Source organism: Lissotriton vulgaris, chromosome 3_1, assembly GCF_964263255.1.
Source record: "Lissotriton vulgaris chromosome 3_1, aLisVul1.2, whole genome shotgun sequence".
Classification (NCBI taxonomy): domain Eukaryota; kingdom Metazoa; phylum Chordata; class Amphibia; order Caudata; family Salamandridae; genus Lissotriton; species Lissotriton vulgaris.
The window spans coordinates 231,386,058-231,530,236 of NC_141689.1; the positions used below are offsets into that span (position 1 = coordinate 231,386,058).

General features: G+C 45.1%; 1 protein-coding gene across 2 annotated transcripts; it reads left to right on the forward strand.

Annotated features, from left to right (window-relative positions):
- The first annotated feature begins 18,351 nt into the window (after positions 1-18,351).
- Positions 18,352-72,951, forward strand: LOC147726236 (urea transporter 2-like). Of its 2 annotated transcripts, none has more exons than XM_086960333.1 (9): positions 18,352-18,782; positions 39,066-39,228; positions 41,242-41,431; positions 45,404-45,532; positions 46,730-46,922; positions 51,768-51,915; positions 55,071-55,205; positions 67,525-67,574; positions 71,530-72,951. In XM_086960333.1, exons 1-9 carry the CDS (start codon positions 18,780-18,782, stop codon positions 71,713-71,715), a joined length of 1,197 nt encoding a protein of 398 aa, XP_086816459.1. In that variant the 5' UTR covers positions 18,352-18,779; the 3' UTR covers positions 71,716-72,951. The 2 variants fall into 2 exon arrangements, with proteins under 2 accessions (XP_086816459.1, XP_086816457.1); XM_086960331.1 differs by lacking the exon at positions 18,352-18,782 and adding an exon at positions 31,228-31,387.
- Positions 72,952-144,179: the final 71,228 nt, after the last annotated feature.

The following is a 144,179-nucleotide window of genomic DNA, read 5'->3' on the forward strand; positions in this document are numbered from 1 at the left end:
TGAGGGGTGAAATAGAAAAGAGGGAAAGGTCTGGAGAAGAAGAGAACTGATAGAAGCGAGAGTAGGAAAGAAAATAACAGAAGAGTGAGAGGCAGTGGTGAATGAAGGAGGGGTAAGAATGGAATGACTGAGTGAAAGGAGGAGGGGAAAGGACGGGGACAGATGGTGACTGGAAGAGAGCGAAGGCTGGGGATGGGGTGGGGCGAGACATAAAGTAGGGAGAGGAAGATAGGGAGAAAGTGAGGGTGCAGGATGGCGCGAGGATGGGTGCGTCAGACAGTGAAGTGAAAAGAAGACACATAGAATGGGAGGGGAGAGGAGTCAGGAAATGGCAAAGGAAAGACGAATCAGGGACTGTGAGGAGGTGTGAGAATTGTGTGGGAGTAGAAGGGGCCAGCCAAAAGAGGAATGCCAATGCTGCCCTGCTTAGACTGGTCAGTGAACTTAAATAATATTTGCTGTTGGTAAAGAGTGTGTGTTATAAATGTGCACCTCACTTGCACATTGAAGGAGCCGTTTCAAACACGCAGGAACTTTTACACTGACAGTAACACACAAGTGTGTGAAAGAAACCCGCATGAAGACCTGAACTTCGGGGTTCGTAGAGTCTACGGTTTACGATGCACATGGAAATGTTTTTGTTGAGTTTGCTGCTTAATATTACAATGAGGCAGGCAACCTTACGGAATCCCATTGCAAACTAATCTCTAAACATGTTAAAACAATACATAACTAGCTGGACTTTTACATTCACATTTGACTAACGTTGACATTTAACAAAGTGGTGGGGATGAAAGCTATGAGGTGACAACATGGAGTTTCCCACCAGAAAATGTGTTGTCACTTCAAAGAGGTGCCTGCCCAGAGTTTCACTGGGACATGCTTGCTAGCGGCAGGAGTTATGCAAATCGCGGCCCTCTGGCGATGGCCTCCAACAACCACAGCTTTACACTTTCACCCCCTCGGACAACCTGCAGCTTTTTCATCCGTGTGATATCGAGGTACCTTGGTAGTTGGTGGTTAATAGAAACCAGGGACTGTCTGCAGTTACTGTTCAGTTACTGTTATAGGGTGCAGGAAGGTGGTGAGAGAGCTGAGGCATCTTCTGTGCACCATGAACAAAGCTAATGCTGTGGTAACAATGCGCAGACACTTCAATGCGCCTCATTCAGCGGCCAAATCCACATTTTATTAAATAGAACATGTGTGTTCCATTTCAGCGAAGAATTGGCGGTGGTCTCCGCAAGCAGGGCCCCGTGCGCCCCTTCAGACCCTTTCTCAACTTCGAGACATTTTTCTGTACATTTAAATACATTTGGTTGGACCAAATTGCGACCAGATCTGTACATAAATTTCACATGCAAAACATTATCTAAAAAAACAACTTTTCAACATATTGAATTAGAAAAAAAATGTTGCCTTGAGTGATGCAAGAATTTTTGCTTTGACCTGTGCACTGTACATACGTCAATATTGTTCTTGAATGTGAAGTACCGTGAGCAAGTGGGGTTTTGTGCACTTACCCGAAGGGAAACCCAATTTTTCCAAGCGTCGCACGCATCAGTCGGAAAAAGGGAAACAAGTGAAAAGTAAGTATTCCTGTTAATCACACCGCCCATTATGCGCTGCAATTAACAGGAATACTTTCACTAATTCCCACAATCAGCCTGCAGCCTCTCTCTATTCATAAAAGATACGCATCAAGTCAAAAAGCATGACGTGTGCTGTACACGTCATGCTTTTGGACTTGCTGCATTTTTAGTTTAATGGATCCCGGCTGCGGGCTGACTGTGGGCCTTTGTGAAAGGATTTCTGTTAATTGCAGCACTGTTATGCACTGCAATCAGCATAAATAGTTTCATAATGGCCCACAATCAGCACCCAGCCGCGCTCTATTTAGAAAAGAAATGAAGCAAGTCGGAAAGCATGACGTGTAAAGCTTTTGGACTTGATGCATGTCTTTTATGAATAGAGAGAGGCTGCGGGCTGATTGTGGGAATTTGTGAAAGTATTCCTGTTAAATGCAGCACATACTGTGCGCTGTGATTAACAGGAATCCTTTCACAAAGGCCTCAGGCAACAGAGAAATTGCAGTTTTTCACCGCTCGCGCTTTGAAAGTGGGCAGCGGCCAAAACGTTTGCACGCTTCACAGGAGACACTGCGCGCTCTGTGCCTTGTAGGTGCGCGGGCGCGCAGGCAGGCGGCTTGCAGGGAAGACTGGTGCTGGCGTTCCGCAACCAGACACAACGCTTCAGGAAGCTCGCACAGGAGAACCTAGAAGCTAGCCAGGAAGAAATTAAAAGATGGTACGACCAGAATACCACCTGGGCAGAAAGTGTGGGTGATGGCGCCAGTGGAGCCTTGTGCACTCCAAGACAAGTGGACTGGGCCATATAAGGCGGTGGAGCGCAGGAGCGAAGTAACCTACCTGGTTAACTTGAAGACTCCCAGGCAGCCCCTGAGGGTCTTGCATGTGAACCGCCTCAAACCTCACTTTGAGAGGTCTGAAGTGATAATGCTCCTGGCTACAGATGCTGGAATGGAAGAGGAAAGTGACCCTCTTCCTGATCTCCTGGCAGCCAAGTAGCAAGACGGGTCAGTGGATGGTGTGGTCCTCTCTCCCACCCTGACTCCAGAGCAGCAGAGAGACTGTGCCAAGTGTTGGATCAGTTCGCCTCCCTGTTCTCCCTGACCCCAGGTGTCACCAATTGGTGCCTCCATGATGTGGACACTGGAGATAGTTTACCTGTGAAACAGAAATTTGACAGGGTAGCTGACAAGGTCAGTGCCAGCATTAAGGAGGAGGTTTCCAAGATGTTGGCGCTCGGGGTGATTGAGCCCTCCAGCAGCCCCTGGGCTAGCCCAGTGGTCTTAGTGCCAAAAACTGCTGGGCCCGGTGCCACTCCAGAAATCCGGTGTTGTGTGAACTACCGTGGGCTCAATGCAGTCACGAAGACTAGCGCACACCCCATCCCCAGAGGTGATGAGCTTGTGGATCGGTTGGGAGCTGCCCAGTACCTCAGTACATTTGATTTAACTTCTGGGTACTGGCAGATTGCCTTAACTGAAAGGGCCAAAGAGAGGTCTGCATTCTCAATGCCAGAGGGGCACTTTCAGTTCCGAGTCATGCCCTTTGGGTTGAAGAATGCCCCTGCCACATTCCAGAGACTGGTTAACCAGGTGCTGACCGGGCTGGAGGAATTCAGTGCCGCATACCTGGATGACATTGCTGTGTTCAGCTCCACGTTGGAGGAACACTTGCAACAACTCTGTGAAGTGTTGAAGGCTCAGCAAAGGGCAGGCCTCACCTCGTGATGCCTGCCCCGCCAAATTTATGGCGAAAATGGCAAAAGTCATTAACCCATACGTGAACCCCCTGCTGAATTGTTCTCTCGAGCAGGGTGTGGTTCCCCAGATATGGAAGCAGGCGATGATCATCCCCTTGCTTAAAAAGCCCGGACTGGACACAGAGGTGTTGGCGAACTACAGACCTATTTCGCTTTTACCCGCTTTCGCCAAGATTCTTGAAAAACATGTGCATAAGTTGCTTGCCGATTATCTGGAGTCTCATGATCTACTGCACCCCACTCAATCCGGATTCCGCACCAATCTTAGCACCGAAACAGCACTTTTGGAAGTTTCGGAGGCGGTTAAGGAGGTGCTGGATTCAGGTGGCAAGGCGATGCTGGTGATGTTAGATCTGTCGGCGGCCTTTCACACCGTCCCCCACGAGGGTCTCCTCGCAAGACTTTCTGAGATCGGTCTAAGGGGGACGGTGCTCAGCTGGTTTCGTTCGTTCTTGGCGGGCCGTCGACAAACGATCTGGGCCTCTGCCTGCTCCGCCGAGATGTCTCCATTGGGTGTCGGAGTCCCCCAGGGCTCAGTGCTGAGCCCGACTCTATTCAACATCTTTATGACCCCTCTGGCGGCTCTGGCGGAGTCTTTCAGGGCTCAGATCGTTTCCTACGCTGATGACACCCAGCTCCTCTTTACCTGTGAGAGTGGTGAGGATTTCGATGGAGAGAGTATCCGGGGTTGCCTTGGGGCTGTTTTTAATTGGTTCCAACATAACAGCCTCAAGTGCAACTCGGATAAATCCGAGGTCCTCTTCTTTGGGTGCAGTTCAGATCCGGATTGGAAGGTGTGGTGGCAGAGAACATGTTTCCACCAGCAGCTTCGTCCCAGGTGGCTAAAAACCTAGGGATTAAGATCGATAATGGCTTAACTCTGCGCTCTCAGATAATCGGTCTCACTGGCACCTGTTTCGGCCTGCTCCGGATGTTGCGCAAGTTTCTCCCCTTACTATCGGAGGAGCATAGGAAGATAACAGTGCAGGCTATAATTGGCTCGAGAATTGATTATTTGAACATTCTTTATCTCGGCCTGCCAGAATATCTGCTTCAACGGCTGCAGGTGGTCCAGAACTCGGCAGTACGGGCAATCTTTGGACTATCTCGCCATGCCAGAGCCTCGGGCCTCCTGCAGTCACTGCACTGGCTGCCCGTCCGGTAGCGGATAATTTTCAAGGCCTTGACTTTGGCGCATAAAGCTCTTCATGCCTCGGGGGCAAAATACCTTCAAAAAAGGCTTGCCTTTTACCACCCGGCTAGGCCCTTGAGGTCCGGATCTCTGTTTCTCGCCACGGTCCCTCGTGTAAAAAGGGCACGCATTGGAGGCCGTTCTTTTAGACTGCTGGCCCCCCAGCTATGGAATACGCTTCCAGTGACATTGCGCAGTACATGAAATTTACTGGCATGTAGAAAAGGTCACAAAACTTGGCTTTTTACTTCTTAGTTGTCCCCCTGGGGTTTTTTCTGGATCTTTTTTTCTTTTTCTGCCTTTTATTTGTTATGTTATGAGATAGGTGTGCAAACTAAAGCGCCGGTACACTCTTCGAGTAGCCGTGCGCTATACAAAACCCAGAATAACATAACAGAATAACATATAAAGGCCAGCAAGTGCCAGATAGGGCAGGGATAGGGCAGGGATCTGTGGTGTATTTGGGACACCGGGTGGGGAGCGAACAGGTGGCGCCCCTACAGGCAAAGATTGATACCATTCTGGCTTGGGAGCTCCCCAAGACCCAGACAGCAGTGAGAGCCTTCTTAGGTCTCACCGGGTATTACAGACGATTTGTCAAGGGGTATGGCACCATCGTTGCCCCCTTGACAGAGCTGACTTCGAAGAAGCAGCCCAAGAGAGTGAATTGGACCAAAGCCTGTCAAACTGCTTTTGATGCCCTGAAAACTGCCATGTGTACAGCACCGATGCTCAAGGCACCTGACTTCTCCAGTGAGTTTATAGTGCAAACAGACGCTCCAGAGCATGGTGTGGGAGCAGTACTCTCACAGATCAACGACGAGGGCTGGGACCAACCTGTGGCTTTCATTAGTAGGAGGCTACTACCCAGGGAACAGAGGTGGAGTGCAATTGAAAGAGAAGCTTTTGTTGTGGTCTGAGCTCTGAAAAAGCTGAGGCCCTACCTGTTTGGAACTCACTTCCGGGTTCAGACAGACCACAGTACCCTCAGATGGTTAATGCATATGAGGGGTGAGAACCCAAAACTGTTGAGGGGGTCCATCTCCCTACAGGGAATGGACTTTACGGTGGAACACCGCCCTGGTACAGAACACGCCAAAGCTAATGATCTGTCCAGATTCTTCCACCTTAGTGAAGAAAACTCCCAAGAGGATGGGCAGTTCTCCCCACTTTCAGCTGGAGGGGACACATGTTAGACCTGGCATCTTTGGCGTGGTTTCCCCAGTCGTTTTGCCTTTGCCTCCTGTATTTTTTACGCTGTGCTGGATTTCATTTTTGCTGGTTTAGATGCTTTGGTCATTTTGCCACTGCTGATCAGTGTCAAAGTGCATATGCTCTCTGTGTAAATTGTGATTGTAATTGGTTATCCATAATTGGCATATTTGTATCACCAAGAAGTCCCTAGTAAAGTGCACTGAGTATGCCAGGGCTGGTGATACAAATGCTACTAGTGGACCTGCGGCACTGATTGATAGCCCAAAAATGGTGTCTCAGGCCTGCCACCGCAGTGCCTGGGTACAGTCTTTGAACTGCCATGTCCTCCTGGTCAGTGTCCCCACTGATCAGGCCTAATCCTTCCCTTTCTGTGCACATTAGTCACCCCTATGGAAGCCCCTAGGTACCCGCTTGGGCAGGGTGCAGTGTATGTGAAAGGTAGAGCATGTACTAGTGCAGGTGACATGCTCTGGTAGTGAATGACAGCCATTTTCATTTTTCACTATTGTAAGGCTACCTTGACCATAGGCTATCATGGGGAATGCTGGCTGCAGTGGCTACCAGCATATCTTCCCAAAGGAGCATGGTAGGAAATAAAAGTCTGGTATCTCTGAATTCAAGAATTAATAACACATCTTTTAGGAAAGGTGGTTTTTAAATCCTGAGTTTGAGAACAGCACTTTTAGAAAGTTTCTGTTCTATTGTCTGACCTTTCTGTGTGCCTTGGCCTGTTTGTGAATTGACTGTCTAGTTTGTGAGTGGCAGAGGCTGGGTGGCTCCCAGAGGCTGAGTGCGCCATCCCTGGGCTGAATAGCTCCATCTGCATCTAGAGTGGTGGGAGGTGGTAGCAACTGGACCTGAATAGGGCTCTGCCTGCCTTTCACAATGCTGGCTCCACCTCCTGCTGGGCGGCTGACGACCCTGCCCCTCTCTCTGAGAGAAAAGGAGAGGCCAGGAAAACAAAGTGGTCAAGGAACACCCAGAACTGGTTCAGACTGGGCTCAGAGCCCTCCTGCACAAAGGGAACAAAGACTTTTAGGGGTATAGGTACAGGACCCCTGACTACCGAAAATTAGATCATCCTGAATGAAGAAGGAACCTCTCCCAAGGAGAAAGCTTAAACTGAAGAAGGACGTCTGTCCTGCTGTTGTTCTGCTGGACTGACCTGCTGTGGCTTTGCTGCCAAGGAGAGGGGAAGGGCTTTGCTTTGTGCTGTGTCCCCTCCCTTGCTTGAAGGATTCTCCAAGGGTCTGAGAAGAGCTGGCTCCCTGTTAAGAAGTCCCAGGAACAAAAGGACTTCACCCTCAGCTTCCCTGAACTCTACTGAGAGAGTTCTGTCCTTCTTAGAGTGCTTGGGCCAGTTGTGGTGCCTCTGGAAGTTGTACCTGTGTTGGGAAGCCGGAAACCAAGATTTTAAAGACTTTCTGCAAGTTTTATGGCATCGCTCGCTTACGGAGCGCATCCCTGTCAGTGCAAGGAAATTCCCACCGCTACAAAGGCCGAGATTGGCACAGCGCCTGTTGCCGCTGCCAGAGCCATCGCATCCTTCGTTTGCGGGTCGCACCAGACCGGTGCGGGAAGATTACCATTGCTGCGAGTATAGTCGCAGAGCCTGTCGTCACTGGGTGAGATCATCGCACCGCTTGCTTGCGGACTGCATCACGTCGCTGCGAGAGTCGTCGCAGAGCCATCGCATCGAGGGGCCGCGAGAGGAGAAGATCGCCGCTGAGCCACGCATCGTCGTCGCACCGTCGTCGCACCGGAGATCATCGCATCGTGCCTTTTGTGAGCCGCTTCCACCGACGCCTGTGCAACAGAATTCACGCAAAGTATCGCATTCCTCCCCATACAGACCGGAGTCATCGCAACACGCCCGCTACATCGAACGGGGTTGTCGCATCGCCTCCCCAGGATCTCAGGAGTGACTCATCGCTTGCTTTTCACCACTACAGCTTTTACCTTGCAACTTTTGTCACATCTAAAGGTACTATTGGCTAAAACGTGACGCAACTGTGGATTATTTTAACGCAACCTTAAGAACTCTTTTCAAGCCATATTCTTGAACTGTGTATGTTGGATTTTTGTCGTTTTGGTCTTGTGTAGTTTAGATTAAATACCTTTTTTTTCTAAACTGTTGTGGAGTCAGTTTGTGGTGTTTTCACTGTGTTACTGTGAGTGTTGGTACAAATACTTTACACATTGCCTTCTATAACCCCTGACTGCTCGTGCCAAGCTACCCAGAGGGTGAGCAGAGGTTATTCCTCCTTACCCTGACTAGAAGAAAGGGTCCCTATTTGGAGAGTGGTACCTACCTCTGCCAACTAGAGACCCCAGATTTAACACTCCCCTCAAACAATGCTCCCCACACAATACCCCCAGGCCGACACACGGCCATCCTCAAATAAGTTTAAGAAGAAGCAGGGTGGGATGTGTGCCCCCTGTGGCTGCCCCCTGCCGCCCCCAGCTGGGACCTTTTCAAATTCACTTCCAAAGCTGCAGGACCGCCACCTGCCTAGTAGCAGAACACAGCCCAGCACACAGGGCACAGCCGAGGCGAGCCAGTATGACAATGGGCAGATCTGTGCAGCACAATCGGGCCACATGATAGGCTTTCCAGCTCTCAGGGGAGGGAGGGCTCTGACTTTAGTGTGCTTGTGTAATGCAGGATGTGAAACCGGTGTGAAATGGTCAACGTGTGAGCATGTGTCACAGTATAAAAATGTGACGCATGCTCACTAGTCCTAAACTGCTGACCTGCTTGAATGAGTACCAGTACTCTCCTTTGTAAGGAAAAAGTGCCGGTATTTTAAGCACTTATTATTACAATCTCATCTGTGTTATTCTATGACATACTTTTACTATTTCATAACAACCCTATATTAATTTGGCACAGAACGCCTACCAAACCCTTGACCGTCAAGCTGAAAGCCCACTCTATGCCTACAAAAGAGGTCTGAGGAAGTCGGCATTATGTTGGGTCCGTTTTGAGCAGTGCTGGACTGACATGAAGGAGGGGGTTTCTCCAAGCTTGTGAAAAACTTGTGGCCAGCACGAATGCAACAAGCGTGGGTCAGTGAAAAGGTGGTGCTGTTTCTTACAGGACACGAGATGGTTAACTCCCAATATCGGACACAACCTGACTATGGTGCTTTGATGGGCCACGTGAAATGACCGGAAGGGTTGGGACACTAGGCAAACACCGGTGAATAGCTTGCTCTCTACTCATTTCATACCATTTGCCCAAGCCTTCCGAGTCCCTAGGATACCTTGGTCTTCTACGAGCAACCAGGACAATCACCTACCAACTTTGTCACCCGGTAGGGTCCCGGTGTCACGATTTGGCTCTCCATGACAGCGTGGACCCCTGACACTGCGATCTCTGCCCCAGGTCTCAGCGCACCGACCCACGAGTCGCCGCGGTAGCGTCTCCTTCCTGCCAGTGTTGATTTTGTTTGAATGTTCGAGCCGTGCAGGATGCTCGCCCCTGATTGGAGAAGAGTGTCTCACGTGACTGAAACAGGAGCTTGAACGAGAGAAGACTGTTTATTGTCTCAGCTGGAGTGTTCAGTGGCTGAAACGTTCATAGAACCGAACGTGGTGTACTTTCTTGTCATGCATGCGTATAGAAACAGTGTTACATAAAACTGATATGGTGTGCCACTTCTCAGCCGCTTCTCGGATACGGAATGCCAGGTTTCTGACGCTCACAATATGTTTTTTTCTAGCGTTTTCTTGGATATGTGATATATGAGTTCTCTTGCTCTTTTTCCGTTCTGTTGTTCTTTATGTTACATATATGAAAAAAGCAAACGTATTTATGTAAAATAAACAAGTCAATAGCTCTGGCTTTTTGTTAGAGAAATATTCTGATAATATTTGAACAATTTTGTGTTTGTTTCTCCACAGCTGACATTGAAGAAATGTAGGAAAGCCAGCTATGGGCTAAGTGCATAGGAATAAAAAAACAAGCGCGTGCCTCGGCAGCAGGGGAGGGAGCCTGCATGATTCCCTTGCGGAAGTGTGCGATCATATGGCGCCAGCATATGGCGCTGCGCGCTCCCGCAAGGAAATCTCCAGACGTGCACGCGTTGCCATTGCAAGCAATGTAATGCATGCACGTTTTTGTCCCCAAAGCTGTGCCGATGGCATAAGGTCTCTCTCCTATGAGGCGCATGCGTGCTGCGTAGGCGAGACCTAAAAACATGTCATTTAAAATGCCAATAACTCCAACTCTAACACATCTGAGACCTATTGCATTTTTTATGCTTTTTTAGGACCTGTGCCCTGGCCAGACTGTAGCCCGCTCACGGGCTGCACGCCAAAAGTAAGTCGGTCAAAGATTTAGGCGCCTCTCCCTCCGAGCGCCCCTCTGCTGCACTCACAGCCCTCCTTCCACGCTCCTCAGCCCGCCACTTACCAGATGGCTCCGCTGGTTTCGACGGGAAACTCTACCAACCAGCCGCCTGGGCAGCCGGGCGCTGGTCACGTGATGGCAGCAGAGTCACCTGATTACTGAAGGCGGCTACCTTATAGGAACTGGGCGCTACCCCTGGACCACCAGTGGGGGAAAAAACGCTCCAGGGCTATCCGGGAGGAATTAAATAGTGGTGTGACATAGTTTTGTTCAAATGTGGAGTCAATTCGCCTCTGCTGAAAGATAAGACAAGCATTAAAAGAAACACAGTACTACAAGCTACACTTTATAGAACAAATAAGCCAGGGACAGAGTAGGCGACTTCCCTCCCCTTCTCGAAGGCAATATGTTTTTGAGGTTGGAAAGATCCCCTGTTGACATGAAATTCGCGCGGGGGAAGAAATGTTCTGAAGAATCCAGATGAAGACGCAATGGACGGAACAGCAACGCGATAGCTGATGGTTTGAAAAAGGTGACACCCGAAATTTAACTGCGTCGTTCGTTGAGAATAAATATGCCAACGGAATAAGAGAGTTTACTTCTTTGAAGAGCTGTTTCAAATAATCATACGGTAGAAACGGGGCCTATAAAAGAAACACAAAAAAAAAACATCTGTAACTTGTCAAATGGAATTCGCTCCGGGGCTTAAATCGCAGCGGCAGTAAAATTCTTTGTAATCCATAACTTCCACCACGGACCCAAAATACACCACGATTCCTTTCCTGCGCGTTCCTAAAACAAACAAGGGTATCCTGTGATTTATACGGTCTTGGGAAACACGACATCAAAGCGGTAGAAACTATCCCTTTAGCAAGACTATGCCTGAAAGGTTTAGCCGAGCTTCGCGGTTTAGCCAATAATAATATGTATTCCATAACTTGTAGTTTTACTGCCCCGGGCGGCCTCCTGGCCTCGTGTTATCTCACACACTGTTTCGTGTTCAGAGCTTTTAAAGTACACGTCATTGCTATACGCTGCATTAACGAATTAGATCAGTGATAGCAGATCCACGACTACAGTACCCAGAATGCACGGGGTTGTCACATGAACGTCCAGGACTGGAATCAGGGTTCATGATAACATGCTTTCAGTGAAGTTGAACTTTTTTTTATTCATGACTACAACTAAAGAAATACATAATATCACACATTTCATGCAAAAATACCATTTCAAATTAGCTTATTTATTTGAAAAGATTTTAAAAAGTTAAAAACACAGTAACAGTCTGCATTTGGGCGATATGCAACACAAATTAAAGCGAACACTTAGAAAAAACACTAAAAGCTTTTCGATAAAAAGCAAGGGCTGGTTGAGTATTCAATTCAATTCAATATAACTTTATTCGGTCTAAAAAAACAATAGGCCATAAAAGTACATGGAAATATTGCACAATGCTATAAGCACACATAACATTTTTTAAATGATCCTACTTTAAACACAGTTATAAAATAAGTGCATGAAGGACTTTTAGAGTTCAACAACACATCAAATAATATGTTAAATAATAATGCTTGAAATGAGCAGAAAAGTGCAAGCCGAAGTCTGGTTTCAGTGCTCCATGACAGTATTATAGGCAGTAGATGCAGCTAAAAGAGCATGAGGAGGTAAAATAAATAAATAAATAGAGAGAAAATAAAACCTTTAGTAGGGTCCGTAATGTGCTTCTACTATCCACAGGAGTAAACCCAACATCTCTGCCAACTCTATATACTGAACCCAGGGGCGGCCTTAGGCATGTGCAAGCTGTTCACCTGCACAGGGCCACCAAACTCCAGGGGCCACCACGCCAATATATATCCTTAATATAATAATCCTCTGAGGATGGATACATATTTGCGTGTCGTCCCCTGGCAGGGATTTGGCGGCCTCCGGCTCTGTTCCACTTCCAAACACCCTGATCCCCCCTTCCCCTCTTCACTGGCCTCCACGCTCCGCCCCGCCCGAACCCCTCTACCGGGGCCCCCTATGTACGCTCCTAGCCCAGGGCCACCATGAGCTTAGAGCCCTGCTGAACCATACAGCACGTAAAGTTCTGACAGACTAGTCCATCATGGTGTGTCTAACCCCAAATGCTGCTTTCAAAACGGCACAGGATGGGTAAACAATTTTGGGTGAACTCAGGGATTGTAAGTGAAAGAGAGCTGGCCTACAGAATCGGAGGCCTAGCCTCCGGAACAAGGGTCGCAGAATGTGCTTTCGTGCTAGGCTGTGCAATTTACAGAAGAGCATGAAGTGCATTAGCGATTGTGCAGAATAATTATCACGGGGCAGGAGGACACTATGTTACCCTCTGGGTCTAAGAAGTGTTTAAAAAACTAAAGACCAATAAATAGTCCCTGCTCTGAAGCAGAAAATAAGTGACCGCTCACATCTTGGCAGGTCGAGCGAGCGAGAGTTACAAAGGGGGGACATCTGTGTGTAAAAGACTATAGTAATACAACACAGAGGGTTTGTATAACTTGTGTTTCAGCCGATATTTACAAGGTAGTCCTTAAATAAAGTTTTCACCTCAAACTTGGCATTTTGGGGGATACGACTGGATTCAGTAAACCACCAGGATATACCGTGGAAACCGAGGGGGATATGTACAAGGAAGTGGTGGAGAGAGGCATTAACCTTCTTGGCTTAACGCCTCTCTCCTCCACTTCTGAAACGCAGGGCTGCACCATATTTACAACATAGTGCAAGGGTGTCTGCGTGCAGGGAAGGATTTTTTATTTGTAGGACTAGGAAGCTGTCCCTTCCTGCACATAAACAATCCTAAAATGCCAGTCTGTCACTTTCATGTGTGCTGCTTCATGCAGCACATATAAAAGTGACAAAATGGCATTATTTTTGAAGATTGTTTATGTACAGGAAGGTACATCTTCCTGTACATAAACACACCATGGCATTTTGCACACGGAAAAAGCAAAAACGAGGAGAAATAATGCATTTCTCCTCATTTCGCCATCTTAAGACCAGGATTTACCTGGTCTTAATTTTGGCGCTGCCACCTACGTACGCCACCCTTGTACATAGGGGACAGCGACAAAAACAAAGGGTGTTGTGGTGGAACGCCCAACGTAACACCCACTGCCCACCCCTTTCACGCTAACCATAGCCTGAAAGGGGGCCTTATGTACAAGGCAGCGTTAAGCCACATACACCTGCCTTGTACATAAGGCACAGCCTCTATCGTCACCACAACAAAGGTAAAAGTGACGTTGTGCTAGCAATATGGACCTGTACATAGGACCCCAAGAGTATCCCCTATATAACTCAGCCAGGGTATGGAGTGAGCCTTGTCCAACGTCAAGCAGTCAGATATAATGTCCTTACAGAGTTTAGCGATTAAGTTCAACCAAATACTAACCCATAATAAAAGTAGTGCCAGCTGAATCTTATCCTCGAAAAACCCCTGGTTTAACGCAAAGTGGGTAATGAGACGGAGTGGACGGCAGTGTACATAGCAACCGCCGCAAAATGCGGTTTTCTTCTGCCTGAAGAGAACAGCATTTACTGAAACCCCATACTCCAGCTCCCTAGGTGGCTACAATGATGCATTGTGAGTTATAAACTTTCAGTGGTGGAAACAAAGTCCCCCTAATTTGTGGTCTCGTGAGGTTGCAGACTGTACCCGCGGTTTTATTTAATTTAACACAGACCGTGATCCCGTTGATCTGAAATGTAATACTAGATAACAAAAATTCTGAACAGTCATCAAAATATGCCCCTTAATACTAATTTTATTTAGCCTTAATTTGCCCGGGTCACAGGACATGATGTGCGACTTTGAATAATTAGTATTTATATTCAGGTTCTGTATAAAGGAAGCTAAACAGTCCACCTGATGTCTCAGTGCTTTTGGAGTAAGGGCTAAAAATATCGCTTCATCAGCATACAGTCAAGCGGGGACTAGGGAGCCTGTAATTCTGGGTATATCTGTGTGGGAACAGATAATTGGGATGTTAATCCATTGATATAAAATAAATAATAAAGGTGCCAATATACAACCCTGCCTCACGCCACTCTTCTGGGGGAATTTAGAAGACAGCTCCCCAAGGGAATGTAAACGAAACCGAGCTGAAAGATCTGAATGCAGGCAGTACAAGAAATTCACCAGAGTGGGGTCCACGCCTTGATCCACCAACCTTAACCAGAGTTTGGTTGTGTTCACTGGGTGAATATGTCACTCATGAATGTTAGAAACCTTACGGTAATACCAGCTGTAGACGTCTGTTTTTAAGGTTATCAGTTGGTTCCGTCTGTCTGGAACTTTATATTTTCAGTACTGTTGTATTATTTAAGCGACACATGCGATTACTGTAGTCTTGCTTCAATTTAACTAAATGGACTAACCTTGAATTTCTAATTCGAAGCCCAGAAATGGACATTTGATGCTGTTTGAGCACGAGCAGATGGCACACCTGGTTGCCTTGCCATCCTACATGGAAGGATTAAAAGAAAAAGTGCTATTATCTATAGCAGTGATTCTTAGTCTGTAGTTGGGAGACCACTGAGGGTCTGCAAAGCCTATTCAGGGGTCCACGACTGCTTAGAAAATGTAATAATATTAACAGATTCATAAAATGTATAGGACTAAAGACTAAAATTGAAAATTGAAATTTTTAAAACAGTCTGTAAATGTGAATGAATTTCAAATTGAAGGCTAAAAATTAAGTTAGAGTCCTCAGATTGATTTGTGGAAGCAGTGCAAGTGAATCACACAGAACATAGTTTGGACGATGAGTGGCCTTAATTGAATTTAGAAAAGCTCTAATCTTCCCATTAAAATTAAAATGTAGATTGCTGTACTTATTTGTGAATTAAATAAAATATTTCATTATTTCTGTATTTGTTTGATGAATGCTTGCTTCTGTATTTTTTGTGTTTTGTTTAGCATATCAAATCATCAAAAATGCTTAGTCTCGGGTCACCGGCTCCAATAATGACTCAGTGGGGGTTTCCGGATTCCTATAATGATTCAGTGGAGGTCTCATGGTTCCAGTAATGATTAGGTGGGGTTCCACAGAAGTCAAAATGTTAATAATCACAGATCTATAGCAATAACAATTTTAGATGATCCCTGACCCCATATAAAATATGGATACAGAGAAGGTATAATATATAAGAATTAAAGCTTTGCAAGGATGCTTTTAATTAGAACATACAGATTAATGGAAATGTATTATCACCAGAAGGAATCATTAAAATCAGTGTTGAATCACCCTGTCTATGCAATTTGTTTGGACCTTGAACAAGAGAAGGACTTGCATATGTCCTGAGGAAGGTAGATGAACATAACCGGTTTCCCACCGAAACACTGCATCTATATTTCTAAAGGCTACTTCATCATAGTATTGTTGTCATGAGAGATGAAAAATATTTTGTCCAATTGGATTCAGATTTGAGTTGAATATACGGTATGAATAATGTGGGAACTGTATATATGAAGACTAGGACCCCGGGTGGATGCATTTTCCAGAATGTAATTCCAAAAATTGGAAGGTAATACAAGTGAAAGGTAATAAGAATAGATACAAAACCAGTAATCACACTTTTGATGAACACGATTTACTGGTTTTACCCGTTGGTTACGTATAAGAGGCCTCACCTCAGCCTGGCAACTGTTCAGGGGAGAGGCCGTGCCTCTCCCCTGAGCTGTTGCAGCCTGAGGTGAGGCCTCTTATCCTTAACCTACGGGTAAAACAGTAAATTGGTGCACCAAAAGTGCAATTACTGGTTTTGTATCTATTTTTATTACCTTTCACTTGCATTACCTTCCACTTTCCACATAGTCCAACGCACTAGCACATTGTTTGAAGGTCCTGAAGAAGGCTGTGACACCTCTATGAGTCAATTAGGCCAAAACATGTAGACCTGGTTTAGCTGTCAAATGCAGTAACTATCTTTTCCATACTGCAGGTGCACTGTTTTTAATCCTGACACTAGGAATGAGCCAATAATGTTTTTTTCACTCCTAGTTGTTAGTATTAGCATCACTTACCTCACATTTTGAGTTTCTTTTTTCTGCATTGCGCCCACTACCCAACCATTCTAAAGCTTCACATCTTTAGGATTTAGAATATTCTTCGTAGAGTAGGAATCTAAAAACATCCCTGAGCTCCTCCCTCACAGTGAGGGGGATGTAGCCCTTGGCAGAGCTAGGATTCTCCGCCAAGAGGAGAATCCCAGATGATGAAGCATGCCACCTTGGTGGGTGATGGGATTTCGTCCTAATATAAAAGACTCCCCCACTAGCGACAAGATATCTCTGCTGTTGTCTCTTCTCTTCATTTCATGACAGGTGCAAGGTTTTTTCTAGCCTCTAAGAATGTTTATAGAAAAAATTTGAAAGTAATGAGTAGACAACATACTGTTGTGAAATCAGAGCTCAATTTGAGCCAGTGTTTTTGGTGCTGGCACTTAATTTTCAACACCTTTACCATTACTGCGCTGTTGGTCTTACTTAGAGATAAGTACAATACCAGTTGTTTATTAATGCAATACACATTTACAATGACTAATGCTAGTATGTATTAGAGGAGAGTAGCTCTCAGTGTCTGCCGATGCCCAGATGGACACGAGATAAATTGAACCTATTCTTAATTGAAGGTAGAGACACCCCTTTTACTTTTGCGCTAAGAGGAGTAATTCCTAGCAGACCCTATTTTGAGGTTTTTGTTCCCTATTTTTGCTGGCTTGGATTGAATGATTCACGACTGTCTGGGCGCCTCGGACACTTGAATATATACTGTATCCCTGAATGTCCATTAATCTGGTTATTTACTGACTTATGTAGTATATAATTTCGACATTCATTTAATAGTTGTAAATATTATTCATTATGAATTTGTACTGTTTTTTATGTAATTTTATGGTCTATTTCAAATTTTACTGAATAAAGATGTTGATTTGATTTGAGTAAATTCCTCCCAAGCCATTCTTATAGCTTTGAAGGGCCTGGAATTGTCTGAATTGTCGTACCTGTAGGAGTGAGATGGTTAGTAGTTGAGTTTTTACTGTCATTGGCGAATATAAAAGGGGCAATGTGTGATGCAAGCTGCAGTAGGGTGATTAACCATCAGTAAATATCATGGACCGTCCGTAATTTTGACCTCACGTCCATTGTCCATGAGGATCCCTTTTACGGACGCCTTTTGTCTGTAATTTTGTGCCTTGCAAGTCTATCTGAGCAGATCTTCCTGACCACTTCTCTTACCAAACATGCCTGCACAGGACCATGAGTTGTAAGCAAAATATCAGACTGGACAACCCAGTGCAATAACCATATAAATGGACTATTATCATATGAAATACCACAAAAAGACCTGTAGAGTTGCTCAAAGCTGCACGCATACCGAAAAAATATTGTCTCAACCTAATATAAAACATATTTTGACTTGCACTTAAGTGGTTGTCTATTTACTTACTTATATACTATCTCGCAACTTCCTCTGATGTGTCTGTAAAACGTACCTTTTGTCCCGAAGTTTTGTCCTGAATTTTGATCTACTGTCCTGAATTTTTGTCCTGAAATTTAATCCTCTGTCCTGAATTTTTACACTTACCGTCCTGAATTTGCACCAATGCCAGTTGGTCACGCTAAGCTGCAGTGGCTTCTTGAAGAGTGCCCTGGTACTTACTTTGATACAAATGATGCACTGTATGAAATGCAATCAACAATGGCACATTGAAAATTGAAAAGTAGTGTCAATAGTCGGTACCCCTGTGTCAAACGTTAACCTCAGGTTGACCCCGTGGATTAGCTTGTGGCAGCTAATAACGACCCTGCCTGCTGACTTCGCAGATGGGCAGTCTTTTTGCATACAGTCGCGTGCTTGTGACTTCACTTGCACCACTGCATTAAAGTCCAGTTTTCCCTTAAACGAGAAATGCTATCTCGGACTGTGTTCCGATTGGGTCAACTGCGGCTATACAGGACCACAACTCCCAGAAACCATTATGGTGTTAAATTAAAATGCAGGTCTGGAACATAATCAGAACTTCCGTGCACGGCTGGATGAAAGTCTCGCGGCTGACCTGGTGCACCACGGGTCACGCGCCGCGGCTGCTGGAGGACAGTAATCCCTGTTTTTGGCTGAGCGCGCGGTTGTTCCTTCCGTTACTTGTCCAGCTGATTTGAGTTTTCCGCTAACTTTGCACGGGTGTTACCAGGGGGCGCGCCGCGCACGTGCGCGCAGTGGCTGATAAAGGGGCGCGCGAGCAGAGTGAGATGTATCGGTAGGGAGTGGAGTTTGGTCCGGGGAGTGCTCTGTGGTGTCCCGGTGATAAGCAGAGCCAGCAGCCCGTCCCCTGCCCGGTGCTCACAGGGGCAGCAGCAACAGTTGCGGCTCCCGAGGCTGCTGGAAAAACACAATAACTCCGAGAAACTTGGCAGATAGTCAAGGACAGGGGGTGGGCAGAGGCGGCTCACGGGCACCTTCTCTGAGCCCAGGCTCGGTGGCGGAGGGGTGGGGCCGCAGGACTCGCACACTGTTACCGCCTGGCCGGGGCTGGCGCTATAAAAGCTATTTCTGAGCCACGCGGTTTACCGCTAGCACTATTCGTGCGTTACTGCGCCAGTGCAAGTGACCGCTAGTTGACAGGATTCATATTGAGCCGCAAATGGTAAGATCTAAACTCTTCTTCATCTGGCTATTTCTACCTAATAGTTGTTTTCCATGTATTTTAGATAAGACAAAAAGTTTTACTTTGATTTCTTGAGTTCTATTAAATGAACCCTATTGTATCATATACTTTAAACTGTATTGTAAATTGTGCCTACGTATACATAAAACAAGGCATAACTTTAGCTGTCTGAGTTTAGAGGTGAAGCCGCCCCATCCACAAAGCCACCTGCATTTTCTTCTGCTGAATGGTTGTCCTGCGTGTCTGCAGTTTGGCACGGTTCTGCTTGTTTAGTCCACGTCCGTCACCCACTGCCCCGTGTTTCTGCGGTGAGGGTAGACCCCGCTTTTTATTCGCTTTTCTGTATGTGACGCCTGCAGTAACGCGAGGCAGGTGCCACTTTTCACTGTTTACAGTGAGTGATGTGGGAAACGGGTCTGCTCTGCAGCCTGGCAGGGGAGGCGTCTGACGACTTCAGCATGGCAGCTCCAGATCTGTGCGCAGTGTCATAAACACGCTGCGTTTATCTCTTTTTTTTTCTTATCAGCATAAAGCGTGACTCTTGGGTTTTAGCTCAGAAGGCGCCCAGACGCAGGAAAAGCTCTATCCCTCGCGCGGCTCCCCGAGGCGGGACGCGTTCTTTTTTGCGCGTGGTCTATGTAGGAACGAATTGCGTCCCCATGAACTGTAAAACCAGGGTTTCTGCTGTAATCGGCATGGAATGTCACAGCAGCAGGCGCATTGACCCTGAAGTTATACGGTCCGTGGAAACACTCTGCTTTTTTTGACGGACTAAGACATGGATAAACTCTCGGGAAAGTCACTCTGCTTTCCCAATCAGGACACCTGCAGCTTGAGGGGACCACCCTTCAGTAGGACCCCATTGAGCCCAAAACCAATTAATATCGGTGCTACCTGAGAGATGACGGGACCCCTCATCACATTTTCCGGGGTTGTTCCCTTATCACTTTGTGTGATACCACCAGCAAGAGCCCAGCTGCAGGCGGTCAATTTACCAACAGGCAAGAATTTATTTTTCATAAATAATTTCTCATGTGTGTTTCATTTTAAATGGCAGAGCATCTTTGGTGATGATGGTGGCAAGGAGGTCTTGTCAGCACAACACAGTGCCAGGGGAGGTGTATAGACCTGCAGGTGCTCCTCCCAAATATTATCACTAGCACACAGAAAACAGCTGGGTCTTAGAGAGGTAAAGAGAGAGAGTAGCCTACCTGAAAGGGGATGTTCCCTTTTAAGGACAAAGTTCTCTTCCACCAGAGGTTGTATGCTCCATCATTCGGAAACTCCTCGCACTGTGACAGCCGATCATGGTGTGGGCTAAAACTCCCTCACTCAGGAGTTCTTTGGATGTTTTCAGAGAGTTTTTAGAAATCCTGTGATGAACTAAAGGGTGGTGAGGTATGCAGAGTGTGAAGGGGTGATTAAAACGAACTCCAGCCCAAGCGTACAACTTTTTTCATGCATGCCTGGGGGGGGGGGGGGGGGACGGGGGGGGGGGTGAAAAGACATTGCAGAGGTGTCACTGGAGTAGGTCAACATGTTTCTGCCTTTTTTACTCTATTAGAAGTGTGGCATTGGCCTTCATAAGGACCTGTGAGAATTGCTTCTGCTCTACAAATGTACGTACAGAAGGGAAATGCAAAACTACTCAGTGGTCTGTAAGTTTCAAAGCGGATCTACTGTCAATATACCTGTGGAAGAATACAATAAACAGCCATGTTACGGTTTAAAACAAAATGTGTTGTATATCGCGTCGTGCCACAAAGTACCCTAATTAGCGCTGCGTATTGAATACCTCAATGTGTACAAAGTTGAAAGACCTTGTGATCCTACAAGATTCACCTGGAACAAGGTGAATATTGATCACCATGAAAATATGTACATATTACGGTTCAGCATGGCGTTCATGCATGGTACAGCAACCGTCTGGTATTTTGCTTAAGCTCAAGGGACCCTGGTTTGGCGCTCAGGGCACACTCGGTCCCATAATCTAAATGTAGGGGAGAGTGGATGGTAAGGCTCGTGGGTACGAAAACACTCAAAGGTACTGTTGAGAAAGAGCAAGTAAGAGAACTAATGTGTGCCAGTTAGGGGCAGAGAATATTAACCCTAGTAGGATTCTGGTCATCGTAGTGATTGTGCTCGCCAAAGATATGATTAAAAGCATATGTATGTGGTGCTATATGCCCCTGAGCACACAATAATATATAATCAGTATATCCAGTACTAACGCCGGAGTACAGCGAGGACACTTGCCGCTGAACTACGGGTCGGGACGGTGATGAGGTTCCACTAATTCAGACTACCCTCGGTCCTTGATTACTTAGATTTGGCCCATGTAATTGATATTATTGAATGGTACGGATTCGTCTGGGGACCGGGCGGAACGTTTGCGATACATTGCGCCCCAGTATACAGAGATTTACAGTATTGGAGTGGAACGACTGTGACAGAGATGATAAGATATTTCAGGTGAAGTAATCGCCACAAGATAGTGGACATTGGTCGTAATTTTGCTGGATTGGAGAACAGAAGTTTAGAGAGGATTGCAAATATATTGCTTCAGCCCTGAGGAAGTCTATGTGTGGAATGTACACACGACGAAACACGTGTTGGCAACCTTACCTTCACCATTTGAATTGATGTACTGAAGAAATATATATTGGAACTTGATCTACTTGGAACATTTGGAATAAAACTTTGAAGGACAATCTGAGGACAATATTTTCTATATTATTTGTGGTTTACTGATTGATTGGAAGCACAAGGACAACTGGATATACTGATTATATATTATTGTGTGCTCAGGGGCATATAGCACTGCTCTATTTCTGTTTGTTACAGAAAGACAGGGGTGTTGGATACACGCCCTTCCTCTAGATGCACCAAATCTGACTCAGAATATAGGTTACATATTTCCCTGATATTAAGAGGAGCGCCCTGAGTTTGTTTGTATCCCATCTCTTGAAGCATATGTATGTGGCATGTGAGTACATGCGCCAAAGGCATGGAGTTGGTGTGCGAAAGTGTAACCTGTCAAGACATTCAGAGTAAATGATCTACTTCTTTTAAGTCTCGAGAACCTGTCGAACTTCTTTGAAGAGGCTCAAGAACCAGTCTAAGAAACTAAGATCTGCTAAAAAATATACGAACACTGGTGGGTTTCAGTAACTTGGCTAGGGATACTTCAAAAATGTTCTATTAAAAAAATCGAACCAGGCCACCTCCTTCCTCTGTGTGCTTTGATATGTGCCCCTCCTTACACACCTGTTCATTCATGCTTGGCTCTCCTCGCCCACTCACATGCTGCGTGTCCACCCTCCCTATAGACGCACCTCTGAGAGTCCATATGACATTTGCATGTTGAGTGGGGTCGATGGACAGCACAAGTGCCCAAGGTGCCATTACAACAGGTTACCGTCCTGACATTGTTCCCTATGGCTAAGTGGGCAGCTGCTGCCTTGGCTCTGGCCATTCATTCCTTCTCACTTTCTGACCAATCTGTAGGATTTTACTTGGCCTGGAAACTTTGACCCCGGTATAACTGGAATCTTTTTTTGAAAATGTTTATTTTGAATAATCCAGTCCCTATATGTTGCACCCTTAAAGTGACATTTCACCACATCTGGTTTAGAAGTAGTGACCGTGCAGGACGGGCCCAAATACCACAGCTAGCCTCATCACCAAAATGGGTTTATTTTCATGGTCAAAAGTTTGACTCCCCATTGCGTTTTAGGACCTATTGTTTCCTGGGGACGGTCCAGCAGTGGTATACCCTTTTTAATGGGAAACGTGGAATAGTAGAATATTTGTTATGATAGACTGAGTTTCTCACTTTTTCGGGCTTCTATATGTAAGTTAGCATGCAAGGAAACACATTTTTGCAAAGTAACCTTCAGAATCATATGGTATTAAGGGTAACCACAAGTTCAGAGTTGTACAGATAACCACTTTTCCTAAACTCAGTTTCTTGGGCACACTTCAAGAATGCATGTTTCCATCATACTCCCTTTTCATTCATTAGATTTTAGCAAATGTATTGTTCCACGGTCAGTATATAATGAAAAATCATTCAAAGCTCCTGTTGGCTCTTTATATCGCATGTTTTTGGACAACCATCAAACATTATACATCTCTGTGACCAGAAGGCTATGACTGACATAATGGTATACTACATTTGTAAATCAGCCATTAGGGCAAAAAAGTAGAGCAAAAAAGTATGGATGACAACATCGGCACATATTTCTACATCTTATTGTATATTGGTTTTACTCTATTTCTGATTTCAACAATTAGTTTCTTTGATAAAACCATGAAGGATCTACATAAATGACCTGTTGCTGACTTTAGAATTTAGTGTTCTTTTCAGAAACGTGTAAGTTTCAGCCACAGACTGCAATTTGGGAGAAAACACAAAAAATGGAAAAAATCAGCTACTACTTAGAAAAACACAAGATCTGTGCTAAAGATTCCTTTTTTAAACAACTCTGCTTGTTGCTGAACAGATTATTCTGTTAGCCAGCAAACTTTTAATAGATGCTGTTTTTAGAAATAAATGTATGCTTTCTTGTACTGCATCTTATCCCAATAAAAACAGAGAGAAATTCATGTTGCTATATTTTGGCTATTTTCCCGGTTCCCTCCAGGAGGAAATAAAGGACAGATTTGGCCTGGATACCTTTGTGGAAACATGTCATGAAGGCTTAAGCTCCCCAAACATCAGAAAAGAGTCTGCACTGTGGGTGTGGGAGGGACTAGCAACTAAAAGATTATGCATGGTCTTACGCCTTTCTGGTGCATATGTATTTTTTGTTTGTACAATTCATGAACATTTCCCATGCATTTACTGCCCTAAAGTCTTGCCTTTCCCTGATCAGTCAACTTGGGAGAAAACATTTGTTTTGTGCAGCTTCTCCGCTTCATATTTGCATTAGTCATTGAAATTAATTTGGTCTCAAAAAATTTGGAATTGTTAGATTTTGTGAGCATGCAATTGGCCAACGTGTTAATCATGACAAAGGACTGTACTTATTACAGTTGCTATGTACATTTAGACTAATCCCACCTGCAATATTGAGCTCTGGATAGAGAGAAAAATCATGCTTGTTGGTTTCAGTGAGAACCTGGATTCAGATTATTATTAAAGTTTTGGAACTCTAATGAGGTCCACTTAAAAAGATACATACCAATTAATACATAAAATACAATAAAACCATATAAGAATACAAAATGATAAGGTAGTCCGAGAACAACATTTTTCAACATATTGAAGTATCAAAGCATAAACTTTAGAATTTAGCAGCCGACCTGAGGAAACAGCAGTATCAAGGGATAAAATTCAAAATTTAGCAGCCAACATTGAAAACGCAGATCATATAATGAATTGTGGAAGTAAAAAATAGGTTGCGGCCAGGACACCATAGAGCACCTTCATGGATCAAAGTTTACAATTAGCAGCAGAAAATGAGCGTACAGGACATATCCGGAAATATGCAAAAGACATGTGGAGAGCAACAGGTTCATGTGCAAATTTACACATATTTTTTTAAAATTAGATGAACACAGAACATTTAGAGTAAAAGACACAATAGTGTGAAATACCTTAAAAATTAGAAGATAAATCATGTACATAGTTCAACGATTCAGAAATTAAATCCCAATTGGGAAAATACAGTAAAAAAAAATACATAAATTCCTTACAAAAGTGAACCAATTTTATGCATACTACTTCATTTTTGGGATTAAAAAGAAAATTGCGAGCAGAAACTACATCCTTAACACCATTTTGTAAAAACATTGGCCTAAGCCAGCGACGGCGATGTAAGGTTAGCGCCGGACAAACAAAGAGAAAAATGATTCAAGTTCTGGATACTCAGTTCACAAAAATTACCGAAGCTGGATCTTCTGACCGGCTTGCTCTTGGACAGTGAGTTGTTCATGATCAGTATTTCATGGTAAAACAGTTTTGGACATGGAGGGGTTCAGCATGGTTTTTAAGGTATCACAATGGCTCACTGATTGCTATGGCAACAGAAATCCATGTGAGCAAATATAGCAACTGGCTAAACTATGCCACAATGCTACTCCTATCCCCCATGAGCTCTTCACAAGTTCTCTTCGCGTTATGGCTCGTTTTCTGCTAAATCCCTCCTCATTTACATATATTTTCTGTTGAAAGTATTTGCAATCACTCGGTTTAAAATGTAAATCAGTGGAAGGCAATGGCCGCTGGAAGCAATGGAGGAGCTAGAAGATTAAAATAGCCCCCACTTTGAACTAAAGCACTGAGGCCAACAAGCAAGCGAAGCTAATGAGCTGCACTCTCGCTAGAGCAGCTTCCTTGTCTTTTTTTTTTTTATCAATGCATGAATTATTTAAATCTTTTACCCTTCCGTTCATCCATCATTTAATGTTTCCCCATTCCATTCATCCATCAATTCTGCGATCCATCCACTCTGCCATCCTTTCATCCACCCTGCAATTCATCAATCCACTCTGCTATTTATCCCTCAACTCTGCCATCCATTCATCCACCCTGCAATTCATCAATCCACTCTTCCATTCATCCATCCGCTCTGTCATCTCTCCACTCAACTACTCTGCCATCAATCTATCCAATCTTCCATCCATTCATTCTGCCAGCCCCATGTCAATCCATCTTCCACTCTGGCATCCACCCATGAGGAGCCCTACACCACCCTGGAAGAGACCAGGATTATACTAGAATACTGCATGCCCACCCCTGTGCCCACCCTGGTGGATCTTGTTCCCCATCCTGTGATGGCTCCTGCCCCCCGCCTGTGATGGCTCCCCCCCCCACCTGTGTTGGCTCCTGTTCCCCCATGTGGTGACCCCTGCCCCCCCTGCCTGTGATGGCTCCTGTCCCCCATGTGGTGGCTCCTGTGTCCCCCCCCCCCCCTGCCTGTGATGGCTCCTGTCTCACCATGTGGTGGCTCCTGTGTCCCCCCTTCCCCCCGCCTGACTGTGATGGCTCCTGTCTCCCCATATCCACCCCCCCTGTGATGGATCCTGTAACTGCCCTTTTGTCCCAGTCCTGGAATGGCTCCTGCAGGGAGGGTAAAGTTCAATCAATCAATCAATCAAGGCATTTATATAGGGCACTACTCACCTGGAGGGTCTCGAGGCGCTAGGCGAGGGGGGTCCGCTACTGCTCGAACAGCCAGGTCTTGAGCTGCTTCCTGAAGGTGAGGTGGTCCTGGGTCAGGCGGAGGTGGGTCGGGAGGGAGTTCCAAGTCTTGGCGGCGAGGTAGGAGAAGGACCTTCCCCCTGTTGTGGCTCTTCGGATGCGGGGGACGGCGGCGAGGGCATGGCCGGTCGAACGAAGCTGGCGTTTGGGAGCGTAGAAGTTGAGGCGGCTGTTGAGGTATCCTGGGCCTTGGTTGTGTAGGGCTTTGTGTGCGTGGGTGAGGAGACGAAAGGTGATTCTCTTGTTGACCGGGAGCCAGTGCAGGTCTCTCAGGTGTCTGGAGATGTGGTTGCGACGGGGTATGTCCAGGATGAGTCGTGCTGAGGCGTTCTGGAACCGCTGGAGCCTCTTCTGGAGTTTGGCAGTGGTTCCGGCGTAGAGGGAGTTGCCGTAGTCCAGACGGCTGGTGACGAGGGCCTGGGTGACCGTCTTCCTGATCTCGGTGGGGATCCACCGGAAGATCTTTCGTAGCATGCGCAGGATGTTGAAGCACGTTGAGGAGACAGCGTTGACTTGTCTGGTCATGGAGAGGGAGAAGTCCAGGATGACACCCAGGTTGCGTGCGTGGTCTGTTGGTTTGGGTGCGCTGCCTAGGGTGGGGGGCCACCAGGAGTCGTCTCAGGCGGAGGGTGAAGATCCCAGGATGAGGACTTCCGTCTTGTCCGAGTTCAGTTTCAGGCGACTGTTCTTCATCCATTGGGCTACCTCTTTCATCCCTTCGTGTAGGTTGGCTCTGGCGGTGGCGGGGTCGTTGGTGAGGGAGAGGATCAGCTGGGTGTCGTCGGCGTAGGAGATGATGTTGAGGTTGTGCTGGCGTGCGATGGCTGCGAGGGGGCTCATGTAGACGTGGAAGAGGGTTGGGCTGAGCGAGGAGCCTTGAGGAACGCCGCAGATGACTTCGGTGGCTTCTGATCTGAACGGGGGGAGGCGGACTCTGTGTCCTTCCGGCGAGATAGGAGATGATCCACTCCAGTGCCTTCTCCTGAATTCCGACGTTGCTGAGGCGCTGTACTAGGGTACGGTGGCAGACAGTGTCGAAGGCCGCGGAGAGGTCTAGGAGGATGAGGGCTGCTGTTTCTCCGTTGTCGAGCAGGGCTCGGATGTCATCGGTGGCTGTGATCAGGGCGGTCTCGGTGCTGTGGTTGGCCCGGAAGCCAGACTGCGAGAGGTCGAGGGATCCGTTCGTCTCGAGGAAGGAGGCCAGCTGCTTGTTGACGGTCTTCTCGTTGACTTTTGCAGGAAACGGGAGCAGCGAGATGGGGCGGTAGTTCTTGAGGTCGGTGGGGTCGGCTGATGCTTTCTTAAGTAGAGCGCTGAGTTTGGCGTGCTTCCACCTCTCCGGGAAGGTAGCGGAGTCGAAGGAGGTGATGATGATGTCCCGCAGGTGGGGTGCGATGACAGTGTCGGCCTTGTTGAAGACGTGGTGAGGGCACGGGTCGGTCGGAGATCCGGAGTGGATGGAGTTCATCGTGCGGACGGTGTCTTCGGTGCTGATCGGGGTCCAGGCACGGAGGGTGGTGGTGGGGGTGGAGGTTTGGTCGTGGCGTGTGTCAGTTGAGTGCTGAAGCTGTTGTGTATGTCCACGATCTTGTTGTGGAAGTAGGAGGCGAGGGAGTTGCAGAGGTCTTGCGAAGGGGTGATGTCATTGTTTCCGGCGTTGGGGTTGGAGAGCTCTTTAACAATGTTGAAGAGTTCCTTGCTGTTGTGTGCGTTGTTGTCCAAGCGTTCCTTGAATGCAGTTTTCTTGGTGGCGTGGATCAGTTGGTGGTGTTTTTGGGTGGCGAGCTTGAGGGCAATCATGTTGTCCGGTGTTGGGTCTTTGCGCCAGGCTTTCTCGAGGGCTCTGCAGTTCTTCTTGGAGCTCTTGAGTTCGTCGGTGAACCATGGGGCTTTCTTGCTGCCGGGTCTGCTAGGCGGGGTCCTCAGAGGGGCGAGGTCATCTGCGCAGTCGCTGGTCCACTTCGTGAGGTTGGTGGCCGCTTCGCTGGGGTTCGTTGCGCTGGTAGGTGGGTTCTTGCTCAGGGAAGTTGCGAGCTGGTCTGCTGTGATCTTGTTCCAACGTGCCACCTGGTGGTGGTGGATCGTGGTCCTTCTGAAGCTGAAGTGGACGCAGCTGTGGTCCGTCCAGTGGAGTCCGGTGGCGTGGCTGAAGGTGATGTCCTTGCTGGATGAGACGACTGGGTCGAGTGTGTGTCCGGCGTAGTGGGTGGGGGTGGTCACCAGCTGCTTGAGTCCGAGGTTAGCGAGGTTGTCCATCAGGATGGTGGTGTTGCGGTCGTTGTTGTTCTCCAGGTGGAAGTTGAGGTACCCGAGGAGGATGTAGTCAGCGGAGAGGAGGGCGTGCGGGCTAACTAAGTCAGCAATGTCTTCGCTGAATTGTGTGCGTGGTCCCGGGGGTCTGTAGATGAGGGTGCCTCTGAGGGTCGTCTTTGGGTCGGTGTGGATCTGGAAGTGGAGGTGCTCGGCGGGTGCGAGGGTGTCGTCTGTGTTGGTCGTGATGCGGATGGTGTTCTTGTGGACGATGGTGATGCCTCCTCCAGTCTGGTTGACGCGGTCCCTCCGGATGATCTTGTAGCCGTCTGGGATGGCGATGGCGATGGCGATATCGGGAGCTGAGGAGGCGTTCATCCAGGTTTCTGTGAGAAAGGCGACGTCTGGGGCTGTGGTGTCGAGCAGGTTCCAGAGCTCGACGGCGTGTCTGTGGACGGAGCGGGTGTTGAGCAGTATGCACTTGAGGTGGCTGCTGCTGTTGCGCGTCGTTGTCTTGGTCAGTGCTGGAGTGGTGCAGGTCCGGGTGCAGGCGAACTTGCAGGAGTGGCAGCAGAAGTGTCCGTGGGTGCGTCTCGGGGTGGCTCGGTAGCACCCCGGGGTTCGGCCGGCGTTGAGTGCGTAGAGTTCGGTGGCGTCGTAGGTCCGGCGGGTGGGCTGGGGTCTGCGGGAGGCAGGGGTCCTGGCCCTGGGCATGGCCCAGGTGCGGACGGGCGCAGACGGGCTTACCTTTGGCGCACCTTCGGCGCGCTTAGGGCGCGCCCGCTGCGCGTGCACGCTGCGCCTTAGCCACTCTGCCATATGTGGAGAGTGGGGGGGGGGCGGAGTGAGGGAGGGGCTGCTGGGAGGCGGGAGCGGGGCGGCCAATGGAAGGGCTGCAGAGGGAAGGGGCGGGGCCGCAGGGGGCAGCGGCGGAGAGCGGGGAGGTGGCGGAAAGCGCGGCAGGGGCCGGGGGCGCCAAAATCACAGGGGTACAACAATAACAGTACGGGGAGACAGAAAATAAACATGGAGCACAAAATACACAGGGGGAGAAAAATCGGAATCGGAATCACGGAGGAACAAAATAATTCAACAGGGGGAGTACAGAATAACAGGGGACAGAGAACACACCGGGGGAAAGATAAACAATCGGATTCGCTATTACAGACGCGGCGCAGGCGGGGCCAGAGCAGCAACAGCGGTGTCACGGAGTCACAGCTGCGAGCGGCGGCGGCACTTGGCGGGAACGAGGGGCAGCCTGGGCTCACTCATGAGGAGTGTGCGCGTTGCGTCGGGGTGACCGGCTCTTCTCAAAAAGGCTTAGCTCAAAATTAATATGAAAAGTTGGACGAGTGAGTAAGAGAAGGGATGGGTGGATGGCTGGATGAATTGGTGAAAGTTGAGTGGATGAATGAAAGATTGAATAGATGGAAAATGAGAGTGGATGGATGGATGGATTGATGAGTTAGTGGAAGGATGGAAGAGAGAAAAGGTAAATAGCTGGATGAATTGGTGGGAGGGTAGCTGGATGGGTAAAAGGGTGGATCGATGACTGAAAGGTTGATTGAGTGAAACGGTGGATGATTGAGTGGATTGATGAATTGAAAAGGGTGGATGGATGACAAAGGGTGGATGTAAGGATGGCTGAGTGAGTGAAAGGGAGGGTAATCGGACAAAAGGATGAATAAATGAGTGAAGGAGTGGAAGGATAAATGGATGAGAGAAAAGATGGATGAGTGATAGGGTCAATGGATAGATGCATGGATGGGTTGAAGGAAGGATTGCTAAGTGAATGGGTTACGGAGAGCGAAAGGGAGGATGGATGAATGACTGAAAGGGTGGATGAGTGGAAGGATGAGTGACTGGATGGATGGATGAGTAAGTGAAAAGATGGCTGGATGGGTGAAAGGGTAAATGGTAGGATGGATAAGTGGATGGATGGGTAGAAGAGTGGATGGGTGAGTGTACAGATGGACTGGGTGAAAGGATGGATAATGGATGGATGGATGGATGGATGAGTGAAAGGATGGATGAAGGGATGGATGAATGTTATGTTATACTGCATTTCTAAAGCTCACAGCTACTCAAAGTATCCTGGCGCTGCTACCCTACCCCCCTCCCACCAGCTGAGCAGGAAGAGCTCAGCTGGAAGGATACATGATGAATAGGTTTGCAAATGGTTGAATATGTTTGGATATGGCTGGGTTTACTTATATACTATTGTGCGACCTCTGATGTGTCTTTAAAAATTATCCAATTGTCCTGAAGTTTTGTCCTGAATTTTTACACTCGCCGTCCTGAATTTGCACCAATGCCAGTTGGTCACTCTAGTTAACACTGCCCGGGCAAAGGTTTTACCTCATTAGCACCAGTTAAACACCAAAAGGCCGCAATAAGCAACTGAATGGCGAACAGTCATCCTTTCGAAATGCCCTTTCTTGAGTGGCAACACGTGTTGTTTTTAGTAACACTTGTTCTGCTCGAGAGAGAGAGAGAGAGAGAGACGATTTTTAAATTAAAATCTGCAAACTATCCAGTATTTGGCTAATAATGTGGTGAACGCTGGCACCGCGGCTCACAATTCCAGTGTCCCGGCCTATAAAAAGTGAGCATTGGTTTGCAGATGTGGAGGACGGAAAAAATGAGGGGTTTTGTGTGTGTGCGTTGTTTTTATTTGGGGGGAGGGGGGGGTTGGGTTGGCACTGGGGTGGTTAGAGTTAAGAAGCCGGAGTGAACGCTTTGCGTGCATCTCGAGAACATAAGCAAATAATACAAAGAAAAAAAAGGAATCTGTAATGAGCCAGCGTTCATTACACAAACAGTAAACGCGTCCATCGCCGTGAGTCTCAGTCGAATTTGTAATAGCCTGTGTTTGAAGCGCGCAGCCAGCCTGCGCGTGCGAAGTATACTTTTTTTTTTCCTTCTACTGATTCTGCATGTTTTTGCACTTTACACAATCGAGGTTGGAACAAGGATGAATGGATGCGCCCTCAACGAGTCACTCCTGGCATCCACTTCCCCTCGTGGATGCGAGCGCTCCGAATCCGAGACTACGGACTCTGGCTCGCCCCTGTCTGAGGCCGACGCGCTTCCAGGCGCCCCTCTGTTGGATAAACTGGAATGCCAGGTACGCGGACAACTCCTGCAGGCTCCGAGCCACGGTGGCTGCCGATCTGGCTTGTCAGATGCGATGTGGGCTCGACGGTCCCTCCCTGTGGTGCAGCTCGCTTTCTGTCTGGTGCGCTGGCTGTGGCTCGCCAATGCTTTCTGGCAGCCTTCTTCTGGTGGTTTTTAACGCGCCTTGCATGAACCGTGGCCTTTCGAAGCACAAACCTCCTGGTCGGAAACTTCGCAGCAGTCTCCTTCAGGTTTGTGTCTGCTTCCTTCCTGCAGTGAAACTGACGAATTCCACCCTTGCCAGCTAGGATCATACGGTCACAGTTGCACCAGTACTTGATGTTGTTTAATTGTGCAAGTTGCAACCCTTGTACCGCCTCCTCCCCCCCCCCCCCCCCGCCCCTCCCTTAATTTAACTGTTTAGACTGCATATCGAGAAGAAATGGTTTGGCAGTGTACCCGCTGCTGGGGCCCAAGTGCAAGGAAGGCAAGGGGTTTCTGATCTTTGACTAATCAAATACACGTGGAATCCGGGTTCAGTCAGTGGGGCCCTTCCGTTTTCTGGCCCTTGGTGCTACTGCACCTGCTGAACAAATGGAAGCTGGGCTACATTTGTTGAAGGAAAGACTAGAATGAGATCTCTGAAGACATGGACCTCTCTGGTTATCTTCGTTGAGGGCTGTAGTGGATGGAGGCTGTGGGTCTCCTCCATTTAATAACCTACATGTATCCCCGGGCAGTCTGTGCATCTTCCTCAAACTTTAAAAGATGCACGTGGCCTTGGAACTTACTACAGTTTGCTTGTGGATCTGGGCTAAAGTTAAAGCTGCGTTCACTGGTTGTTTGACAATAATCTGGATTCACACTGGTTCCAAAGAGTACACAGTGGCGGAGTTGTGTAGGTCACAGGTGTGTGTTTAGTGCAAGACTTTTCAAATTTCTGCTTGCAATGGCTCCCTCTTGAAGAAACCAAGTTCTATTTGCTCTCCCAGTCTAGAACGTGATTTTGTGGCTAATGTAAACCGTGAGATGTTTGGCACTTTCTTATACCTTTTTTTTGCATGCAGCACAACCCGAGAGACATTGTGCCCAGTCACTTATACTGTCCTAGAGATCTGTAAATGCTATGTTGAATGTAAGATGAGGCGCTACTGTCCCACTAGTCATCAAATTAACGTAGAGGTTCCAGACCTTTCCTTAGTGGTCTTCTGCCACACAGTAACCATTAGGAATTGGACCTATTGTAAACCTGTGTAGGATACAGCAAGACGCCAACTTGGCTTGAGCCACTAAATTGAGTGGGCAACTCAATATTTTAGCTCTGCATTGACCGCACAACACTATGCAAGACCTCTTAACCTGTCAAAAAAAAACTTTTACCAACAGAGGTTTAAAACAAAGATGTGTGTCTGTGCTCCCATGTTAGTGAGACTTTATACGGCAGACATGGACGTGGTGGTTTCTGAGACCCAGTCCTTACCACAAAGTCTGTCAACTCTCACTAAGCTTGGTTGAGTGTGCAGATTACAAAAGTTGGATGGACTACAGCGAGCCAAGCTACAGAGCCGTTTAACTGCACTGTATGAATATAATCAAATTACTTGGTAGTTAATGTAGCCACGTTGCCAATAATGGCTCTAGTCTTTGATAATTGTAGATGGAATGTTGGAGACCTGGATATATTGATAGCATCTTCGTATAACGATCTGACCTTGCATGTTGTAGAACGAGGGAGCTATTTGACTCCCCTGAATACTTGAAGGTAAAACGTCATTCACTACCATATGCTATTATATTCTTCTTTTAAATCTCCATCTTTAACCACCATATTGTCCGTGAAGTAATTCCTTCACTGTTTGGTGACCCAGCTTTTCCCTGCGAGCTGTTCACTTGGATCACCTTGTTCAATGCTTTGTCTGGTTCTTTATTAATTTTACCACAATCTTCTAGCCAAGCTCAACTCGGAGTGGAGTTTTAACTTGTCAAAGAAATGTACATTATAATGTAGTAGCATTTTATTGGTTTGTTTTCACTCGAGGCAGTCTTCACTCCCTACTTCACCACCCCCCAAATCCTTGATTCGTTGAAAGAACTAATTTAGTTGGAAACCGTGGCTGACTATTTTTAAAACTGAGTTGGTCATCCCCTCAACCGAAAGCATATTGGGCAGAGGAGAGGTCCCGTTCTTTCGTTTTTTCAAATTTACAATTGGGCTAGGAGATGAATGTTGGTGAAAGTAAAATAAAAATAATTCTAAAGATGAAGACATGTTTGCCTCATTATTGAATGAATCCACTCGGCCATAGAATAAGAAAGTTCTTGTATGGTTTCTGTTTAACTCCAATTCATACAATGAAATCAGACTGTGCCACATGTAGATGTAAGCAGAATATGTATTATGGCAAAATAACACCTACGTGTTACCTGTAATTGCCCAAAACATTTCACATAGTGGGAACAGTGGCTAAAAGCAAGTTGGTTCCGTTCAACAGAAGAGCTTGCAATGAAGCCATATCACTCTGAGTAGTTACAATCTAATAATAGTAGGCTAGTGGTATAGTTCATGGGCATTGTTTCAAAAGATGTTAATGCTTAATGGATTTTTAACATCAAATGTTTTTTGTATCATTGTATTGACTTTTTGTAAACATTGTAGTTGGCATCAGATTTAACCTGACCATTGTTGGCATGCTGGGCTTTGGTGTCACCCAAAGTCCTTATCACATGTGTTGTATAACAAAAAAAGTCCTTGTGTTTTTTTTCTTTCATTGTAACGACGTTGCACTCTGTAATCCTGTAGGAGTTAAATACACATGTTTATGTATGCATGGACACAAGGGTAGACCATTCAGAGCCTCAAAACAAGCGATGGCAAAGCCAACAGTTCGGAATTTAAAGTGCAGTTTGTAAGAATTAGCACATTAAAGCCAGACATATTAATTTTGTTAATGCTTGTTGGGTATTGTAGTAATACATGGAAAGTTCTGCAAGTGCTCCTAATCTGCCCTGGATGCATAGTTATCTGACCACGTTAAGGTAGTTCATATGACTCTTTTACCAAAGATCACTCCATAGTACGAGTCACTGAACTGCAAACCTCTTTGCTAACCATAGTGGAGTCTAGATGTGCATCCAATTGTAATCTCAATATTGACATCCACAATTGTATTCATATCATAAATTGGCTAAACTAAATAGGGAGGGCAATCAAAACGCAAGGCCCCCTTTACAATATGGTTCATGGGTATTTACAAATATTTAGACCGTTTCCCACTTTAGGAACAGTTTTGGCTACAGAACTACTCTTGGAATGTGCCTGTCCCATGAATACTTGTGAAGCCTAAGAACGTGATCACCTTGTTTTCTAAAACAATTTTTGCAAAAACCTCTTTTACAATAACTTTTTCCCAAAAATCTTCGATCAAATTGCATTCAATGGCACATTAAAACATTTTTTTTAGTTCCAAACCTGTTATTGTTGATTTGTAAACACACCTCTGTCTCGTCTCCTTGCATCCAATATGATGCTTTTCCTCCTATTCTTGTTTGTTTCTCTCCTAGCATATAATATCTTACCATCCTTTAGTTGAATGGGGTGCTTCCTTTTACAGCCCACACCTGGGAACTACCAGCGGCAGCTCCTTTGTTAAGGCGGGGGAGCCTCGCCCCAGTGCTCTCTCAGCAGTGCAAATAGAAAACAAAATGATAAAATAATGTTTTATTTTTCAGCACTGAGCCAGTCTAGGGAGGGGTGCTTCTATCCTGACAGACAGTAGCAGGGAGGAGGGGTGGTGGGCACCATTAAGTGCGCATGTTGGTTTAACTAGCTGTCTTAGGATGGCCAAACGACATGCGCACTTAGTATTTCTCAGGCTCGTGCTGTGTTACACAGCCGGGTGGAGAACAAACACAGATTCCCGGGCCCTGTCTGAGTGCCAGGCCAGGCCACTCAGACTAATTCCGGAATTTCTCTCAAGCTGGGTATTCCCAACATGAGAGCAGCGGCTGGATTGGAGTAGTGGGAGTCTGGGAGCCTGCGCACTGCTAGGAGTCGATAGGAACGGAAGAGTGCCATGGCGGTGGGTGATCAGCTGGTAAGTAATGTGTTTTTTTGGGGTGGTTCCTTTTTTTATCTCCCCATGTTGCTCACCCCTTTTGTCCAAGCACAGCCGCCACTGGAAACAACATTATTTGTCTTTACACTCCCTGGGAGTGCACATGTTCTTGCTTTTTCTGCAATGTACTGCCTCCCCCCCCTCAAATTCTCACTCTCCCACACCGGCACCAGCTACCCAATTATTCACCATTTTTCACCCATCACTTTTTATTTTATTTTTATTTTTTTTCTTAAATGATACATATATTTTTTTTAGATCTCTGCAGTTTGCTGCCATACTGTGCTTATATCTGTGCTTTTGTGCCTCTTGACTGGCACCCCCCATGTCTGAACAGTAAGTTGGGTTAAAAAGTAATACACGTGTACACATATGCTATTAACACGGAGTTGGCTTGTTTTGTTTTTAACAATGCTGTTAATTGACATGCCAGCTGTGTGTTTTTTTTTCTTCAAAATACATATTTGTTTTATGCATAGCAAAGAAACATTGACAATCAGAAATTCAGGTAACACTGTTGAAAGGCGACAGCTCTACTGATTTTGGCGGTGCTTCTTGTATTACAGGAGATGGCCTCAACCAATTTCATTCCCATCTTTAGTCTGTCATCAGTTTAAATGCTATCCTTCATTGCATCTTTCCCTTACCTTGATTTTCACCTTATTTCAACCAGTCTTTACTCACCTCACTTCCACCCCCATTCTTCCTCACCTCTTAATTGTTTTTTCTTATTCGTACTGATCCACATTTTCTCTCCTCCCACCCCATCCCATGTGAACTTTTTGTCCTGACACAGTAAATTGAAGGCCACCATATCCATATTTCAGCTCCTGAAAAACTCTTGCTGGTATTTCTTTTTAACCTTTTTTTTAATTCAACTTTTATTTTTAAATTTTTCGAATTTTGATTTTTGTTATACTGTACAAAGAAAGCAATCCAGGGTCTAGAGTTTTTTTGCCACCGAGTTGGTGCTCAAATACAGCAGGTATGCTAGTACTCATAAGCACCATTTGAGAAATCATTAGAAGGAAGATGGCGATCCAACTTTCACAGCCTACAATAGGTGTTGCAGATATGCAACATATTTCTTTTTTAAAAAATTTGACAAAAGGTCCCACCCAAAAAAAACCAGATAAACCACTATACCCTCCTGGTAAGTAGAACTGATACCTCTTGGTACACCATAGGCGTATCTTGTAGGCCTTCTCTAAAATATTAAATGAGCTCTACTTCACCAAAACAGACTGAAGCCCACGTTCCTAGGGCAGTGAGAGTACCGTTGTGGCTTCCAACTCCTGTTAGGGAAATGAGAGTACCCTTGAGCTTTCAATCTCCTGTGAATAAGGACTACACTAGATATTCCGGCATGTGGCAAATACCACGGTGTTTAGAGTTGCACCCTTTGGATGCTATAAGAACTGAGGATTGCTGCCCCATCAGAATCCTGATGTAATGTAGCATTTTTCTGGTCTTTACCCAAATATAAATGTACCCAGCTTATTTTAGCTAAAAAACAAGAACGCAGCATTCCTTGTAATTGCCAACTCACGGTGAAAACCTTTTTGGAGTGATCAGGAATTGCACAACTTTGAATGGGGACCAAGTGGTTGATGTGTTGACATCTTGAGTAGTCCCAGCCACAAACCTAACTTTCTTGGCTAAGGACCTGATTCACAAAGGGTCTACACACTCATGGTGGAGAGTGTGAAGGCCCCGGAGTTCGGGGGAAGCCCTTGCCCCTGTGGCGGAATCGTTGAAGAGATTCTGCCCCAAGTCTGGCGACTCCCCCACAACTGTATGGCCTCCGCCACGAGTGCGGGGGCCCGTTAAGAATCAGGCCCCAAGCTGCTTTCTCTTTGTAGATGTGTCATGTTTTCCTAATATATCCGGAGCACGTGGCATGGGTACCAGTAGAGTAGTCGCACCAGGGTCCAACGTGTGTGGGTTCCTCTCAACCCTACTTATGGCTGTATTTTACTACCAATCTCGGCTATGGGCAGTTTCCTTGTTTTCATTAGGGCCCTTGGCTCCAAGCGTACCCTACGCAAGGACACGATTGCTGGCTCAACTGCTGTGCCAACTACTTGGTCACTGATGGCTGCTGTATAGATCAGAAGTAGTGCATTATAACCAATATAAATGTAGACGTACTGTCAAAACTAGCAAGAGCAGAGGTCTCAACATGTGCATCTGTAAATCATTCTGAATGGTATCTTGGCTGCTGAAATGGTTAATTCCCAAATCAACATACTGACCTTGGAATGATGAAAGGCTGAGAGGACCCTCGAGTTTTGAACCTGTAACCAAGAGGTCAAACCCTAATTACTGTAGTGGAGACATCTGTCCATGGTGCTACCTGACTCCGCCTTCTGCTTGCATAGCAAAAGGAAGTGTTAATGTACAAAATTTACGTATCCTTCCACTTGGTTATCAGATTTCTTTATTTAACTTCCTGTTTATTTGGCGATTAAGCTATATTTTTTTTACCGCCTCCTAACTCGGGGGTTTCTGGTGCAGTGTGCGCAAAGGCCTTTCCTGGCTGATGTAATGTGTTGCTAATTTGCCCAATCCCCTAAAACTGGTACCACCACTTTTTGCTGGTGTTAATGTTGTGTAAGCCATCATACACTCATGTCAGTGATTGCCACGAAATATAAAACCCGCTCATACAGTATAGTGTGCAAAAATAGGCTTCAAACCATATTTTCCCCTTTGCACTGTTTCAGGTAAACTCCTTTATGGGAAACTATATAATCACCCTCAGGTCTCATGAAAGGAGTGACAATATGAACATTGATACTGTGAATTTGGGGCAATTAAACCCCTTTGTATGTGTACCAAGATGTGAGTGGCCCCCTTCAAGAGATCTGTGTAACCTGCAGGTTTTTAGCTGAAACCCTTCCCTTACAGGGACGACTACTAGGTTGTTGGTAAACCTCACACATGTAAGGTTTTTTAAATTGCTAAATAAACATAACTTTGTTAGTTAGCAATGGGTGCTAAACTGTATTAGAATGGTGGAATGTTGAGCGCTCCATTGAAAACAATGGAGTGCTCAGGGCTTCTAAAGGCCAGTAGAAGCCTGGATCATCAACATTCCAATGTTTATTCACAGCTGTTGCTGTGTAGAAAGACCTCATGGAGCCAGTGGGGATTTCAACCCCTCTGACTCCAAGAAGCTTATGTTTACAAATTAGAACATTCTGCCCTCTAGGCAAGTAATGTTCTAAGAGCCTTAGAGCCCTCCCTAGCAGGCTCTACCGTCCATAAAAGGTCCGCTCCCTTGTTAAAGGCCTTCCCCTTTGGCCAAGCCTTTAACTGTGGTGTGTGCCTTTAATGGCAGTAGTATAATAGTAAAAATAATGCAGCCACCCAGCGTGCCTTTATTGGCAGTAAAGCCCACTACAGAGGGCTCTAAGGCTATATAATCCATAGCTCATTGATTCCTGCATCTGGTAAAAGACCTAAAGCGCTTGCTGTGCGGCTTTGCATGAGTGATTTATAGAAGATTTGAATTTATTGGGGTACATGGACCCTTGAGTCTGACTTATCTGCTCTTCTCTTCCCCATAAGGAACGGAAGGATATGGAACACCAAGTCACAATGCCTCCGCTCGATGACATGAAGAAGCAGCCCTCTGATACCGCCGGTACCACCAATGTGTGTGTGAGCGGCATTACTAATGCAATCAACTATATCACTGGAGACATGAGTGCCTTTGGGGACTGGCTGAAAGGTAAGTGAATCCCACTCTTAATTCAAGTTAGGCAAAAATGTGTAGTAATACAATTCAACTGTATTTCTTAAGCACATGGCTAACAAACGGGCTTCCCAGCATCAAAAGGTCTGCCAGACGCCTGGGAAATCATGATTACACAGGTATTTTTAAGCTGTTTCCTGAAACTGAATAAATTGCCATTCTGCCCGAGCACCAGAGAAAGGAATTCCATCATTTAGGATCCAAGTGTCGAGATGAGTATCAGCAACTCCTGGCCTTATTCACTGTTTAGGCTCCTGGATCTTAAATCTCTTGTGGGATTAATCAAATGACGTAGATTTGCAGCAACTTCCTAGATAGAGCACGGTGAGTCAGGCACACCGCTTTAAACTGAATCCTTTATTGCATTGGCAGCCATTGTAGCAAGGCTAATGCAGGCAAAGCTTTCTGATGCCATGGAATTCCTAAGAGAATCAGGGCTGCAGTAGTTTGGATCACGTTGAGTTTCTTAATCACCGATTTCGGACAACCTTAATATAGTGAGTTTCCATACCCCCAACCAAGATGGTATTAAGCTCTGAACAACCACTTTTCGTACTGGGCTTGGCAACCACCTCAGTAGCTTCCTGAGGGTTCTCGAAGACTAGAGAAGGTTGATGACTGCTTTCTAGCCCGGGCTTCATTTGTAAGTTTGTGGTCAGTGATATACTTACTTTTTACTTCGGATATAGAAGATCTCCTAGGGACTTGGGCCAACTGAGATCACCAAATAAGGAGAGATTATTCCCAACTATTAGTACCTCTATATCACCATTAATCTTTAGGCAGCAGGCTGCCATTGCCATAGACCATTGGATGTCTCCATATTGTAATTTCCCAGAATGCTGTACAGCATGGCTGGGACAGTGGTGGACGCATCCACCCCAGTGCCCTTGAAGGGCACAACCTCTTCACTCCCTAACCTTGTTTTCTTGTACACTAGATATGTTTCCCCAGGCCTGGGGGCCATTCCTGAAAACAGCAGGCTCATGTACCTGTTGCAGGCCAGGCTCTTGTGAGTAAGAGGACGCAGGGAGAGGATTATAATTGGCAGTGGTGCTCGAATTGAATGGCTTTTTCCAAGCTTTCTGGTCTTCGGCTTTGTGGAATAATGCTGGATAGTGTATGTTGTACAAGAGGTGTCTGGATTCATGCTGGATAGTGTATTGTGTACAAGAGGATAGCGGTTCATGGATTTGCTTTTGAGTAGGAAACTAGCCAAGCTTCTTCTGTCTTGCTGGTGATAATTGTATGTTTCTGGGCCAGTGAAGGATCCTGACTCTGGTTTGGGCCATTGAACAGTGATATCTTACTTCAATGCAAAGCACTTCACCGCTTACCAAATGTTGTATTTGGACAACAGCAGGCTTCTCATGGTCTCCTTATAGTGTCTCCTAACGTAGATTTTACTACTGTGGCAATTATCTTATTCTTAGGACCTCTGCTATACCCTTTCGAAGCTTCTTCGGTATAGGAGGCTTGCTTTCATGCCGCCAATGAAGAGTAATATTCCCCCCAATCTACTTTGGCATTCATTTTAATTTCACCTACTTTAGAGAGCTCCTATAAGGCATCTTTAAGCCATTTTATTGTCCGCAACGCTTAATTTCTAATTTGGCCTTCTGGATTTACTCCTAAAATGATAGTGTTAAATTGACAATATGATGATGAGTCTCTGTACAAGTGTGTGTGTGTGTGTGTGGGGGGGGGGGGGGGGGGGGGGTACGGATAGCCCCTACAAATCCTAGCTATCCTACGCTTTCTCCTTACATCCGTTCCAGCAGGGGTCCTTTAAAATATTGTGAGAAAAGAATTTCAAAGCTCAATTAGGGATTTATTTTGAACCAATTTTTGATATGTTAGTGGTTCACATTCTAAAAGAGTGGTATAAATGTACATGTGACGGCTGCATTTCTGTAAAAAAAAAATATATATATATATATATTTTGAATACTTACATTTTCCCTCTTTCTTCCGGTATTTTTTTTTCAGAAAAACCTTTTATTTTCCAATTCATTGATTGGGTCTTGCGTGGAACGTCACAGGTGATGTTTGTCAGTAACCCCATCAGTGGACTCCTAATCATCATCGGGCTGTTTATCCAGAATCCGTGGTGGGCCATTGCTGGCTGCTTGGGAGCGGTGGTCAACACAGTGGCGGCTCTTATCCTCAGCCAAGACCGGTAAGGGAGGCAATCTTGTGTGATCTGTGGCCTGGCTCAAGTGTTTTGTTTGGAAAACTGAATATCTGAGTAAGAATGCTTAAAGTAGTCAAGAACTAACAAGAACATTCTTGGATTTTTTGTGTGCACCTCCGTGTATTATGTACGGGTTTTCACATTCATTGTACTTCACTCTAGTATCTGGCATCATCCTTTCTGTACCATTTTCAGACCACAATCTCTCTGTAGAGAGAGAAAGCAACATTGTACCTATCAACATACATAGACTATGTATACAAAAGCACAGTTAATACCAGGGCTCGCCTTGCTGCTGCACATTTAGGGTTGTGTGTTCTAATTGGCGAATTTAAGATACTGCCCTTTTATATACACATTCACACGCCGTGCTGAAAATAGTTTTTCACTGGCTTCAAAAGTGCTGATTTGAAAGATTCTTCTGGCACCTTTAAAATGTCCTTTGCAGAATGATTAGCAAAAGTGCACTGATTTGTGAAGTGCTAAAGTAAAAAGATGCACACTTCTTACCGAATTCTGCATTTATGTGAGAGATTAGGCTTGCCACGAAGGGAGGTAAATCCCTGGCAGTGATTGGCTCTGGGGCTTGGAATAAACTCCCCCCTTATCTTCGTCAGATGCCATCAGAACAGAGTTTCAGGGAATCTCTTAAAACCTGGATATACAGTTTATCGGACACAGCGTGCAAAGCATTAGTATGAATACCATGTTCAAGGATTTATATAGCGCACTACTCACCCAGAGGGTCTCAAGGCGCTTGGGGAGGGGGATTATTATTTATCGAATAGCCAGGTTTTTAGTTCTTTTCTGAAGGGGATGTGGTTCTGTGTGAGGCGGAGGTGAGTGGGGAGTGAGTTCCAGGTCTTGGCCGCCAAGTAGAAGGATCTACCTCCCACGGTGGCTCTTTGGATACGCCGAACTGCGGTGAGGCCTTGATTGGAGGATCTTAGTTGGCGGGAGGGTGTGTAGAAGGATAGTCGAGTGTTGAGGCATTCGGGCCCTAGTTTGTAGAGGGCCTTGTGTGCGTGGGTGAGGAGACGGAATGTTATTCTCTTGTTGACGGGAAGCCAGTGGAGGTCTTTCAGGTGGCCGGTAATGTGATCTTGGCGAGGGATGTCCAGAATGAGTCTCGCTGATGCGTTTTGGATGCGGTGGAGTTTTTTCTGTAATTTGGCTGTAATTCAGGCGTAGAGGGTGTTTCCGTAGTCTAGTCGACTCGTAACCAGTGTGTGGGTGACAGTCTTTCTTGTTTCGGCGGGGATCCAATGGAAGATTTTTTTGAGCATACTAAGTATATTGAAGCAGGAGGATGAGACGGCGTTGACTTGTTTGGTCATCGAGAGTGAGGAGTCTAGGATGAAGCCAAGGTTACGTGCGTGGTCTGTGGGTATGGGTGCTGAGCCCAGTTCCGAAGGCCACCATGAGTTGTCCCAGGCAGAGGGGGATGATCCTAGGATTAGCACTTCCGTTTTGTCTGAGTTAAGTTTTAGGCAGCTGTTTTTCATCCAAACGGCTACTTCTTTCATGCCTTCGTGAAGATTGGTTTTGGCGGTGTTGGGGTCTTTGGTGAGGGAAAGGATCAGCTGGGTGTCGTCAGCGTAGGAGATGATGTTAAGGTTGTGTTGACGCGCGATGGAAGCGAGTGGACTCATGTAAACATTGAAGAGGGTGGGACTGAGTGATGATCCTTGTGGTACTCCACAGATGACTTCTGTTGCTTCGGATCTGAACGGGGGAAGTCGGACTCTCTGAGTTCTCCCGGCTAGGAACGAGATGATCCAGTCCAAGGCTTTTCCTTGTATGCCGATGTTGTTGAGACATTGTATGAGGGTGCTGTGACATACAGTGTTGAAGGCGGCGGAGAGGTCGAGTAGAATGAGGGCCACTGTTTCTCCGTTGTCCAGTAGTGTTCGGATGTCGTCTGTTGCAGCGATGAGGGCGGTTTCGGTGCTGTGTTTGGCTCGAAAGCCGGACTGTGAGGGATAGAGGGAGTTGTTGGATTCGAGAAAGGCGGCGAGTTGGCTATTGACGGCTTTCTCAATGACTTTGGCCGGGAATGGGAGGAGGGATATGAGGCGGTAGTTTTTAAGTTTCGAGGGGTCTGCAGTGGGTTTCTTCAGGAGGGCGCTGACTTCGGCATGTTTCCAGCTTTCTGGGAAGGTAGCAGAGTTGAAGGAGCAGTTGATGACATCACGGAGATGGGGTGCGATGATGGAGTCAGCTTTGTTGAAGATGTGTTGGGGGCATGGGTCGGTAGGCGAGCCAGAATGGATGGAGTTCATTAAGCGGATGGTGTCTTCAGTGGTGATTGGGTTCCAGGTGCTGAGGTTGTTAGAGGGCGGTTTAGGTTCTGAGGGGGGTGGAGAGGATTGTTCGTTGGAGCTGTTTTCGAAACTTTTATGTATGTCTGCTATTTTGTTGTAGAAGGATAACGAATCGCAGAGGTTTTGGGAGGGAGTGATGTCGTTTGAGGCTGCGGTGGGGTTGGTGAATTCTTTGACGATGTTGAATAGTTCCTTGCTGTTATGGGCGTTGCTGTCGATTCTTGAATGCTGATTTCTTGGTGGATCGAATCAGCTGGTGGTGCTTGCGGGTGGCTGCCTTGAAAGTGGTCATGTTGTCGGTGGTTGGGTTTTTTTCTCCGTGTTTTCTCGAGAGTACGGCATAGCTTCATGGATTTCTTAAGGTCATTGTTGAACCAGGGGGCCTTTTTGCTGTCTTGCTTGGTGTGATGGTTTTTCAAGGGTGCTAGTTCGTCAGCGCTGTGAGTGATCCATTGTTGTAATTTGATGGCCGCTTCGTTTGGGTCTGATGAGAGGGCGGGTGGGTTTTGGTTGAGCGATGTGAGGAGTTGGTCGGTGGTGATTTTGTTCCATTTTCTTCGGGGAATAGGTTGTGGGGGTTGTGGGTCGAGGTGGTTTTGTAGCTGAAGTGAACACCACTGTGGTCCGTCCAATGGAGAGCTGTGGTGTGATCGAAGGAGATATGTTTGCTGGAGGTGAAGATTGGGTCGAGTGTATGTCCGGCTACATGGGTGGGGGTGTCAACAAGTTGTTTGAGGCCGAGATTGGCCATGTTGTCAAGAAGGGTGGTGGATAGCACAGTTGCGTGTCACCATTACATCGACTTTCTGATCCAAAGCACCAAGATGCTCCTTGGAGTGATAGTGCGCTATAGAAATGTACTGTCACATCACATCACAAATTACATTACCCACCTCCCCAAGCAATTGATAATTTAAAACTTTGCATTTTTGCCCCCATCCAACGAAATTCTTCAAAAAACAAAACTTAATTTTCTGTTAAATCTTTACTCTCGTCCTATTTTTATTCAACACAAAGTTTTTTTACTTCATAGAACCATTTAGCTATTGACTCAGTCTTTTTCCATTGTTGACCCTTGACTATTAAGAGTCACTAATAAACTGAGTAAAACCATGTTGACGGTCATATCGCTCTACCAAAAGCTTTTCACAAAAAATCTGAAAGCAAACTCATTTAGTGACGTAAGATTTGCCTCCATTTTCTTACAAATATAGTAACGTCTCTCTGCATTATTGACCATCGTAAATTCGCCACAATTTGTCAAATCCTAGTAGACCTCCATGTTTATAGTGACTTTTCTTTTTGCAAAGTTTCTTCCCTGAAGTTCTAAACATGGTGTTCACTGTATGAATCCACGTCAGTAAAGGTGGCTCTAACTTTGTCCTAACGGACAGTCTGGTATGGTGTCTTAGTGGACTAATGTGTACACTGTGGAGGGCTGTGTTTGACCTCATGTCACAGGTTCAAATCCCGGTGGGGTCCACTCATCCTTTCAAAATTCTGAGGTCTTTAAAATAAGTACCATTGAGTTGAGTAACAATAAACATCTATTATTCAGCCTCAAGATACCCTTCGGTAAACGTGTGCTTTACAAATACACGCTATGTTATAACAGATGCCTTTCCTTCAACAGATCCGCAATTGCAGCAGGACTCCACGGTTATAACGGAATCCTAGTTGGCTTACTTATGGCAGTGTTCTCTGACAAGGGCAACTGGTACTGGTGGCTTCTACTGCCCGTCACCGTCATGTCTATGATCTGGTATGTTACACATCCTAGCACGTCCACTAGATTTTAAATGATAATGCCAGCTGACCAAACCTTTGATGCTCTAGTTTAGTCTCTAAAAACTATGAATTTGGTGATCAATGATAATTTTGAGGCAACATCTGCAGTAAGGCACGAGTGTGCCCTTGTAAAACTTTCCTGAAATGAGTACATCGTCTTTGAGTGTGCCGTTAGTCTGTGAGACTTGCATTTCTGCTTAGACCGTGCCTGCAGTGCAAGACAATGGTAGTATTTTCTGACCTGTGATCATCACAAAATGGCGGACTGAAGAAGCACCCAAACAACTAATCACTTTCAACTAATTCACTATCTTTCAATGTTAAATTACTAAAATGGCATGCCTTCAGAAAATTATTAATGTGTGCTTGCCAACTACATACTTTTTTGGTCCTGCTTCAAAGGACCACATGCAAGTAGCAGTCCTAGTGCTTGTATTCTACACTTAAACATCAATATGGTTTGAAAAGATCAGTAATGCATCATATTTCAGATGTGGTAATTACTGGAGTTAGAATATTGTGTCCCTGGTAGATTTTGCACCGCCTCACGGTCCTCATCGAAGTGATGCGCCTGCCTGGCATCTTCACACCGGCACCATTATTGTACTGTATTATAATTAATTGGGAATTTAAAAAGAAATGCCCTCTTTCTTCTTGGTGGAAGTGTAAAGTCTTCAATAAGAGGAGAATAGCCACAAATGTAGGCAGCATGCTTGGGGCCTCCTATTGCAGATTTCCTTTCAGGAAGTAGTTGACCTGACTTGAGAGCACTGATTTGGGCATCCTGGGATATGGTCAGGAGAAGGCGCTTGAATGCCCTTGAACTGACTGGTTTACCTCTGTGAAGCCCTCTCTCAACAGAGGGGGGGACTCTTCTACAGCTCATAACCTGGTGTAGCCTCTTTCCTGTACACTGCCATTGGATTTTTCCCTGTGTATATTCTAGATTTTGCAATAGGTAAAATAAACCACTTAGACTATGGACTAAAGAACACTGATACAGTAAAAATGTTGTAAAAGGAAACCTTCCTGTTTGTGCTTTGTCTGATTTGGAGTCATCTGGTATGCCTATGAGGAAAATAGATGTTTACTATCTGTTTTACATGCAAACAATTGTATGCACATAAATTAGCATGTTATAAAATAATGTAATTTTTTCCCACCTTTTCAGTCCGATTCTGTCAAGTGCATTGGCGTCCATCTTCAGTAAATGGGACCTTCCTGTGTTCACTCTGCCTTTCAACATCGCAGTGTGCCTGCACATGGCTGCCACTGGGCATTACAATGTGTTCTTCCCAACTGTATTGTTCGAGCCCATCTCAGCTGTTCCAAATATCACTTGGTCTAACGTGGAAGTTCCTCTGGTGAGTGACAATTTATTTGTTGACTTGGAGCATCGGCTTAAGTTTAGCTGTGCCGATGCCTCACTGGTCATGGATACATAGAGGAACCTAGGGATACCTTCACTTTGTTACTCCTATCCTGCCTGAGAAAAGGAAGAGCAAAAGGTGTGCCAACGACTTGCTGTGAGGGTTTTTTTTGTTGTTTTTTTTAAATGTGAAAGTAAATTGTGCTGAGATCTCCTAAAGAACTGGTCTTATTAGGGACTTAATTCATATATCCTGCAGCTCTAAAACTTCCTTAGTATGAGCTAATTAGTAAACCAGGTTTGGGGTGGAGGGGGGGGGGGGGGGTTACAGAGAATTTATCCTGGCTCTCAAGTGGTTGAGGATTACGGACTAAGCACATGGAACCCTTTGTACAGAAACTTTATGGGAAAACATGAGCCTATTTGGAATGAATTTGAGGAACCTAACTTTTTATATTGATGCAAGAGGAATGGATTTAGCTTTACTTGGCAAATCACCTTGACTTCATCACCACTACATTGCAATTTGAAGAGCTCCTCTCTTTCCCTCAATTTTTTTTATTCCTGCGTTTAGATAGTGTGGTTGAACAAGTCACAAAACATGGTTTCTATCAAAGCCATTGTGAATAAACATATTCTCTTTTGTTCAGTCTCATAGAAATTGTGTATTTGAAGGGAATGTCATTCGCACAGAGGTAATATCCACTAATTTATCTGTAAAAGTTTTACATGCACACTGTATAATTTAAACTGCATGTATAAAACAGATCTATTAAAGTAGGGAAGATCGTTTTATAATACTGAATTAGGAGTTTTCAAATGAATAGGCCACTTATTTGATCCAAGCTGATATGGTTCTTTTAGAGGAAACATTTAAAGGTTTTTTTTTTAGTTTTTTTTTTACTTTTGTTGAATCTTTTTTTTTTTTGTCTAGTTTTGCTCTGTCCATTTCATCATGATGTAAAATCTGCCCAATACTTGTTGTTTAACTGTTGAAAATGGATCTTTACTATCTTCATAGAAACTCTGATTAATTTAACAATTTCAAGGATTGAGAGATTACCCCAGCAGCTTAGTGCCTGAAAGAAAAGGTGCAAAAACCTTTTTATATTGGCAGACTACACTGTTATCCTGCGGCCAATAGTGTTGAAGCTTTTGGAAGGAGGCCCGACCTACAAAGGGAAATTCAGTCAATGTCTCAAAAGCCTACAGAAGGACCTGAATAAAATGCATCTTCAACTGCCTGAATGAGTTCCATTGCAAGGGCATGGGGTTTCAAATTCTGAAGTGGTGTTGAAGAAAACCTATTCATCGGTATTGACCACCCAGAATGTGAAACTGCCTCTTTGAAGGTGCTTTAAAAATGATTTCTATGTTGTCCACCAGAGCCAAGCGACCCCAGGTGTGTGGCAACAAGGTTTCTCCTTTATTGTTCAGGGTACAACTGATCCCAAACAAGCTTGCAGAAAACTCAGTCCTGTTTCTTGAATCACTGGCCACTCGAATACTTCCAATCCCAACAATGGCTCCAGTATTGCGGAGGGAGGGAGTAGGGAAAGAGGCTCGATGAGGGCTGGACACCATACACAGACCCTCCATAGCACTGCTGCCGCACTCATCCTGATATCCCTAGGAGTGCTCGCATGACTCCCTAACCCACTCAGCTACACTGGATACCCATCCAGAAATGTTAACAATTCAAGCTGTTCACTCATGCAACTAAGCCATCCACAGCACCAGACCAGCAACCCTTAATTACTGACTTCAAATCTATCAACCATTCAGAGAGCTGTGATCTACCACTCACCCTTGCATGGGTCACCCTCAAAAGCAAGTCAGGAGGGCGCGCCTTCTCCTTCATTGCTGGAATGAACTTCCTCAACACATCAGGACAGCCCCTTCACTTCTCAACTTCCTCAAGAAACTTAAGACCTGGCTGTTCAACCAGAAGCTTCACCTGACCTACATTCTGCTCCAGTGCATGGATACCCTCAGGGGTGATAAGTGGAGCCATACAAATCAACGTAGCATGTTGACCAATCCATCACACTTTCAGCATTTATTTTTTATCATCCATCTCACTGCTCGCAAGAGGAACAGTTTCACTGCCCAAAAGAGCCTAGAGCTTTTACATTGATCAAACTGAGAACTGTCAGGAGGGCTACTGGCTCTCTTTGGGGTTCATTGGGAGGGGAGTAGGGTGGTGCAGAAAAGGACCATATTGAGGTTGATCTCCTACTCCATATTAAGGTCTGCTATGCTTTCTTGTGGATATCTAATCAGACTCCTCACCACCCTTTACCCCCCTGTTCTGTGGAATTGACTCTTACCTATGAAAAGGTCCCAATTTAGAGATCTGCACACTCATATCTGATCAGTTATTGAGCTCCGCATCGGAAGACACAGACAGTCAAAGACTGACATTAGCTCACAGTAGTGCTGCGTATATCGGACTCCATTGTCCCTTTTGTGGTAGGATTGAGTTAACGTGGAGCTGCACGACACCGCCTGCTGCTGTGCCAGAGTAATGATATGGAATCCCTAGATCCATTGTGGCACCTGTGGGTATTTACAAAATGAGGAATCTCTTGTTAGAGTATCCATTAGGAGGAGTGTTACTGAAGATAAGTAGCTTGTTCGCATGGGCCCTTAAACTGAAATAGTTACCAAAAGAGAAGGTACCGCTAGTATGTCAACTAAGATACTGCATGCTAGCTACTAAACACTCAGTAAAACAAATAAATGCACAGTTGATGGGGTAAAAAAATATATACCCTGTTTGAGGTTTCAGATAGACACATATGGGATGTGAACTTCTCTTCGTGCTCTGGGAATGGAAAGGAAGATCCTGCATTCTTACTTTTTGAACAATGGTAATCTGGAATGAACCATGCCCATAAACCTAATTATTTTGCATCCTTTGGCTGAAATTACTTTTACTATTGGGCAGTTTTTTTAAAGGTGTCCCTTGAGGGGGGAGTGGGGAGGAATACTTGTTCAATATTGACATTGCTTCAGGCTTACTGAATATATATATATATATATATATATATATGCGGTATATGTGTTACAATGTGGCTGTGGATTGCACTATGTAGGCAGCACGAAGTTGCCAGTCTACCAAAGGATTTTACAGTATCTACGGGCAACCGTAAACTCAGTGCATATCCTGTAGCCCGCCACATCAACGAACAGCATGAAAGTAATCTAAACATGCTGAAATATTTTGTTATTGACCGTGTTCCCTTAAGCAAACTTGGTGGAGACCGCAAAAAGAAATTGCGTCAATTGGAAACGAGTTACATTCTCAAGCTCGATACCAAGACCCCCAGAGGACTCAATATGTGTGAGGACATTCATCACTACCTCTAGAGTGGTCTGGTAGCCGGAGATTTGTTCTCTTAAGATAGTATTTGAAATGTAGCAAAGTCGCTCACTGTAACGGTTAGTCCAATCAGTACTACAGGTTGATTAGGCACTCATCTTAATATGAATACAGTTTGTCCACTTGAACTTGAGTTGCCTTCCTACCATATTCCTATTGAATATGTAGTGTCATCTATACAGGTTTTGTTCTGTGACATGAAAGTAACAACTTTACACATTCCCTTCTATATATCATCACCCATATATAAGCAGGAAACATTATATCCTGGGGGAAATTAGAATTGATATGAGCATAGAATTTTACATGTATCAGAATGATGCCTCCTTTTGAGTTCCTTCTCTCTTTGTATTTACCATCTATATACACACACAAGCCCAGTAATACAAACACTGTATTATTAGAGATATAGCTAAAAGATTTTAACTATCACATTTTTGTATTTTCACGTCATATTTTCCATACTGCTGTTAATTACATTTGCACTAGTCTAGATGAACCACAACAGTTATATTTCACCTAATTAAGCAGCGGGTAGAAATAGATTGTGCAACTTTGAGATAGGGAGCCAATTTAATGAGGCATTTTGTCTTACTATAGGTGGTTGATTTGTTATAGCACAAAGAGTTGGTGCACGCCATCAATTTATCGATATAGTCTCACTGTCCACCATAATTATTTTGTTAAGTGGTATGTGTATTTGTACGCTTTATATTTTCATGACTAGGGGCTAAAATTCAAAGTAACATCATTTATGAAAGAGTATCTGGTTATAATGAATTTCCGTATTTGTACCACAATGTTGGGAAAAAAAGAAAATAAGTTTACTCTTTCTTCATATGTAGTCTTTACTTTTAACGCAGTATGTTTTCACTTTCAATGGTATGTGGAGTCACGTGGTTTAACGCACTTGTGTATTTAATGTTTTGAATTGAGCAGTGCAGGTATGTGAACAAGGCTACTGCGTTAGCCGAAACGCGTCATCTGCCTGACATTATGCGCATCTGGTCCTAATAAAGATACATATATAAAAAAATTCTTTGAGCATAAATTACGTTTTTATACATTTAGATTATCTTGCAATTGAGAAATGCAATTGCTAGCTGAGAGTATCCTTTTGGGTAATACAATGTATGGTTTATATTTTTTTTCCCAAGTTATGCATTTCATATTATTATTAATTGTATTCTCTATTACTAATTCACTTCATTATAATTGTCGTGAACACCTGCCATTGTTAATGCACTTCACTGTTGCTGTCTCTATATTTGAGAAAATAATGTCCTAATGTTGTTGGCAAATAGGGAGATCTGAATGAGATTTTGGTATACAGCTTTTAACATGTTTGTATGTTTTGAAATGTATTATGATGAAGTTTTTATCTCGGAAATAAATATAAACAAATTCTAATTTATGAAATAAAGCAAGCTCAAATGCCTCTATTCATTCTTTCAGCTGCTGAAAGCTATTCCGGTCGGAATTGGGCAGGTATATGGGTGTGACAATGCATGGACTGGTGGAATCTTCCTGGTTGCTCTCTTCCTATCTTCTCCAGTGATCTGTTTGCATGCAGCTATTGGATCAACAGTTGGAATGTTAGCAGGTACAACATTTTAAGACAATGGTAAAGTGTGCAATTGCCCAGGGCTCAAACCTTCCGAAGGTCCACTTGGGAAAGTGAAACTTCTCTCCATTTGATCCTACTATTAGTTTTCTGTTTCTAAACTGCTCTCCCTCTCTGCCAACCTCTAACTGTCCATCTACTGCTTTGTCATCCTAAAGATTTTTGGAGTCCCAGGTATTACCTATTTCAATTGTTTTTGTTGGACTCTAAAGTTTAATATATACTTTTGTAATAAATGATTTGGGATGATTATACCCCGGATCGAGATGGCGTTCACCAGTTACAGTCAATATTATATGTATTAATATCCTTCAATTATGGGTACTTAGGGTGGAGGCATCCAACACCTCCACATTAAGATCAGCCGATCCTTTCAACTTTGTCTGAGGCCCTAACACACCAACATACAGATTTTGACAAGTTAATGACTTAAAGTTCACGACAACTACATTAACATCATGTAGGTTTTAATGTTTCTTTCTTGTTCTGACTCCAGCCAATACGTGTTTCGTTGTTCGGGACAAGACACCCGCGACTTCCTCAGGGCTTTCAGTTTTCCAATCAGTATTGAACGCCTTCTGGCTGGTTATACTTCCGTCCCAGCCTAAATATGGCTGGGCAAGTTGCTAGTAATTCTCGAGCGAATCTTGTTCGAGAGATAATCTATTTATTTAGCGCAGTCCGGTACATGTTCGTGCTCTAAAAGGACTCGTATCATGTCTGCCTCAAGTGCGCTGAAACTAGCAGCAATCCACTGCGAGAGCATTCGTCGGCACCTCCATATGGCCTTAGTGTTGGAAAACTAAAAGCCCTGAGCAAGTCGCAGGTGTCTTGTCCAGAACGACGAAACACGTATTGGCAGAGTTGTAAGGTTCAGCTATATTTTTGCATTGTTTGGCTTTATGTGAGTTTGAATTGGTAGGAATTGGGTAATGAGATTCAGATTTATTCAGTTCAGGGCCCTCCACATTATGCCCTGGTTCCGCGGAATCCTTAAGGTGATATTGGGCAGGTACTGAAGCAATCTGCTTAACCTAGATGAAGAAACGGTGTAAACGTTGCCCGATTTGGAGAAGATTTGCTGGTACTTTTATGATTTGTAAAGCTCCATGTACGCACTCCTGTTATGACCTAAGGACCTTCATGTATTTCCTTAGTGTGAATGGAACATGGATATTTTAAACACTAATGACTGGGGGTCAAAATTAAGAAAACCTTAATAATTTGAAATGGGTTTAGGCCTATTGCTTGTGTAGGACAGACTACGGTGTTCTAGTCTATTCCGCCTTCTGTGGTTGAGTCTGTCCTCTATGATTTCAGGTGACTGGAAAAATTAATGTAATTCTAGACGGTTCACTATCTGTCATTTAAGAGTGAAGATGACCAAGCCCCTGGGAGCTGAAATATTCAATCCAAATCATGCCTTCTAAAGCCACTCCTCAATATTATTTTAACAATGTCATAGAGCTTGTGGGGAGTGTGGTACACTGGCCAGGTAAAGAAATGCTGGAAGGGAGGCTGTATTTGGATCTGTTTGGAGGGGTCCTTTAGGTGGCTAATAAGTTTCATGAAACGTAACCGGTTTTGGTTTTAAACAAACTTTCATTGAACCAAGAGCGACAAATAATGTAAACAATAGAATTAGCAAAAATGACGGATGACCTCATTTGTAAAGATAGATCTACTTGGTGTGCATTTACTTTGTAAGCAAAAACAAAATGGCAAAAATGTATCTGAATTCTCCCCCCTTATTTTTACATGACTAAAGGATTTGTAAAAAAAGGCTTGTACGCCATTTCGTTCACCACTAATAAATACAGGGACTGTTTTAGAAAAAGCATCTGATAAACCTTCTTGGGTGTATACCCAATATATTCTGGCACACGTAGTTTCTATTGGTGCATGAAGTTTGTTAAAGAACTCCTTTTCCCAATGTTTATATAGTTTAAACTCCCTTACTAAATAACCTGTATGTAATAGTGATAAACAAATGGAACCATCAATATGAGCAGTCCTGGTAGCATATAGAAAACAAACCTTAATGTGCATACTGAGGCATATGATTGTATAAGAGTCTTCTCATTAAGAAATCATACAATGGGAGCTGGGGCTGTAATTGCCTAAAATAATTTGATTATCTAATCCAGTGAATACCATTACTAAATCTCATAATTTGAGAGGAGCATAAAAAAGTTAATCATAAAATGCAGAGCTCGATATCAGTGTCCCATATCGCCTTGCTAAGCGTCCTTGTTAGAAAATGGAAAACTGTTTCTGGACCTCAGGGGAGTGTATTTATTATGTTCTTGATTTGTAACTTTAGACAGTTCTTAAGAACAATTGATAAAAGCCAATATTCTCCTTTAATTTCCTATATGTCATCAACAGACATAATAAATAATGTTGGAAACCGATTCTGTAAACCCAATTGTGGAATTGAAGAATCTCTTCTGAGCAGCATGGATTCACTTATGCTCTTAAACCTATAAGAATGAAAATAAACTGAGAAAGAAAGTGCTTGCTAAATACTCTATAATGAATCTTTGGAGAACTCTGCGATGCAACCCAAACCTTTGTAAATGATGTACCCAGGTCTGTTTTTCCAATCCAAAGGCGTGGAAACAACTAAACGCGCACCTCCAGACTGATCGTAACCAAAAATTCGGAATCCTTTCAAAAGTCAAATGTTAAATTTCCTTGGACTAATTCCTGGCTTTCATAGCGGTATCAGTTTCATAGCCACAAAAGATCTATTGGACACTTGCACCGTGCACGCCTTCTCTTAATTTACCAACATAAAATGTTGCTTTAGAGAATTACTTAACCCCTTCGGCACTGCGCACATTTTTGCCCTGTGCAGGAGATTTAAATAGTGGGTGGGATTCGGACAGCCCCAGGCCCTCCACCGCCCACCGCCACCGCCCACCGTGACGTATGGCTGCCAGGGGCCGTCAAGTGCACCAAAGGGGTTAATATTGGTGTATCAGGCATGTAACTTTCTGTAAGTGTACCTGCAGAGCTCGACATGTTCTAAGATTTTAATGGCCTAACTATGCACAGTTACTGCTTGGTGCTTTCCGTGACTTAAAATTATGAGGACTATGTTTGATTTGAGTCACCGTCTTTCTTTTCAGGTTTAAGTCTCGCAGCTCCTTTCAAGAATCTATACTCCGGCTTGTGGGGCTACAATCCTGTCTTGGCATGCATTGCAGTTGGAGGAATGTTTTATGCTCTTACCTGGCAGACTCATTTGCTGGCAGTTCTCTGTGGTATGTGGCATTTTAGTAATAATATTCTGATTTAGCCTTGTGGCTTTAAAGTCTAGTACTTGTGGCCCAAAGTTGGAGTGCAGGGATATTTTGAGTAGGGATCTTTAACCAGAGTTGAATGAGTGGGGGACATCTGCAAACTATGAACATTTTTATTGGGCCTCATCAGTGAAGTGCAACTTGTATTCTTAGGTGAACAAGCATTGACTTGAGCATTATCAAACCATAATTCTAGGTTTTGGGCCTGTATTTTTTCCTTTTAGGATTTGCAGATCTAAATCCGTGAGAAATATCTATCCCAAACAACGGAATAGCTTCCATGATCAGTAACTCCCTAAATTTCTTTTAATGGTTAACCCCACCGACCCCTCCCCATTGTTTCTTATTTTCCATGCTTTTTCTTACAAATTACAATTCATAAGATGGGAAGGATCATGGTTTTAAACATCAGTTCTGTGTTGGATAAATGTTTCTAGAAAATGTACTTTTGTATAAAGCACTAGAATTATCATCCCATCTTGGTAGATCAACTTCCAGAGATCTATTTGTGTTTAAGTAAGTAGTAATGGTAAAGATTGTGGTAGTGAATTTTGAAATTGGTGGGGTGTAAATTACGGTCTACATTTTTCACAAACATTAGTGCAGTGAGCAGTTTTCACCATTATAAAGAGGTTTCCTAAACCCTGTGACATTTTGTGAAGTAGAAAATATGGCCATTCCAGACATTAGATAGTATATTTGCAAGGGAATTGCCTAAACCGGTCTCTGCCTTACAATACTGAAAAGGAACCTGTGCACAATTCCATTACATACGTAGATGGGAAACAATAGGCAGCACACACTGCCAGTTCGGCCCTCCATGTTTCTGGGGGCACGCTCAATGTGCCTCCACCTGCTCACCTTCCCGCTCTGTGTTGGCAGGGGTGCCCTTGACACGGGCTATGCTCTTCCCCCTTATCCACCCACAAGGCGGCAGCACATGCGGGTCCAACATGCTCATCGCCAATGTAAAGTGTTGGGGCCCTAGGACCCCACACACTTATAAGAAGGACACAGACACAGTTATCCAGTATTTGGGTGTCTTTCATAGATTCACATGCCTGAATCATTCCCCGTCGTCGAGACGGGAGCCTCCGGTATATAGAAAAGTAATGTCCTAAGACATACATAAAGAGATTAGGTCTAAGGGGCTCTCCTTAGTAACCTATCCAGGTCCTTATGCAGGAAGGACCAAATAGAGTAGGCTCCAGGGTCCCACCTTGGTAGCCTATCTGGGTCGTTTTGTAAAAAAGGACCAAAGTAAAAGAAACAACCAATCAGCAACTACCTCCCTCTAGAACCTTCCTGTGAGGAGCCTCAGTCTCTCAGATTTTCTACCGCACGTTGTGCTAGGGAGTCTCCACCTGAGTTCTCCTCAGGAATATTAGATTTTCTTCAAACTTCACAGTTTTTTCGACTTTCTTGCTATGGCTGATGTCAAGAAGAGAGCACTTTTCCGTCCCTTTGCCTCCTGTGGTAAACTGAGGCTCCACGTGGACGACGAACATGAGGAATGCCTGTATTGCCTCTATCCTCACCACAAGTCTATAGACTGCAAGATTTGCCGTAAGTTCTCCGTCAAGACCCAGAGAGACCGGGAAGGGAGACTTCTAATCTGGCTGAACAGGCTTAAGGACAAACCGGAAGGCGACCTCATTTCCGAAGGTGAGAGCATGTCTGGCGCCGCACAGTTTTCCCTGAAGAGGCCTAGGGCTTCCTCGCCTGGCCACTCAGCAACCCCTCCTAAGAAGTCCAAAAGGTCTTCAGAGGGCAAGCCTGCCGTATCTAGCAAGGACCTTCCTGTCCCCAGGAAGCAACCACTGCTTACGGTGACGACGGCGCAATCGGCGACCACCTCATCGCTTAAGACCGTCTCTACATCGACGACGGTATCGACGACGATGGCCTCGTCGGCGTCCTCCTCATCGACGACTCTAACCTACTCGTCGTCAGCAGGAAGACCGCTTTCATCCTCCGCACCGTCGACGACAAGACCGTCGACGAGGACGTCGACGACGGCACCGTCGACGAGGACGTCGACGACGACACCATCGACGAAAGTCACACCGTCGACGAAGCCGTCGACGAGGGGCACTCCGTCGACGAAGGGCGCTCTCTCGGCGAAGGGCGCTCCGTCGACGACGGCGCCGACGACGAAGCAGTCGACAACCGAAATGCTACCTAAGGCACCGTCGACGAAGACCATATCGACGGCTGCTGGTACCTGGAAAGAATCCGAGCTCCTGTCACATGCAATGGACGCTCAGACATCCCATGTCTCCATCAGAATCACCAAAAGGCCGATTACTCCGGAGATGACCTCGCCTAGTAAGGTCCAACAGCTGACGCCATCCTGCCTCTTACAGGACCAGGAACCGGAGGAGGAGATGTTTACCCAGGCCACTAGCCCCTCAGACTTGATTGTCAAGTGCCAGAGTACGGATGAAGAGCAGGAGGTTGAGGAATCGACTCCTCCAGTCGTGTCTACCCAAGTTCACACCCAGGTGACCCCAATGGTGTGCTTGCCAGCCTCTTTAGTTGCAGACTTGAGCTTTCTCATTCAGGACTATAAAGTGCGGTTTCCACAGAAAGCCACCCCTGCTGTTCCACCAACCCCGCAGCCAGCTGTGACCGTTCCTGCGCAGGTGACAAGACCTAAGCCCCCTCCACTGGTTCTTCCTAGAACACAGGACCCTGCTCAAGACCCCGTCTCATCCGAGGAAGAGGAAAGGGAACATGAAGAAGGGGAAGTCCGAGATGATGATACGGACGTGGATGCAGACCAGGACTATGTCACTCACTCTCCGGCCTCTCCGGAGCCGCAATCCTCTGAGTCTCCACCTGCAGATATTGGAGGTTTCCATAACCTCATGGAAAGGGCTGCCAAAAGGTTCCATATGTCCATGGAATCTCAGGAAACTGAATGTTTCCTCTATGACTTTAAAGAACCAACTAAGAAAACTACTAGATCGATCCCGATCATCGATTATCTACTTAAACAGGGCAAGCAGCTCATGCAATCTCCAGCCTCCCTGCAGGTAATCGTACCCAGACTGGACAAAAAATACAGAGCTACGTCGTCAGCTCCAGCATGCCTTACGGGTCACCCCAAGGCGGACTCTGTGGTCACCCAGGCGGCGCAGAAGAACTCGCGTAACCCTGCATCACCTTTATCGACACCACCAGATAAAGAAGGCAGGAAGTTGGATGCAGTTGGGAAACGTTTTTCCACTACCTCTGCGACAACGGTGAAGATCGCCAATTCCATCGCCCTTCTCGGGCGTTACAACCGCCAACTCTGGGCGGATATCGCGCCCTACATTGCCGACCTACCAGAAGATCTTAAAGCGGAGGCACACTCGCTCCTCCTCGAGGGCCAAACATCGTCTTCAGAACTGATAGACTGCGCCATTGACGTGGCCATGACTGGATTCAGACAGCTGGCAGGCGCCGCTGTCCTAAGACGCCAAGGCTGGCTTAAGGCCACCTCTTTCAGACAGGAGGTCCAGACCAAAATCTTAGATATGCCCTATGATGGTGATCATCTGTTCGGCGAGAAGATTGACGAAGCCCTCACTACAATTAAAAAAGACACCGACACAGCCAGAGCCCTAGGCACTCTGCAATCTCGCACTCAGTCCTTTCGTACCAACAGGGGGAGGGGACAATCCTCCTATAGAGGCTCTTATCAAAACAAGTCCTCTTACTCTTACTCACAGGGTAAGACGCAATTCCAACAGCGCCAACACCAGTCGGGACGTCAGTCCTCCTTCAACAAATCGTCCTACAGAGGAAAGGGAGAGAAGAGACCAGCAGGCAATCGCCAATGACTCTACCAATTGGCCAGCCCCTCCACCATCGCTTCCTTTGCGACTCGGAGGAAAACTTTCTTTTTACCTTCAAAATTGGCGGCAAATAACGACGGACCGGTGGGTTCTACAACTTCTTCAATTCGGCCACTCTCTGGAATTCCTCTCAAACCCTCCTCGGACACCACCTGTCAAGCGTCCTCACAGACACCTACGGCTGCTTCTACAAGAGCTAGCTTCCATGCTCCAGAAGGGCGCAATAGAAAAAGTTCCACACGCCCAGATGGGGGAGGGCTTCTATTCCCACTTCTTCCTCATCCACAAGAAGGGGAAGAAATGGCGACCGATTCTCGACTTGAGAGCTCTCAATGTGTTTCTAAAGAAGCAGTCGTTCCGGATGGTCACGCTACAAGAGATCCTGGGACTCCTGGAAAAAGGCGACTACATGACATCACTCGACCTACAGGACGCCTATTACCACATCCCTATCCTCAAGGGACACAGGAAGTTCCTAAGGTTTGCAGTCGCAGGGGTACACTACCAATTCCGCGTCCTCCCCTTCGGCCTCAAATCTGCTCCAAGGATCTTTACGAAATGCCTTTCTCCTGTCGCAGCCTATCTCCGCCAGCAGGGCCACCAGGTCTTCCTTACCTGGACGACTGGCTGGTAAAGGCTCCGTCGAGAGCAGCCGCAGCCGCATCTTCCAGCGCCTGTCTACATCTTTTCCGCCGCCTCGGCTTGACCCTCAACAAGGAAAAGTCATCCCTAACACCAACCCGAGTCATCACCTTTCTAGGAGCGACCCTGGACACGGAATGCACGAAGGCCTTTCCATCACAGGAGAGAAAGTCGAAACTCATCTCCTTGGCCAGGTCAGTGGCATCCAAAAAGACTCTGACCGTCCGTCTCTTCAAGTCGCTCCTCGGCATGATGTCGTCATGTATCCTACTCATCCCACACTGCCGCCTAAAAATGCGCCCCCTGCAGGAAGAACTGTCAAAACAGTGGACACAAGCGGCGGGATCCTTCGAGGACCGCTTACGAGTCACCCAACCTATAATCAACAGTCTACAATGGTGGAGATCAGACAAACACCTGTCGCAAGGACTGCCGTTCCTGCTTCCGGCGCAACCGCATATCATCACCACAGACGCATCCTTGGAGGGCTGGGGTGCAGTCCTGCAAGAACTACAGACCAACGGAAAATGGACGCCACAGGAATCCAAGCTCCACATCAACATTCTGGAGCTACGGGCAGTCTTCCTGGCGCTCCAGTCGTTCCTCCCGCGCATCAGAAACTCCCCAGTGCTAGTCAGGACGGACAACACCACGACTATGCACTACCTGAACAAACAGGGAGGGACGCGCTCGCTCTCTCTCTCTCGAATCTCAGAGGGTTTGGAACTGGCTTCTACAACATGGCATCACCCTCAAAGCCGAATACGTTCCAGGCAAGGACAACGTCCTGGCGGACGCCCTCAGCAGAGAACAGTCTCTATCCCACGAATGGGAGTTAGACGAGAGTGCATTGGACTACATCTTCACGAAGTGGGGGACACCACAGATAGACCTCTTCGCCACCAGGGAGAACGCCAGATGCCCAAGCTTCGCAAGCAGGCTTCCCCAACCAGGAACACTAGGGAATGCATTTTCCATAGCTTGGCAGAACGTGTTTGCTTACGCCTTTCCGCCATTCCCACTGATACCCAGGGTGATCAGGAAAATGAAATCGGAGCCCTGCACCCTGATCCTCATCGCCCCATCCTGGCCGAGGCAGCACTGGTACACGGAGCTCCATCGTCTATCAGTCCATCCGCCTCTTCGCCTTCACAGCCACCCAACCCTACTCACGATGTCTCACGGGCAGGTTCTCCACCCGAACCTGGGCCCTCTGAAATTGTCAGCCTGGCTCCTGACTACCGTGAGTTCAGTCATCTAAACATACCACAAGAGTGCAAAGATGTCCTGTCCAACGCCAGAGCTGACAGCACAAAAAAGACTTATACTCTCAAGTGGAAACGCTTCTGCGTCTGGTGTGAAAAGGAAGGTCTACATCCCTTCCAGGTCACTCCCCAACAACTCCTGCCATACCTTCTACACCTGGCGCACTCAGGCCTTGCCCATGCGTCCATCAAGGTCCACTTGGCAGCAATTTCTAGATTCACTCGAACTTCTAGGGGCCCCTCCCTGTGGGCGGACAGACTCATTAAACAATTTCTAAAAGGCCTTTTTAGGTCCTTCCCTAGACCAAAACCTGTCCCTCCAACGTGGCAACTCAACGTAGTTCTTCACCAGTTGATGAGGCATCCCTTCGAGCCTATCCACAAGTCGGACATCAAATTCCTGTCGTGGAAGACAGCCCTCCTACTTGCACTGACCTCGGCCAGAAGAGTAGGCGAATTGCAGGCCCTATCCATCCAGGACCCATTCTTACAATTCAAAGAGGATAGAGTCATCCTGCGTACCAACCCACGATTCATACCCAAAGTCCCTTCGGACTTCCATCTAAATGAGCCCGTGGTTCTTAAATCATTCTTTCCGAACCCATCTACTCCGGCTGAGAGATCACTGCACTCTTTAGACCTTCAGAGATGCCTAAAATTCTATCTTGATAGGACGAGACAATTCAGGAAGTCATCCCAACTCTTCGTCGCATTCAGCAGACCTAGGAAGGGCATGCCCCTATCAAAGCAAAGTATATCAAGATGGATCTCTTCAGCTATAACTCTCTGCCACGAAAAGGCAGGACGACCCCTGGACTCACGGGCCAAAGCCCACTCCACCAGGGCCATGTCCACGTCTGCGGCACTGTTTGCTGGAGTGCCACTCCTGGACATCTGTTGAGCGGCGACCTGGAAGTCCCCACATACCTTTACCAGGCACTACTGCTTGGATGACGAGCTGACGAAGGACGCAGCAGTGGGCAGAGCAGTGCTTCGCCATCTATTCCAGTGAGGTGAGCCCTCCTACTTCCCACCGTCCTTGACTGGTATGCACATTTCTTTATTACTGGATTCTGCATGACATTGTATGCTGTTGCTTATACAGTCACAAATGTTCCTTATTTGCAGGCGTATACGTTCTGTATCAACACAGGATGTGCATATTGTATTGCTTGCTACTCTGATTCAGGCATGTGAATCTATGAAAGACACCCAAATACTGGATAAGAAATGCGTTACTTACCTGTAACTGCAGTTATCCAGTATTAGTGTCTTTCATAGATTCACATGCACCCTCCCGCCTCCCCTGGCAGGACTCACCTCTCTCTAACAGGTTTACACCTACCAACTTGGTGCGTACGAAAATCTGAGAGACTGAGGCTCCTCACAGGAAGGTTCTAGAGGGAGGTAGTTGCTGATTGGTTGTTTCTTTTACTTTGGTCCTTTTTTACAAAACGACCCAGATAGGCTACCAAGGTGGGACCCTGGAGCCTACTCTATTTGGTCCTTCCTGCATAAGGACCTGGATAGGTTACTAAGGAGAGCCCCTTAGACCTAATCTCTTTATGTATGTCTTAGGACATTACTTTTCTATATACCGGAGGCTCCCGTCTCGACGACGGGGAATGATTCAGGCATGTGAATCTATGAAAGACACTAATATCGGATAACTGCAGTTACAGGTAAGTAACGCATTTCTTACATTGTCACAAGAACTGGCCTAGGGCTCCTGGCCCCTTTATTATCAGGGTTACATGTCCTGTGACGCCTGTGTTCGGTGGGTGTGGGGTGGAGTGTGGGGCAGTGGCTAGCATAGCTAACAATAAACCAGTGACCAGCCGGTCACTACATCGCTCCCAAACTTTATTAAACTGGAACAACAAAGTCCAACCCAGGAAGAGAATAAATCCGAAAACTCCACTGAGTACATTCAGCTGCTTTCAGAACAGAACAGGACGGTGGTAGAACGGCAGCTAGGATCATTCGTTCTACTTGGCACAGTTCAGTGGTGCTCTTCAGATCCTGTCCCCCCCTTGGACTCAATGTGTGGAAGTTTACCAAACTCTATATGCACAGTTTACTGTGACAGTACAGGTGGAGTGATAGTGAACCCGGCAGATGTTACGTTTTCACGAATACGTCCTGGCTCCATCAACATCAATCCTCTGATGATGGATGACATCCTGGTTGTTGTTGCAGAGTCTTCTGCAGAGGTAGCGGTGCTTCCAGCTGCATGATGGTGGAGTAATCAGAGACCTCCTTCCCTCGCCAGGATGCCCCTCTCATGGGTATTCCCCTCTCATGGGATGCAACTGATGTCCTCTTCACCAGGCTTCCACTGGACTGGGTGTACTTCGCTGTATGCCACAGAAGAAGCACTAAGAGTCCCACTTTCAAGTCCCTCATTTTGCCTGGAGGGTAGTTTTTTCCGGATCGGATTACTCCGATCATCCAGACCCTAATGCATCGGCGTTGACAGGATATTCTTTGGAGGCATCGGCTTGCCGCAAGATCTTCGTGATTCCTGGGACCTGCAGAGGAGGTGCTGTAGACTCTTCTCTTTTGTCGGGATCCCGCTCTCACCAGTTATCCCTGGATCACCATAGTCTGGTGTGGAGTGGTCAGATCCTCTTCTCGACCCCTTGTCCGAGGTCACTCAGGACGTCCAAGGGTTTGTTTGGTGTAACCAGGCACGCATACATTGGCAGATCGCCCTTCCTAATTTCTGGGGGCAGCTCTATGCGCTGCCACCGGCTCACCTTCCACCTTTTGTGTTGGCAGGTGTGCCCTCGACACGGGCTGTGATTTCCCCCCCCCCCCACTTATCAACCCACATGTGGGTCCAACCTGCTCATCACCAATGTAAAGGGTTGGGGCCCTCATAAGAATGACACACAGACACAAACATTGTCACTAGAACTGGCCTAGACCAGACTGGCCTAGGGCATGTGCGCCTGGCCCCTTTTAATATCAAGGTCACATGTCCAGTGACTCCTGTGTTGGATGGGTGTAGGGTGGAGTGTAAGCCCACCCTTGGGGAGTGGCTGGCACAGCAAACTCTGGACCAGTGACCAGCCGGTCACTACACAGTCAAGTCAGCTGTTGTGCAACCTTCCTCAAACATACAAGCAGCAGGGGTGAAAAGGAAGCAGTAACGCATACTTCTGCATAGTACAGAGAGCTGTTTCTGCTAGGGCACCAGGACAGCAAGCTGACAATGCCCATAGACAAAGTGCATCATGGGAAGAGCATGCACGTGATACATCAAATAAAATATTATTTTCAAGGGGCACTAACTAATTTTCAGCAAAATATAATCCTAGTGTCCTTTTTTTTTTTTCTTTCTTTTCAGAGACCTTAATTGCTTTTTTGTATTAAGTCCCTAGTCCATTGCCTGCGGGCCTCAAACCTTGAGCCCATACTTACATCAAAAGCACTTAATTTGAGTTGGTGGCTGCAGGTGGGGTCCATTAGCACTTGCTTTTCTTTGATACTTTTGATTAAGAACAAGAGAAAACCAAACACAATGGTGGGGAGAAGAAGGGATTACAAATAGAAAAGCGATGACAAAGTGAAAGCAGGGATGACAAAATCTCCAAGAATTAAATAAAGAGCCAGGGAATGTATGGTGGTGGGTGAAAGAGGTATTGAGTGTATAGAAGTCACAGCCTTGGCATTCAGCAACCCAATCATGAACAGCTGTGACCTTCTTAGTAACACGTTGTTCACTGGCACATATTGGCAAATTAAGCACAGCACTAGAAATCCCCAGAACGAAACGTGCTACTTACTGGTTAAACAACAACAGAAAAAAACATGACAGACTGATTGGGAGAAACATGAAAGAGCAGCGCCTCATTTCCGTTCATTCAGACTGAAAATGATTACTTCAAGACCAAACGGTCAAGTTTCATCTTTCGCTTGCCTTGCACTAAAGCTAAATCTTGGGAGACCTCGTTCTTTTCTGGTGAATTAATGCAACCATGATTTCTTAAAATAAAAAATGGAATTCCCCTCAATTCTACTTGTAATCCCTTTCCCTCACTCCATTCGGAGTCGTTAGTTATTTGTGCACCAGTGAGGCCTCTGTGGTGACAGTTCAGTAAAATAGTTGAGCACTCCCGTTATTTGAGACAGGCGAGGGCAAAATGAAAGCCATTTTTGGCTAAAAATTGGAAACCCTCCCCCGGGGCTGCTGGCATGCATGCCCTTTGAAGGCCGTTTTTGGGCACACTATCGGACCAAGTGCACTGCGGGCTACAGAAGAGGCCGAGCTCCGTGGGACCCCAGGAGAAACTAGGTGGGGGGAAGACCGCCATTGTACTGAAGTCTGATGCTCCAACTCGTTACATGATTGGTTTATAAATCCAGTGCAAGTGGTTAATTATGGCCTGGTGCACCCCCTGTACTACTCCTGAAATCCCAAGCAGGGCCGGTTCTAGGATTTGCGAGGCCCTGAGACAAAAGGGAATGTGTGAGCCCCCTCTAATTTACATAAGTGACCCCTTGCAAGGAGACAATTCAGAGACACTGCAGGAGGCCCATAGTCCAGCATTTTAGCACCCTCACAGTTTTATCTTTCAGGCCACAAGCAATTCTCACACCTTCAACCCGATAGGTGTGAGAATTGCTTGTGGGCTAAAAGTTAAAACTGTGAGGGCGCTAAAATGCTGGACAATGGGCGTCCCACAGTGTCTCTGAATGGTCTCCTTGCAATTGGAACAAGAGAAAGCGTCTTCCCTCTTCTAGGTCTCCAGACACCATCCCTAAGAGGCCCGCGGAGGGGACCCCTCCCATGGACCCTAATTGCAAGGAAATACGTTTCTTTTAGTGTTTCAACAGGGAAACAGGACATGCTGGTGGGCTGAGTGCGAGGCCCTGGGCAGCTTCCCGCGCTGCCCATGCCTAGCGCCAGCCCTGATCCCACCGTTTCAGTTTTGAGTGTAGTGGGGTGGAGTCTCCAACCTTTTCTGTAATAAGAGCTACTTTTGTACAATGAAAATCATCACAAGCTACTAATATTAGTGTTGTAAGAGTGATCACATCAGACGAGATGACATTAGTGGCCGCCATATAAGAGATTACCAGCAGAGACCACATCAGTGCCTCAGGAGGGTTGCCAGCAGTAATATAAAAAACCCTTTGCCAATTTGGAATGCCTTTTTACATGGGTAATACGAAGCCATAGCTGCAATGCCCCTGGCACCAAGGTAATAACGTTAGTAATAATTCTTTCCATAGCCGCATAATTTATTACTGAAATATCAGCTTTAAATACATTTTGTAAATCATTTTTGTCAAACCTCTTATGAGCTCTGAAAAATACACACATTTTCGTCTCAAATACAGACTTTTTTAAATTCTGGTACACACAGGAGAGTTACTTACAGGTAGGAGAACTACCAGTAGCTCACAAGCTACTAGTTGGTGAAGCCTGGTTTAGAGAGCCTTGCTGCCCCTTCCCCACACCCTATGATATATGGGCAGGATCAGAAATTAGCAGCCCCTCCTGCTTCTAGTTGTGTAACCCAGTGCCTTAAGCTAGACTGAAATGTGGCCACGGCATCCTCCTGTGGATACAGGGGGCAAGTACATGTTGAAGCTCCGAACATGCGCAATGCCATCCTTCTGTCATACTCAAAATAAAAAATATAAATATATTTTTTAAATAGCATTGGCATAGCCAATAGATCTAACTTTTTAATTTGTATGTGAATGTGAAGCATTGCAAGTGATTAGCATGGGATTTAATATATAATTATGTGGAAGCATATAACTGGAGAATACTATTGTTGTAGGTTAAAAGGTCAGGTGACAGTCGCGCTGTCAAGACAGACCTAAAAATCCATGTAGGTTGAGTACCCTCCTCCCATCTGTGCTGCTGTCCGAGAAACCCAAAATAAGTATTCTAAGGCACTTTAATAGTATTACAGTGTCATTAGGCTGGCCCTGAAAGCTCAAGCTCGGGAACCTGGCTAAACAAAATTATCACTGTTTTGTGGAAGTCAAGCTCTCTTGTAAACTCACTTCTGCCCAATCAAAACATGTACTCCTGAATCTAAACATTTGGGCGGAGTCCAAGTCCCTCTCTAGCAATCTGATTTAATTAAAATGACTCGCATGAGTTTGATATATTACTATGCAACTTGTGATCTCATAAGGACCACCTTAACGTATGTAAAGTGTGGTCCAAATAAGTTGCAGCTTTACATGTTGACATAAGCATACTTTTAAAATGCGTATTGTATATACTAGTGCTCCATGTGTGTGGACTGTGCTAGAGTATATGGGCTGCCTTTCGTCTGTCTTTTTTTGGTAAAATGCATTTTAAGAACATAATGCTTCTCTTTTTAACATTCTGTTTGTTGTCATGCTCTTCTTTCATTAGAGGGCAAGTGGCATTGCCATGAACATGTTTATCTACTAAAATGACTGAGCTAAATTGCAAGCACAGATTAATGACTTGAGTTTATGGTTTGCTATAGCAGTATTAAGTTACTAACTTAATTTTCTTATTGGCTTTAACAGCGTTATATTGTGCTTACCTTGGAGCAGCTCTCGCCAATATGATGGCAGTGGTGAGTTTTTTACGGTTATGATCATGTATTTCACTTGTGTTCTGATGGTCAAAATGGTTCTGTGAACATCCTCCCGCTTGTAAATTCATTATGTGAATGTTTGTACTCTTTCCAGTGATTGAGAGTGTGATACGATGTTAAAAAAAAAGCCTATTTTCAATTTTGGTGACTCCGTTGCTAGAAATCAGAACACAACTACTGCAATACTTTGGGAGAGTGATGTTTTAGAGGCAGGTTGTCTAACGTTGGTCCAGGAAATCGAAAGCACTTTGCCAGGAGGTGCCGCCGAGCTCTTTGCCGGGGCCGGTTTTCGGCCGATTTTGGTACAGGGCCGATATGCTGCAAAAACGGCCCGAGGGGCGAAAACCGCCCCCACCCCCCCACACCCGTGCGGCGCACCGGGGGATTGCCCGGTGCCCGCTATGGCCAGTCCGGCCCTGTCGAAATCCATCATCCTTTCTCCGGAATCAATCTTAATTGATCAATTTTAGAAATCTATTTTAACATTGCTACTGTTAAATCCACCATTCTGTCTTAGGCGTGGGATGCTGACAAATCAGCTTTCGGTCTGATGTGCACACTACTTCATTTGAACAGAGGAAATACAGTTTACTAGAACACCTCGGGTTGCCACTAATGGTTGCTTTATGTTCTACTGGGGACGTAATCGAGTCCATGGTAGCCCTTCTTCATGACTATGCAAACAAATTAAAGTTTGGTTAATCATCCAAGAGCATTGTCTTGTTCTAGCAATTTTGTTGTAACTTATTTTGCTCCTTCTGCATGAACAAAATAGCATTAAAATGGATGATTGGCTTTGTTAGAAAATGGCCCTCCCTGAAGGGTAACCACAAAGTTCACCCTCCTCTTTTTGCTGAATTGTTTTTGTTGGGCTTAGTACTGTGTGCACTTTCCTAGTGCTAAAGTGCATGTTCTCCTTCCCCAAACATGTGTGCAATTGGTGTACAGCTGATTGGCCTACTTAATTTACTTGTAAGTCCCTTGTAAGGTTATATACCATATACCCCTGACCTGTAAGTTAAATGCTACTAGTGGGCTGCAGAACTGATTCTACCACCAACAGAAGTAGCCTTTTATATCTGTCTCAGTCCTGCCATTGCAGTGCCTCTGTGTGAAGTTTACTGTAACTTCGACTTGACATTAGCACTACTTGTCAAACCTTAAACTCCCCTTTGATTACATATGTCACCCCTAAGGTAGGCCCTAGGTAGCCCTAAGAAGAGGGTGCTATGTAAGTAAAAGGTAGAACATGTACTCTTATCTTTGCATGTTGTGGTAGTGGCAAACAGCCTATTTTGTTTTTCCCTACTGTGAAGCAACTCCTTGCATTGGTTAACACTGGAAATTCCATAAAGCACTTTAAAGCTGTAATTCTTGATCAGAGCGGAGTAGCTTTTTCATGTTTCATATGTTCGGAAGGGTATTGAGAAATCCTCCTAACTTGTAAAGTTGAATTTAACTTTACTGTTTTATAAATGCCACTTTTAGAAAGTGGACATTTCACTGTGCTTACTGCTCTGTGTGCCTTGCAGCCTGTCTCCAATAGACGTCTGGACTGGTTGACCGCTACATTCTGTGCATTCCCTCTAGACCGCCAAAACACAGACGGCTAGGTGTGTCTGAGTACCTATCTGCATTTTAATGGCCCTTCCTGGGCAGTATGGAAGGGATGCAAAAACAACAGTTGATGGACAGAATGCAGAACAATGTCGTACATTCACTCCAGTACAGAGATCTGGGCCTAAATCCATAGTTTTTTTTGCACTCCACACCACCCCAGTTCAGACATGGCCATCTGCAAATCAGCCTTGACCCTGTGCCTCATTGGAACAATCCAGCCCGAACTGCCAAGCCATGTCTTTCCTGGACCGGAATCAAGCATTCTAGGACTGGTTTCTGGCTATCAGCCGTCTTCAGCCAGGGTAGCTTGACTCCAGTGGTGTGGAGAGCATGGGACTCACGTCTGAGCATACCCATCCCACTCGGGGTGACAAATGCAAAAACAACAGTTGATGGACAGAATGCAGAACAATGTCATACATTCACCACAGTACAGAGATCTGGGCCTAAATTCATTGTTTTTTTGCACTCCACACCACCCCAGTCCAGCCCGAACTGCCAAGCCATGTCTTTCCTAATCCAGAATCAAGCATCCTAGGCATGAACACTTTACTTGAATAAGCTGTGTCTTGTTTCCCCACAACGGACAGAATACCCCCCACAGACAGCCTGGCAGACGGAACTGGATTGAAAGGGTTCTTTGAGCATTTCAGAATAGCTTTGAAGTATTCCCCCACATCAAAGGCACTTTTGAGTATAAGTACTGGGTCTCTGATTCCCTAAAATCGGACACTTCTATATATGGAATTGAAGCTCTGCCAGAGGAACTGCAGTGCTCCTTTATGGGCTCAACTGGACTGCTGAACTGGAAGGCCTGCTTTTCTTTGTTGCCCTTCTGCCTGCTGCTCTCTGACTCGGCTGAAGGAGAGTTGGACTCTGCCTTCTCCCAAAGTGTTCTCCAAGGCTTGCTGCCCCTGAGACTTGGGAAGAACAAAAGACTAACAAATCAACACATACAGCTCCTGGGCCCATCTTCAATTCATTCCCGTCCCCCAAACGGCACCCTTGAAAGTGTTTTTTGGGCTCTTCATTACTGCGAATTAGCCAGTTCGCTCGGAACTGCGCCACTAGCTGTAAGGATCAGCGCAAGCCACTGAAACATAGACTCGTTGCACAGCCAGCATCAGCGCCTGCAACCATGCAACCCCGTCTGCGACACCGCAACAACTCTTCACGCCTGCTGGGCCATCCCTAGTGATGCTCTACTTGCTCCCAGCGACCGTCTCGCCTACGAATGGGACTATTGGCTCATTTTAAGAAGGTAATACTTCAGCAGATTCTAGTCGGAACTGTATCCGATCAGAAGATACATCGCAGTTGGCCTGAACTTTAGACCTTTTAGTTTGATTGCCTTCTAAGCAGTGTTCTTGGTTTATTCTTCAAAAGATCATAACCCCAGTTCTACGTATTGGATTTTTGGCATTTTGGTCTTGTTTTATCCATAAAAATATTATCTATATTCTTAACCCTGTATGAGTATTTTGTTTTGTGGTGTATTCATTGTGTTACACTGTGGGCCTAATTATGATGTCGGGCGAACTTGAATCCCAACCACTTAATTAGGATGTGACCGAGCACTGTTGGGTCCCATTCCTAAATTTCCCTATGGGAACATGCATTCCGGCCATAGTATATGCTCCCATAGGGAAATAGCTGGTGCTGTTCATCCCTGCACCTCGTGGCAGGCACCTCTGGGTGTGGGAATTAACAGGTCGGCACTCTGCCTCCAACCAGCAGCCGCGCACAAAAGGGGGCCCTGCTGAGGGCCTCCGAACACAGTTTCGGACATGGTTTCCATGTCGGACAGGCCGGCATGGAAACCATGCTGGAAACCTTACAGTGTAATCCCAACAACGGAAGGTCCTGCCCTTTAGGATTACGAGTCGGTTCTGACCGGCTTGTTTCAATTCCAATTGGCTGATACATAATCAGCCGGTCTGATTTGAAACTGATGATGGGGGTCGGAAATCCTCCGACCAAAGGTCTGAGTCTTTTCGACCTTCATCATAATCGCCTCTGTGTGTGTAATACTTTTACATATTGCCTCTTTAGATGAGTCCGACTGCTCTGTGCCAAGCAACCAGAGGATGAGCACAGGCTATCTTTTAGTGTGTACTTGGCTTACCCTGACTAGAGTAGTGATTACTGCCTGGCCTGGGTGCATACCTCAGCCAACCCGAAATTCCAGTTCTAACGCACACAAATTAGCATTTTCTTTAAAAGTCGAATTTGTAGGTGGATTTATGCAACATCATTTGTAACTACTCGTAGAAATTGTTTCGTAAATAATTTTACTTCATTTTATTTCTTTTAGGTTGGGTTGGCTTCTTGCACCTGGCCATTCTGCCTGTCTGCACTTACCTTCCTGTTACTTACTACAAACAACTCTGATATTTACAAGTTGCCCCTCAGCAAGGTCTCTTACCCAGAAGCAAATCGGCATTATTACTTAATGATGAGGAAAAAAGAAAAGAAAGAGAAAGATATGAGCAACTTGTGAAAGTAAAACGTCTTTCGGTGTCATGGAGCAACTTTTGGATTGTGAATTAATGTGAAATTAACATTATCTATTAAAGCGCCTTATTTATCGGCAATAACATATTTCGTCATTACGCTGGGTGTTATATTTCTGCATTTTAAAATGATCAATAGTTATACTTCCTTCCAATAATCATTGGTTTCTGTGTTGTTCCACAAATTCCACGGCTGTATGATAAGTCAGTCTCTGACTATGGCACTTAACTGACTTTTCTGCACTTGACTATAATGTATAATATGGCCTCATGTTGCCTTTTCCAGGCAACTTTCGTTTTAACAGTCTGAAGAGTAATTGATGTTTCTCAAAACATCCTCTTTCCACTTGTGTATATAATTATTTTAAATATTTTTCCCAAAAAACTGCTCTTTGGCCTTGATTGAAGGAGATCAAGGTCTTACATTTACTGTGATCTCCATTCAGTATTATGGCTCACTAAACAAAAAGGAGCTTATTAATGTCTTAAACCTTCCATAGTGTCCTGTGAGCCACCATGTAACTTGTCAGGTGGTGCATTTCACATTTCTCTTTTGTTGGTGCTGACTGGCTGAGTTATATTCACACTGGTTGTAATCCTCCTTTCATTTCTAAATTTTGAAGTTCATACTGTGGCTGTTTGAAGACTACATACATCCCTAAATGAAACCTACTGTACACCACTCGGCCCCCCAGTCTCTTTATTGATCATTGTGAATCTTCTGTTGCATATTGTCAACGTCTTCCAGAGGCAAGACATTCCTAACTCTGGTGTCTCCTCATTCCTGTAGGGAATTACCCATTACATGAACTCGCTCCTAATTGTAGATGTTCATGTCTTCTCAACATGCACCCACAGGATTGCCCATGTTGGGCTGCCTTATTGTATGTATGACTGCTAAAGTTAAGACCGACTAATATTTCCTGAATCCTCAATTCTTTTCTAAACTTAACCTTTGTGGACAATTGACTTGCACCCCTATTTAGTAATGTACTTTGCTTGCCAATATATTGTTACAGTAGACGTGCGTAATTTAACCTAAAAAAGAACATGTCTATGTAAAATGTTACATATGTCTGTGAAACTTATTTATTTACTATGCTTCATTTTTCTGTGTTTTTGTAACTATATGTAGTATTTTATTAGACGTTAATATTATGATTTTGCAAGATTGTCAAAACAAGTTTGCATTTTACATAAAATAAACCCGAAGTCTTACATTTGTTTTGTGTATTTGTCTTGTTAATATTATACAGAAGGGCGAGTCTCTGCTCCAGCAGGCGGACAATATTTGACCCGTTGATTATCTTTTATCATGACGAAGCACTTTGTCACTTTGGCTTCCTTCTCTGACTATGGTACATGCCAGGATGCGCTTTCACCTGATGTGTGTTGTATCAAACCACAAATATTAATACAATTGTATGCTAGAAAATGACCCTTTGAGCCCTGCCAATCCCTCACCTAACTTGTGCTTCAGGTCTGCTGCTTTGCTGGCTCCTCTCAACCTGGCCAACGAGTCTTTTCCAGGCTGGTCTGGTGCCCCTGTGCATGCTGTAAGAGTTGGGCTGCTATTAAGTTTGGTATGTGTAAAAAATCAGGTTATTGGTGGGGGGTGAAAGCCCAACTCTGGCAACCACTATAATGCCTGTCAGGGTGAAACAAAAAAGTCACTAAATATGTGCTTAACCCTCTGGAAGCTTGGCAAAAAGCAGTCTGGCTTAACTTGGGGGCAAAGTTTAAAGGATTTATGTAGCACACCAATAGTGAACACACAACTCAAGAAAAATCCCAACTCAACTTAAAGAAATTGATATTTTAATAAATGAAATACCAGACCATCAAAAATCAATTAAGTAGAACGGAGATCGTTAAAAAAATGTAAATATAAATTGTTCCAGTCCAGCACGACCAGATACTCTTAGGTGCTTCTTGGCAGTAAGTCACAAGTTCAGGCCGACCGCGATGGAGGGCAGGCTGGGCACATAACCAAATTTGGTCTGTTGGGAGTTGTGCCTCGTGTCCTTGGTGCAAGGCCTGCATGGCACTGTTTTACCGGGGTTCAAGTCACTCTATCTGTTCCAATGAAGCTTACAGCTGTGCAGAGATGCTTCTCAGGGCGTTGCGTCTGATTTGATGGAACCTTCAGTTAGGTAAGGAGGAGTTCTCTCTGATGCCAGCCAAGCGTACTGGACTTGGGTGAGTGAAGGGGGGGGGCTCTTGGGGATCAGGGGCTCACTCCAGCAAATGCTAGCAGGGTTCAGGCAGGTTCAGTTGAGTAGGTAAGCTAAAAGTTGCAAGGAGGCCTCTGGCACAGTGTCTCTGTAGGTTAGACAAGAAGTCAGCCAACTGACCTTGAAATTGCTCAGGGTGAAGAGAGCAGGTCCAGCCTTCCCTCTGAGAAAACAAGGTAGTCTTCTAGTAGTAGTAGTGCTGTCCTTCTCTTGAAATGTACACAGGTCCAGGAGTGTTCTTCCGAATGGCTCAGGAGGCCCAATACTTGTACCAGCCTCTGTGTGTGGGGTGAATACTCTGTTATACCACCACATCTGGTTCTGCAAAGTACTTCCCTCTCCTGTAAGGGCTCCCAGAAGTCTGAATGACAAATGGCTGGTGTCTGGGTCCTTTGGGTGTGATGGGGGCAAGCCTTTGAAGTGTAAGTGAGGCAAGGCACAGCTCTTCCCCCAGGAGGGTCCATCTTGGTCATACCTAAGTCCCATTTGTGTCTGTCTGGCACGAATAAAAAAAACCTCAACAGCAGAGGCAGTCAGTCATGTGATCCAGGAAACTGTCAGAAGGCACAAATGGTTAAAACGAGCAAATGCCAACTTTCTAAGAGTGGCTTTTCCAGAATTGTGACTTAAAATCCGACTTTACCATTTAATAAGATTTTAAATTATAATTATTTGAGTCTGACAGGCATATCTTACTACTCCCAATCCAAAGGTAGCACACATTAAATGTAATAAAGTAACCCAGTATTAGTCAATGGGAGAGGAAGGCCTTGCAGCAGTGAAAAACAACTTAAAGTTCCACACGTCCTAGCAGTCAAACTCCTAAAGACGCATATCCAGCTTTTCAAGTACAATGCACCCTACGAGCCTTTAGAGCCTACCTTAGGGGTGACATGTGTTTTATAAAAATAGATTTTTTTTTTTATTAAGCAGGATGAATAACAAAACTAAATCTCATAAAGAATCTGTTCCATAATGAACATACAACCATCATCACCACCATTCCTTAACATTATCAGAATTAAATGAATACTACCTTCCCTGTAAATAGCAGCAATACCTAGCATATAAGTGCAGATCAGAACTAAATGAAGTAGATTTGCTAGTTCATGTGTTAAAATCAAGCCACAGAAATGTTCAAGAATGTAAAAAAATATTTCAAATTGCAATAAATATTAGCAACAACACCTGGTATTAAAGTGCAAATCAGAGATGAATGAAGCGCATTTCCTAGTTCATATATCAATATCAAGCCCCAATAATAATTTTCAAAAGTAAAAAAAAACTGACTGTGCAAAAGTAGTCTATGACCACACTGAAGAGATTACGCACTAACTCAAAGTTTAAATCGCCATATTTCACAGTTGAGTAATAATACCGTTTGAGAAAAGTGAACTATAAGACCTCCTGAAAGTGCATTAGTGATGAGCAGTGCAATGAATAACTTGTATTCTTGGGCTATGGAAATGACTGCTGCAAAGCCTAGAAACACTGAAACCATTCTCCTTGACCAGTGCTATATTCTTAAATAAAAATGTGCATTTTACCAAGAATTTACACCAGGCTTTAACTCAGAGCAATCATGGAAAACCCTGGTCTCGCATAAATTAATAAATAACGCAGGCTGGTGATACAAGCTGATACAAACTAAGATTAAGTTAAATACGCCCAAATTGCATTAAGCCTCTTAAGAACCCCTACCTGCTTGGCAAAGGCCTCGTCAAAAGGTTGGTTCCTGGTCATTTTCCTATACCAGTGATGGTACGATGGAACCATAGCTGTTTTCCAACACTGCAAGATCAGCAAACGAGCCATCGCGATACTGATCAAAATAAGATACTGCTGATATTTACACAGGGGGTGTACTTCATGTGATGAGCCAAACAGGGCCAACATTGTTGTCAGGGAGATCCTAGTTTAGGAGCTATGACTAATTGCATGAAATAACTCACTCCAAAATTTCTGTAGCGTGGGGTAGTCCAAGTGTGTACCCATTCGCCCCTACTGACTGCATTAAAGCACTGGTCAAGAAGAGCTGGACCTCCTATGCAACCAGTGGGGTGTGTAATATGCTATGCATCCTGATAAGAATGCCATTCTTTTAATATCCATAGCTCTTATTGATTTGTGCCCAAACTCATTAAAACTGACATTCTTTACTATTAAAACATGCAAGTAGTTTCCTTGACAACTTTTTGCAACTGTTCTTGTAGTAGTTTCTTATTGGTGTGCTTGCATAACAAATGGTACCAGTTCCCCACTCCCGATAGATTGGTTTCATTTATACTATGGACTAATAAGCAAGTGGTCTAATTCGTTACCACATAGCTATTTTTAAGAAAACTACAAATTTGATTAAAGCTAAAACAAAGTGAAGAATTCTGGCTACAAAATTGTTGAATTATAGAATCCCATGAAATCAGATTTGCACCATTGTACAGACCCCCCCCCCCAATTTCTTGAACACCAACACTTTCCATAACTGTAGATTCATTTTTTTGTCATCTTTTTATTTTCAGATTTTAAAAGATTTCACAGTACATTAGACTTTTCAACAGTATCAGCTTAGCAATGGGAACACTAAATATGCATTAACAAGACATTATAACATGTAAGTAAGAGGTACAATGCCACAGGTGTAATAAGAAGGTAAGGATAACCGCCCAGAGCTGGCAAAAGCGCACGTTGCCGAGCAACCGCCCCAAAGTAGGTCCATGACTGTCCACACGCTAAGCTTTTTGGCGCTAGCATAGTTGAGGGTGGATCTTCACAATGCCAGGCTGGTGCACAAAGATGACTCTTATACAACAACTTTGAATAAGCAAGAAAGGGAAAGAAAAAGAAAACCATAGCGGTAAAACCAACAACACAGATACATGCTAGTCCCTGCCCCCCCCTGCATGCGCACACACCAGTCAAAACTGGGCCTGCACCTGAAACCTACATGACCGCAGGAGTCAAAGACGGCATCAACCGTCTATTTAGCCATGAGGAAAGCCCACGGTATACCCCTATCTCAGCGTGCGCCACCAAGCTCTCCACAGCTTGTATGCCCCCGACCCCCCACCCAGCAGCTGCAAGATGCTGAGCATGTGCTCCCAGCGCTCCACCATTGGTTCCCTTCGGAGCCCTACTGTTTCCTCCCTACGTATGGCTGTCCACTCCGCCCGGGCCCATGCCTGAAAGGAGGGGGTTGATGCCTGCACGCTTGGTGGGTCGCTCGCCTTCCAGCGCCTCGTAAGGAGGCGCGTAGTCACCACCATCTCACAGGTCCAAAAAGCGGGACAATGCCCTATATTTGGGGGCTCTTAAATTGATGCAAAATGTATTGCGGCAGGTCAAGGGGTATAATGCGTCCCGTGCATTTGCGGAGCAACTTGCCGATTACACTCCAGTAGGAGCCCAGCTTGGGGCAACTCCACAACAGGTTGAGGATCCCTGCGTCCAGCTCTCCGCATCTGGGGCAGGACGCATCCACATGGTGGAAGTATTTATTGAGGAGTGCAGGCGTGAGGTAGGCCCTATGAAAAACATAAAGTTGTATCGGGCAGAAGCGCAAGTTTCTGGGTATGCGTACCGGACTTTTAAGAATTCTCTCCCACTCCTTATGAGAGAGTTGCCTGCCCATGTCTCGCTTCCATTTACCCCTGAGCGGGACCAAACTAGTCCCTGTGTGTGTCCTTAACGACTCCGCAAACCAACGGACCAGATGCTTGCCCCTCCCCATGACGTGTAGGTACTGCATAGTTAAATGCTGCTCAGGCCCTGATGTCACGTCTCCCCACTTGGCTGCCATTTTTGCCACTATGGTGCGATGTAACAGGAACCCCCCCCAGGGGGAAGCCCATCTTCTGAGACCAATGTCTCATACGCCACTAACACACCATCCCTAAAAAGGTCACCCAGCGTCTGTATGTCCGCCGCTATCCAGTGCTCCAACATGGGGAGCGTAAGGACCCCCTCTCCTCCCAGAAAACCCCCCAGAGGCACCGCAGGTGAGTACGGGAGCACTCGCTGGGTAAGGAAGAGGGCTCTGTGGAAGCACTTATACGCCACCGCCAGCAGCAGGGGGTAGGTCTCTCAGGGGCTGCCAAAGGGTGGAAAAGCCTGACGACCCGTTCCAGGGAGTATGGTGGCTCGACTGTGGCGGTGTCATCCCTACCTCTATCCGCCAATCAGCGGGCAATCCATTGGAGCTGCGCAGCCAAGTAGTAGTGCTCAACACAGGGAACGGCCAGCCCACCACTATCCGTTGGCAGGAACAGCTTAACAAGTGCCAACCGATGCCGGGACATGCCCCAAATGAAGTCCCGCAGTGTCGCATTGAGCGACGAAAAGAAGGATGCCAGGACATAAAGAGGCAAATTGACAAAACTGTACAGTAGTCGGGGAGCATAACCATTTTGGCAAGAGCCACCCTATCCGTTGTGGTTAGCGGGAGGGAGGACCAAAAGCAGATCTGGGACCTGAGCGCTGCCACCGCTTTTCCCAGATTACCTTCAAGAAGATCAGCCGGCTGCCTATAGATCTGAATCCTTAGATACCTGAAGGTGTTAGCCTTCCATTGGACCCTTGTGTCACCAAGACAGTACCCTGGGTCTTCTATCTCAGCGTTGAATGCATAGAGGCAACACTTGTCTGCATTCACCCGGAGTCCTGAGACCACCGCAAACTGTTCCAGCAAGTGGGCCAGGCTCTCCAGTATGTGTGTCACATCTTTAACGAGCACCAACAGGTCATCCACAGAGAGCGAGACCTGATGAATCTCATCCCCCAGGGGAATTCCCGCTCCCTGTGTCTGCCACATTAGCGTCGCCAAGGGTTCCACAGCCTGCGCGAACCACAGCGGGGACAAGGGGCATCCCTTTCCCGGTTCCCCCTGCCCACTGCCACCACTTCAGAAATATTGGGGCCCAGCCTCACCCGAACCACAGGATTGTTAGAGGAGCTGAACCATCTGCAGGAAACCCATGCCAAGCTCATAGCGCGAGAGCACCGCAGCCAGGTACCCCCCACTCCAGGCAGTCAAAGGCCTTTTCCAAGTCTATTATCAGGCACCCTGCGCTGGGCCATTCCTTTGTCGCTTCATCCGCCACCCTAAAGAACCTCCTGAGATTCAGGATGTGGATCTCGCCGGCAAAAACCCGTTTTGATCCGAGTGCACTTGATGAGGGGCGACTGCCGCAAGTCGCTCTGCAAGAATTTTGGCGAAAACTTTATAGTCCACATTAAGCCTTGCCAGCGGCCTGTATGAACCCAAGTGGGGTCCCTGTCCGGCTTGGGCAATGAGACCAGGAACGCTTTCCGCATGGTTGGGGGGAATGAGCCGTCATTTATAGCGGAGTTATACAGCTGGAGGAGTAGGGGACCGGTGCCAAAATATCCCTGTACGCCTTATAGAATTCGGCGGGTGTTGGACCTACCCCTTTTGGCAGGTTCACCCCGAAACTTTTTGTTTTTTCCTAGCCTATTTCTGTAACCTGGAGGTGGATGGGGGCAAGGCCCTAATGTGATTTTTGCACAATGTGATTACTTACTATGTTTGTGATAATTGCCTAATGTGTTTTATGTGCTAAAGGTGATATGTGCTTTAAATGTGGTGCTAGGAAATGTAATGCATCTAGTATGTTTTGCGCACCCTGTGTGATACCTCTAGAGATGGTTTTACCTCTGGAGGTTGGTGTTAGTGAGAGTTTACTTCACTGTGAGTTACGCCCCTAAATGTGATTTATTCTTAGGAGGCAGAGTCTAATGTGTTGAGACTAGTGAGAGATTGCCTAATGTAGTTATACTGTTTAGGCCTACATGTGATTGCTTCGTAAGGTGCTTTGCCTTTATGCTTGTGTTATACTTCTAAAGGTGCTCATGCTTAGAAGTTTGCTTTGCCTAGTATGTTCCACTAGTGAGCTTGTGTCCCTGCGTGTTCTAGGCCTATGGTTATTAGTATTGCGTAGTGTGTACCTACCTGTTACCGGTGGTTACTGGTTGTGATCTATAATTGTTATGTGGTGTTACACTTATTCTAAGTGCTAGTTCTACTAAGTGCTGATTCTGATAGTGGCCGACATGGCCATGTCCTGGTGTAAATAATACCTTGTGAATATTGCCCGTGCCAGTTGGCACAATGAATATTGTGTGATTACTATCTGATGTGTTTTGACGATACAAAAGTTATTTTTACATAACCTTGTGTGGAGTTCCTTTTGTGGTGTGCCTAGGATGTTGTTGCTATTGTGTGCGTGAGCAAATGCTTTACACATTGCCTCCGGGATAAGTCTGTCTGCTCGTGCCAAGCTACCAAGGGGGTGACCAGGGGTTATCTTGGCATGTGACTCCCTTGCCCTGACTAGAATGGTGGTTTCTGCCTGACTTTGGCGTAAGCCTTAGCAAACCAGAAATCCCAGTTCTAACAGCGGGTAGTCCATCCAGCCCGGGAGTTTTACCCGCCGCCATATCCCAGATCGTGTCTCCCACCTCTTCCAATGTGAGGGGGGCATTAAGCTCGCCCCTGTGCTCCTCAGATGCGCCCGGCAAGGTGACAGCGTCCAGGAACGCGTCCAACGCATGCCGAGGGCTAGTACCGCGGGCCTTGTATAGTTCCTTATAATTATCAGTCGGAGCACGGTGGATTTCTCGCTTTCTGTATACCATCTCCCTCTCTTGCTGTGTGCAGAGCTCCTATGGGAACTCCGTGCCCATCACCCCACACCAGTCAGACTAGCAGCCGGCCAGCTCTGTCCGCCTTGGCATGTGTCCTGGCCGTTTGCGCCGCGTAGTTATGGCAGCGCAGCTTCTCCAGAAGCTCTGCATGCCTAGTGTGCAGGTCGCTTAACGTACATGAATGCTCACCCGTCCCCTCACCCTCACTCTCATACCAGAGGAGCTCCGACTTCAGGCATGCCAGGGAGGCCAATAACTATTTACGTATGTTCCATGTGGTCCCATGCAATGCCCGCGAGTAGCTGCTTTATGTGCCTCCCACTCCACCGATGCGCCGCTCGCTGTCCCTTCAATGGCCTCAAAGTAAGCTAAAATGGCCGTGCCCAGCGAGAATCGGAACTCCGCATCCTCAAGCGCAGCAGGTTGCAGCCGCCATGTGGGCACAGGTGGGCGCTCTGCCTCCCAGCTAATCCGGAGCCATAGGGGGTTGCGGTCAGAGCGTGTTCTCCCTAGGTATTCAGTTTTGGCGAGGAGCGGGAGCAGCGACTGGGTGCCTATTATCCGATCCAGTCTGACATGCAAATCATAAACTGGGGAATAGTAGGAGTATATTCTATCTATGGGGTGCTGCGCGTGCCAGAAGTCATACACCCCCCAGTGTGTAGGCAATCCCTAAACGCTTGCGCATTAGATGCCACTGTCACAGCTCGGAGGGGAGGGAAAGACCGGTCCAGGTGCACGTCTAGTACCATGTTAGAGTTCCCACCAATCAGCCAAGGGAGACCAGTGTAAGGGTGAAGGATTTGATTCAGGCTCTCTAAATAGGAGGGCCGGTCTGTGTTCGGGGCATAAAGGGATCCTAACAGGATTTCCTGACATTCAATCGCCCCCGCACTAGGGAGTACCTGCCCGCAGGATCTACTAGTGCTTCTGTGCAAATAAAGGGGACCCCCGCCCTCACCCAAATCAGAGTGCCATGCGCATGGGAAGAGAAAGTTGTACCAAATACCTGCCCCCTCCAAAGCCTGCGCAGCTTATCTAGCTCGACCAGTGTCATGTATTTCTCCCGGAGGAGAGCAATCCCCACCCCATGACGCTGTAGGTAGGAAAACACCGAGTAGCGGCGTGACAGGGTGTGCATACCACGGATATTCCAGGTCATTATGTTAGTGTGTGTCATGTGTTAAGTCTTTTCGCACGAGCACCGGGGCAAGGGAGCTCCACCGGGGATGTCTGCGAGCGCCAGCAGGAAAGAGAAGGTCAGTGTGCCGCAACTGGAACATGCGAACAATCGCAAACAGTATAACAAGAAGGGCGAGTCCCCAACAGGGCATACGTCCAAACCTCAACAAAATTCACCACATAAGAGTGGGCTAACTCAGCGCGGCTGCTGTCTGGGTGTGTGTGCTGCCAACAACAGGATTACCCTACACCCCTAACTCATAGAACCTGGAAGGGCGGGAGGTGCTTCGGGGCAGCTAGGTCCTATATCCACGCCAGGCTAGTGCAGGACACCTGCAGGGGAGCCCGCTAGTGAAGGAAACACTCCGCACCCACCAGTCCCGGCCCTGCAATAATACCCACAGTCAACCCACCTTGCAACTTTCCGCAGCAGCGCAATCATGTTTGAAGAAAAGCAAACGTAGCACATCAGCGCGCACAGTAATAAAATGTCAAATACATCACAATCAAGTGTAAAATCAGGGATGGAGACCCTTGTATATCCACCACAGGGCACATTACATAAGGAGGTCGGCCGTTTGCGGTGTTACCACTGGCATGGCCATGTCTTCAGAAAGTTCTGTAGATAGGGATGACGGGCCGCTCATGTCTGGTTCACTGCGTGACTGAGAGGCCATTCGGACCACACCCTGCTCTGCTCCCAGGTTCACAACTGCTTCAAGCGCTTCCTGCCTTTCGAGCCACATTTTCTCCGGCCTGGGTGCAGCTGGACCAGGGCCCTGGCTTCGAACGCCCTGTTTCCTGCGTCTTCTTGATCTCTGTACCTGCTATTCACCCTCCTCCGTGCCCGTGGGTCATGTGCCCTTCCATTGCCCTGTTTCCTCCAGCCAGTCCCAGACATCTGACGGTGCGTCAAAGAAGTGGGCACCCTCCTTGGTGATCACACAGAGGCGAGAGGGGAACAGCAAGGAGTATGGAAGTCCCAGCTCTCTCAGCTGCTTTTTCACCGCCAAATATGTGCTTCTCCGTCTCTGCACTGTTGCCGTATAATCAGGGAAGAACTTCACATGGCTGTTCCCCACTGTCAGATTATCCAGCTTCCTTGTTTCGCGCAGCACCACATCCCGGTCTCGATAATTAAGCAGTTTGAAAAGGAATGGGCGAGGCCGGGCTCCGGGTTGAGGCTTCTGCGCCGGCACCCTGTGCGCTCTTTCTACTACAAAGTGCAGTGACAACACCTTCGGGGGCAGGAGATCCCTCAGCCAGTTCTCGGTGTATCACTCTGGGTCCTTCCCTTCTTCACCTTCTGAGAGCCCAACCACCCGAACGTTGTTGCGCCGGGAGCGCCTTTCCGCATCCTCAATGCGATCTTCCAGCACATGGACCCAGTCTATGATGTCTTGAAGTGCCAAAGCATGATTCTGCACCATAGACTGCATCTCTTGAAACGACTGGCGCTGCTCGGCAACTGACTCCACCAGCTTGCGGTGGTCAGCGTGGATTAAAGTAAAGTCCGACGTGAACTTGTCAATCCGAGCCTCCAGGGATACCTTAGTTTGCTCCAACGTAGTGCCTATGCGCTACACCGATGCCAGCACAGAATCCATATTGGCTGCAAGGACCACCATCGGGCCCAGGCTTCCGTTCTGGCATCCATGCGAAGAGTCCAGTCCATCAGCTACTTGCTGCTTCTGCAGGGACTTATCCCTGAGCCTGCCCATTGTCAGCTGCTGCGCCGGCAGCCTCTGCAGTTCCAGCCGCAGCCCCAGGATGAAATCTGCGTTGTTCCACAGGCTCCCCGCTGTGTCCCCGCACCAATCCTTACAGCACAGGCATCGGAAACACCACCGCAGGGTAAGTTACAGGATAATTAGGGGTCAAACGCTGGAGCCCTACACGGACACGTCCGCCTTGTTGGCTGGCTAGCCACGCCCCTAGTCATTGTAGATTCCTTTTAGATAGTGCTAACCCACAAGTCTCGCAGTCTCGTACTGGGGTACCGGCATGGGAAACTGACACACCCCATGATTTACAAAATACCTGAATATGTGATGATAGAGCAAGAACTACCTTGTTTTCTTGATAGTTTTGTAGTTCACAATAGGACCGGTAGTCTAATTTCACTTTCTTTAATCATTCGATCCAATAAAACAATATTTTAAACTGGGGATGCTGCTACTAATAGAACTATAGAATCAACTAAAGCAGCCTGATAGTGTGTCTGCAGGTGTTGTAGTGCTACTCCCCCACCCCCCCTCCTCCCCGGGTTAAATCGAGTTGTAGACATTTTCACTCTGAGCCGTGTATTAGACCGTACTAAACTTCAAATGATAGTATTTATTTCATCAAAATAAGCACTGGGAATTTTAAGAGGGAAGATTAAAAAAGAAGAAATAAAAACAAAGGGAGGATAGACATTAAAATTAAAGTAACCCTTCCAATTACAGACTGATTTACTATTCGGGCAGGTGGGGGGATTCACATGCACTCGAGACAGGACGCAATTCTATGTTTAGGGCGTACTTTTCAAGTGGCAGCAGCCAAGAGCCTCTGCGGTAAGGGCAATTATTTTAGGCTTGAAACAAGTTTGTGCCCAATATGTACATATTATAATAATAACTGGGGTAAGGAATTCCAAAATTTGATTTACTTTTTAAAGCAAAATATGCTGCATTTATTTATGCCAGAGGTAGTGGTATCCAAAGAACAGCCAACGTGTTTCCCCCATATGGCCAGCAGGCAAAGAGCTTTTTCAAGGCTGGTTTTAAAACGGTGGGCATAAAATTATATGAAACAAAAGGTGTGATCACTTAGATTCAGGATCCACATGAGGATCTACACATTAATGTTAATATGAATGGTAAGGTGAGATATTGAAAACACAAAAGATCAATGAGCGAGCTAACTGTGTGAGAGTGGAAAGACAGCAGGGAAAAACACAGAAAAGTGAAGAAGCAGCAATAAATTATTAACAGAAGTAATGAAGTGGAAGAGAGAGGGAAACACAACGTGTATTTGTAAAGCGCACGTTAACTCGTAGGCATCTTGGCGCTGAATAACAGATGTTTATTGTAACCCAACTCAATGGTACACATTTTATTGACCTCAGATGGATGAAAGGCTGAGTGGACCTGCCAGCATTTGAACCTGTGACCATGAGGTCAAACACAGGCCCCTTGCAGTGGATGCATTAGTCCACAGATCCACCAGACCTGTCAAGAGAAATTTAATCTGAAATATGTAGAAAAAACAATGAGGAAATTATTTTAGTAATCAAAGCCAAAATGGACCATTCTATGCATATAATAAATCAAATGAAGCATTAAAGATTTATAATCGTCAGAACGAGATGCATACTGTTCATCAGTCATACTGCACTTTAAACTGTGTAATTGACATGAGAGAAGTTGTAGAGATCAATAAACCTATGTAGCGGCAATAATTCTATAACTATAACCAAGAAGATGCAATTCATCACAATCATGACACGTTACAAACTACCAATACAGCGTCAAAGAAATTAACATGGAAATTAAAAGGTTCCTCATAGTCCATAAACGCACACAGTTCATCATAGTAATAGTTTGCTTAGACCAGGCTTGATCACATACAGATGATATCTGAGGGCACCGTCATTCTGGTACTGATTTTATCGGTTAAAAAAAGGCATGGAAAAAACAAATAGTTTTTTTTGCCATCGAGGTCGAGGAGACTTACCAAAGTGTCTTGTAAGTAGTCATATTGTCTGCAGAAGAAACCAGAACAAAGTAACGGATAAGAAAATTGTTCTGGTCTTTGCACATTAATTGCACTAAATAATTATACAGATATGCTGTGTCCTATGGCTATCTACCCATAGGTTAAATGACACACAGTTCAGGCGTAGTGAGCTTGAGAGAATTGTGGAGAGTGCAGTCACAAAAATAAACGTGAAATGCGGTTCAAGAAAAAGGTAGTGGCTGAAGTATTGTGCCTGCGTAAGTGCTTTATAGTAAAATGCATGCAAACGTCCTGAGACTGGTTACGAACTCCTTAACCCCTTCGATGCTGATGACGAGCTCAGCTCGTCATCATCTACGGCGCTCGTATGCTGATGACAAGCTGAGCTCATCATGTAACGCGGTATTTTGAAAATAGCCGCACACAGCAGGAAAAGCCGCCGCAGCGATGCGGTTAAAGATAATATGATTAGGAACTGTGAAAATGGGGAAAGAAAAACACTGTGCTCGTGAGGCTCTCCTGTAAGGGCGGTATTTAGTTCCTGATGACGATTTGATTTAAACTTGTAGTGCGTAATACCATTGACCCAAAGTGGGCCCGAAAAGTGTACCTTCGTGTTCTATATCTGTCCGTGATGCAGTAACAGAGTGCCATATCGGCAATTCACCCAACCCGCAAAACATAGCAGTCTCATAATAAAGAAACACACAAGACACAGTAATTGTTGGAGAAAACATTGCTACGGGTTTATTTCATACAAAAATAGGAAAACATGGTGGGTTAACTTACGGGCAATTCAAGGGCAGGCAGCAGTGACTCCCCTAAGCTCCCTGCCCCCCTGATGAACCAGCTGCACCGTGGCTAAACCAATCGGTGCTAACCATTTTGGGGAGTCTCCCCGTCCATCACCTCCACTGACTACATCCTACTCGGAGACCTGAACTTCCATCTCGAACAGCCAGGACCCTGACTCCACCGCTCTCCTCGAGAACCTTGCCAACCTGGGACTGAAACCGCTTGTGAGCACCCCCACTCACAGAGCAGGACACACCCTCGACCCCATCTTCGCAGAAGGATCAAACATCCGCTTCAGCCACACCACCCGGCCCTCCTGGACAGACCACCACTGAGTCCATTTCACTTTCAACTCCAGCAGCGCACCCAAACCCGCCTCGTGCCCACCTCAACGGAACTGGAGTAAAGTCACTGAGGAACTCCTGAACTCCACCCTCCTCCAAATCCCCCACAAGGCCACCACCGACACCAATGCTGCAGCCAGGGAATTCCACCACTGAGTTGCCAGCTGTGCCGAAATGCTGGCACCTCTCCAACAGACAGCCAAACAACGCCCTCTCAAGGCTGCCTGGTTCACCACTGAACTCAAAAAAGCCAGACGCACCTGCAGACATCTAAAAAAAAACCTGTCAGAACCGGAAGAAAACAGAAGCCCACAACAACCACAAGATCGCCATAAAGGACTACCACCAGCTTATAAGGGACACCAAAAGAACTTAAATCAGTGAAAAAGTCAAGACCAATGCATCCAACATAAGGGAACTGTTCAACGTCATTCAGCAGTTCGTTAAACCCTCCTGTGAAGCCACCAACATCGCACCCTCCCAGGAGCTCTGCAACAAACTCAGCTCCTATTTCCACCTGAAGATCATGGCCCTCTCTGACAAATTCAGCGAGCCAACAGAAGACAGCACCACTCTACCCACAACCGCTGACCATCACCACCTGGGACACCGCTTCCGTCGAACTCATCTCCTCACCCATGAAGAAAACTCACTCCGAGGCCCCAACGGACCCTTGCCTCCTGCATATCTTCTACAGAGCCACCACTGCCATCGCTCCCGAACTAGCCCATGCCATCAACTCCTCCCTTGCATCCGGAACCTGCCCCATCGACTGGAAACGCACTGAGATGAAATCCCTCCTAAAATAACCAACGGCCGACCCTACGGACCTGAAGAACTACCAGCCTATCTCTCTCAAAGTCACCGAAAGGCTCATGAACACCCAACTGACTACCTTCATTGAAGAAAACTGCATTCTGGACACTTCCCAGTCCTGCTTCCGCAGGAACCACAGCACCAAGACCGCCCTCCTCGCTGCCACCGATGACCTCCGCATGTTGCTCGACCAGGGCCACACCGCAGCCCTCCTCCTCCTAGACCTCTCCCCAGCATTCAACACCATCTCACACCGCACACTAGCCACCAGGCTCCACAACGCAGGAATACAGGGGAATGCCCTTGACTGGATTCAATCCTTCCTCTCCGGCAGAACCCAAAGGGTCAGGCTCCCCCCCCCCTTCCTCTAGGACCCCACTGACATCTGTGGAGTGCCCCAAGGATCTTCACTCACCCCGACTCTCTTCAACATCTACATGGCCCCCATCACAGCCATCATCAGACAGCACGGGCTCAGCATCATATCCTACGCTGACAGCACCCAGCTCATCCTCTCCCTTACCAAGAGCCCAGAAAACACCAGACTCCGCTTCCAGGAAGGAATGAGAAATGTGGCGACCTGGATGAAGGACCGGTGCCTTAAGCTCAACTCCAAGAAGATCGAGGTCCTCCTCCTCTGACCCTGCCCCTCAGCCTGGGACATTTCCTGGTGGCCTACTGCCCTCGGGATCCCACCCACCCCTACAGACCACACTCGGAACCTCAGCATAATCCTCAACTCCTCCCTCTCTAGATCAGCGCTATCTCCTCTGCCAGTTTCAACTGCCTCCGGATCCTCTGAAAGACCTTCAAATGGATCCCCCGACTGTAGAAAGACAGTCACCCACGCACTCATCACCAGAAGACTTGACTACGGCAACGCCCTCTACGCCGGAATCTACAAAACACTCCTACGCAAGCTCCAAATCATTCAAAACGCGGCTGCCAGGCTCCTCCTAGTGACACCGTGCCGCGAACATATGACAACTGCAAGAACTCTACTGGCTCCCCATCGAGAAGAGGGTCGCCTACAAAACGACGTCGGACCCAAATACATCAACGACCGAATATGTTTCCACGCCCCCAAGAGGAACCTCTGCTCCACCGACCTCGCCCTGGCAGAGGTCCCCCGCATTCACAGAAGCAGAGTGGGCGGGAGGGTCTTTTCCAACACTACAGCCATCACATGGAACACGCTCTCGGTAAACATCAGACGCTCTCCAACCCTGCACTCGTTCAGGCGGGCCCTCAAAACCTGGCTCTTCGACTGACCAGAGCGGCCTTTCCCTCCCCCGCAGCGCCTCAAGACCCTCTTGGGTGAGTAGCGCGCTTTACCAACCACTGATTGATTGATTGACATAATGTGGACCACCAGTTCACCCTTTTACTCACGCCCTTTTAGGGCAGAGCGTGTCCAGGTAAGGCCCCGTTTGCTCAGCTTTACAATCGCCCAAAGGACTCTTAGGGCATAGTCGTTTCTCCAGGGTCCTGCAGTAAAGACTCCTGGGGTTCTTTGGCTTTTTCACCCTTCTTGTGCTCCTGAAAAGGGTACCCCTATGTACCATTCAGCCTCTGGATCGCCCTGTAACTCCACCTGCAGCACAAAATAACAAGTCAACAGCCTTACTACCCTAGCTACCCATCCTAGCCGACAAGCCTGGTATGCAGTAGGGAGGGTGTCTGCATGGAGAACTTGGCGCAAAAGGAACACCGGATGGGTGGGGGAAGTATAAATGCCTTGCCCCTGCCCACTTGGTGCGCCAGAAGTGACGCAAGCAATGCGCCGGACCTCGGTGACCCCGGAGGTCTGACCTTTAGACCGGCTTGGACTGTGTCAAATGTGGCACTAAGGGGGCAACTCTCCGAGTGAGGCCCCTTGCATGGGCAGCCTCCTAGTGCTAATAGCTGCAACTCACCCAACCCACAAAACATAGCAATCTCATAATAAAGAAACACACAAGACACAGTAATTGTTGCAAAAAACATTGCTGCAGGTTTATTTCCTGCAAAAAATATGCCAACATGGGGGGTCAACTTACGAGCGGCAGGCAGCAGTGACTCTCCTAAGCTGCCCTGCCTACCTGATGAGCCAACTGCACCGTGGCCAAACTAATCGGTGCTAATCGTTTTGAGAATCTCCCCCTTAGATACTGTGGACCACCAGTCCACCCTTTTACTCACACCCTTTTAGGGGCAGAGCGTGTCTAGGCAAGCCCTCAGTTGCTCAGGTTTACAACCGCCCAAAGGACTAACATGGTGCAGTTTTTCCTCTAGGGTCCTGCCATAAAGACTCCTGGGGTTATTTGGCATTTGCACCCTTCTTGTGCTCCTGAAGAGGGTACATCTATTACCATTCAGCCTCTGGATCGCCCTGTAACTCACTATAGCTCTGGATGTGGCACCCGTCACACCCAGGGCCCCCCCCAAGGCAGGTAGCTTTCTTACTTGCGCCCTGTTGACTCTAGGGCATCTCCCAGGTCCGACAGGAACAGGTCCATGCCAAATTTAGACAGGTGGACCCCATCCTCATCAAAACACCCTGTGCTCTTGGCATATAAGAGTCCATGTCTGATAAAGCTCAAACTCCTCTGATCTGTGAATTTGCGCATGGTGCTGTTTACTCTCCTGACCTGTCCCATGCCAGACCATTTGTGGAGACCACCATAACTCACATGGGCCCATCTGATTACTTATCTCACTCATTATGGCTTTCATAGCCTGTAGCAGGGCCTTTCTACCCATGAGACAGCTCATTGCCTCCCAGGTGGATGACCAAATTGTTGGGAGGGGGTCTGCCTCCTGCTAGTCTGTGGCACAGCTTCTTCAGCAAGCTTTGCCATTGTATGCCTGGGCACCCCAACCAGACTATCTCAGAGAGGGAAAACCCATGCTTCACTCCTGCTTTATGCCCATTGTGCCACCTTTGCAATTCCTGAATGGCCGATCACCCACACCTTTGATCCTGGCAAAATTAAAAGTTTTTGGAATGGCAAAATTACGCAACTCCTTTCTACAAACCCAGTCTATTTGCGTGTTCCTGGCACTCTACCCATCTGCCCATGAATGGCCCAAATAACGCCTATAGCATGGCGCCTGCCCCCTGTATTCTGCTTTATTACAAGACCATATTGCATGCCAGCCCCTTACCTTCAGACTGTGCTATTTAGCTGCTGTAGCACCATGCTGATGTCCCCTCCCAGCGCAAGTTGTGCACTTCCCCAACTTATGCTGATGAGTACCATGGGACAGAAAAAAGGGTGGGAATGGGAGGAACAATAAGTAGATAGCTTCCTTTACCTGAATAATGGACATGCCAAATGTTCCTTAATACACTGTAGCCTTTTGTGCTTTAACACCTGTCACCCAACATTTTGGAGTAATGTAATGTAATGTAGGTACATTTATATAGCGCACTATCGTTTACGTTTGATAACTTTATTTCGGTCAACAGACCATAAAAGTGCAGATAAAATACTTACAAGATAGCACAGAGCAATAAAACAATAAATAAGAATCCAGTCAGATATTAGACATAACAAATTAATTAAACTAGGTGGTTATCAAAGACAAAGAAATATAAAGTTGATGATTAAACACCGGTGTTATACAAAACTTTTCCTTCTGCGCCACATACCAAATAGGAACTGTGGGACAGCAAAAACAATAGGGGGGTGAGTATCATACCTTAGGACCCGAGGTAATCAAATGTCTTGACTCTTTCTAGGGGAATACCGTTCAGAAAAGGGTTAGGGCGGGTCTGCTTCGGTGGATTATAAATCATAAACTTAGTCTTATCCAAGTTTATCGCCAATACGCGCGAAGCACAGAAAGCTGCATAGCTATCCAAGGTACGCTGGATGTCCGTTGCTGTTTTAGACAACAGCAAAGTGTCGTCTGCAAACATCAGAGCGGGCACCCTCCCGGTGGCCAGCCTTGGGGCGTCATTGTCTTTTACACCAAGTAGATGGTCTACTAGGCCATTGATGTAGAGACAAAATAACATTGGGGCCAGGACGCACCCCTGGCGTACCCCCTTCAATACAGGAAAATGGAAAACAAGATCACCATGCCTCCCGCACCTTACCTGGGCATAGTTGTTCATGTGGAGTCTAATTAAGATGTTCAATATGTAGGTCGGAAGACCCAGCTCTGCTAAAACTCTCCACAGCTCATCCCTTGGTACTAGATCAAAAGCGGCCCGCAGGTCGACAAAGATGAGGTAGAGGCTGCCACCCTCCACTTTCACCGTTTTCCAAAATAATACCTGCAGCCTAAATATTTGATCTAGAGTTGAAATGCCCGTCCTAAACCCAGCCTGAAATATGGTCAGAGTCTTGTTTTCTTCAATCCACACCTGGATTCTATCTGAGATGATCCTGCCCTTTAATTTTTGTGTAGTATCTGTCAGACTGATGGGCCTGTAATTAGATGGGGTTAACGGGCAGCCTTTTTTATAAATAGGGACAATCTCAGCTCCAAGCCAAGTGCCTGGTAGGTCAGTCCCTTTCAGTATTGCATTAAATAGGACAGCCAGGTACGGTACCCAGATTTTGGGTTGGGACCGGAATAGATCCCCGGGCATTTTGTCTAGTCCAGGTAGCAGTTTAGCTATTGCGGACTCAACCTCCATGAGGGTGATAACCTCAAACCCATCTAGTTGGTATTCATACCTGGAGGCCACGGAGTCCTGTGTCTGTTCAGCATCCAAGGACCCCGCCAATCGATACTCATGGCGGGGTCCTGGGATAGTCAACAGAGGAATCTCCACAGCTTCTCCCAAGTCCAGATCCATCATCCCCACCAATCTAAACTCATGGAGGGATTCGAGATTAAGGAGCGATATGGTCTCTTCACCAGAATTGGCACAGACTGCTCCGAAATGGGCTTCCCAGACTACAGGTGCTATATTCGGCACTGGGGCTGGTACATCACCTCTCGCACCAGAACTGACAATGGCCCAAAACGCCTTAGAGTCCTTACGGGAAAGTGCTGATCTAAGTTCTTCCCATCTGTTCTCCTCCCAGGCCTCCTTCCCCCTAGTAATAGCCTTTTTATACACAACTCGACATTGCTTTAGGCTGGTTCTATCCTTTGCTTTTATTGCAGTTAGCAGATTTTTTTTGCTTTCCTGCAGGATAAGTCATACCAGGGATGTGTTCTTACTGGGGTATCTTTCTTACTACCCACAGGGTAGAACACATCAGCAAGTTTGACGACCAGCTGCTTGTGAGGTTCCAAGGCACTAGCCTGGGAATCTGAATCTAAGTCCTTATTGCCTATTTCCCCCATTTCTGATAGCTGCGGTAGTACCAGCTGGTATATTTCAACAAGTTTGGTTGGAGAGCCTTGAAAATTAGACCATTTATTGCTCCGCCTATTATAAGATAGCAAAAGGGGCGGCAGAACACTATTGGGCTTGGGCGCGGAATTAGACAACCCAAAGCTCCCAGGTTTGAGTGTTAGGACGTGGGCGTTGTGGTCACTATCATGCCTTGGGTAAACCCTAAAATCCAGCACATTATCCCAGTGTCTAACTTCCATCATTATATAATCGATGATAGAAGTTTGCCCTAATCTGTTAAAGGTAACTAACCCCGGTCTATCTGGTTCCACCCTCCCATTACACGCCCCGCAGAGACGTTGTAAGGGAAAGTGATTTAATTTGAAGGACCAGCGGAGTCCATGCTCTGACGGGGGATCTGGGGGTCAGGGATGTGCCAAAACTGGTCCTCATAGTCTAACTCCCCCATATCTGAGCTCACGAGAGGCTCGAACTGACAATTAAAATCACCTACGACTAGTAGGGCAACTCAGTATAAACTGCCTTAATGCATCAATAGTGCCAGATTCTTGCCCACTCTGTAGTGGCCTTGAATAGATATTTAATAGGGCCACCTGGGTCATATCTTGGAGTGTTAAAAGTACACACTGGATGTCAGGTGAGTTAGTTGGCATTTGAACTGCCTGGACACCCAAGTGCATGCCCACTCATATCGACAGGCCACCCGAGGGTCTCCCCCTGCCCCTAGTTATTGCCAAGATATCAATAGTGGCGAAACCGGCCCTTACACTCTCCTCCAACGCCCATGTTTCCTGCATCAGGCAGATATCGTGTTTTTCCATAAAAAGGCCCCACTCAGGTAGAGGTCATTTATTTTTCATCCCAGCCAAGTTCCAGGACAGGACTTTTATACTACCATCAACTGCCCCAGTACTGGTTGGGGGTTTGCCCTTTCCTAGGTTAGGCCAACTGAGGCACATATATCTCTGAATCTCTGGCGTCTTTTCTTTTACCTCGCCTTTTGGCAGCTCCACAGTAGGACCACAGACCCCCATCTGCCCCATGTTTGCCCCCGCTTCCACCCTGCCCCCTACACTCACATATTGAGGAGTGATTAGGGTTTCAAGAATGTTAATATCACCATTACCCTCCGCTATCACTATTTGAGGGCCTAAATCGCTAACTATTTGAGGTGTAGAACTCTGTCTCTAAGGGCGTCAATCCACTAGGTCCAAAACGCTAAACCTATTACTTTGAAGAAATAGTGAGAGTGAGGGGGTATGAGGCTGAAAACCCTCCTGATTTAATGTCCCCTGTTGAATTCTACGGGGTAACATGTTCTGACCCCCTCAAACTGAACACCTCTATTTTGTCTAGACCCCAGCTGGGGGGTGGGATAAAAATACGATAAATGTAGAGGCAACATTTGTGTTTTAGACCAGATAGAAGCCCCACTACAAATGTGTTTCACAGCACGCGTGCTCCTAAAATTGATTACGACACAATTACCCGCAAAAGTTTTTGTTCCGGACCCAAGCCAGTCAACTCGTCTAAAACACAATATTTCCCCAGAAACATTTGGGGGGAGAGGCCTGTTAGAACTGAGCCAGTGTATACATTTGTTTTTGAGTTCAGTATGATCCTCAATTTTCCCCTGGCTTAGCACTGGAACCCAGGCAAGCACCACCTCATATGGTAGTGACTCAGGGGGAAGATCAATGCAGGGCAGGACTTTTACAAGCCCATCTTGAACAATGTTTCTGCGACATTGAAGGTGTTGGTCCACGTGCACCGTGCCCCCTTCAGACGTCCCCCTCGTAGGTAAGGTGTTACTGCTAACTACATTTCTGTCCCCTGATAGTGGTAGAACAGTGTCAGGGGTAGAATTATGAGTTACCCGAAGAGGTACAGCGCGGAAATATTGCTGACTGGCAAAGTATTATAATTAGTGGCAGTCATGATAGGACTAGGAATCGGTCTAGTGGCAGAGTTCCCCGATGGACTGGCTGGCTGAACTCTCCTTAGGTCTTTATTATTTATCATTGAGACTAGTCTATCAATCCTGAATGACTGAGATTTGAAATGGGAAGTAATAAACTGTTCCATGTGGGCCTGCAGATCAATCAATAAATGGGTAGCCCCCACGGGCGGTCCTAGGGGGAACAGGGGAGGCCTGGGGACAGACTGTGCAGGATCTGGTATATGTACAGTTCTATTAACTGTTTTTTTTTTACAGGTTTCAGCTTCTTACTTCTAGCGGGGGGTTTAGAGGCCTTTCTGCCTACTGGGTGTGGAGGAGACGGGACAGCCTCCGGAGTGACGTTCTCGTCGGACACCATCTGAGCACAAAGTAGCTCAGCAAAGGAGGACATAAGAAATGAGGTAAAATCGGGAGGGTTAGCTGTGACTGCTGAGGAATCCCCTACAGACTGGGAAGGGGGAATAGCAGGAGTGAGTGAAAGTCGCCTCCCTGTATTTTTGATAGCCGTTGCCACTGCCCCTATTGTTTTTTGAAGCATTTTGTCGATGGCTGTAAGGCTCGGGAGTGGTTGTTTTGTGGCTGCTTGATGCCTCGTCATGGGGCGAGAGGTAGTGAGCTTAATATTTTTCCCCATGCCACTCATCGGACCTAGGGTGGGCCTATCCCCACTATGCACAAAATTTCCTTTTTAAAAAAAACAAATTAAGCTGCACATTTGGGAAAACAAAATGTAAAACAGAATACGAGTCAACGCCTCTACCGGAGCTTCTTGTAAATACAGAACCGTATCAGGTGAGCTTTAACTGAATGAAACAGATGGGGAAGTTACCACAGCAGTAAAAGTGCCGTGCCACAGGAAGCCACTTTCCAGAGGGGCTTAGGGGGGGAGGCCCAGCCCAGCCTCCTGCAGCTTCTGACGGCCCGCCCTTTGCCCGGGCTTTGCCCGGCGTGCGCCCACGCGCGTCCCGCGGGACGGAAGTGAGAGGCTGATTAAGAGTACCTGAGTCCGGGCGTGGCGGTGGGGCGGCTCTTAGCCCCGCTGTCTCTTGGGGAGCGTGGTTCTCCCTGTCCGTATGCCCCTCAGCTGCCTACAATCACTGGGTCCAAAGTTCCAACTGCAAGGGTTTCCCGCAGAGCGGGAAACACAAGAGGTAAATGAGCACCTGAGTCTGGGCGTGGCGGTGGGGCGGCTCTTAGCCCCGCTGTCTTCTGGGGAGCGTGGTTCTCCCTGTCCGTATGCCCCTCAGCTGCCTACAATCACTGGGTCCAAAGATCCAACTGCAAGCGTTATATAGTGCACTATCACCCAAAGGGTTTCCTGGCGCTTAGAGTTACCAATCAGCTATTGTGAATACTACCCACAACAGTAGGGGGAGCTAATCTCTAGGAAACAGCCTCGTTTACAGTGCTTTTCTGAAACTTGACAGGTTATTTATTAGTCTCAGCTCCAAAAGAAGGGCATTCCAGAGTGTGGATGTTGTGAATGAGAAGGATCTACCACCGATACCGACCCTAGTCACACAGGGAACACAAATCAGATTAGCTGAGGAGGACCGCTGACATCTGACAGGAGCGTACCATGTGAATTTCCAATTTTATGTATTGCTCTAAAGACAATACAGAGTGCCTTAAATTGGATTCTTTGTGCAATGGGAAGCCAGTGTAGATCCTGTAAGGCAAGTGATGCAGAGGCTCTGCGTGGCCGGTTAAGTGCCAGCCTAGCAGCCATATTCTGCACTTTTTGTAGTTTTTTTATCAAGGAGGCAGGAGTGCCCAATAGGAGTGCATTACAATAGTCCATTCTGCTTATGACGATACTCCGTACCACCTGAGATCTCCCTGCGAATGGTAGAAAAGGGAGTATCTTCCGAAGAGCCCGAAGTAGAGATAGACAGGTGTTCACAGTTTTATTTACCTGGGAGTCTAATTGTACATTATTGTCTAACATCACTCCTAAATTGCGCACTGTCTTAGCCGACAATAAGGTATTATTTGCCAAATCTGGCCAAAAATCCGCCGGGAGAAGCCGCAGAGTTTAACCTGCAGTACAACACAGGACTTCCGTTTTTTCCCCATTAAATTGTAATGAGTTTTCTTTCAGCCAGTCTGCAGTTCTGCCCATGCAGCTGTGAAATTTTTCTAAAGATACTGCTCAACAGAGAAAATAAGCTGAGTGTCGTCCGCATAGTTAATTACATCCAAGTCATAGGATTTGATCCAGACAACGAATGGACGGAGATAGAGATTGAACAAAACAGGGCTGATAGCCGAACCTTGTGGGACCCCATGTTTAACGTCCCTAATCTGGGAGGTAAATGGTGGTAAGGTCACTGCCTGATGCCTGTTAGACAGAAAAGATTGCAGCCAGTCCCGTGCCTTACCCACCACTCCCATCTCCTCCAATCTCTTAACCAGGATCCGGTGGTTGGCAGTGTCAAATGCTGCAGACATGTCAAGCAGCACTAAAAATACTGTCTGACCATTGTCAGCCCGCATTCTCAGATCATCCAAGGCTCACACCAAGGCAGTTTCAGTCCCATGTGCAGGGCAGAAACCAAACTGTACTTCGTCCAACAACTCATTATCTTCAACAAATTTGGACAGGGATTTACTCACAAGCTTCTCCAGGACCTTAATAGGATACGGCAGTAAGGATATATTCCTGTAATTAGAAGGACACTGGGAATCTAGAGTAGCTTTCTTTAGTAGTGGGGAGACAACCGCCTTTTTCCAGCAATCTGGAACTACACCACTAGTTAGGGACTGACAGCAAATTTGATACAGATAAGGAAAGAGTTCATCCCCAAACAATTTCCAGAATGTATGAGAGAGTGGGTCCATAGGGGAGCCAGATACGATGCCAGCTGCAATGGCATTAAATTCCTCCTGTGAAGGGACTTGAAATTGATCCAGAAATTGCAGATGCTCCTTGTCATTTATGCTACAATTTGTAAGAGTGGTAGACTGATATGCATCAACATTTAATGTCATATGTTCTCTGTCACCTATACTACAATTTATAGGGGTAGTAGGTTGATGTACATTATCAATCATAGTGGATTCTAGCCTAGTTAAGTGCAGCACACTTGTTAGATGACAGATTTCAAAGCCAGCCTAGCTACTTTGGATATCAGGGGGGGATTTATTGCTTAACTAAGGGGTACCTGCAACATACCCTCGGTTCCAGAGGGCACATACCTTGCTGAATTTGACCAGACAATTGCACAGAACGTTCCGATTGCTAAAGCATGTGGGCACATAAACGTGTCAAATTTTGTTTGAGGGGAGGCCAGGGTTGGCTAACCTTCTAGTCACCATGTAATTCATGTCGGAACATTTTTATCCTGCATAGCCAGGGAGTCCTGGTTATATATTACAACAAAGATCATGCCAAAATCTAAGATTCCCAGTTTCATTTTTGCTTTCAACCCACCTATTGTGGATCCGCTGGAACCCCTCTGCCTCACTTCAATTAACCTGGCTACTTAATACCACTCTCTTAGTGCACTTGCTTGTCACTCAAAGACACCTGGCAACAACATGCACACTGCAGCTAGGTGAAGCAGGTTTTTGAGCCAAACGTACCCCTGTCCATGTTTTCAGCATTTATCTTTTATAGAGGCTCCAGTTCGTATGAAGTGATTGTCAATGTCCTGGCATGGCATACCCAATAGCCTGTTCCACGTTGGTGACTTTTCTACTAGCATGTCTAGAGGCTCAACTAGCAGATGAGCAAGAAATAGGGGACATTTAAGCAAAGATATCCTTATGTACTTGCCATGTATCCCTCTTTTTTTTGCAGGAATTTTGCCTGTTCAGTCAACTTCGTGGAGTTCACCCCCAGACTTTCCAGGCTGCTTAGCTGCTAGCATTGTGAGCAGTTGCTGACACTAAAAGGAGAATCTCCCAGTTGCAACTTGAAACTTTACACAACCCAATGTGCGCAGTTGCTGGCATTACAGGGAGCATCTCCCAGTTTCAATTTGAACTTTTACACCACCCACCTGTGTGCTACGTTGTAAGTGATTAGATACCTAACTCTTCCCCTACCGATCTCTGATTCTTGCCCCTTGAAGCATAAACTTGTAGCATTTGCCTGCAGAAACCTACAGGTTTAAAGCATCAGGCCGTCTGGCACCTTTACAGGAACCTAGGAGAGTAAGAAATGGAGGACCTGTGTGCCTCGATTATGCCGGTAGGGACATTTGCATTCTAGGCCAACGTAATACATCCTGATATGGAGCTCCCCAAAAGAACTATCAGCTGTAGCTCAACAGACCGGTGAAAGTGTATCCCAAGCCTGCTTCATGGAATTTGGGTGATTGTGCTGCGGTCAGGTGATCAATAGGTCCTTGCCCGTACCTGTGGGACTTGAACCCTTGACATGAACAGGGCCCCTGACACCAGGTGCATAGGCCCTTGCCTCTGAGCTGCAGGTCCTAGATGCAGTCCAGTTACTACCCATGCTAGAAGCGAACTAGTGGATTGCTGTGGACCTACTGCCAACATAGTCACACATGCTCCCTCTAGGTTTCCTAAACATCAGTTTCACACGCCTTGTACTACCCCCATGAATTTAACCAAATTGACCTTTATTCTTATAGCCCCAGCCTCCTTAGTGTTAATGATGATCTTAGTCTCTGCTCCACTCTGGAGCTCCTCAAGCATATTTGTAATCTGGGACCTAAATCCCAATGTTTCCAAGATAAAAACCAGTGCTTTCCAGTTAACAAGTTCAAACTCCTTTTCTGCATCCATCATTAATACCCCAACCTTCTCCTTGTTAACTGTAAAATAATCAATATCTTGGGTAAAAAAAATAGATATTGGCAGCCATCGATCTGATGGATCATCCGTTAAGCACACTGTGCAACCAGTTCCACCCAAACTTTAATAAATAATGTACAATCAACATTTAGGAAACTTGCAGGGTGGTTAGAATTGGGATCTGTACGGTCCTTTCTTTTTTGAGGAAGCTCAACATCACCGACTCTTTGAAATTCTTTGGAATTGTTACCACATCCTTGATTTGACTTAAAAGAATGGTTAAAAAAGAAATCCGCTCCACTTCAAAAACCTTGTAAACTTCAGTGTTAATGCCGTCGCTCACACTGGCTTTGGCATTAGCCATGGTTTTGAGGACAGCAGCTACTTCACAGTGCTCTATTTTCCTAATGTGTTTTTTTGGGTGCTGGAAACTTGTACTAGCCTCACAGAAGCGAAATACTGCACTAACTCTTGTGCCTTGACAATCTTAGTCTCTTCAGAAGTCCACCTATAGTGGCGAAGAAATAACTCAGCTAGCCTCCTCACTATCAAGCTCTATGAAACCTGTGGCAGGATCTCTAACTTGGGTGGTTAATTGCCTACTCTTCTGAATTTGTCGAACATGCCAAGTATTTCTCTACATGCTGGCTCTCCTCATAAAGCTTCTGCTGAAAGGCTTTAATTCATGCAACTTCTTCTAACAGAAATGAGACCCTAAGCTCTTGCTTTGCCCAGGCTAACTGATCTTGTGATTGCTGGCGAGCTGTTGAAGAATGGCAACCTCCCAATGGCCTTATAAGTTTCCTCATAGCACTCTATACTGCAGGTTGGAGGTTCTGCATTTCTTTAGACCAGGCACTACCCAATTTCACTTTATAAGATATCACCTGCCCCTTGAATGCTTCCCATTCCATAAAAATGGGAGCAGTATTGTATATTCCAAAACAATTCATGAATAAAAAGCCTAGTTTCACTTAACCAGATTTGATCTGTGAGCAAGGATTTATCAAATTGCCATCTTGGCCTCTTTCACTGTGCTGTTTAAAAAATGACCCAAAGAGAAACTATTGATTTGTCTGAAAAGGGATTGGTCAACATCTCCATCCTCCCTCTTTTCAATAGCTATGTCAAAAGAACAAAATCTAATCGGGAGGCTGGCCCAAATTTAGGAGAATAACAAGTGTATTGTATGAATTCGGGATAATGAAGGTGACAAGTATCCTCTACGGCGAAGTCTTGCCTAATTACATTTAGAAGCTTGGCTGTTTTGGGCTTGAGCTGCTTCTTGGTTTTATGAAAGGTATCTAGAGGAAGTTCTTGTATAAACTTAAAATCTCCCTCATCACTAATGGTCACTTGGCCTGGATTGAAAGATTATAAATTTGCTGCGATGCCTCTACTTTGTCTACTCCGGGGCCGTGATAATTCAGAAGATTAAATGCATTACCTGTTACCTTTACCCAGATCACCTGCCCATGCTGTTTCGTAATACCTCCTTTATCTCCCAATCTACCGTAATAGAAAATAATATAGCAACCCGTGCATCGCATCCCTTGCTGAGGCAATGTATACCTGCAATAACAGCTTCATGCGGTGCTGCAGCATACTACTGTCTGGGACGCCTAAACAGCCCTCCGGGTCCCTCGAGTAGATACCCCCACGACTCCTCGTGGCAGTAGCAGCTTACTCCTTCCTCCCCCAACCCCCCCACACATGTTTTCCTGTGCCGTCTACAAATTCTTATCTTTCTCCTGCCTATCGGAGCCACAGCATTGCAGACTTTAGATGCAGAAACCCATGCGGTATAGTTAATTTTGTCCAATAGCCCATGACGGAGCCTGTGGGACCACCATCTCTTCAGGGAAACAAGCGAGCAGTAACGAGCCGAACCACAGCAGCGTGTGGCTTATGCAGAGAAAGGATGCACTGCGAGTAAGCACTAACGACAGGCCATGTGGGCTCCACCGCCTGCTCTCCCCAAGCAGCGCAGGCCAGGTGCGACTTATGTGTATTAAAATAACTGGCATTTCGGCTTGAATTTTTTTTTTTTTGCCAGGTCAATACCTGCCTTTTTAATACACTGGGGTACCTCATGATCATTAAAAAGGCAGACGTAGGCCTGGCAAAAGGTGTATTTTGCCAATTCGAAATGGAAGTTTAAAGCTGTACCATAGGCTGCAGTGGCAGGCCTCAGTAAAGTTGTAAACAGCTAGTTTACTGGGTGGCACAATGAACGGTGAAGGCCTACTAGTAGCATTTAATATACAGGACCTAGGTAAAGGTAGTGCCACTTTACTGGGGACTGGCACATAAATTAAATGTTTCCATTAGGTGTAGTCCAATCGTACCATATTTTAAGGAGAGCACTAGTGAGCAGTAGTAAAGATGTTCAGAGTCCTAATGATAAAGCCGAATTCATCAAAACAGGAGTAGTGAAGGCAATACATTTGGAAGCAAACCACACCAAGGAACTCAGGTCGAACAGCATGGTAAGAAAACTTTCTTCTATGCCGGAGATGCCAACTAGTACTGCAATGGCCAGGCTTCTCGATGTTGCGAGGCTGAAATGAGGTTTCTCGCTCTGACACTTCATTAACGCAAACCCGAGGAGTTCATATGATGCTAGAGTACCCACTAACTTCTTCAATACCTTTTTACTAATCATCCGCTCCCCTCCTGTACTCTGATCATGCTCTTCCAAAGGAAATCCCTTACAACAGACTGATGGAAAGATGTGTTCTGAAACTTGTTTTATTTAGCTGGACAATTTCTTACATTTCTCAAATTATTCTTCAGGCTAAGGTTATCTTAGTAGGTATTTTACTTTACATCAACAGAGTTAAACCTAGAAATTTACCTGAAACGGGGCTTTATTCACCTTTAATCAAAATTTAGAGCTGAGTCTGTGAAAGTAAACAAAATTGTACAAAGAAATTCATTAAAGAATATAAAGTTTGAGTACTAATGAAAAGCTTATTTAAAGGCAGCAATGTATATTTTTACTAGTACTGGTGTCTCATTGTGGTGTTGAGATTGTGACCAGAGATAGAGTTGGGGATGTCTGAAGGGTTAGAATTGAACTAATGCTTAGGATTCTAGTTATGCTTAGTTGTTAGGGCTGCGTTTGTGGGTGGTTGAAGCGAACTGTTCGATTTCTCTTCATTGTTTTAGTATTCCTATCGTGTTCTTCATAATTGGCACTGCAATGTAAAATGCATTTTTCTTGACTAAATACTTTTTGGTCACTCCTTAAACGCATTGTTTTTATGTCCTTCATTATTTCAGGTAGTCTGTAGTATTTTTTAAAATTGATTTTATGTTACTTCCAATCCCCATTGTGGCAGATTCTATGCAGACTGCAGTAGTCTGGGTGCTGTTAACCAACGTCATTGTAAAGTGCCATGTTTTTCTGTATCACATCACGTGAGTATGACTATGGCACAAATTCTGTTTTCCAATGACTCATGTTTTTAATTCTTAATTCATTGTTATCCCTTCCGCTGCTAGGCCTTTTCCCCTGTGCTAAGCCTTTTTCTGGATTTTTGGGGTAGTTCGCACTTAGGCCCCTGTAACTTTTTGTCCACATAAGGTATCCATGTCAAAATTGCGTCCTTTTTTCCCAACACACTGAGGATTCTACAGGTACCCAGATTTGTGGATTGCCCTGGGGGTAGCCAGAAATTAGCTAAAATACAGGGATTTTTTTAAACTTTATTTAAATGGGGAAAAATGCTGCAGAAGAAAGCTTTTTCCCTGCAAATGGCACCAACAAAAGGTTTGTGTTGCTGAAATCACCATCTTCTCAGCTTTCAGTGACATTCAGACGTTTATCAGAAAATCAACATTTTCTACATAGTTTTGGCATTTTACTGGGATAAAGCTTATTTTTGCAATTTTTTGTGTGCTTTCAACCTCTTTACATTTAGTGGTAGAAATGGGTGTGAAGGCAATAATGGATCCAGGAAACCTGTACATTTCTGAAAAGTAGGCAGTATTCTAAATTCAACAAGGGGTCATTTGTGAAGTTCCTTCAAGGTTTTTTTTTATAGATACTAACAGTGAAAAAAAATATTGAAATTGAGTTGAAAAAAACAGACATATGTGCCAACGCTTTTACCTGTAATGTCTTCTAAATATGACAGATTTTTTAAAAGCAATATACTGTTACGTCTACTAGACCTTTCTGGTTGTGGGATATTTAGGACTTGTAGGTTCACCAAGAACTCGAGGAACCCAGAGCCACTAACAGCTGTGTCCTGCAATGTTTTTTCATTGCGTACCAGGTATATAGCAATTCACTTGGTAAATTACAGTGAGTGAAAAATAGGTACCAAAGAAACCTATATATATCTGAAATAGGAACACAATATAGAGTTTAGAAGCAGTGATTATTTGCACATCTCCAAAATGCAAGCATCTGAATTAGAGGTCATTTTTTTAAATTACTTATTTTTTTATAAATTGTCTTATATATGGAAGGCAGAAAAGCAAAGAAAGTCAATTGGTAATAACCCTTGTCCTACTATTTTGTGTTCCCCTAAGTCTAACAATAAAAATGCTACCTTACTTGTCTGGGTAGGCCTAGTGCCCGCGACAGTAAATGGCCCGCTACGCAACGTGAACACATTACATTTTTCCAATGAAGATTGACCCCTTTTTTGCAATGTACCTAGCTGTGGATTTTGAACCCTAGCTCAGTCGGCACCTACGGAAACCTAACAAACTTATATATATTTTTTTAAACTAGACACCCAGGTACATCCAAGATGGGGTGATTTATGTGGCTCTCACCAGGTTCTGTTACCCAGAATCCCTTGCAAACTTTGTAAAAAGAAAACACATTTTATTCACATTTCAGTGATGGAAAGTTCTGGACTCTGAGTGGATCCTCAAACTTCCACCTATCCTGCATTCCCCAAAGTCTCCCAATAAAAATGACACCTCACTTGTGTGGGTAGGTCAAGTGCCCATGACAGGAAACATCCCAAAACACAATGTGGATGCATCATATTTTTCCAGTGAAAACCGTCCCTTTTTTTAGCAAATTGACAAGCTGTGGATTTTGAACCCTAGCTTAGCCGGCACCTAGGGAAACCTAGCAAACCTATACATTTTTTAAAACTAGGCACCCAGGGGAATCCAGGATGTGGTTCTCACGGTGTTCTAATACCTAAAATCCCTTGCAAACCTTCAAACTTTGTTAAAAAAACAAATTTTCCTCACATTTCTGTGATGGAAAGTTCTGGGATCTGTGTGAATCCAAAAATATCCACCCACCCAGCATCCCCCAAATGTCCTGATAATAATGGTACCTCACTTGTGTGGGTGGGTCGGTCAAGTGCTCACAGCAGGGAAGGGCCCAAAACATATTGTGGATGCATCAAAATTATCAATCACTAACAACCTCGTTTTGCAAGGGCTGACACAAATTTCCCACCACCCAGCGTTCTCCAGGTCTCCAAATAAAAATAGTACCTCACTTGTGTGAGTGGGACAAGTACCTGCGGCCAGGAAGCGCCCAAAATGTATTGTGGAGACATAAAAAGGACCAATCACAAAACGACCTGGTTTTGCAAGGCGGGTGACCTGGCCATCTAGGAAAACCTACCAAACTCTGACATTTTTAAAAACTATACACCACGGAAGTCCAGTGAGGTATGGCTTAAGTGGATCACCCAAAGTTTTACTACCCAGAATAACCCTGAAAACCTCAAATTTAGCTGAAAAAATCAAATTTTTCTCACGTTTCTGTGTGGGAACATTGTGGGATCACTGGGCTGACACAAATGTCCCACCACCCAGCATTTCCTCAGGTGTTTCGATAAAAATGGTTCTTCACTTGTGTGGGTGGGCCCTTCCCTGTGGCAGGGAAGGGCCCACAATTTATTGTGGAGACATAAAATGTACCAGTCACAAAAGGGCTTTGCTCTGCAAAGAGGGTCACCTGGGTTTTTGGCCCCGGGCTTGGCGGCCATCTACTGAAACCTGCCTATGGGTGGGCGTAAAATCCGTTTCGCGGGTGAATTTGCGGATTTTCTGCGATTTCGCGATCCGCGAATCTCGCGAAATCGCGGCAAAATCCGCAAATCAGCGGGGACGAATTTTCAGCCAAGCAAGGGTTACAGCAGCAGGTGCAAAAGTTGAACCTAATTTCTTTGTAACATTTTACAAAAGGGTTACAAACAAATTAACTTCAACTTGGACACCTGCTGCTAATTGCTTCCTGGCGCCTCGTTGCCTACTTGCAACTATTCTCTGACCCTGCTCTGACCCTTGAAGCAGGGTCAGAGAATAGTTACAAGTGGCAACGAGGCACCTGTCCAAGGAATTAAACCTCATAAGGAAGCACTTACAGATATAAAAAACAGGAAGAAGGGAGAGGATGGCAAATACACCCATTTTGAGTTGTCAGGAGGGGTTAAACTAAAAGAGACCTTTACAGCACAATTTTCATATGCATTTTGCTAAAAATAAAAAGCTGTATGTTCTGTAGGGGCAACTCAGGAATCTGGCCCTTCAGAGATCCGGCCTCTCTTTCTTTCTCTCGTTCTTTCTCTCCCTCTCTTTCTCTCTCTTTCTATCTGTCTATCTATCTATCTATCTGTCTATCTATCTATCTATCTATCTATCTATCTATCTATCTATCTATCTATCTCTCTCTCCTCTCCCATAAATGACTGCATGGGTAACTTCGCTATGCAAGCGGCTCGTGAAGACGCAAAAATCCCCGCGAACACGCAAAAAACCCTGCGAACACGCAAAAAACCCAGCGAACACGCAAAAAACAAAAATTTGCACAAATTCGCGAATTTTGCGGATCGCGAATTCGCAAATCCGCAAATTCGCGAATCGCGAATTCGCAAAATTCGCCCATGCTTAAACCTACCAAACCCAGACATTTTTGAAAACTAGACACTCGGGGTGTCCATGGAGGTAAGGCTTGTGTGTATCCCTAAAGGTTCCCTTCGCAAAATCCCCTGCAAACCTCAAACTTAGCTGAAAAAAATCAAATTTTTCTCATGTTTCTTCGTGGGAAGTTGTAAAATCACCTGGCTGACTCAAATTTCCCACCACCCAGCATTTCCCCACATCTCCTGAATGGTACCTCACTTGTGTGGGTGGGCCAAGTACCTCATTTGTGTGAATGGGCCAAGTACCGGCGGCAGGGATGGGCTCAAAACGTACAGTGAAGACATCAAAATTACCCATCACAAAATGGCCTGGTTTTGCAAGTGGTGTCACATGGAGTTTTGTCCTCGGGCTCTGCAGCTATTTAGAAAAACTTACTAAACCGGAAATTTCTGAAAATTAGACATCCTGGAAAGTCCAGCGAGATATAGCTTGTGTGTATCCCTCAACGTTTTCCTACCCAGAATCCCCAGCAAACCTCAAATTTAGCAGAAAAAAAAATAATGTTCTCATGTTTCTGTGTGGTAACGTGGTGAAATCTAAATATCACACGTAACCCAAGCCTTGATGGGTCAGAAGGAGTGGGAGCAAGTTTTGCCTTCTGAGGGGCAAGGCATCAATGTCCGTACCCTCCCTTTACAATAAGGTTTCCCCCAAAACACGAACAGACTCTTCAGTCATCAAGTCTACTTCTTGTGGCTTCATACCAACTTACTATGTAGGTGTACCTTCGCCAAAGGATTGCTCAGGCTACTACCCAATTCCAATACACCAGAGTGTGCTAAAAATGTACAGGATGGCCTCACACACCTCTCAGGTGTCAGGCTTCATCATCAACCATCCCACATTCATCAAAGAATCCTCTAATGGCAAACAAGCCCGTATTATGGGCTATAGGACCACTATTAGTAGGAAACTAAGGTGAAAAAATTGAAAATGAAAAAAGAGGGGGTTAAGTAAAAATCCCTACCATCTGCTGGTTATTTCTACAATCTTTATTTGTTGGTGACAAAGGGATAATAAAAGCACGAGATACAGGACAATTATAGCCCGGTTATGGTGCTCATTGTTCATTGGGTCCACATGTTTCAGCCCAATCACAGCCCCAACTGAGTTCCCGGGCTTTCTTTAGGAAACAATGTCTCTATTACACTTCCTTGTACACAGCTTACAATTAACATGCATACAATGCCTGATTGACACTTTATCCACATCAGGTTTCTTACATATCAATGGGAACCATATCCTCACTGTTTAGTAATAATACCTCATGGAGGGGTATGGGAGAGAGTCCTGTAGTCACACCTACTCACTCTCTGGGAACCTAATGTGTATCCCTGTTCTCCCGAAGTGAGGTACCATTTTTATCAAGAGACCTGTGGGAACGCTGGGTGGTGGGAAATTTTTGTCAGTCTGGTGATCACACAACGTTACCACCAGAAATGTGAGAACAATGGGATTTTTTTCTGCTAAATTTGAGGTTTACAGGAGATTCTGGGTAGGAAAACGTCGGGGGTTCATGCAAGCCATACCTCCTTGGACTCTTCCGGGTGTCAATTTGTCAGAAATGACTGGGTTCGGTAGGTTTCCCTAGATGCCCAGCGAGCCGGGGCCAAAAACTCAGATGACCCTCCTTGCAAAACCAAGATGTTTTGTGACATGTAGTTTTGATGTTTCCACAATACGTTTTGGGCCCTTGCCTGTCGCGGGTACTTGGCCCACTCAAGTGAGGTACCATTTTTTTCGGGAGACCTGGGGAAAGACAGGGTGGTAGGAAATTTCTGTCAGCCCAGTAATCCTTCAAATTTTCTTCACAGAAACGTCAGAAAAATGTATTTATTTTCCAGCTAAATGTGAGGTTTACAGGGGGTTTTGGATAGGAAAACGTTGGGGGTCCACACAAGCCATATCTCCTTTGACTCTCCCAGGTGAATAGTTTTCAGAAATGTCTGGGTTTGGTAGGTTTCCGTAGATCGCCTCCGAGCCCGGGACCGAAAACCCAATTGACCCCCCCTTGCAAAATCAGGTAGGTTTTTGATAGATAGTTGGACGCCTGCGTTTTTTGTCCTTGGCTTAGAACATCTAGGGGAACCTAAAAAAAAACATTTCTGAAAACTAGACAGCCGTGGGAGTCCATGGAGGTGTGGCTTGAGTTGGTACCCCAGGATTTTCTTTCCCAGAATCCACTGCAAACCTCAAATTTAGCAAAAATGTCACATTATTCTCTAATATCTGGGTGGAAAGTTGTGGGATCACTGTATGGAACAAATGTCCTCCCACTCAGTGTTCACCTCAGTCTCCAGATAAAAATGGTTCATTAAGGGACTATTGCACACATCTGCCTCCCGGGGGGCAGAAAGACTGTGCTACATTTTTTTGGGAGGGGGTATTGGCATGCCCATTCTGTTCAGCCCCCACCCCTATGCATAAAAAAACAACACAGTCCATGGTGCCTAGTGAGCTTTCTGCGCCGAGGGGGCAGATCAGGGGCTATTAACCCCTTCTGCCTCCTGGGGGAGGCAGAACGACTGTGGCAATTGTTTTTAGGGGATGTGGAGGCATTTGCATGCCCATTTTGGGCAGTTCCCACCCCATATGAAAAAAATCTCTGGTGCCTAGTAAGCGTTCTGTTCCCTCCGGGGGCAGCTCAGGGGCTATTGCCCCTACCTGCCTCCTGGGAGGTGGGGGGGGGCAGAAAGACTGTGGAATGTTTTGGGGGTTGGGGCCATTGGAATACCCATTTAGGGCAGCCCCCTCCCCTAAATACAATATAAAAAAATCCCTGGTATCTAGTGTTCTTCCTGCCCCTCTGGGGGTCAGAAAGACTGAACCAAATATATTTGGGTGAGGGCATGGTTTTGCCCTTTGTGGGCAGCCCCCACCCCACTTTTATAACTAAAAAAGGAATACTGGTGTCTAGTGGACTTTCTGTCCCCCAGGGGGCATATTGGGTCTAACACCACTCATTTGCCTCGTATGGGGGCAGAAAGTCTGTGGAGGTTGTTTGGGTGTGAGGGCAGTGGCATGCCACTTTAGGACAGCCACCACCCCTAAATACTATAAAACAAATCCCTGTAATCTAGTGTGCTTTTTTGCACTGACTGTTCCAAAATATTTTTGGGTGGGTGCATGGTCTTGCCCTTTTTGGGCAGCCCCTGATCCCTCTTTCATATATATTAAAAAAATCATTGGTGTCTAGTGGGCTTTCTGCCCCCCGGGGGCAGATCGGCGGTAATACCCCTCATTTGCCCCCTGGGGGGGCAGAAAGTCTGTGGATGTTGTTTGGGGGGGCATTGGCATGCCAATGTAGGATATTCGCCACCCCTAAATACAATTAGAAAAATAATTAACCCTGCGGAGTGCGATTGATAAAATTAGATTTTCTGTGCCGGATGCTTGACCGCACTGTCCAATCACAGCAAATGGCATGCTGCTTTCCTTTCTGCTGCTCGAGTAGATTTTTACTCGAGCAGAAGCTTTCTCAATGTGAGCTGGCAGTTTCTCAACGCGAGCGGGCACGAGCATACGCGACCACTCGCAATGAGAACCCTGACCCCGCTGCATTGAGAAATCTCACTAGGAGGTTAATTTTCCACGCTCGTGCTTGCCAACTTGATGTTGACGATCGCGAACGAGGAAAAATCTCGCTCGGAGGTGGATTTTCCTCGCTTGCGCTTGCCAACTTGACGTTGACAAATGCGAGCGAGGAAAAAAAGCCTGCTCCGAGTTTTTCAGAACTCTGCAAGCTCCACATAATGTGGAGTGCAGAAAACTCCGGAAATTCCGTGAGCGAAACGGAGTTCCCCACTCAGGCCTAAAAAATCCCTGGTATCTCTGGCTATGGCCCCATCTGCCCCTCCAGCGGGGATGGGGGCAAAAAGACTGAATTTGCCCAAAATATTTGGGGGAGCAAAGGCCCTTGCCAAAGGGGCTCCTCCCCCCTCCCTGGTGTCTAGTGGTGGATCCCTACTTGTGGAGATTTTTCCCTTTCCAATGGTACCTCACCTGTCTTTGTACGATCTCATGTGGGGGAAACGAGTCGATCGGCTCATTTAAGTTTTGGTTTCACCTAAATGACATCAGCGCGAAGTGGGCACTGATCGTCACTTAAGTGAAAAAAACTAAACAGCCTCAGGAGCTGAGTCAACTCTTTAGGGAGAACGGAAATCCCTCTGGTGCCCGCACCAATGGGATTTCTAGTGCCATGTGCTCAAACGGCCGGGAGTGGTCTGACGCACACAAGCACTGTGGCGTCAGACGGCTCCCGGCTGTTCGACGCATGGAAGGGTTTAAGAAGGCAATCTGGGACAATAAATGAAGTGGGGATATAGTAACATTTTTATTAGCCTTAATTTGGTTGAGGTTATCTCGAAAACCTGGCTTATAAGTGACAGAATGGAAGTATTTTCAGATTTAATGAAGTGGTCTATTGCATAGGAGAAACAAAGATGTTTTTAAAGCTTTTGTGTTTTTTGTGTGGACTGTGACAATGTAATTGAAGGAGAAGAGTGCAAATGGATGTTTTGGTGGTGCTGTAGTCTTAAAGGGCCAGTGCCCTGTGTTCATTCCATAATAAAGCTCGCATTAAAGCTTACCATAAAGGTTACCATTAATTTTTCAACGCAACCCTGACCCTAAACCTGTTTTGGGATTTACAAACCAATGTTAATTGGTATTATCCTTGGTTTGTTTGTAAAAGTAATGTTAAGCATTGTGAAACATTGCTTTGCATTACTTTGCATAAAGGGGGTGTTACGTGGGTGGGACATGGGCATTCTCATGCAATCACCCATGCTTTTTGACACTAAACTCTGTTCGCTAACATTGGTGGAAAGGGTTTTTCACCAAAAATTAACACCGCTGAAAATAAGGCGTTAAAAGGTGAAATGTTTAATTCTTCTTACTTTGCCAACTTTGCATGTGTGCTGCACTGTACAGCGCACATACAAAGTAGGAACATGTTTTAAGCTTGCCTAGCCATAGTATTTTGTGAAGGAAGGATACCCTTACTGTACAAAACCTATGGTATATTCAGTCACTATGGTGTTAAGTTGTGTGCTGGTGCACAGCAGCTAAAAGCCGCCCCAGCGCTAGTGAGAGGGGAGGAGAGAGCCATATCTCTGTGGAAATGGTGCTCTTTTGCTCCCTTCCTGTCATGCAATGCAGCACATCATTTTTGGCTGCTGCGCTGCATTCTGTGATTTGTTTGAGAATCTGAGCCGTAATCTTCTCCCTCTGTAAAAAACAAGATCGGAGTAGGAAACCTGGTCCGTCCTGGTGTGGCTTAAAAATCGATCTGAAACCCCGGAATGGAAAGGTTGTTTAAAATTAACTTCCATTCTTGGGCACAAAGGGATAATCTTCCCACCCTCTCAAAAAGGGGAAGAAGGCCCTTCTTACAGTGTATTCCACCCTCCCCTTGTCTTCTGTCAATGGCAAAGTGTCCTCCCCTCCCCCCCTGATGGAAGAGCATTGGCAGGAAGAAGCTGTACTGCTGGAGATTGAAGTAGATTTAGTAGCCAGCAAAGTAACCCCTGTTTCTGTCAGCTCTGGCAGAGACCCTGCCAATACAAACTTATCAATGAGGAGTGGGCTTTATCCAGAGAACCAAAAGCATATACATACGTCCAATTTCTCTATTAAAGTCCTCGCCAAAGATCCCTGACCAATCTAACTTTAGAGACAGCAAGCATCCCAAGTTTTGGGTCTATCCACAGTAGCAGACTTCCATGACTTTCATATGGTAGTCCTCTGTTCGCATTCCCCAAAAAGTATACAACTCTTTGAGCCCACACAGTGGTTAATTTGCAAATAAATTGGTGCCGGGGCTCTCATCAGGAGGCAGCTCGCACCAGCCCATTTCTCCTTTTAGAGCAGCTTGCAACAGAAGCAACCACAAACCATGAAACCCAACAAATGGGGAGAGGATGTGGCATGATGGCCAGAGCTGCCCACTTCAGTGCTGGGCAACCAGGTTCGAGTCACGGCGTGGGCCAACATCCTGTGATTCTGGGCAAATCACCTAATCTCCCAGTGTGTGTCCTTAAATTAGTTCTATAAGTGACGGTATTGATGACTTAGGGGGTCATTATGATTGCGGTTTTTCCGCATCCTCGGGGCCGGCGGAAGCCACCGCCGGCCCAGAGGATGCGGAAAAACCGCAGCGGACTGACCAAAGACCCACCGCCACATTAGGATGGCTGGTGGGTCCTGGTTTCCGTCCGCAGCTTTTCCGCTGCGGTCGGCTTACAATCGCGGCGGAAAAGCTCTAATATGGTGACGGTGTCTTCCAGATACCGTCCACCATATTAGGATGGCCTGTAAATTATGCTTTTCCGCGGCGGGTTTTCCGCCGTGGAAAAGCATACGGAACTTCACTGCGGGGGCCCGTTGCGGGCCCCCTAGGTGAAGGGGGGTGGGGGGTGCACCTGGGGGGTACCTATGGTACCCCCCTGCATTTGCATGCAGAAAGCGGCAGGCACAGCGCGGTGCCTGCCTCTTACTGCATGCAAATGCAATGCGTGCATTTTTAACATTGCCGCGGGTGCAGCTTGAAGCCGCACCCGCCGCAATGTTAAAAATAGAGGATGTGACCGCCAGGGTGGTGGTCACATCCTAATTGCACAGGAGGGAACTCCGCATGCCATGCGGAGGTTCCCTCCTGCTCTGGGGTCGCGGACAGACGCAAGTCCGTCCGCGATCCTAATGAGGCCCTAAGTGCGGGTGCTGAGCACCAGAAACCGCCATCTCAAATTAAACACTGAGCCAATCTAGACACCACCTCTGAATCAAGAGGCTCGCCTGCACTCTTCACCTCATCAGCCAGGCAAAACGTTCTTGTCTAAAGAGTTGTCTGGCAAGATGCCCAGGCTATAGCAACAAATCTTTAGGGATCTTTACTCCCTCTACTTAGAAAAGTGATATTTTTTCTATCTAGCACTGGGGTTAAAGCTGCTTTTTTCATATTAGTTTAATCGCCCCAAAGGTGAAGGGAACAACTTTGCCGAGTTCAGGTGTTATTGTTATTGTTATTTTTGATTTGTATCGCGCCCTATCACCTGCAGGTCTCTAGGCGCTCGGAAATCGATGGTAAGAACAATAACTTAGCAATCACAAAAGAAGGCATCCACTAGCCTATATAGCACTCATGGATCTTCTAAACAGCAGTGTTTTTAGCACCTTTCTAAACCGTAGGAGATTCCCTTCTCTGCGCAGCGTCTCAGGTAGTGTGTTCCATAACTGAGGAACTAACACAGAGAAGGCTCTCCCTCCCTTGGTTACAAGGTTGTACCGGGGACAGACCAGTAACTGAGAATGGGAAGATCTAAGAGTTCTCAATGGACTGTACACCACCAAGCGATCTTTAATGTAGGCGGGTGCCAGATCGTAGATTGCCTTATGAGCTGTACACAGATTCTTGAATTCCACTCGCTCTTTGATAGGGAGCCAGTGCAGGCTCTGTAACAGGGGAGATGCTTTGGTTCGTCTTGGGAGCCTGAAGATGAGACGTGCAGCATCGTTCATGACGACCTGTAGCCTATTTGTCAGGGTTTTCGGCAAGCCGAGGTAGAGGGCATTCCTGTAATCTATCCTCGAGATAACAGTGGCTGCTACGATTGAGCGCGTCATGGATTGAGAGAGAACGGGGCTAGCTTCCGTAGCTGTCTGATGATGTTGGTACAGCTTCCCACCACAGAAGAGATCTGACTGACCATTGATAGATCGCAGTCCAGTTTGATCCCCAGGCTCTTTACATTCAAGCTAGGTTTTCGAGCCGGACCTAACTCCGCAGGCCAATAGAGGTCACACCATGGTAAGGTGGCAGATGGAATCACCAATACCTCGGTCTTATCTGGGTTGATTTTCAAAAGATTTCCCGTCATCCATTGTACAGTGTACCTCAAGAGGTTCTGGGCTTGGAGTTGTGCGGCGCTTGTGTTATCAACGCTCAGCAACAGCTGTGTGCCGTCCGCATAGTTAAATACTGTACAGCCCATGCACGCCAAGGAGGCAATCAGAGGTTGCAGGTAGAGATTAAATAGAAGTGGGGACAGGGCCGAGCACTGAGGCACCCCACATTCTAGAGTCCCCACCTCTGAGATTTCGTCCCCAAGTTGTATCCTTTGGGTCCTTCCCAAGAGGAAGGATTGCAACCATCTGAGGGCCAGGCCTTTGATCCTGAAATCAGTCAATCTCTCCAGAAGCAGGGCATGGCTGACGGTATCGAACGCCGCTGAAAGATCTAGCAAAATCAGGGCGCTCGGTTTCTTACCGTCAGCCAAGCCTCTCAATTCATCCAGCACCGAGAGCATCACCAACTCGGTGCAGTGATGAGCTCGGAACCCTGCCTGTCGTTCATGAAGTAGGTGGTGAGACTCGAGGTACATGGACAAGGATTTTAATACATGCTGTTACAGTATTTTTGAGAGGAATGGCAACTGAGAGATAGGCCTGTAATTCTTTAGCACTGCGGGGTCTGCGCCTGGTTTCTTCAATAGGGGTCTTACACGTGCTTCCTTAAGTTCAGCTGGTATATACCCTTTCTCCAAGGATCTATTAAGGAGGGAGATGATGCATTCCTCCAATAAGGGGCGGGCTACCTGAAAGACCCTGGGTGGACACGGGTCTGCTGGAGATCCGGATTTGATTCTGCCCATCAACTGCTCCAGACTCAGTGTATCAATCTCTGGAAACAGTGCGATAGTACAGTCAACCGGTTTATGCAACAGACCCGGATCAAACATGGGATTGCCTTCCACAGGTAAGTCCTCTTCAAGTCCAGATGAATCGTTACTTCTCAAAAAAGACAATTATAAAGTTCCAGGGTTTAATAGATGTTATCACAATAACTCGCAGCCAATATACAGTTCCAAAGTATGGTTGTTGTCATCAGAAAATGCAGCCAACGCGTGTTTCGTCATGCAAAATTCAATTGCATCTAGACTTCGTCAGGGCTCATGCACCATTTATTCATTCATGATTATATATTCTGTTGTCTAATTTTTAAAATGAACCAAATTTCCAATCTATTATCACTATTGATCCTAATAGTTGAAATTTCCCATTAAGCGACCTCAAGTCCTTAAGGATCCAAAATACCAGTATTTCAACACAAAACTCCTATCTCGTATTCTTCATAATGTTCTATTAGGAATACAGTCCTCGTTGTATCGTGGTCTCAAAATCGGAGTAATAGGGAATCCACGAGTACATGTACGGTTCCCCTTCGGTGTGCTTTCTCATCCCGTACGAGTCATAGTGTGCCCAAACCTATACCTGGTTACCAGTTTTGTTGCCACATCCAGAATCAGTTTGTTGAGTCTCAGTAGTTTTTAATTTTTCAGAATTATTAGCGGCATCATCGGTATACAATGCATCATCACAGAAGTCATCTGAATACTGATGAAATAACCTACAGGCCTTTTGATTGGGCCACCAACTGTACTCTTATCCATAGGGACCGCATGTCCTTTTCACATTGTGGAATTGAACAACCACAACCTCCAGTCTTCTCCTTTCCCAGAGCACTGTGCATGCTTAATGCAGGTTTATTTTCCATTAACTTCTTGCCCCCAGTGAGAGCAGATAAAGCATTCGATACTGCTGGCACCACTGAGGTACTGCTGTCGGTAGCCACATTTTTAAAAAGATGAGGAGGTCTCTTTATGAATCAAACTAGATACAGAAGCATTAAAAAATGGAGATTCCTTTTAATTATTTTGTCATCCTTTGTTCATCATTAACATTATATTTATCAGTATTACTCATGACGTAAAACCATACCTGACATGCAACTCAACCCCGAGACTGTACATTTTAGACGCACATCGTCTTTTGTAAAATAAAACAGTTATTTAAACATAAATAGTAATCCTTGATTCGTACAAAACCTGAATCATGAACCCTTCCATTTCCTTCCTACTTTTCAAGTCTCGTCTGAGAGAGTGTATGCAATGTTTTACCTTACAGTGGACTTGGACTCCGCCCATTGTTTGTCATTAGCTGACGTCATTATCACTCTTATTTCATTGCTTCAGTTTTTTTTTTCTAAATTTATTTCCCATGTTGCACCCACATGATATATTTTTGGGGACTTTGTCAGTGTGTGTGAGCTCACATGCATTCTTTGTAAGGGCGAGCAGGAGTAATTGGGGGCTGCGTAAAGAGAACTTACAAACACACAGTACATTTGCAAACCTCGCTTTCCATGTCAGGAGAAATCATTCTTTTTCTGTGTGAATTTGACACAAATTGTACTTCTTAATGTGATATCTTCAAGCAAATGCCAAGTGTGAAGTCCTGCTGCTTTTCATCCGGTCCAAAGATGTGTAATGGATATCTGTGATTGACGTTCGCTAAGTTGTGATGCATTTAACCAAAAAACAGAAAGATGTGGTACTTGTTGTACTCTGTGGAGCCCACCGTGTCAAAGGAGAGAATGCAGATAGGGATTGCACGAGGAAGCTAATAAAAAAATGCGTTGGGCGCCAATTCAGCCATTGATCTTCACAATGGTCCTAGACCTTGAATGAAACACAGAAAAAATCAGTACATAGTCATTGATTCAAGGGAATTGGAGCATACTATATCAAGTCAGCTCATAGTATTCAATACTCAATAGAAAAATCAGAAAACGCAACAGACAAAAGACTAGCAAGCAATTTTAATTCATTGCATTGTCAATTGATTGCTCATAATTTTACAAATAGAAAATTTATTAAAATGTTTAAGCAGTAAGCAAAATTTCCCCCGAGGAGGGAACGTGCAAAGAGGAATAGTAGTGTTGAAAAGTGTTAAAGTGTGATAAGGAAAATAGAGAAAAGGTTTAGAATAGTGACATAAATAATTTTAACAATATTGTACCCAAGAAGGACAGGTTCATACAAATTAACGTCCTCCCTAACCTGGCCACAATAATAGTTTCAACACTTTAATATAATTTGTTTTAACAATCTGGATACATATTCCAATTTCTAAGCACGCTTGGTATCAAAGGAAAGTGGGTCCAGGTACTATCAAGGGGAATGCGTCGACATTTCGACTCGTCTGGAGGCCTAATAGGTCATTTTAACCTTGGCCGTGCGAGTCTTCATCAGGACTTCAGGGGCAATCTCACAGGGATTATGAGGAGACGGAAATCCCTAATAAATAAGTAAGGGAAAGAATGAGGCTGTTGCGGAAGAATACAATTTTTTAAGACAAACATCCAGTCGGTCTTCATTACCTGATTTATCTTTTGGAGTCAATAGATGTTCCCGATGATTATGCGAATGCCCGTTTACGTGCTTTTTTTAGGAGTCTGAATGGATAGCCGCGTTTGAAGAAGCAACCAGAGCTGAAAAAGAAACACACTTCACATAAAGAGCGCTGGAAGCAATGCACACTATAGGACACAGTTTTTTTCAGTTTGTAAGCTGTCTGCTGTCAAATGCTTCGACAGGATTTTTTTACTTCATTGGAAATGCATTCACATGCACACAGCCATAGAAGCTGCCATGGGAATAAGCAAATGACCGTATAAAATAAATAGGCATTACCCCCACATACACCTTGTCCTCATCCCACTCATTTCAAAGTGAGAAAGTCTATCTCACAGACCAAAAAAAAGAACAGAGGACTACTGGAATATACAACACCACCCTCTTGGGGTACTTAAGCATTAATACTCAGCATTCCGCCTGTTCTTTTTTCTGTCTGCCAACAGACGATGAGACAAGGATGTGGGTGGTTTCGGTGGGCAGAGGAGTGCTAATTTTAGGGACTTCGCCGGCAGACATGTCAGCGTATTACAATTCATTCATTATATTTAATGTGTACATGCTAATGTATTGTATTTAGTCCTGTTGCTTTAAGAGCATGTGACTTGTGTATTTTCTATGTATGTTCTAAATTCCTTATGGAATTTTCTTAATAGATGGTTTCACTTGGTTGAGTCAGTTGCATCTGATCTTCAACTTGCGCGGATGACTTCTGCTGTGTTGAGAATAAATCTTACATTTTATAATGTTCTGACACAAGAGCAATATTTGATCTTAATATTGGTGACGAGCTGGTTTCGTTGGATTCCTGCCTATTGACAGCACAGGAGCGGAGTGTCATTTAACCCACAGAATTAATTTTGGGTTCAGCGGAAATTTTAAGTAAGTGTGCCTGCACTGCTGATTTGGATTGCGACTTCACATCTGCACTAGATGTGTGTGTTTTTCAGTGAGGCAGCATCGGAGATCCATAGCAGAGTATTTTAATTTTGTGGTGAGACTTTTATTGCTTGTTTGTGCATCATTTAAGTTCAAATAGCAAGCTTCTTACCTCATGTAAGATCTGTACAGCATCATCGTTAGATCTGTACAGCATCATCATTGTTTAAGCCATCGTTCTTTTCCTGGAGCCCCACCAAACAAGGATTCTTTGAACAATCAGTCGGACCAGCGTTTGACTTCATCACACTGATCTCTGTGTGCAACGTAATAGTGGCCATTTTTGATTGTTACCTAGCAAACACCACTGCGCAACGGGAAAAGTACAAAACAACCATAGTTACACATTAGCATGCACGTTTATGGTCATAATGCATTTAGTGTGTTTACCTCAAAACTATTATATTAATAACAGCTGTGGTGCATATTCCCGTCCAAAAGGAGTTTTAAAATCGCAATTGGACCTCTATTGAGCTTCCTCTTTCATGTGAGATTGGATTCTCTTTCAATTTTGATATAACTTATACATCTATGTACTGCAATATTTTATTGAACATATTAACAACTAACTAGTCTTTTAAACAAAATTCACTCCTACATTTTTCTTCTCTTTTCAAAATTGTATTATACATTGTTATTGACTGTCAGTTTATTATAAAATGCAGTTTGAAGCACCTGCGAAATTTCTGCAAAATAAGGGTTACCCACCTATACCATGGCCACGATGGAAAGAGGAATTTATTACATATATGAAGGCCATTGATGGTGAGCGCATGGGTGCAGAAAGGGAAAAAAATATTCTTCACTGTCTTGGCTCTGAAGGACAGGTTATTTTTAGAGCGTTACCCCAGATTACACCACAAGGCGGTGAAGCTGACATTAGGAATGTATATGTAGAAGCATTAACCAGATTGGAAAAGAGATTAAAACCCACATCCAATAAATAGATTTAAATTCTAAACCAGGGCACAAAAGGATGATGAATCTTTTGACAATTTTTTAACAGCTTTAAGATCTTTAAGTCTACATTGTAATTTTGGCAATTTTACAGACAAAATGATATGTGATCAAATTATTGTACATGTCAAAAACAAAAACATTCAAGAAAAGTTATGGGTGATCCTAAATTAGAAGAAGCAATTGCCACAGCGAAATCTACAGAACTTTCAGAAAAATGGATGGACATTGTCAAACAAAATTCCAATAAATCTACAACCGAGGAAGAAATTTGTGTTGTCAATACAAAAAGTGAAGTGAAAATGTTGCTTTACAGGGAATATTTCAGTCTAAACATAATTACAACAGATTTTCTGGCAAAAGACATGATTACTCAAACAACTATATCTCGTCCCATGTGGCATCTTTCCAAGGATGTCCTGCAATTAATAGTCAGTGCAGAGTTTGTGGCAGAATGGGCCATTTCAGCAATGTTTGCAGAGATGAACGCTACCACAACCAGTCACGAGGCACTATTTCTAGTTATGCTGATGCAAACAAAGTCACAAGTATGAGCAAGATTCAGGATCATAACAATGGTTTTGTTGTTTCCACTAGGCACAATGATCCACAGAAGGAAAATTGCATGAAATCTCCTAAATATGTATTTCAAGTTTTAGGCATCGATTTCAAATTTATGGTGGATTCCGGATCACCATGGACAATCATCATTACACAATATTTTAAAGAAAAGTTACAGAGTTTATGCAATTACAATGATTTAAAACAGTCTGATAATAATGCTGAAAGATTTGATGGATCAAAAAAAATGTAGTTTTTTTTCCATGTACCATTTTACTTCAAAGGGAGATGTGCTCACATAAAGCTGTACATTGCTATAAAGGGAGTAACCAGTAGGTATTGGGTATAATTCTAAATCCATAAGCGCAGGATCCTGTTTCTCTTTGTGATGAACAAAAGATGTATAAGATTTCGTTCTTTGTTGGTAAACACGTATAACAAAGTGTTTTGTGAAAAATTGGGGAGATTGAAAAACTTCTCACATAAAATAGTTTTGAAAGAAAATGCCAGTCCAATAAAACAGAAATTAAAGGGAGTTTCTATCAACATTAGGGATGAGTTAAAGGAAATGCTAAAAGATTTGTCGGATGAGGGTATAATTGAACCCATTGAGTCATCTGACTGGGTTTCACCCATTGTTTTGGTATGCAAAACTGACCAAAAACTTCACGTGTGTGTGGATTTGAGCGGGTTCAACTCTAATATTGTGATAGATTGCCACCCACTCCCTAACATCAATGAGGTTGTTCCATTATTTGAAGGTATGCAAATATTTTCCACACTTGACCTAAGGTCTGCGTATCACCAGATTGAGTTTACAGAAGAGTTAAAGAAATATACTGATTTTATCACGCCACTAGGTCTTTTCCAATACACTAGGATGCCATTTGGACTGGCGTCAGCGGCGCCAATTTTTCAAAGAGTTTTTCAAAGAGTAATGTTCCAAATGTTTAGAGATATTGACACCTATGTCAAATGCTTTCAGTATGATGTTTTAATTTTCTAAAAAAATGAAGCAGGTCATGAATCACCCCTGAATGAAGTATGTAAGAGACTTGAGAATAGTGGTCTTACCCTTAAGGCTCACAAGTGTAAACTGTTAGAAAACTCTGTTGAATATTTGGGACATACCCTTTCTGGTGAAGGCCTTATTCCCAAAAAATCTAATGTTGAGGCTATACAAAAGGCCCCGGCTCCCATAAACAAAGAGCAATTATTGTAATTCTCTGGCATGTGTGAGTATTACAGTATATGTGTTGAAAGTTTTGCCACCAAGATAGAGCCCTTAAGAAAATTGATAAGGAAAAACGTTACGTATGAGTGGAATGAAGAACAACCAAAAGGTTTCGAAGCTATAAAAAGGACATTATTGATGCCCCCACTTTGAAACTGTTTCATATGAAAAAAGAATGATTATGACTGTTGATGCCAGCTTATATGGGCTTGGAAGTGTGTGGTGGTGGAAATGAATGGGATGTTCCCTTTTCCTCAAGGACTCTCAATGAAACTGAGGGCAAGTTGCTTGCATGAGTATGGGCAGTTGAACATTATAGGATTTACGTGTGGGGTAGCACATTTTACTCAGGACGGATCACAAACCACTAGTACATATTCTGTCCACCGGAGGAGGATGGAACTCCACTGCTAGAATTGCCCACCTAGCTTCAAGACTTCAGGAGTATAATTTTAAAGTGGAATACGTACCAGGTAAGAAAAATGTAGCTGCTGATTGCTTGTCACGCCTACCATGTGCTGATAATGACAATAATGTAAATGTTGTCAAAGAAGTAGATTTTGTGTTGGGAATTACTGATGTTATTCCTTTACAGTACCAGGAAATCACAGAACAGCACTGGAGAGTGTGTCACGAGAATGAAGACAGATGGTGTGATCTCAAGGGGTTTGCGATGGAAGGTTGGCCAAGGAAGAATGATGTAAGGTCAGACTTATTGTCTTTTTACAATGTTGCAGAAGAACGATTTTGTGAAGGTGAGTTAATTTTTTTAAGCTAGTAAGTCCATTCCTCCTAAAGGTATTCAAGATATTATACTTAGGTTAGCGCACAAGACACATCCTGGTATATCTGCAATGAAGCGATTAATTAGATATTACTTCTGGTGGCCTGGTATGGACAGGTTCATCGACCGTACAGTTAGGGAATGCCATGAGTGTTGTTCTTAAGACAGTTACAGGGCCAGAGGAGCCATGGCGAAAAGTTGCTTTTGAAAATTCAGTATGTTACCTGAATGTTCACGCTTCGCTTTGGTCATGATTGATTACCATTCTAAATGGCCCGTAGTATAGTTTGTGCCAAAGGCAACCACTAGTGCTGTTATAAATTTCCTTAAAGAAGTATTTGCACATGAAGGATGTCCTTCTACCTTTGTTTCCGACAATGGGGTACAACTTACTTTGGCTGAAATGGAGAATTTTCTCAAAAACTGTAGCATTAAACACATTTTGACTTCACTTTATGAACCACCCGAGAACGGTCAAGTTGAGCGTTTTACCCGTGTGCTAAAGAGTTTTGTCATTGAATCTATAAAACAAGGGGGGAGTTTGTTGAGTGCTCTTAGAGAACATTTGTGGGTGTATCTTATTACCCCACATTTTACTACTGAGATCAGTCCTTTTAAGTTACTCAGTGGTAGAGATCCAGCGTCCGTTGTTTGTCCCTGGTGGTTCGAAGAAAAATTAAAAAATGTATGGGAAGATAAAGAGTGTGATTGAAAAAAACAACGACCCCCTGAACCATGAATAAAATGATTCCTAGGACAGGGAAATACATGTATGAAAAGTAACAATCCTAGGCAATCAACATTATTGAACTAAACATAGATGTTACAATAAAAGAAAAATATGCAAATTATGGAGAAAACACAACAATAAAATTCCCAAATGTGCAATTGTATCCAAATTTTAATAAAAAAAATTACTTAAAATCAAATTATACAATCCATTACAGTATAATACTCTATTTGTGTATAATCATATAATATGACCATAAAAAGAGTGAAGATAAATCACAATTCTGTATCACATAGAATATAAAAGATTACTGCACTCCGTTCCCTTCCGTCGGGACCTCTACCTCATAGTGTTCATCCACATGAACCCTGTCAAGGTTTTTTTCACAGTTTGATCAGAAAACTCTGAAGGCTTTTCTCCATCATTGAAAATTGACCTTCTATCAAAAGAAATTTATCACCCGAATTTAATTGAAGAAAATTGTGGCCATTCCTGAAGAAGGCGTTTGTTGTACCCCGAAATGCGCGTCGGATACAGAATTGAGATTTATCTGCCATTCTTTTTATGGTCATATTATATAATTATACAAAAATAGAGTATTGTACTGTAATGGATTGTATAATTTGATTTTAAGTAATTTATGATTACAATTTGGATACAATTGCACATTTGGGTATTTTATTGTTGTGTTTTCTCCATAATTTGCATATTTTTCTTTTATTGTACCATCTATGTTTAGTTCAATAATGTTGATTGCCTAGGATTGTTACTTTTCATACAAGATAAAGAGTGTGTACATGATACTGCTAGCAGGGTGGAAAATAAATAAAACAAAACCAAAGTATGGTATAACAATAAATGGAGAACAAAGGAACATGATTTCAATATTGGTGATTGGGTAAAGAATTTTAAAACCTGTATTTCTTAATAAAGGTGCAAATAGATATGAAAAACCCATACAAGTTTTTAATACCAGCATAATCACCCAAAATTGAATGGTATGGAATTCTAGGAAAGTTGCAAAATGCCCCGTGCAAGGGTTTACATGTAATTCTGAACATAAAGATGTTGACCACCAAAATGTTAATCAATGTAATAAACTTGAATCTGTTGCGTCAAGAGATAAAACTAATACTCGCGTTAGAAGTGTTCCTAAATTGTTTGATGATTTTTTATAATTTTCTTGTTTATTTCTCCAGGAATGCCAGGATTGAAAGATAATAATGGTAAGTACCTTACTAGTAACATGATGCCTGACTTGATTAGACATGTTAAATCTGACATGGGTTTTCCTGGTGAGGAAGTTCCCAGAGACGTTGGTGTAGTCTCTCCTCCATCAATTTCAAAGCACTGCTTCCTTTGATGCACCTGTGCATCTGTACATTAATGACATCCTTTAAAGGGAATGGAAGGGCCCGTATAAGATTATGCTCCTTAGGATATTGACCCAATTGTTTCCATTACAAGATATGTAGAGGGATTTTCCAGATAGTATCACTATTTATTCTTTTGTGACCAGTTTGGTGTGAAGAACATCTTTGACTGAGAATGCACTAATTAAAGATTCAGTGGATAAGAAAGCTGATGCTTCACTCTGTAAAGTATGTTGTGGCTCTCAGCTGGCTCTGCAGGCTGGCATATATGGTACTTATGTATCCCAGTCTCTGATATTTGACTTTAAGACATTGTACAGGTTTATATGTCGCAGCAACAAATTCCTCTACCTCGCCTACCTTTCCAATGCGGTCTCTACGACGACTGGGTCTTAACAAATTGCTTTACCACGTATTCCTTTACCACAAATTTTCGTGGTAAAGGCATGCATGGTAAACCCCTATCCGTGGCTAAGGTTATCATCCCTCTCCCTCTATCCCTCCCCCTAAGCTCTAAATACACCCCCAACCAACTAAAAAGTACCCCAACCCCTAAAAACTACCCCAACCCCTCCCACCTCTAAAAATGTCCCCGAACCCCCACCCCTATAAACTATGCCAAAACCCCCACCCTATAAACTACCCCAAACCACCACCTCATAAAAACTACCCCATCCCCCACCCACTATAAACTACCCCAAGCCCCCCTAAAAACGACCCCAAACCCTTCCACCCCTAAAAACTACCCCGAACCCCCACCCCCTAAAACAACCCCAAACTCCCCATCCCCTAAAAACTGCTACGAACCACTCTTACCTGTCCTGACTTTCCGACGCTGCTTCCTCCCCACCCATCCTGAACACTAGACCGACTTGTGTGGTTAAGGCAAAGTCGTTGTTCGGCTTGCTGGCTTCCGGAACTCGTGCCTTCTGGCCTTGTTGTTTCGGAGGTTTCCCATTCTACAGATATATGGACGATGCATCTGATTGTTCAGGTTTGTTGGAACAAATCAAACATCTGGTGGAATACTTATCTGATGTCTCATTTGATGTGGTGAGGGCATCTGCCTTGTCTGGAGGGATGTGTGTGGAGGGCCACCCGTACTTGGTATTTGGAGACTAGCATACTTACTTGCTTCATGGCAATCAGCTGTCTGGGGCAGAGTTGGAAGATAAACTCCACAAGTTGTTTAAAGAGAAGAATCATTCCTCCTCCTTAAAACTTGCTTCTATTGAGAAGTAGCCAGTGAAGCCTAAGCACCCCTTCTGTCCGCCTTCTTTGGGGGCAATATCCATGTTATTAAAGGAGGTTTCAGGCTGGTAAGGGTCAAGATAAAAAAGCCAAGTCTCCTCCAAAACCACATTCCTGACTATATGGTAGAAAGTCAGATGTGTTTGGTCAGAGGTCAGATCTACCTCAAACTCCTGGGACATCCTGAGAGAGGTTTAAAATATCGTTTGTGGAGATAACCAATTCTTCAGGAGACTGTATGACTCTGTGGCCTTCGCAGAAGGAAAAGAGGTTGGCTCAGGGCATCTCCTCGCTTCTTCAGAAGTAAGCGATCCTGTAAATCCCTCCAAAGGAGAGGGGCAAGGGTTTCTATTCAATCATCTTTCTTGCGGAAAAGTACATGGGTGGTTTCAGAATTGTGTTGGACTTGAAGGCGCTCAACAAGTTTATTCAGTCCATGCCCTTCCAGATGGAAACCGTACAGAGAGCGGTTCGATTGGTGATCAAGGGCCATCTAATGTGCACCCTGGATCTTCAGGATGCATACTACCATATTCTGAGTCACCCTCAGTACCAGCTGTATTTTATATGCAGGAGACACATCATCAGTTCAGGTGGGTACCGTTCAGCCAAAAATTCAGCTCCATGGGATTTCACAAAGGTGGTGGCCCCCTTGGTGGCATCAATTAATCTGCTAGGTATCCCCCTATCCTCCGATATCCATCCCTGACAATTGACTTCTTCATGCCCCCTCAGAGAAGGAGCTCCTGCATGATCGTGCATTGATTTGCTCTATGAACCAGGTTTCTGCTCAATTAAGGGAAATATCAATTGGCTTAAATCAGGGATCTGATGTTTATAGGGGCCAGGTTCCATACATATCTGAACAGGGTATTTCTTCCTGTTCACAGAGCTACTCACTTGAGATCTGTGGCTTTGAGGGCCTATGGTTGCAACTGTTAGGTCTTATGGCAGCTGCTATGTTTACGGTTACCATATGCTTCGAGCTCTATGGGTGCATCTTCATTCTTTTTGGCATCCGAAGACAGGAGACTTCGACTGTGTGATTCTAGTGACTGCAGGGTTCATCATGGACTCAAGATGATGAACTGTGCAGGACAATATCTCCAAAGGCATACCATTGCAGCCAGATCCTCCATTGGTTCTCACGATAGATGTCAGTGCCTTGGAGTGTGGGTGAGGGCCACCCTAGGGGAGAGGTCTCTGTAGGCACAGTGGTTTCTGCAGGATGGCCGGCGCTTTTCTAATTGACAAGAACTGATGGCCGTGTACAGGTTGGTAATGGGGTTCAGTCACCTCCTCGTGGGTCACAATGTGGTGGTATGGTCAGACAACCAAGTGGCAGTGGTTTATCTGAATCATTAGGAGGCCTTTCTTGATCAACTTGTCCGCATAGACAGCGGTCCAAAAAGAAAGAACATATTTCAATGACACTCGACACAGAGATCATTTATACAACTCGTGGGCGATAACACACTTGGAGCGATTGACCCAAATTAATTCCGATAACAATGATCAACAAGACTGCTGACTGAAAAGTTTACCAATGGGTCTGTGTTCTTCAAATGAATTTCAATGTTCTGAAGATGGTCTTATAGATGGATAACAGAAAATACTGAAAGGTCGACACAGCAACCCATCGCTCAATATACCAAAGAACCTATATGTTCATGAAAATGTAGGGATATGTTCCTGGAGGGCAAGAAAATAGAACATACCTCTAACTTTGCATAATGTTTGACCGCTGTGATCGCTGGTCTCGCACGATCCTGGCAAAAAAACTCACTCTGGCAAGATCAACAATGGCTGTTGCCAGTTTTGCAAAGAAATTGGGAAGGAGACCACCACGGGAAATACTGCAGATTTACAAAGCAAAGTGTGTTTCTGCAGCCATTTATGGAGCGGCGGTCTGGGGATTTGTGGATACGCAGTCACTCCAGACAGTGGAAAATATTTTTCTGAGATATATTTTAGCAGTCCCCAATAGTACATTGGCTTATGCTTGCCATGCAGAGCTGGATCTCCCTTTTATTTCAGACCTGATAAAAATGGAGCCTATCCTGCTCTGGCACAGAATATAGTCTAAACCGCAGACTAAGCTAAATCAGGATATTTTAATTGACAGTATGAAACTTGAAGGAGCATGGCTGATCCAGTGGCTTGGATATATTAAAAATTTTATGTCTGATCTTGACCACCCGGAGTACTATAAATCCCCGGGTACGATCAATCGATCTCTAGAAAGGAACTAAAAAAACAGCGATTGATTTTATTAGACACTATAAGACAGATTACTGAGAATAAAAAACCTTCTGTTCAGTACAACCAATTGATTTTATCTTCTTTTAGTATTCAGTCATACTTATTGTTTGTGAGGTGTTTGTGTAACTGTTGACTAGCATGATATATGTAGTGAGAAGCTTAGAAACGAGCATTTTGTAACTTGGAGTGCATTACTCTGCAAGAGCCTTTAACTAGTGGTTATAACGATGTTTATCAGGATAAATATAATCTCTTTCTTGTGACATGAATATAACTTTATTGATCGACCGAGGTGGAGTAATGAGAATATACACTTTTCCTTTTTTGATAACAGTTGAGGATAACGGTCGCGTTCATTACTGTGGAGGAGCAGGATCATTTTAAAGATACTTGAGACTCTAAAGGCTAATACATAAGTAAGTGAAATGTGGAGTACTATAGCCCATAATATTGGCCTCACTGATATTATTGGTACCTATAATCTAATGGATAATTTTATAGGTACCGGGGGTCAATAAGAACATTGCAAGAAGAAAGTGTGGAATAATATATATCTTGTGGTGAACACTGGAAGGAGAGGTAAGGTTTTACCTCTTGTGCTGTATTTAGATTATGGATAATGATTAGGTAGATTCATGCCTCCCCGTGGTTTCGAGCCCTAACTTATCACTAACATGGGGGCGAGAGAGAGATATATCGAAAAGGATTCTTTCTCTGTGGTCAAATGTACATAAACAAAAATAATCCACTCCTTGGGTGTATCCTCCAGATGTAGGGAACACCCTTGTTGTTTTTGGTCCCCTCACACACCAACAGGCCCCTTGGTGTCATGCTTCATCATCGGGGTTATCGTACCCCTCTACAGGGTACGGCGTGCTGCGACCTACGGATACGCGGGAGCACTTAAGATGACTATGTGTGGTGTGGATGGGGTATTTAAATGTGAGTGTACAGTGGGGTTTAGAACTAAGTGAGTGCAGTTTAAAAAGAACCTGGCCTGTGGGGTAACAAAAAAACTTTTAATGGGCCCCAAGGCTGGTACTATTAAAATAGAGTGTGGGAGGTTAATAACGCAAACAATGTGCATTACCTCCTCTCTGTGTGCGTTGACATGTTTCGGTGAAAACACCTTCTTCAGGACGGGGTACACAAATCCCCACCTTACTCACGTTTCTCTATCTTATATCAGGATTTCTAATAAAAGTGAGATTATAAAGTGCAGGTAATAATGTACCTAACAAAAACGTCGCTTATTGGTCGACTGTTTTGTAGGGGTAGAAATGCCTCATGAGCGCAACGTCAGGGTCCTTTTATGCTATTTAGCACGATTTCAGCGAGGAAATCCCACTTGACCGACCCCTCCGTGGCTCCGGTGGTTGCAAGAAGAAAGTGTGGAATAATATATATCTTGTGGTGGACACTGGAAGTAGAGGTAAGGTTTTACCTCTTGTGCTGTATTTAGATCATAGATAATGATTAGGTAGATTCATGCCTCTGTGGTTTCGATCCCTAACTGTCATGTTATTTTATTTTTTTCTGATTTTACTTACAGGAGACTGCTTTTTTTAAAAATACATAAGGTATCATAGATAATTTTCTTTTCTTATTCAATCTTTGGGGTACCACTTTTGATTAATTGAGCACAGCTGCATAAATGGGCAGGAATAATGGACTCACGAGGTGCTGTCAGGTCAACACTATGACTAGAGTATAATGGCAATATTTTTTCTTTTTGGTGCACTTGATCTAGTACTCCCCATATAAATTCACATAGGTGTGTTGTTTGGGTTTTAAGAAATCATTTTGAATATATTGTCAAACATACAAATTGGTGAATTTATGCATTACTTCCAGCCCTGAGGAAGTCGTGGGGATACACCCCTAAACGATGAAACGCGTTGGCACAAGGGAGTGGTAGACTGTGACCCAGACTTAAGAAATAAAAGACAAAGACAAGCGCAGAACTTTTGTTTACTATTTGAAGTGTTGACTTGTGATGTACTGATGTTTATTTGTGATTTTGACCTGTGCTGCAGAGAATTGTGAATACTTATGGTTTGTACCTGATGGTTTTGACAGATTACTACTAACTTGTTTTAGATGTAATATCTATCAGAGGCTTGTGAGTTTTCCTTGTATGAATGATTGGTCACTAACCCTAGGCCAATGCCCCTGTGATAACTGTTCAGATCAATCAGCCATACGTGTCTTTTTATTCTGCAAATTTTATAGCAGTTTGAAGAAAGTCTGGCTCGTCCCGATGATGAGAGAGTTGGGTCTGAGACAATGCCGCCCAGCCTTTCTCGTGCTACAGTTACTGGATGATATCCACAGGGCCTGGAGGATATGTATGTTTTTAAAGAAAGTATTTAGTCTCAGGAAAACAATTGTACTGTAATCATTGACTGTAATATGCTCTTTCTTGTATGACGATTTTTAATGATGTACATATTTTAATTTTGTATAATCCTCAATGTTTTCATATTGTTAATATGTACTTTTATGATTGTCTTACAAAGCAATCGAATAAAGTCAATTCTGATCTGATGTCCTTTGTTTTAGTGACATGACTAAGTGTATTTTGTCACCCTTTCTAGCAGATCTATTCTGATGATGCAGTTTTACTAGCAAATACTTTTCCTGCAAAGTGTGCTGGAGTAGGTATTGAACTATAGAGAAATTCTACAATTTTCTGTCCTGCACCCATGATTGTGGCAGGTTTTGTACACACAAATTGTTAAAAGAACTGGATGGGCTTGGCTAGCAGAATAATTGATCTTTCTCCATGTTCTTTCTGACACCTGATATTCACCTACTGCGCGGTCTTGGTGATGTCTTTCATTAAGCAAACCCCCCAACATATTCTCTGTGAAGGCCTGCAGGTTGTTATATTTGCTTTCTATCGTGTGCTAGGTTCAGCAGGATTTTCACGTGGTACATTACATCAGTCAGAAGAAAACCTTTTGCCTTTTTATAGCACTATCCATTTTTTGTGTTTTTTATGCGCTATCTCCTGTTTACACTTAATTGGTGAAGTAGAAATGTTCCTTCAATTCTGATGAAAAGCTTATGGATTATTTATTCACATTATTTTAGGTGATTCTTTCTTATGTCATTACCCCCTTTGTCTTAGGACAGTGGTGATGCAGTGTTATCTCAAAAGATGAAAGTATTCCTGAATTCTGTGTAACTTTGATTTGCGTTTCTGCGAGCAGGGCCAGACAGGCCTTTTATCCCACCGGGCTTTGCCCTTGGTGCCTCTGTCATGTTAACCTGCTCCTGAGGATAATTGCAGCAAGCATGTGGGGTCTTGAAGAGAGGTAGAGTAAGGGTAGAGAGAAGGGGTGGGTGGATGGAGAGAGCCATTACACGAGAAGGAAGGAGAGAGGCAGGTTTGAGCATTTTTGCCAGGGCTGCTTTTGGTTGTCCACTCCAGCCCTGTCTGCAGGTGAACACGATTTCTCACTTGCTCTAAATGTACGGCCTTGTTCTTTTTGTTCCAGGAATTCCAGTGCCATCAGCCCATTGCATGCTTACTCTGCAGGCCTTCACCTGTAATCCCTGATTAGGCTAATTTTCACGCCAAGTTTCATGCCTCACGTATCAACGCCTATCGTAAATCAGTCCATAATCTGGTTTAATTTATTACCAGACAGATGGCTTTGTTTTCTGCAATTTAGTTGAACTATTAAATTTAAAGCACAGTACATTTCTCACAATCCTGCTCCCTATTGCAGGAAATAACAAAGAAAAATAAACCCAACACTGTAATTATAGTCAGTCCCTGATTAAGTTCCTCACCTTGCTGCTAAAGTTGAGTACTTGTCCAGCCTTATACTAAAAGGCTGGGATTTGGTGCCCTTTTGGGCCGCCTACACGCTTTGATTTGCATGTGTTATTGCTAGTCAACTCATGTGGAGGTGGGCCGAGGTGCAGGCATTAATGTCCTATTACTTACCAGTAATCTTCCTTACTCCTGGTCCTGTTGTCCGTGTCCCATTCATTACGAAGAGAGAAACTTTATCTCACAGACAGATAAAAGAACATAGGAATATTGGAATGCACTGCCCACCTGCTCCCACTGGGGGTGCTTAAGCAGTACTCACCTAACTTCCTCCTGAACTACCAGGCGCACCCATTTGAAGGCTGGCCAACTGGGAAGGAGGCGTGTAATGATTGGGAAGAGGAGAACAGGAGTAATGAAGATTACCGGTAAGTAATAGGACATTTCCATTAGGTCTCCCTTGTCTTCGTCCCATTCATTACAGAGTCAAAATACCCAAGTTGAGCAGCCCAGCATTCACGAGAGAAAAATATACCACACAAGGATACCAGTACAATATTTAAAGCACTCCAGAGTGATCTATTTTCACAGGCAACTGGGCAAATTATGACACAACAGAATGTAAAACGCCCAAACCAAAATTGTTATCACACAGCATATTTTACAGCCTGTAATGCCTCACAAAGGTATTGGAAGATGCTCATTGAGCTTCCCTGCAAATCTGAAAGATGGACACACCCTTCAAATAGGCCCAGGTAGAACCTACCCCTCTGGTGGACCTCCCCTGAACTCCAGCAGGAGGAGGAAAGCCTGACAAAGAGTAAGCAAGAGAAATTAACTGCTTGATCCACATACTGATGGACCAAGATTAAGCTTTCTCTCCACTGGAAGAAGCTCCAAAAGAAACAAGCAATGAGTCTGTCTTTCTGAAAGACTTTGTCCATTCAGATAAACCAACAATGCCCATTTCACATCCAGCAGTGACCACTGGACCCACTCAGAAGAACAGGACACAGGCTCCAAAGCAAGGAGAATTACCTCCTAATTTATATGAAACTTAGAGGCCTATTCTGGCACAAAAGATGAATCCAACCGAAAAATAATTCCATCATCCGAAAGGGAAAAAAAGGGTTCCCAGGCACACAATACCCCAATATGCCTAGCAGAGGTAAATGCCATCAGCAGCACCACTTTGAAAGTGACAAAATTGATATCGGCCAACTCTACAGCCTCAAGGGAGCAAAAATCAGGGCTTTCAACTCCAAAGGCAAATGCCACAAACAAAACAAAGGCTTCACAAAAGGCGGGACATAGAAAAACTATGCAACAACTGAATCACCAAAATCCTCCGCATCAGCCAAATATCCCCAAGAGGACCTGAACAGCTGCCCACTGGGCTCGCAGAATAGAAGCAACAAAATGCTTCTCAAACCCCTCCCATAAAAATGCAGAACCTCATTGAGATTGCAGTCAAGGGGGTACATCTGGAGAGACAGGAGAACACAGGAAAAAGGGCTGCCCCCTATGTCATATACAATGGCTCAATAAGAGTCCAAGGTTCAAAACTGCACAGAGGAGCTCACTGGCGCCAGAGACCGCTATTGCACCTAAATTAAATAGAAAAATCCATCCCGGATCTTTATGAAAGTTCTTCGAGGGATTCTGGGAGCTGTGAGACTCCAAATCTAGGGGCAAAACACTAAGGGGCACATTATGATGGCGGACGGACCTGAGTCCGTCTGCCACCATAGAGTAGGAGGGAACCTCTGCATGGGCTGCAGAGTTCCCTCCTGTGCAATTAGGATGTGACCGCCACCCTGGCGGTCACATCCTCTATTTTTAACATTGCGGCGGGTGCGGCTTCAAGCTGCACCCGCAGCAATGTTAAAAATGCACGCATTGCATTTGTATGTAGATAGTGGAAGGCACCGCGCGGTGCCTGCCGCTTTCTGCATACAAATGCAGGGGGGTACCATAGGTACCCCCCATGTGCACCCCCCACCCCCTCCCCCTTCACCTAGGGGGCCCTCAACGGGCCCCCGCAGTGAAGTTACACATGCTTTTCCACGGCGGAAAAGCATGTTTCAGAGCCCATCCTAATCTGGCTGACTGTGTCTGAGAGACAAAAAACAAAACGCTATTGAAGGGCTAGAGGGATGTTTAAAGACCATGCCTAAGTATTATCCCCCAAAGAACTCAAGCTATAAACAACAAACTTAGGGGTCTAGAATAAGAAATCCGATAGTGATTCTATAGTGTTGTACCCATGCCAACTCGTGTGCGTAGGCACAAACACAAGTAAAAAGAACAAACCATATCACCAAAATGCGAAACACCAGCAAACGTGAGTCACCCTTTGGTTAGAGGATTCCCATCAAAGTCTTGTATGGATCAATATTTTCATCTGGTAATCCTTACCGGGTATTGTGTCTCTTGATCATTGAGACCATCAGCATACCCTGATAACCTATTCGGGGTAGCGGCCCACAATCACTTGGTTGTACCACATGGTGTTGATATGATGGGAATGTGCAGTGCAAAAATAATAATATATGTGGTGGTTAAAATAGGATAGGGAACTTGACAAAAACCAATTTAATACACGTCAGCCCCTCCCAATTTAAAAACAAGAACAGTATAACAAAATCATCGCAGTACACACAAATAGCTATTTGTGTGTACAAATAGCTATTTGTGTGTACTGCGATGATTTTGTATAACAAAATCATCGCAGTACACACAAATACCTATTTGTGTGTACTGCGATGAAATAGCTATTTGTGTGTACAAATAGCTATTTGTGTGTACTGCGATGATTTTGTATAACAAAATCATCGCAGTACACACAAATACCTACACCAGGGGCCGGGACTGCGAGACCCAGGGTTCCACGCAGGATCAACGCAGCGCACCTGGAGTCTCTTCCCGCCCCTGCTCCTCCCCGTTTGCCTTGCCTGGTCAGTGCCTTCAAAACAGCTCGTGGCCCCCGCTTCGCGGGTGCCGCTCGTAGCTGTGTGCAGAGCCTGTGACTTTGTTCCCGACCGTTTGCCAGCAGTGAAGGGTGCTGAGGAGCTTTGTGTCCTGATCGAGGAGAGTGAAAGGCAGGCTACACCAGGGGCCGGGACTGCGAGACCCAGGGTTCCGCGCAGGATCAACGCAGCGCACCTGGAGTCTCTTCCCGCCCCTGCTCCTCCTACAAAAACGTGCTACTGACGCATAGCGGGACGCGTGTGCGGGGCGCCGGACGAAGCCCGGACTAAGGGCGGACAGTCTAAGACAGTCCGAGACAGGCTGAGACTGGACTGGACACGCTACTCTGCCCATACTGTCTTCGATTTGTGTGGTTTGCAGTAAGACTATTCATACTTGTTTTACATCTTGGATATACCGTCATCCATTATAATATTGTTGTTACTTGGTCATTATTACTAGTTTAAGAAGAATGCCTAAAAAGAATTTAGCGGCGGGAGGTAACTCAATAGAAAACTATATGATACAAGTAGTCTCTAAGATTAACAACGAGAGGCGCAAATCCTTAGGTCTTAGCCTGTCCCCTAACTTATCTCCCCTAAGTCCTTCACCTGATTCACCCTGGATTGATATACCTTCTCAGGTCGAGGGAAGTGCAGTTTTAGACTCTGATACTTTAGAACATGGCATTTCAAACCTGAGTACTCATACAATACAGGGACAAGACATAGCTCGGGCTAATGACTCGGAATGTCAGGTAGTTGACACTGATCAAGACCAAGATCAAATTGTGCAGGAGAGTGAGCAGCCAAATAATGATAATGAAGTTGATCCCCCAGTTCTAGATCATGCGCCACGTGCCATCAGAAAATGTAGGAAAACTCAATTATACCGTGGTGGAGTTCATTTAGGAAAGAAGAGGGTTGCGTCACCCGTGAGAAGTAGGGATAAAAGCAGGGGGAAAGTAGAAGAACCCGAGAAGTATAATGTGGATGAGGAGTTATTATCAAGGTTAGCTGATCTAATTGACACTAAACTTAAAATCTTAATTAAACCAGTAGTGACCAAATTGGACAAGCTAACTGCAGATATAAAGAAGCTAGGTGCAGATCAAAAAAAGTTAGTAGAAGCTGTGTCTAATATAACAGACACAGTTACCAGCCTAGCTCTACCCGTAAAAGAGGCTCTTTTTCCTTCATCTGAGGGAGGCACTACTTTAAACACTATACACGCTAACTTACAGGAACAGTCCTCAACTACAGCGACACATCATTTACTGCCAGGAGTTACATTACCCCCAATTCCGCCTGTAATACCTGCACCTAGTACAGAAGAAGTCACCGTACAGTTTCTGGAAGATGCGGCTCCATTAGTACTGGTATTGGCTAACGTCCCCCCACTAGCCCCAGACCAATCAGAACCCCCCCCCGGCAGTAACAAGTAAGGCCCTGCACTGGTTATCAGGCAATATGCAGCTGGCCCCGTGGGGGAAACAACAGCTAGCTGGTGACATTAAGTCAGCCAGAAGGGTCCCATGGATAGGTCAAAACCCTAAAAAATTCAAGGGTGATTGCATTATTATAAATTTTGCCAATTCTGCAGTTTTACCAAACATCCTGCCAAATATTTTGCCGCCGCAGCGCAGAAGAGGTACCATCATTCCTCTCACCCTAGAATTTTTCGGCAAAAAACAGCGGAGCATGACCTATCCTAAGCCTACTCATAATCTCACCAGGCCTATATGGCCAGCGACACCTAATGGCTGGGGTTTTGAGGTACCAACTAATAACTGGGGGTATAGTCAGGATAGAAGGGAACGTCCAATACGACCACCCCCTCCAGATCATTATTACCCTACTCATTTTAATAATCACTTTAACATCCCCATCTCCAATAGGTATGGTATCTTTTCAGATGAAGGGGGACTGGATGGGGTGGAATGACTACCTGACACACCTTCTAACCTCCTCTCCAACGATCGATTGCCAGAAGATACAGACTTTGGAGACATTCTTCAAGGGTTAGAACCGCAAGGCAGTAAGGATGGGGGTTTGGGTGGCTTGAATCAAATAGATATACCAGGTTTACCCACTGATATAATCCCAGCCTGTCCTCAAGCTTCTACTTCGGCTAATCCCGGGACAGATCGGGTATGCTGCTGTACAGGCTCAACACCTATCACTCAAACTGCACGTGGAAATGTGGCTATAACACAACACGAACCAATTAAATATAAGGAGGGGCTATTATCCTGGAACATAGCTGGACTGCAGGATAAATTGTTCAATACAGATTGGTTATCTTTTGTTAAAGATTACCCCGTTATATGCCTCCAAGAAACCTGGGCAGTGGGGAAAAATATACACATTGACGGTTATGAGAGTTTTACAATTTCGGCAGTTCCTTCACCTAGTGGTAGAGCTAAAGGGGGTTTGGCAATCTTCGTTAACTTGTCACTAATATGCCTTAAAACTGTACATCACTCTGGCACTCTGTCACTCCGAGACCAGGAAGACCGTCACCCAGGCCCTCGTCACCAGCCGACTGGACTACGGCAACGCCCTCTACGCCGGGACCACCGCCAAGCTCCAGAAGAGACTCCAGCGGATCCAGAACGCCTCAGCCAGACTCATCCTCGACATCCCACGAACCAGCCACATCTCCGGACATCTGCGAGACCTTCACTGGCTCCCCGTCAACAAAAGAATCACCTTCCGCCTCCTCACCCACGCACACAAAGCCCTACACGACCAAGGCCCGAGCTACCTCAACAGCCGAGTCAACTTCTACGCTCCCAAACGCCACCTCCGATCAGCCAACCACGCCCTCGCCGCCGTCCCCCGCATCCGAAGAGCGACTACAGGAGGAAGGTCCTTCTCCCACCTGGCCGCCAAGACCTGGAACTCCCTCCCGACCGACCTGCGCCTGACCCAAGACCACCTCTCCTTCAGGAAGAAGCTGAAGACCTGGCTGTTCGAGCAGTAGCGGCTCCCCCCCCCCAGCGCCTTGAGACCCCACGGGTATGTAGCGCGCTTTATAAGTGTCACTGATTGATTGATTGATTGGCAATAATAATATTCAGGTTGTCGAATTTAAGAGGGGCAGTACAAGTTTTGCTCTGATCAATTTCTATAATGCAGTGAGTCAGTCTGGCGATGGCAATATTGAGTCATTGCGTGAATTCCTAAGGGCCAAAGATGATTCCCTTCCCCGCCTTAAGATAATAGCGGGTGATTTCAACACTCATTTATGTGGGAACCCCAGCCTGAGTCCTGTTGGTCACTTGGGTTGTAACAACCTGGAAGGAATTCACTTTGATCACTCGCGAAGGGGTTCATGTTTAAATGACTTAATGAATGAATATAACCTTTTCACTGCTATGTCAATAGTTGAGGAACAAACTGTATTTTCAACCCCTACTTTTAAAGGTCACGCAACAGGGTCATATATAGACCATATTCTATTTTCGGCAGAATTTGTTAATTTTGTTGGGGATTTTTCTATTATTTCAAGCATTTTTAGCGATCACAATCCTTTATGTATTACTATGGGTGTGAATATACTCGAAAAACATAACCCTCGAGAGGACTGTGGTACCACTAAATGTATTAATGGTAAGCGACGCTTAAAGTGGTCAATGGTGGACTGTAAGCAATTTTATTCTTCTATCAACAATGTATGCCATCATGATCTGATAACATGTACATCTACTGCTTCAGCACCACTACAAATTTTGAAGTCTTTTAATGAGATTGCTAAAAAGGTGGAGTCACTTTTAACGTTACCTGCTAAGAGGATAGCTAACTCATCCAATAACCCAAAATGGTTTGACAGCAACTGTTCGAAGGCCAGTCGCGAGCTTAAGAAAGCATTAAAAACAAAACCAAGAGATCCTTCAACCATTAGGGCGTTGCGGGCTGAGTATAAAAAGTCTCTTGCCACTCGTAAACGTGCTGTCAAGAAAAGCGTTTGGGAGTCCTTGCTAGATCCAGAGATACTAAAAAATAGCTCTAAGTTCTGGGAGATCATTAACAAGCCCTTATTTGATCATCCCAGTATTTCAAGTACAGGCACCAATATCCCAGAAGAAGTGTGGATTAACCACTTCAGTTCCATTTTTAAAGGGAACGGTCTCCAGGTACAATGTAGTCCAAAAGAAATTAGTGAAAAATCCCTGTTCTTCACAACTGATGAGGTAATAAAGGGCATAGAAGGCCTATCAAACAACAAGGCCCCAGGACCTGATGGTCTCCCCCCTGATCTTTTCAAATCTTGTGTAACACTCTGGGCACCGGTCCTTACAGCTGTACTTAATGCTGCTGTGCTTTGTGGATGCCCAAAATCATGGGGGGTATCCACTATCGTGCCTATTTTTAAAAAAGGAGACCGTAGTAGCCCTGCCTGCTATCGACCAATATCTTTAATAAACTCCGTGGTTAAAGTTGTGGGAGGAGTAATATTGAATAGATTGGTCAGATGGTCAGAAGAAAATAATATAATATCTTCAATCCAGTATGGATTCAGGCCTGGTCATTCTACGATTTCACAATGTTTAAACCTATACCTCATCATCGCGAAGTATACTAGGGCTCGAAGAGGAACGATCCATATGGCGTTCATGGATCTTTCCTCGGCTTTCGATTGTGTGAGCCGGGGGAAGCTCTGGGACGCCATGCTAAAAATGGGTGTGGATCCAAACCTAGTCGATTTGTTAGATGATATGCACTCGGACACCAATGCAAATGTCAGATTCACCCAAGACCTGTATGTGACCAAAGACTTCGGGGTGCATCGTGGTGTCCGACAAGGCTGCATCCTGGCCCCATTCCTTTTTAACTTATATATAAATGATCTGGAAGAGTATCTTTTAAGCACCAATACGGATTATCCGTATATTGGCCGTAGGGGGCTGCTAGTCCTTTTATATGCGGACGACCCAGTCCTCCTATCAAGAACAGCAAACGGACTTCAAATCTTACTAGACTCCTTCCATTCTTTTATGACCTCAAGAGAGTTAAGCATTAATAACTCTAAATCATACATAATGAAGGTCGGACAGGGAAATAAAAAAGTAAACTGCCTAAATGTAAATGGTGTACGTATTCCTACTACACATACATTTTCCTATCTCGGGGTCCTCTTTGACAGTCAATTAAATTGGGGACCCGTGATTGAAAAAAAGAAGGGAGAAGTCACTAGGGTAAACGCGGCAATAATGGACTTTTCTAAGAAAGTGGGCAATAGTCCAGTTGCCGCCTTACTCCAACTTTATCAAGCAAAAAGTGTCTCGATAGCGTGCTATGGAAGTGAAATTTGGGGTTACGTTCCTCCGGATCCCTTACAGACTGTTGAAAATAACTTCTTGAAACTAGTATTAAGGGTTCCCAGGGGCACGGCCAACTTCTCCGTGCACGAGGAACTGGGGGTTTCCTTCGTAAGTGACAAGATTGCTGTTAATCCCATGTTATGCTGGATGAATTGTTGGTTAAATGATAACATTCCACTCACCCAGCTTATTTTAAGAGAGTCACTCACATGGGACAACAGGATGAAGGTTCCCTGGTTAAAGTATCTTTTTAAGTGCTTTGCTGATCTAGGTCGCCCTGAACTCTTTTTATCCCCTGAATCGATCACTAAACAGGATGTTATAACGGTCAAGAAAGCTTTTATTGATCTTAGAATCCAAGATAGGGAATCACGTGAGCTAAAAAAAGAGAGTGTTCGTAATCATGTATTAGTAAAAAGCACCTTGCTCATGGAACCCTATTTATCCTGGCAATTGTCCAGTTACGACCGTTTTTTACTGATCAGGTTCAGGTTTAATCTGTTTCATTTTTTGCTGGCTGTACCAAGGGGATCTCATCGTGGACAAGTGTTGCCGGCTTGCGGCTGCGACGATATGTCTCCGCAAGACCTGGCACACTTTCTTTTCTTTTGTCCCTTTTATACTGTACCGAGGAAACTATATTTAAAACCCTGTCTGAAAAAATTAAATTTTACACAATATCGTCCTGCACTGCACTTTCTACAGCTATTAAGTTGTGAATATACCTTGTATTTATGTAGTTTTTTAAAATTGGCAGTAAAATTTAGAAATAGTATGGAAGGATAAAAATAATATATGAATTGCTATTACCTCTTTTTTATAATGGACTCCGCAAAATACTCTGAATGCTTGTTGTATATTTGTCTTCTCCTGCTCATTTTACAATTGTATTTTATTCTTATGTATAAATGTGTTCTTTTAAATGTAGTGTAAATGCTTTTATGGTTGTCAATTCGCACAACCGAATAAAGTTTATTGACTTGACTTGACTTGATTGATTGTGGGCCGCTACCCCGAATCGGTTATCAGGGTATGCTGATGGTCTCAATGATCAAGAGACACAATACCCGGTAAGGATTACCAGATGAAAATATTGATCCATACAAGACTTTGATGGGAATCCTCTAACCAAAGGGTGACTCACGTTTGCTGGTGTTTCGCATTTTGGTGATATGGTTTGTTCTTTTTACTTGGGTTCTGTGTCTGAGAGACACCGTCACCATATTAGTGCTTTTCCACCGTGGTTGTAAGCCAACCGCGGCGAAAAAGCTGCGGACGGAAACCAGAACCCACCAGCCATCCTAATGTGGCGGTGGGTCTTTGGTGGGTCCGTAGAGGATTTTCCGCATCCTCCAGGCCGGCGGCGGCTTCCACCGGCCCGGAGGATGCGGAAAATCCTCCATCCTAATTAGGCCCTTAATGTGTAGGTTTTTTGCGCCCTAGAGAACAGGACTGCCTCTAGTACTCCTACATTTTCTCAATATTGTTTGGTTCTTTTCCGTCTAGATTTCCATTCTGAATAATTGAACTAACACCTTGGGAACACGGATAGCGGAGTGTCTGCTCCAGTTTGATCTCTGTGCCATTGTGCCTGCCTCGAGGGGGCCGTCTGGACGTCTTTCTAAACTCTTGGTAAGTGAGTCAATGGATGTTTGTATACGGAATTAGTTCCATGAGCCGATGGTTACGATGCTAGCATCTCGGGCTCCTTCTAAATCCAAACCGGTGCCTGGCTATTGGGATAACGACCCACTATCCTGCTGTCGTTCTCGACTATTGTTGAATCCGAGGGGAATACCAGGAGCTCCTGGCATTAAGATACTAGGCGCAAATTGAACATCTGCTGTTTGCCTGTAAGTTCCATTTTTCTCCCAGTCCAACAGACACTCTGATTTGCAATATTGAGGAAATACGTCCTGAATGGGCCTGAGGCGGGTTTTCCGACTTTCTGGGATTCCCTCCTCCTTCATTGATATCTCGCCCTCTTTGGACAATTCCAGCCGTACTGTTGGGGACTACGGCTGTCCAGTTCTAAATTAATGATTTAGTCAACCGTCTTTTGTATTTTGTATTGTGCATGCTTATTTTTGTTCTTTGTATTTTGGAACGATTGAGTGGCAGAAGCTGTGCTCGTTGAATGTGATGTTTCCAGATTGGTCCACTGAGATTCCTCGATATGGCCTTTTAGTCCATTGTATTTCATTATTACGGGCTATGCACTGCTTTGGGCTCACTGCACGCTGCCAGACACAAATTTATGACTTCCTGATGGATGTATAATGATAACATGAACTAAAATGTTAGCATGTCATTCTCCCCAAAAAATAAATGTAAAATTGAAATCAGTTTTTTTATTCATTACAGATTGTATGCTGTGTTCTCTGTACTCCCATTGCCCCACCCCCACTCCGATTGCCCTGATGAAGGTGTAGCCCTAATACCTGGCATTACACCGAAACGCGAGTTGGCGTTTGGTTTCCTGTCCAGCTTGAGATACCATCTGATCTCCTATTCAACCTTTGGGAGATCTATCTGGGCAGTTGATGAGCGCTACATCTAAGTCTGAAAGATTGATGAGTGTTGAAACAATGAAGGATGTATGGGTATGCATGTTTGAAGCACTTGTGGTATGTTGTTGAAGCGAGGACTCTAGTGTGTCTGTTTGATTGTAGTTATGTGATGTGTGTTTGGGTGGCCCACATCTGATTTTCGGTTTTATTTCATGTTGTTGAGTACTAAATTCATGTTAAACTTGATAACTTATTCTATATTTATAAAAAAACAATGAATAACAATATGTTTATACTTTTTTAAACATGCGTTTTGTCTCTGGCGCCAGTGAGCTCTTCTGTGCAGTTTTGAACCTTGGACTCTTATTGAGCCATAGTATATGGCATAGGAGGCAGCACTTTTTCCTGGGCTCTCCTGTTCCTCCTTTACCCCTGCTTGTCTGCCCTTCATCAGTTCCCTCAGGGGGCCACTTGTTTTGCAGGGTACATCTGGAAAGGGCTACGCCAATGTTGAAAACTACCCCAATTCCTCTTGTACGACTTCAAAGTATAAGGCCTGCAGATTTTCTGTATAGCACATCAAAATTCAGGATACTCCCTTATACTGCAATCCCCTCATCTCAACTTCCAAACAGAGAGATGCAGTCTCGAAAGAGACAGGAACGGAGCTGACAGGAGGGGTGGTGCACAGAATCATCCAAGGACCCTGAAATGCCAAACATTTAAGCCTAGGGAATCAAGAGCTCCCAGCCAAAATTGAGCCACCATCACCACAACACTTGATTCCCCAACATCCAAGCCAGAAACTTGGGATGAGAGGAATCTTAAGGATAAGCTAGCAGATTGAAATGGGAACACCAAATTAGAAGTGTGCAGCAGACGGAAGGGCTGGTGGCATTTAGAAGGAACTGCTGCAGGACCGAGCAGGGTATGGCAGTCAGTAAATGGGATGATCTAGAAAAGGAATGACAGATATAGGGTGAGCAGAAGCCGTTCAGCTCACACTGTGGAAGGAGTGTGGCAAGCACACATTGGTGGAAGGTTGGCAGAAAGGGAAGGACACAGTAGCAGGCATGAAATTATCCAACATGAGCATAGCGGCGCCACAGGTGGACACTTGATAATGAGTACTAAAGAGAAGATATAGACTAGCGCAGATGTTCACTTACTACAAATACTTCCCAGGAATACATCATGCGAAGAGGGTTCAGCATTGGAGGAAGAGGATTTGACGAAGTGGCTAAGCGTGCCCACCAAAATAGATTCTTGGAGAGTGGCTATCATCAGCATTTTCAGCAAAAAAAAATCCAGACAATAGCATAGCTCTATTGAAATACCTAGACAGAATGGCCCACATCAGTTTAGCTGTGAGGGGGTTGTCATGGTTGAGGTACAATGAGGGGTTCAGAGTGAGGAGGGAACTGAACCCGTCTAAGACCTAGGATAAGATTGATGGTCAACAGCAGTTGCATAAGAGTGAACATATCTCACTTCATTCTGGATACTTCATTTTACATATTAAGGAGTACATGTGAAAAATCCAATGAATTGTCAAACTTTCTGTCACAATCAATCTTTTATCTCACCTATGCACACAAGTTAATACCCTTACAAGATTTTGCACCACTTTGGAGGGCTTTGCATGACTTTGCAATGACACAAAATCCAAGTAAATCAGGTCCTATGTCTCATTCATTTTCCAGTGCAACGCACACCAGTTCTATATTGTATTTTCAGATTCATTTTCACTAATCAGGCGCTTTGCTTTATACTAACTCATAAGTTGAGTACTCAAAGCGGCAGCATTTTAAGTGCACAATCCA

Coding starts and splice junctions, on each gene's coding strand:
- LOC147726236 (XM_086960331.1), top strand. CDS start 31,235: ATGAATGGATGCGCCCTCAACGAGTCACTCCTGGCATCCACTTCCCCT. Junction 31,388..39,065: donor TGGATAAACTGGAATGCCAG/GTACGCGGACAA, acceptor CTTCCCCATAAG/GAACGGAAGGATATGGAACA. Junction 46,923..51,767: donor CTAACGTGGAAGTTCCTCTG/GTGAGTGACAAT, acceptor TCATTCTTTCAG/CTGCTGAAAGCTATTCCGGT.